The following is a 144,179-nucleotide window of genomic DNA, read 5'->3' as shown; positions in this document are numbered from 1 at the left end:
AATACCATGGGACACAATGTGATGGAGGATATTATCAGTATGAAGATGGGACTTTGTCTCAATAAGGACTGGGTGCTGGTCTCTCACTCTTACTGATACCTTTATGGATAAATGCTTCTGCAGCAGGAAGATTTGTGAAAATGAAGCCACTTTTCCTTAACTGTGTCAATCCTAATTGTTATATTACAACTGTGTCTTCAACACTGTGCTGTTTTGATAGCTTTATTTATTTTACAATACAGTAAAACAACTCGCATTGGCTTTCACATACTTGTTTTATTTGGTAGTGGGATGGGGGCTTGATGTAGTGCTGTTGCGAGTTCAAACTATTAGGCCATCTGCCTTCAAGGGCGAACTATACAGTAAATGGAAAAGTCCTAGGGAAAATTGATGAACAGAGAGATCTGGATGTTCAGGTTCATTGTTCCCTGAAGGTGACAACGCAGGTCAATAGGGTGGTCAAGAAGGCATATGGCATGCTTTCCTTCATCGGGCGGGGTATTGAGTACAAGAGTTGGCAGGTCATGTTGCAGTTGTATAGGACTTTGGTTCGGCCACATTTGGAGTACTGTGTACAGTTCTGGTCGCCACATTACCAAAAGGATGTGGATGCTTTGGAGAGGATGCAGAGGGGGTTCACCAGGATGTTGCCTGGTATGGAGGGTGCTAGCTATGAAGAGAGGTTGAGTAGATTAGGATTATTTTCATTAGAAAGACAGAGATTGAGGGGGGACCTGATTGAGGTCTACAAAATCACGAGGGGTATAGAGAGGGTGGATAGCAAAAAGCTTTTTCCCAGAGTGGGGGACTCAATTACTAGGGGTCATGAGTTCAAAGTGAGAGGAGGAAAGCTTAAGGGAGATATGCGTGGAAAGTTCTTTACACAGAGTGTGGTGGGCGCCTGGAACGGGTTGCCAGCAGAGGTGGTAGACGCAGACACGTTAGCGTCTTTTAAGATATATTTGGACAGGTACATGGATGGGCAGGGAGCAAATGGATACAGACCCTTAGAAAATAGATGATAGGTTAGGCAGAGGATCTTGATCGGCGCAGGCTTGGAGGGCCGAAGGGCCTGTTCCTGTGCTGTAGCTTTCTTTGTTCTTTGTTCTTTGTACAGTACGATACTAGATTACCCTGCATACCATCTTCTCTTATAAATGTACCATATTAATAGCATTGAACTGGGCTTTCATTTCCTGCCAGGGATGGGTGCACTGCTAAGAAGTGTCAAACCAGCGCTCCTCACATCCAGATGATATTATATGGATATCCTTATCAACTGTTGGGGTTGTATTATTTAGACACGCGTACCTTCATTACACTGTATATCCTTTCACTTTCAGCTTTAACTTATTTTTTCCTCCAACAAAAAAGCCAAAAATTTAGCAGAAATGTTTTCTCAGATTTATGAAAAGGAGAGGCGATGGCTTAGTGGTATTATCACTGGACTGTTAATCTAGAGATCCAGGTAACATTCTGGAGACCCTAATTTGAATCCTTGAATTCAATATAAAGAAGAAGTCTGGAATTAAGAGTCTAATGATGACCGTGAAGCTATTGTTGATTGTCAGGAGAAACCCATCTGGTTCACCGATGTCTCTTAGGGAAGGAAACTGCCATCCTTACCTGGTCTGGTCTATATGTGACTCCAGACCCACAACAATGTGGTGGACTATTAACTGCCCTCTGGGCAATTAGGGATTGGCAGTAAATGCTGCCTGACTAGTGACACTGTCAGCCCATGCGTGAATTTAATTTAAAAAGGCAGCAGTACTTTTGTAACCCCCAAGTGTGTAATGGTCAGTTACCTCTTGATTGAACAGTTGTGATTTCTGATGCAGCTCCCTTTGTCTCACTCTTTACATTGGGTTCAAACTGTGGAGGGAATATATATGAACATAAAGACCTGAGTTGACTTTTCAACACCTGCCAGACCGGTTCATCACGTGTGTAATTGTGCACGCTGAACCTCACACAGCGGTCCAGCGGGGCTCCTACCTTGCATAAATCAGTCATTGGGCATCTGAGGAAGTGCAGTGTCAGAGGTGAAAGCGATGTTAAATTGCAGTTCTGTCTTCCTTCCCGGATGAATGTAAAAGTTACCGTGGCACCATTCCAAAGAAGCACAAGGGAGTTATCCTGGGTATCTATAACGCTGTGTGTTCCTTAACACAGAATTATCTCTCTCAAGCTGCAGTGGTAATTAACATGGGCACAATTAACCTGAAAATTTTAAACCGCTACTACGCAGGGATACTACAAGTTTGCGGTTTCCGATCAATTTATGTACACTTTGTTCATGTGACATGCTGCTTCTCGAAACTTTTATGGCTACTGATCATGTGATGTCATTCTGGTCCTACACTCATTGATAAAATCAGCTTTTAAAATGGTAGCAAAGCAGTATCTGGCTAATACTTACTCCTCATTCAACATTACTCACAAAAAAACTATTAGTTGGTCATTATCACATTGGCATTTATATGAGTTGCTGTGTGCAACTTGCTACCACATCGTCTACATTACAGCCGGGACTTTGCTCCAAAGGTACTTAACAGGATGTAATGTGATTTAAGAGGTCTGATTGTCATGAAAGTTCTTTGGAAATGCAGGTTTGTCTTTTGTGGTAGTGTTCCTTCTCATTGTCCTCCAGATTCATGCCTGTAGACTCTGTGCTATACCCTGGCAAATTCTGTTACCATTCACCTCACTATTTCCTTGTAGCTGTCATGACACAAGTTACTTATTGTCCTTGTGTGGCACTTTCAAAACACATGAAGCTTTTGCTGAGAAGTTCTCCATCACCTTATAAGCTTTGGCCTAATCCATTATGACCTACCTGACTTTCTGCTTAACCATTTACCTGCGACATTGTTGCTGATGTTTTGCATTTCTGATTTCTCTAAAGCACTTGACAGAGCATAACACTGATAACTCCTTTTCTCTTGAAATAGTTTAAAATTTGTTTTCCTGAGTTATAGCCTTGGCTGTGCTTCTTGGTTCACAACTTGGAAGAAAAAATTGACTGAATGAATTGCCATCCCAGACATAAAACAAAGGTTTTAAAGAATAATAAGCAAGACTCACGTTTGGGCTACAAGTGTGCTGGAGTTGACAGAATGTTTGGATTTGATGGAGTGCTTTGCTCTCTCCCCTTTTAGGAAGGTGCCTGTGCCAGATGTCTGGTAAATTGCTGTGCGTGCTGTCTCTGCTGTCTGGAAAAGTGGCTGCAATTTTTAAACCAGGTACTTCAATCCTTTAAGAGCTACAAATGGGGAATGTGCAAACAGGAGGATTCGAAAAGATTTTGCTCTTGGTGAACAAAGGCAACAGCAGCAAACTAAAAAGACCATTTTTTTTCCTTTGGTCTAGCTTGGTGTCTTGTCATTTGACATAAGCTCAAGTGTTGATTTGCATAACCAATTGCAAATAATGAAATTAGTGTTAGATGAACGGGTGCAGACATTGGCCATGAGCCAGGCTCACTTTTCCTAAAGGCATTTCACTCTGTTCTCCTGAAACGTTGAAATTGCTTTAGGCTTCTCCACTTGTGTCTATCCCAAGGTGGCTTATTCCCCCCTGTATCGAGATCCAGCTTGCAAACTCTGAGGTTGACTTTCAGATTGTACCTATATCTAAATTAGGGATCACTGTGCACTGCTGTCTATAGATTATACAGGAATCATCATTACGAACCACATGGCAGCCCTAGCAAAGTGGGGTTTGATGAGTACGCTGCTGATGTTAGGTACACAGCACTTCACAGGAACCTCACTTTGCAAGAGGAATGTATCAAATCTAAGAATATAAACACTTAAACCTGTGAAAGATACTTTTGAAAAGTGGTTCTGAGATTACTCATGCAATTTCTCAAGGGGTATAAATTTGAAAAGGTTACAAGCATGAACCTTCAACTGGCAGTTAAATCTGAAATATTGATCCCACCATCTGCCCTGTCAAAAGCAGGGAAGTTATGCTGAACATTTTCAAAGCTCTGGGTAGGTCGCACCTAGAGTGCGGTAACCAGTTCCATTCATCACACAGTAGGAAGGTTGCGAGGGTCAGAATATGTGAATCAGCAGTATTAAGGGCTTCTGGTGTTGTGGAGATCAGATTTATTTTATCCTGATCGTTGCAGTTTTACTAACATCTGTTAGAACGGGAATAGCTAATCTCCCACTCAAATCTGCTCTGGTTTTGTCTGTTTGTTCTGGACTTTGTATATCTGATTTACTTCTGAACAATCAAGGGGCTTGTTTTCAGTATATGAATTTAATTTAAGATATCTCTTCAATTACACAATGTCTCCTCCCATGAGCTCTGGCCACTCTGATCTTTCCTTCAGAAGCTTTTTTATGCTTTGTATCTGAGATGCTGCAGTCAGGCTTAATCACTTAAGCACGCTGAACATGGATCAGTCAATGGACTGATATTATCAAACAGATCAATTAAACAATAGAGTACTACTACAGAGCCGGGAAAATATTGTGAGATCTTGTCGTCAGAGCCAATGGCTTCAACCTTTTTGGACCCAGATGATTTAAAGCTGATACCTGTGGACTCCAGATATCGCTTGCAACTATGCATGCACATCGATGTGGAAGTGTGTATGTGTGCAAAGGCACAGTCTTGACATCATCAGGTAGAATTGTGATGATGTCATATGTAAAGGAAGTGAGCAGGACAGAAAAGAAACACACTGTTGAAACAAGAGTTTAGCGGCAGGTTAGTGAGGGTAGGCAGGGAGAAGTGACGGCAGTGGTGCGAAAGGGAGTTAGGATGCAGGGGGAGAATAGGCGTGAAAGGAGGCTTGGTGGGGAGGGGGAAGAAGACCTAGGGGGAAGACAGTGAGGGGAGATTACTTAGTGCAGTACAGTGATAGGGAGAGAGGTGGTTCACAGCCTTCCTCCCACTCTTGGCTCTCCCCCATTAATGTCCGGGTCTCCGATAAAACTATGCCAAGCTTTAGGCCTCATTCCCTGTCATTGCTTCTTATGCCTATTTACGCAGCACCATTTACCATATTGGCAACAAAGCTGTTGAAATGGATGTGCTGTAGAAGGCAGTGTGGCTCATTAGTTAGCACTGCTATCTCACAGCACCAGGATCACAGATTCAGTTCCACCATTGGGCAACCGACTGTGTGGAGTTTGCATATTCTCCCCTTATCTGCGTGGGTTTCCTCCGGGTGCTCCGGTTTCCTCCCACAGTCCAAAGATGCACAGCTTAGGTGAGTTTGTACTATATTGCACATGGTGTGCAGGGATATGCAGGTGAATGGATTAGCTGTGGTAAATGCATGGTTATAGAAAAACGGTAAGATGAGATGCTGTTTGGAGCGTCGGTGCAGACTCGGTGCTGACTGCTGTCATGCCGCACTCTGGGAATTCAGTGATTCTATTTCCAGTACACTCGTGTGAATTTTCAAGCAATACATAGTGCGTGTTCATTAGATATGGTTCCAATTCCAGTGTGCAACACATGTCAAATATAACAAAGGAGTAATTGGCCACTCTGCATTGTTAGATAAGATTTTCAAAGTAACACAGTGGGTGTGGAAGATGAGATAACAAGGAGTGGAGCTGGATGAACACAGCAGGCCAGGCAGCGTCTTAGGAGCAGGAAAGCTAACGTTTCAGTCCTTGGAAGATAATTGTACAAACTGGAGTATGTCCATCCTGGTAAGTTGTGCGAGCAAGTAATGGATTCACAGATTTTCCATTTTCCTTTTAATTTTCTCATAACTTGATGTTACTTGTGTTGTAATTACTATGGTGAAGGTGTCTGTTTAATGTACAACACATTAAACTGTTATTAGTTTAAAAAAAATACATTTATTCCTTCATCCAATATTTGTTTTTGTTTAACGTTGATAAAACTTTTGAGGTACTGATATGACTGCGTGTACAATGTTGATTTTCAGTTTAGGGAATTTGGAGGGGAAGTTTCACAGCACGCAAGAGTCACCTAAAGGACGAAAGGAGGAAGCTGTTCCAACACTGCTCGCATATGCCTTGGAGCATACCTTCCAAGTGGCTCCTATTTAGCAAGATCTTATCAATTTAAATAAGCAGCAAACAAGCCCATCACCAACCCCCCAGCCTCATCAAAGCAGTCTTTGTTCTCTGGAAAACATGTGCTTACCTTGTGGAACTGAAAACAAATGCTATTTTTTGAATGAAATATGTGCCATTGCTTTAACTTAAAGGCCAGGTGCTTATATCTGTGGTTTGCATTGTGTATAAAGTCAGCCTGTTTATCCAGATCTGCCAAACAAAGAAACAAAGAAACCTACAGCACAAGAACAGGCCCTTCAGCCGTCCAAGCTTGCACCGATCAAGATCCTCTGTCTAACCTGTCATCTATTTTCTAACGGTCTGTGTCCATTTGCTCCCTGCCCATCCATGTACCTGTCCAAATATATCTTAAAAGACGTTAACGTGTCCGCGTCTACCATCTCCGCTGGCAACGCGTTCCAGGCACCCACCACCCTCTGTGTAAAGAACTTTCCATGCATATCTCCCTTGAACTTTCCTCCTCTCACTTTGAACTCATGACCCCTAGTAATTGAGTCCCCCACTCTGGGAAAAAGCTTTTTGCTATCCACCCTGTCTATACCTCTCATGATTTTGTAGACCTCAATCAGGTACCCCCTCAATCTCCGTCTTTCTAATGAAAATAATCCTAATCTATTCAACCTCTCTTCATAGCTAGCACCCTCCATACCAGGCAACATCCTGGTGAACCTCCTCTGCACCCTCTCCAAAGCATCCACATTCTTTTGGTAATGTGGCGACCAGAACTGTACACAGTACTCCAAATGTGGCCGAACCAAAGTCCTATACAACTGCAACATGACCTGCCAACTCTTGTACTCAATACCCCACCCAATGAAGGAAAGCATGCCATATGCCTTCTTGACCACCCTATTGACCTGCGTTGTCACCTTCAGGGAATAATGGACCTGAACACCCAAATCTCTCTGTTCATCAATTTTCCATAGGACTTTTCCATTTACTGTATATTTCACCCTTGAATTTGATCTTCCTTGCATTTGCCCAGATTGAACTCCATCTGCCATTTATCTGCCCAACTCTCCAGTCTATCTATATTCTGCTGTAATTTCTGACAGTCCCCTTCACTATCAGCTACTCCACCAATCTTAGTGTCATCTGCAAACTTGCTGATCAGACCACCTACACCTTCCTCCAAATCATTTACATATATCACAAACAACAGTGGTCCCAGCACAGATCCCTGTGGAACACCACTGGTCACAGGTCTCCAATTTGAGAAACTCCCTTCTACTACTACCCTCTGTCTCCTGTTGCCCAGTCAGTTTTTTATCCATCTAGCTAGCACACCCTGAACCCCATGTGACTTCACTTTCTCTATCAGCCTGCCATGGGGAACCTTATCAAATGCCTTACTGAAGTCCACATCTATGACATGTACAGCCTTTCCCTCATCAATCAACTTTGTCACATCCTTAAAGAATTCTATTAAGTTGGTAAGACATGACCTTCCCTGTACAAAACCATATTGCCTATCACTGATAAGCCCATTTTCTTCCAAATGGGAATAGATCCTATCCCTCAGTATCTTGTCCAGTAGCTTCCCTACCACTGACGTCAGGCTCACTGGTCGATAATTACCTGGATTATCCTTGCTGCCCTTTTTAAACAAGGGGACAACATTAGCAAGTCTCCAGTCCTCTGGGACCTCACCCGTGTCTAAGGACACTGCAAAGATATCTGTTCGGGCCCCGGTTATTTCCTCTCTCGCTTCCCTCAGTAACCTGGGATAGATTCCATCCGGACCTGGGGACTTGTCCACCTTAATGTCTTTTAGGATACCTAACACTTCCTCCTTCCTTATGTCAACCTGACCAGGACTAAGCAAACATCTATCCCTAACTTCAACATCCATCATGTCCCTCTCCTTGGTGAATACCGATGCAATGCACTCGTTAAGAATAGAACATAGAACATAGAACAGTACAGCACAGAACAGGTCCTTCAGCCCACTATGTTGTGCCGACCATTGATCCTCATGTATGCACCCTCAAATTTCTGTGACCATATGCATGTCCAGCAGTCTCTTAAATGATCCCAATGACCTTGCTTCCACAACTGCTGGCAACGCATTCCATGCTCTCACAACTCTCTGTGTAAAGAACCCACCTCTGACATCCCCTCTATACTTTCCTCCAACCAGCTTAAAACTATGACCCCTCATGTTAGCCATTTCTGCCCTGGGAAATAGTCTTTGGCTATCAACTCTATCGATGCCTCTCATTATCTTGTATACCTCAATTAGGTCCCCTCTCCTCCTCCTTTTCTCCAATGAAAAAAAAGTCACCCATTTTCTCTGACTCAGCGCATAACTTTCCTTCTTTGTCCTTAAGTGGGCCAATACATTGTTGGGAGAAGCCAGCGAGAATAGTGGAGGGTCAGAGGTTCCTCAGGAATAAACAAAAGCAGGAGAAAGAGGAATCATTTGAACAACAAAAGAGCCTATATCAAATTTTAAGAACAAAACATATTTTACTTAATAGTTAATTCATTCTTTGTTTTCCTTGATAAAATAATATTTTTTGGAAGTAAAACATACATTTAGTTTTAAGAACATTCTTTTACTACATGAACATTACGTTTAACACCAGTTTTTGAATATCTTTCTATAATTAGCTTGTTCAAATCGATTGCTTTGGATAAATCTGTACTTTAATTAAGATTAGTCTGGTGATCTATAATTGTCCGGTACTTTTTAAAAGAAATCAATCTTCTTTTATGCTTTTCCTTGCTAAACTGATTTTTGTATTCACCTTGACAATAAAATGTGAGGCTGGATGAACACAGCAGGCCAAACAGCATCTCAGGAGCACAAAAGCTGACATTTCGGGCCTAGACCCTTCATCAGAGAGGGGGATGGGGTGAGGGTTCTGGAATAAATAGGGAGAGAGGGGGAGGCGGACCGAAGATGGAGAGAAAAGAAGATAGGTGGAGAGGAGAGTATAGGTGGAGAGGTGGGGAGGGGATAGGTCAGTCCAGGGATGACGGACAGGTCAAGGAGGTGGGATGAGGTTAGTAGGTAGGAGATGGAGGTGCGGCTTGAGGGTGGAAGGAAGGGATAGGTGAGAGGAAGAACAGGTTAGGGAAGCAGAGACAGGTTGGACTGGTTTTGGGATGCAGTGGGTGGAGGGGAAGAGCTGGGCTGGTTGTGTGGTGCAGTGGGGGGAGGGGACGAACTGGGCTGGTTTTGAGATGCGGTGGGGGAAGGGGAGGTTTTGAAGCTGGTGAAGTCCACATTGATACCATTGGGCTGCAGGGTTCCCAAGCGGAATATGAGTTGCTGTTCCTGCAACCTTCGGGTGGCATCATTGTGGCAATGCAGGAGGCCCAGGATGGACATGTCATCTAAAGAATGGGAGGGGGAGTGGAAATGGTTTGTGACTGGGAGGTGCAGTTGTTTGTTGCGAACCGAGCGGAGGTGTTCTGCAAAGCGGTCCCCAAGCCTCTGCTTCGTTTCCCCAATGTAGAGGTAGCCACACCGGGTACAATGGATGCAGTATACCACATTGGCAGATGTGCAGGTGAACATCTGCTTAATGTGGAAAGTCATCTTGGGGCCTGGGATAGGGGTGGGGGAGGAGGTGTGGGGGCAGGTGTAGCATTTCCTGCGGTTGCAGGGGAAAGGTGCCAGGTGTGGTGGGGTTGGAGGGCAGTGTGGAGCGGACAAGGGAGTCACGGAGAGAGTGGTCTCTCCGGAAAGCAGACAAGGGTGGGGATGGAAAAATGTTTTGGGTGGTGGGGTCGGATTGTAGATGGCGGAAGTGTCAGAGCATGATGCATTTCCTTTCCTTGTTATGTTCCAGATCACTGTAACAGTGAGGTTTTACCTCCCTAGGATGGCATATTCATTCCCAAAAACAAGGTCAAGAGGAATGAATGCTTTAAACCACATGCTATTAGCTGTAAGATTGTCCAGCTGTAAGTTGTTGGAAAAATGAAGCCAAAGGCTGTGCTGAAGCTGCTAAAACGCAACGTTCTTAAAGTATTTATACAGCCCCGAAATCTCTGTCGTCTCTTGTTAACTCTCATGTTGGCCCACAGTTTCTTCTGGAGGAACTCGTCTCTCAGGCTTTTCTTAAAAAATACAAAGCCCATGAGAAGCAGAACTCCTCCTCCCTGTCCCGGGGTTGGCAATTAAGGTATCCTTTTTGGCACCAACACTAAGTTTGTGAAGAAGGGATCAGTTGTTGCCACGACAACCATGTATCCATGGCCCCAGTGTAGCAGTGCATCTCTCATTGTATCGCTCGGTTCAGCTGCTTCACAAAAGCGCCGATTATTCACAGCAAGCAGTCCATGGAAAAAAAAACAGCAATTGGAAAAGTGCCCGGAGTGCTGTTCTCATGGCTCTCACTGGCTCATCTGCTGGCACTGACATTGCTCGAGGCTGGTCAGAAACCCGAGTTTCGATAAACATCTATACTTTTGCTAAGTAAATCTACAGTCGAAACAATCATTCAAACTTGCACAATTACGATGTCGTACGCTTTTCTGAGATAGATGCTGCTTTCTTGAGATCGGTGTTCCTCTTAAAAACGGACTCGGTACAAAATGGAGCCATTTTTTAAAAAAACATCACATAACTATCTTTCACTTTGTGGTGGACAGCTTGGTTTAATAATTCAGGGAGTTGTTTTATTTAAAACGCAAGTGTTGAGTACACAGCTCGCCAACTCTAAAGTTTAGCAAGTTGCTTCGGGTCAGCTTTATGTAGTGCAGTTTATTGCACATCGGCTCTGAGAGTTCAGACAGCTCTTCATCCCTGTAGCTTTAATGGGAAATCAGGAGGGGACTTTTCAAATTCAAGCCACAGGGTATGTACTGTCTTCGCTCCATGCCATATTTGAGTTTCTCTTTTTTTTCAAATGGCTTTCAGTGTCTTCAGTCACAGTCACTTTGCTCCTTCAACTGAAAGAGAAAGTGTGTCTGCTTTTGCCTGTATGATTTGAGTGTCCCCACTGGCATCTAATGGCCCTCTTGGCTTTCTTGTTTCACTGTGAGAGAAAAGTGAACACTCCCAGCAGGATGTACAAACACCAGTCACCTAGAGAATAGAAGATAATAAAGTGTGAAGCTGGATGAGCACAGCAGGCCAAGCAGCATCTCAGGAGCACAGATGCTGCTGGGCCTGCTGTGTTCATCCAGCCTCACACTTTATTATCTTGGATTCTCCAGCATCTGCAGTTCCCATTATCTCTGATACAACCTAGAGAATGGAGTTCAGTGCAGTAGAGTGTCTGCCAATTGAATATTGCTCTCGACCAGATGCTAGTGTTCAGAGCAGCATCGTGTTGTCTTTGTTTACATCGATTTGTTTAGAAACCTGTTGCATGTTATTTTACCCAATCACAATTTTTGTAGAAAGTGGATCACAAGCAATATCCTGGATGGAGGAATATAAATGCAGCTATCTTCACAATGACAGTTTTGAAAGTTTCTTGATATGAAAATTGTTTTCATTACAGTCCAAGCTTTATCATAGAATGACATAGCACAGAAGGGGTCAAAGATACATTTCAACCACCCTGAGTCTTTGAAGCAGTTATTCAAGTAGACCCCTGATCTTGTTCTCTTCCAGTAGCCTTTCTCGAATATTTATCCAATTTCTCTTTGAATGTTACTATTCAATCTGCTTTCACTGCACTCTCAGACAGCTAGTCCCTTTGAGATATGAACATTTATTTTCATACAGTAATTATCTCCTCACTGGTTGTTCTGTCAGCTGGGGATTTTAGTACCCTAGGAACTGACACATCAGCTAGTGAAAACAACTTTTCCTTAATTACTCTATCAAAACTGATGTTGAATGCATTAAATCTTCCTGCAGCCTTGCTTACTGTAGGATATGCAATTCCAGATCCTCCAGTCTCCCTGTATACTGAAGTCTCTCAGCCCAGTACTATTCTACTAAAACTCATCCACCACCTCTGCAAGGCATTGAATTCCTTCCAATAGTGTGGTGCTTGCTTTGAAATAGGTTGAGGTCTAAACCAGTGATTTATAAAGGATTAACCGAGCTTCCTTGTTGTTTGGCTCTCTGTCCTTTAACTTCATTAATATGAATGGAAAATATTTGATTCCTAGTTTCCAAACTCACAGATCGGATAACTTTCTAGTTACCAATTAATACACTCTGTGTCTTTGAACATAGAAGATAGAACAGTACAGCGCAGTACAGGCCCTTCAGCCCACATGGTTGTGCTGACCCATTATATTACTAAGATCAATCTCCCCTGCATACCCTACATTTTACTATTCTCCATGTGCCTATCCAAGAGTCGCTTAAAAGTCTCTGGTTCAGCCTTTCACCTTTGCGCTGTTAACTTTGAAACATGCAGTTTCTGTCGACACCTGTCCGGGAGACAGATGCCGAACTAAGCAGGTCCAGCACAGCTGGAACAACAGCCCTTTTCATAGTTTAACATGAAAATAACAGTCAAGGATCGCTGCAGCTTTCATTTAGTTCATTTCAGCAGGGCTGGAGTTTGAACTCTCCTGGAAGCTAGTCAGCAAAGAATGTACTGAGTTTCAGCGATACTTTGCACAGACTAGAGATTATTTTGGAGCCTAGAGGCTGTTAGCCATAGTACCCAGCTTTAAACTTTTCACAGATTGCAACAGCTGAATTCACTGGCATGAATGCCTTTTAATTTGACATGCTCAGGGCAGATTATTTTCTGGAAGAAGGCTTGAGATGATTTTAGCAAAAGAGCAGCCAATACCTTGTCATTCCTTATTGAAACGTCTAGATCCATCAATCGCTGTGTCAGCAGTTTATCATTAGGTGCCTACTTGGGCAACAGGTAAAACCATGAATCTGCCTGGAAATCACAAGCTTAATCAATGAGTAAAGATTTATATCTGTTGATGGTCCAGATGCATATGTATGTGTTTTGCCAGAAAGCTCATGTGAAGCAGGTGGAATTAGTTGCCACACATGGCAACCAAAGTATGGCCTTTCAGTTTGACCAGCGTGTGTCAGTAACAGATGGGGAGCAATCATGTATTGGAAGGTGCAGGGTTTGGCTAACTCACTGCAAGGAAGACTGCGCTGCAAGACTCATCAATCTTTTCTCACACATTGAAAATTATACCTGCGGATGTTTATCATCAAGCAGCCAGCAGACATTTTAAAAAAATTCAGAATATGAAAGCCTCCTGAAGCGAAGTGGGATGCAGGAGGTACAGATTCTCATGTGTTTGCATTCCCAGCCAGCTAGCTTGGGAAAATCTTGTGCAGCACCCATTGGGAGTCAGACAATGTGTCACCTCCCTAAAGTCCAGTACACTCTTTGCTTCCCTATAATCACACTCTCAGAGCTCACATTTTATTATGTGCACTGGTTAATTGAGTTAAACTTTACAAGATCCCCCTAAACAGCACTTATTTGAGGAGAAAACAGAGTTAACATTTTGGGTTCGGTGACCCTTCCTCAGATTGAATAGTTCTGAGAAAGGGTCACTGGACCCAAAATGTTAACTCTGTTTTCTCCTCCACAGATGCTGCCAGACCTGCTGAGCTTTTCCAGCAACTTTGTTTTTGTTCCTGATTTACAGCATCTGCAGTTCTTTTGGTTTTTATTAAGCACTTATTTGATATGTACAAATCCTAAAACTGCTTGCACCATTTTAACAGCTTCCACCGGCAATTTGACAGATATCCCACAGTTGCTGGTCCCCCTTTCCTAGGCTGAGAAATTTAGCTAAGTGGCTTCCATGAGCTACCAACCATCTTATTGAGACCAAGGATTGCGTGTGCAGGTTTGAAACAGGGGTTTAGTCCTTTACACACTGAAAGTCTGAAGCCCAATACTGACAGCATGTTTGGCATGTTATATCTTCCTCTGCCCCTCCCCTGTGCATTCCAAAGAAAAGATACATGCCTGACTTTCTCACCTGTTCTTTCTAGATTTTTACAAGAGAAGTTAGTGCACGATACTCTCAGGCATGAAAATTTATTATCAGCCTCCACGTACTTGGCATGGAGTGGGTTGGAGAGGGAGGCTCCATGGGATGTTCGGTGGGCTGAGGAGCAGTGGAGGACCTCTCACCCGTTCTACTAGTCCCAATGAAGCCAAGACATCAGAGTGTTCAGCCGCATGTAGTACCTAAGGTGCTTCTCTTGGGCATGGGCATCTGAGAGCTGGGTCAGCACCTGGGTTATCAAAGTTAAGCAATTCAGCCTTCCACCTAAGATTCTGGACCTTACATTTTGGGAAAGTTCAAAATGGATTTGCAATTTGACGTCGTTTTTAGGGAAACCTTGATTTCTTCCCTTACAGATTTTCTTAATGCTCTTTTTTGTCACATTGCTGCACTGTTGTTTAATATGTACACAGAATCAGAAAATTGTTGTGGTGCAGAATGAGGCCATTTGGCCCAAGGTGCCTGCATCAATTTTATTTCTAGAGCCAATTTCCTGCTTCCCTGCACATCAAACAATTTCTATCCAAATTCAGTAATCCAATGTCCTTTCGAATTCCTCAATGGAGCTGCTGCCACCACAATTGCAGAGGCTGCATTCCATACCCTAACTACTCACTGAGTGAAAAAGTTCTTTCTAAGATTACCCTTTCTTGTTCTGCACATCATTTTAAATCCACAACCCCTCGTCTGTTCTTTTTCTTGAAGCAGGAGTAGCTTCTCCCCATCTACTCTGACCAGACCACATATTATTTTAAAACCCTCTGTCAAATCTCTTCTCAGCCACTTTATCTCCGAGGAGCACAGTCCTAACTTCTTGAACCTACTCTCATAACTGAAGTTGCTCATTACTGGAACATTTTTGTGAATCACTTCTGTACTTTCTCCAATGCTTTTAAATCTGTCCTATAATGGGGCACACAGAATGGTACATAATACACCAGCCTAGGTCTAACAAGGGTTTTGTGTAAGTTTAACGTCACCTCCCTGCTACTGTACTCCATGCCCCTATTAATAAGCCTTAGACACTGCATGCTTTATCACTGCTCTCACTACCTGTCCTGCCACTTTTAGTGATCTGTGCATTTATACGTCTAGGTCCCTGTGCTTCTGTAGCCCCTTTAGAATTGCACTCCTATGTTATACTGTCTTTGTGATTTTCCATTCAAATTGCGCTATCTCCCTCTTATCTGCATTTACCACTATTTGCTGACTCCACCAACTTGTCCATGTTATTCTGGAGTTCCACATTGACCTCCTCAGTTCCAAATTCTTCCAAGTTTAGTGTCATCTCCAAACTTTGAAATTGTCCCCTGCACACCATTGATCCAGGTCAATGACATATATCAGGAGAAACCAGTCTCCCAGTACTGATCCCTGGGGGTCCTTCCTCCAACAAACCATCTTCCGGCCTTAAAAAAAATCTGTTGACCATGTCTTGTGATTCCTACCACTCAGCCAATTTTGTATTCACTTTGCTACTGTCATTACATTTAACAGTACCTGTCAATTGCAGTTTATATTACCCCTGTCAGTTACACTTAACAGTAATTCATACATCCTTAAAATAAATAGTGCGATTGTGATACTTCATTAAAATCAGCCGTTACAAAAGGCTGGAATTCCAAATTTATTTTTGAAACTATGCCTTAGTTTTAGTTTCTGCCTGACTCTGCCTCTATTTAAAAAAAATGTCTTAGGATAGAATAAGTGAGAGACAGTTACCAGAAGCCAGTTAAAATTACAAAAAATAATAGTATTGCAATTAATGTGAGCCAAGTTGCTAGCAAGTAATTCAGTTTGGGTATAATCAGGAGAGTCCATTTAACTTTTTTTGGTGAACAGCTGAAAGTATATTCCTCTGATTCCATACTAGTGAACCATAGGCTTGACATGACTTCTGAGGATGAAGCTGCAATAGTTTCCCCAGGATTCCAAGACAGACTGCAATGCAGTGACCCCTTCTGCAAAGTGATTGTATCCAGCGAGAAATGCAAGGATTGATATCCAACACAGTTTGGTTCATCTCACTTGCTGTCTTGGTTCACTCATGTAAATTGGGTAATTGTGGTAAACTGATGTGAACTGAACAGCAAAGAAACAAGAGGATACTAGAAAGGGATGATAATGTGTGTTGTTACATGGGAAAAGCAGCGGGGGCACTTTCTAATTACACATTTTTGTGGGAAAGACAAAAGAAATAAAGATGGTTAAAAAATCTTGAATTTTCACTGATAAGAGATAATGGGAACTGCAGATGCTGGAGAATCCAAGATGACAAAGTGTGGAGCTGGATGAACACAGTAGGCCAAGCAGCATCTTAGGAGCACAAAAGCTGATGTTTCGGGCCTAGACCCTTCATCAGAGAGGGGGATGGGGAGAGGGTTCTGAAATAAATAGGAAGAGAGGGGAAGGCAGACCAAAGGTGGATAGAGGAGAAGATAGGTGGAGAGACAATAGACAATAGGTGCAGGAGTAGGCCATTCAGCCCTTCAAGCCAGCACCACCATTCATTATGATCATGGCTGATCATCCACAATCAGTATCCTGTTCCTGCCTTATCCCCGTAACCCTTGATTCCACTACCTTTAAGAGAGGAGAGTATAGGTGGGGAGGTAGCGAGGAGATAGGTCAGTCCGGGGAGGACGGACAGGTCAAAGAGGCGGGATGAGGTTAGTAGGTGGTAAATGGAGGTGCGGCTCGAGTTGGGGGAGGGGGGATAAGTGAGAGGAAGAACAGGTTAGGGAGGCGGGGACGAGCTGGGCTGGTTTTAGGATGGCCACTCTCTCCGGGACTCCCTTGTCAGCTTCACACTCCCCTCCAACCCCACCACACCCGGCACCTTCCCCTGCAACCGCAGGAAGTGCTACACTTGCCCCCACACCTCCTCCCTCACTCCCATCCCAGGCCCCAAGATGACTTCCCATATCAAGCAGATGTTCACCCGCACATCTGCCAATGTGGTATACTGTATTCACTGTACCCGTTGTGGCTTCCTCTACATTGGGGAAACCAAGCGGAGGCTTGGGGTCCGCTTTGCAGATCACCTCCACTCGGTTCGCAACTAACAACTGCACCTCCCAGTCGCGAACCATTTTAACTCCCCCTCCCATTCCTTAGACGACATGTCCATCCCGGGCCTCCTGCAGTGCCACAATGATGCCACCCGAAGGTTGCAGGAACAGCAACTCATATTCCACTTGGGAACCCTGCAGCCCAATGGTATGAATGTGGATTTCACCAGTTTCAAAATCTCCCCTTCCCCCACTGCATCCCAAAGTCAGCCCAGCTCGTCCCCGCCTCCCTAACCTATTCTTCCTCTCACCTATCCCCTCCTCCCACCTCAAGCCACACCTCCATTTCCCACCTACTAACCTCAACGCGACTCCTTGACCTGTCCGTCTTCCCTGGACTGACCTATCCCCTCCCTACCTCCCCACCTATACTCTCCTCTCCACCTATCTTCTCCTCTATCCATCTTCGGTCCGCCTCCCCTCTCTCCCTATTTATTTCAGAACACTCTCCCCATCCCCCTCTCTGATGAAGTGTCTAGGCTTAAAACGTCAGCTTTTGTGCTCCTGAGATGCTGCTTGGCCTGCTGTGTTCATCCATCTCCACACTTTGTTATCTTGAATTTTCATTGTGTTACTTTAAAACTAATTCAGTGTCTGGAGCACCAGTGTTTTACACGTAGCCCAGTTGTACCTTTTCTGTTTCAGAATGCGTACATTGCAACTGCAATCAATGGGACAAATTTCTGTACCTCGGCTAAAGAAGCTTTCTTTCTGATTGTAAACAATGCGCTGAATGTGGCAACGATCAACTGCTTTGGAGACTTTCTTCTGTTTCTTGGAAAAGTGAGTATTTTAATGAGCCCTGAGAGGCTGCCACTTGCACGCTGTGAAAGTGAAGGATTTTCCTAAATATTGGTACTTATTGTGAATCGTTCTTTGCTTTGCCATTCTCACAACTAAGAATATGTCTCCTCTAAAGAGATAAAGTCGTCATACTCTTACTAGACCATTGGGCTGATCTCTCATTAGAGAGAGGTGATTGGTGGTGATTTAACCTTAAAGGTCACCATACCTCAGAATAGACTGAGGAGGACAGTCCTTCATAGTAGCCTCAGCCAGTGTGGGAATTGAACCCACGCTGTTGGCATCACTGTTATTCTTACCGGGAATTAGTGTGACATTCTCTACTACTTAAAGAGTTCAGAACTTTTACTTATATTGGGCAGATCAATGTCTTGCTGAATACTTGAAAATAGAACTAATCCGATGTCATTAAAGTAATATCATACATATAAATTAAACTCGCGTCAAATACTAGGAGGAGCTTTGGAATTTTAAATGAAAGATTGCACGTAAAGCAGGTTATTGTTGCAGACCATGGTCGAGCTTGTAATCAAAATGGGACTGAAACCAAGGGTGAATTGAATCCTTATTTTGGTTGTGCAACAAAGCTTTATGTATAATAACCAATAGCCGATGGTAGAATCAAATGGGCTGTTGAAGAAAGTAATATAAGGTCAGAAGTCACACGACACCAGGTAATAGTCCAATAGGTTTATTTGAAATCACAAGCTTTCGGATTGCCAGATGAAGGAACAGTACTCTGGAGTTGTGCTTTCAAATGAACCTATTGGACCATAACCTGGTGTCGTGTGACTTCTGACCTTATATTACTTTCTTCAACAGCCTATTTGATTCTACCATCGGCTATTGGTTATTATACATAAAACTTTGTTGCACCTGGTGTCATGTGACTTCTGACTTGTCCACCCCAATCCAACACCAGCACCTCCACGTCATGGCTACCACCAAAAGAGATATAGCTAGACATTGGTATGGCCATTTTTGGAGCACTGCATGCAGTTCTGGTCACCCTGGTATAAAAAGGATATAATTAAACTAGAAAGAGTGCAGTAAAGATTTACTAGGATGCCTTCTGGACTGGAATATTAGAACAGGCTGGATGGACTGGGTCTTTTTCCCTGGAGTGTAGGAGACTGAGGGATGACCTTACAGGGGTCTATAAAATCATGACAGACATAGGTAGGGCAGATAGCCAACAGCTTTTCTCCATGGTAAGGCAGTCTAAAATTGTAGGGCACAGGTGAGAGGGGAGAGATGCCAAAAGGTTCTGAGGAGCGTGTTTTTCACACAGTGGGTGGTGAGTGTCCGGAATGGGCTGCCAGAGGTAGTGATGGAGGTGAGTAAAATTTTGTCATTTAAGAAACATTTGGATAGGTAAATGGGTGGGATAGGTTTGGAGGGATATGGACCAATACAGGCAAATGGGACTACATTAATTGTTGAAACTGGGCTGCATAGACAAGTCGGGCCAAAGGGCTTAGTTCCATGCTGTAAACCTCTATGACTCAAATCTGCTTTAATCTTCATTTCATGGATCATTTTTAAAGCTGCATCATTCAGAGATATAGGCCCCTGTGAGTGGTATTGGTGATATAAATAATCTGAAGGCCAACCTGATTCTATGACAGTGCTGAGGGAATGTCACATTCTCAGAGGTGTCTATTTCAGGCAAGGAATTGAAACTGTCTGGCTGCAGTTCTTCAGGTAGATTTTAGGAATTACTGTTGCATAATTTAGGGAAGATGCATGTTTGCCAGTTTGCATGTTTTGTTTCAATCTTAGCCGAGACTGGTTCCACAACAATCCTACTCTTACCCAACCTTCTTGATTGTGTTTCCTGAATGGGTTGACTGACAGAGAAGTGTTAATAATAGCTAGACACTCCTCTTCTAACTCATGTCAAGTGTATCAACCAGTGTGCTGTCTCAAGATTAGCTAACTCAATAAAAACAGGAAGGAATGTAGGGTGAAAAATTAGAGGGATTGTTGTGTTAATTCAATAACTCTTCATGGTTAGAATGATTCCGCTGCGATAAACCCACTCGGCAATTGAATATATGAAGTGATGTTTCCAGTGAATTTAGTGTGAGACCTCACGTGGAAAAATGGCCATTTTAGTGAGGTACCAGGAAGGCTACCAGCTTGCTATATCCCAATAAGGAGAAAATAAATTGACCAAGAAAATTGTAGTTATGCAAATAATCATCATCAGTGACATAGTCATCTTCAGTGAGGAACGGAAATTTGCGTGGTTTCTGTCAGTAACATGCATCAATATGTTTTGTTCTTTTCAGGTATTTGTTGTGTGTTTCACAGTCTTTGGAGGCCTCATGGCATTTAACTACAATCGTGATCTGAATGTTTGGGTAGTTCCACTTATTATGGTGTCCTTTTTTGCCTATTTGATGGCACATTGCTTTTTATCCGTATTTGAAATGGTGGTGGATGTCTTGTTCATGTGTTACGCTGTTGATCTGGCCACGAATGATGGGTCAGCTGAAAAGCCTTACTTCATGGACAAGGAGTTAATGGTGAGTATTAAAGGCTAATTTCCACTCCCTCATTCTGGAATAAATCAAAATGAGGTTGGAGATGAAGGGAGTTGCACTGAAACATTCTACAGCATTCAAAACCCACAGGGGGCTGATGAATTCTGACTTGAAAGCCCCTAAAACACCTGGGAAAATCCAATAAACAGGGCAACTCATCAGAAAAAACCTCAGCAACATACACAACTGTCAGAATTTCTAAGGAACTGTTCCTCCAATCACAGACACTTTATCACCAGGTGAGCCTATCAACAACTAATGCAGGAGAGAAAGATGGAGAAAGAAGGCAGAGAAAGACTGCAAAAGGAAAGAGAACAGTTTTGAACCAATCAGTGAAGGAATACTCAGCTAACGAGGAACTGGCAAAACTGTACTTCAGTGGAGTAAATATTTGTTTGCAAATGTGAAAGCTCCAGTTTTCAGGAGCTACTGTATATAAAAGATGATGTAGATGCTATTGTAACAAACACACTCAGTTGTTAAATTTAAATCTAAGATTGAGATCGGAGATGAAGAAGGGTAGTAACTGGCTAAAACTTTACAACTTTGTGCATAGGCAGTGACAATGCATTAGATGTGACCCCACCAATCACTGGAAGATTTGTCTAGGATGATAGCTGTTTGTACATAGAAGTGTGTCAGTTATTTCAGATTTTTGTTTGTTGATCCTACCTGGTGATACTAAAGTCAAACACTTAATTGAAAGCTGGCTTAATAGGTTCATAATGAATCATTTGTTTTTACAGTTTGTGGTTGTTGACTTGTTTGCCAAGCTGACTTGTTCTCATTCAGATGTTTCATCACCATGCTAAGTAACATCATCAGTGGAGCCTCCAAATGAAGCGATGTTATTTTACTCTGCTTAGAATTTATACTCTCTGGTTCGTTATGGTGATTAGTGTCATTTCTGGCTTGGATCTGTCTGGGTTTGTACATAGGATCCAATTCTATATGTTTGTTCATTGCATTGCGGGTGGAGAACCATGCCTGTAGGAATTCCTATGCATACCTATGTTTGGCTTGGGCTACTATGGTTACCTTGTCCCAGTTAAATGAAGGCCATCAGTTTAACTGGGACAAGGTAACCATAGTAGCCCAAGCCAAACATAGGAATTCCTACAGGCATGATTCTCCACCCGCAATGCAATCAACAAACATATAGAATTGGACCTCATATACAAACCCATACAGATCAAAACCAGAAATGACACTAATCACCATAACGGACCAGACAGTGTAAATTCCAAGCAGGGTAGAACAACATTGCTTCATTGGAGGCTTCACTGATGATGTTACCTAGCACTCTGACAAAATGTCTGAACGAGAACAAGCCAGCTCAGCGAGTAAGTCAACAACTTCACCCACAACATGAGCTACAGATCTTTGCCAAAACCTTGAATTTTTGCAGTTTGTCACTGAACATATTCGCACGAGGCTGCCAATTGAAATTAACAAAAGCACAGGTTTACTTACTCCATGAAAAGAAAGCTATATACAAATAAAGACAGTTTATAAAGATCCTGACATAATTAGCAAAATATTGCAGTCTTGTTCACTGCAGCATCCTGTACAGTTAACAAATCCCAGTTCATTATTACTTTTATCTTAGCCAGCCAAGTTAAAAAAAAAATTAAAACATTTCCACTTCAGAGGGCTTGAATTCCTTTTCAAGTCTGATGTCCTAAAAATGACTATCCCATTCCGATGGCCTGAACCTGTCTTAATTTCTGACAGCTTGAAGACTTCACTAATGACCTGCAGTTCTGCCCAGCTGAAACTATTCTTTTAAAATGAAAACCAGATTCTCCTGAACAGAAATTTGCTTCTCAACTGCAAGTACTGGTGGCTATGCTGTATGTCATAAAAGATCAAGTTCCAGGACATCAATGTAGGAGTTCCTCAGGGTGGTGTTCTAAATCCAACTACCCTCACATCCTTGTTAATGACCTTGCCTCCTTTCTAAGGTCAGAAATGCAGTTGTTTGCTGATGACTGCACAAAGTTCAGCACCATTCACTACTCCACAGATGATAAAGCTCTTCATGCCTAGGAGTAGCAAGTCCTGGATGATATCCAGGTTTGGGCTAACAAGTAGCTTAGTCGTAAGTGCTAGTCATTGACTCAGTCCAAAAAGAACCAAATTTCCAAGTCGTCTGCCTTTTTTTTATATTGACTCCTCCTCCTGCTTTCTAATTTTTGAGCCCGAGATCCAGGATCTGTAACATTTTAACTACTACTACTTTTTGTTCCAAATCTCTAACTGATGTGATTTGAAATATCTCACATCAACATAAATACAAAAGGTATTGCTACTCCTTAATTGCATCACCTAATAAATTAGTAACAATGAAAAAGGAGCCCCTGATAACCAAAAGGTAGCTGCAATGAAATCTCAAAAACCCTCAAAAAAAGTTTTGATTGATTGATTTTATCGTCATGTGTACCAAACGGGCACAGCAAGCACGTACAGATTTAAAAAAACTAAGTTTAAAGTTTAACCTGTGAACTACCGTCTTCAAAAATTAACTTGCAAATCAAAAATGTTAGGCAGTCACAATGTGAATGAAATGTAACGTCCTAGATATTGTTGCAGTTTAGAAAGGCACCTTGTACAGAAACGTGGAAAGCTCGCAAATGCCCAATTATAATGTCATGAGACATTGCTTCACCTCAAATTTGAAATTACTTGTATTTTTAATAAGTGCAACAAATAATTTTCCTGTTGCTCTCTGGATTCCTTCCAGATCAGCATATTAAAAACTATCACACCAGTTGTGTGTGTCAACACTGACTTACCGCTACAATAACTCAGTGAAGCAAACATAGTTACTGTGCCATGAACTGCAACTAATGACTGGCACTTAGCTGATGCTCATTAATTTCAGGAATGAGACTCTCTGGTGCAAGGCATCCTTTCAACAACTTTGCTGAAGTTGCTTTTTATTAAATGATTGATTTATGCTCCATGAGATAGTCCTTGAGACCTTGAAATATTTGTATTGGTTTACTACAAGGAAAAGAAATGTTAGAGGTGAAAACCCATTTAATAATTGGCAGCCGCTGCATTCTGTGTGTTCGTGTGCGTGCGTCTGGTCACCATGCTGCCATAACAATTACAGGTTTTGACTTCTTATAGGCATAAAAAAAACAGAAGTATGATTTGTTCTAAGAACTCTACTTCTCTAATTCTTTTGCTGCTTTCTAGGAATTTATAGGTAAAAGCAATCGAAAATATAAGAGGATCAGTCGAAATAACACAGACAAGCTGGAAAATAACCAAAACGCAACACAACTACTGCCAATGGTCAGTGTAACAATCTGTTCCAGAGTATGTTAAACTGCTGCACAGACATTTCAGTTCTAAATACTCTTAAATGATGTATGTTGTGAATTCCATGTGTTTAAAATAAAATAAATGAGGCGGATATAATTTTATCTGTCACTAAACAGCAAGTATGTTCCTAAGTTTGTGCTTGAAGTTATAGATATCCGTGCATCAAGTGTTATGGATTAAGTTTGCATGAAAAAACTACAGTATTTGAATTGACAGTTTAAAGGTAGGGGCTCATCTTATCTATTACAGAGATCTGGGGGTTTTAAGTTGTGCTGTTAGCAATGCCTTCCAATAGGAAGCAGAACTCAAAAACTTGCATTTCTGCAGCAACTTTTCAATAGGAGATGGATAGACTATTTGGCTACTGTAAATGGAGGGATCAAGAAGTAGTAAAGAACAGTTAATCATGAGAAATGAAATTGGTGACTTCAACCAAAGGAGGAGAATTAGAATTGTTCTGAAGGGATTTAGACAGGAAATTATGGGGAGCAATGGCACACAAAAAACCTGAGAGAATGGAACATTAGACATGGGGTACAAGTTGAGGGTGGGTTTTTTGAGAATAGTAGCTGTATAATGTCAACATCAGCGTAAAGAAAAGATATGGATTTAGTTTCTGGTGAAGGAGATTCTGAAAGGAGCATGAAAGAAGCTACAGGGTTTTTAAAAAAAGAGTCAGGATTAGGAATAAACGAGAAGCTGAAGTGACTGGAAAATATATAGAAGCACCTCAAACGTTGTTGCATATGAGGATGGAGATATTTTGTTAAGATTCTGAAATTGTGCTTGATCTCCAAGGTAACGCTCAGAAGCGAGATGCATGCTGTGACTTGAGACGACAAACTACATTTGGTTGAACAACCACGCTAATCAAATTCCAGATGCACTCTAGTCTGCAGCACTCATATGTAGCGGAACATAGTTCATTGTAGATGGGTGTGCTTTGCCATCGATGCATAGAATTGGGAACATTACTGAACAGCTCAAAAGTGTTAAGCAATTTATGCAGCAAAAACGCAGCTGATATAGTCAAGCCAGGATTTTCTGGTCACCTGCCCCACAGAATCAGTAAAGAGCAGTCATAGGTGATATGGCAGCTACGTATGCAAAACCACAGTAACTTATGAAATCCTGTCCATGCCACATTAAAATGTTCACTTAGCATAAATATTTTGTGTAATTATGTATAGTTCTAAACATCACAGCTACAAATTAAAATGTTATTCTTTTGTTTGCAGGACATAAATACAGCTTGATTGGTTTCGATTGAAATGGATTATCAACATTCAGACATTTTCATTTGATTGCTGCAAACTAACTAGAGAACTGAGCTCTACTATCAATTGTGTGGTCCACACAGATGTATTTTGAGCAATAATTTTTTTTAAAAGAATGTTTTGTTGTTGTTTAGACACTCACCAGATGCTGTAACACTTTCAATAAGCTGAACTGTGACAAATGCAGGGTCCTTATGCTATTTAATCCACAGAGAGCTGGTATAAAACCGAATTTCTTATATTCACAGGTAACACACCCAATGATATTAGCTCTAGGTTAGTTCCAAATGTTTCCCCAATGTCCACTAGCTGCCTTGCTAAATGATTGGGGAGAGTTTCAATGCTAACACCTATCTTCTGGGAAAATGAATATATTGCCCGTCATGACAAATAATAATCTGTAAATAAGTTGAATGATGACCATGAAAATCCCATCTGGTTCACTAACGTCTTTTAAGGATGAGAATCTGCCACCCTTGCCTGGTTTGGGCTTCGTATGACCCCAGACCCACAGCAATGCAGTTGACTCTTAGCTGTGCTTTGGGAAATTAGGGACAGGCAATAAATCCTGGACCAGCTTGAGACATCCAGATGCCATGATGAATTAAAAGCAAAACTGAAATTTTAAATACATAACTATCTTCATTGCTCACTATTTCAAAAATTTCAAAAAAAAACTTCCGACTTCTACGTTTAAAAAAAATACAAGTTTACAATTAAACAAGTTTTGAAAGTTTTAGTATTAACATTAAAGTCTTTTTATCTGTAATATTATATTGTCATAAAACATTAACATTGCTTTCTGATCCCTTCTATCTTTATGAATAACAGCAGACCCCACCCCTCCATCATGTTAATGCTAAAGCCTTGAAGTCCTGTTTAAGCTGTAGTAGCGTGCTTTTTTCTGTAATATGGGAGGGAATATGCACAAAGGGAGGTAGAGGTTTGGAACTCTTCCACAAATGGCTTTTGATGCTAAATCAATTGTTAGTTTTAAATCTGAAATTTATGTTAAGCAACAGGTATTAAAGGATATGTGCCAAAGGTAGGTATACAGAGTTAGACCACAGATCAGCTGTAATCTCAGTGAATGGGAAAATAGACTCAAGGGACTGAATGGCCTACTCCTGTTCATATGTTTCTTATGAAATTAAAATAAAACTAACAGCCTTGACTTGCTATGAAAAATAGTACTGTGAATTGTGTGTAATTCAAGTTTTATGTCTTCAAGTTTGATGTCAAATTAATATCAAACCTATGTGCTTACTAGTCCTAAGCAGGAAAAAAATATATACTTGGTAATATGTAGATGTTAAAGATTTTTTTCACTTATAAAACTGCCTTTAGTACTAATACTTAATGAGTCACTTCTGTTTGATCATCTACATCACAAATATTTCACTCAACTGAGCACAAAAGCTCATTTAGATTGAGTAACCCCAATGTTAGCTTGACATTGTAATTTAAAGATTTTATATTTCATAAATGAAGCCGTGGATAAGCCTATTCCCTCAAAAGGACATTACAATTCATGCATTATAACAGTTCAGTTAACAAATGCAAGAGAGTAATGTACTTTTTTTTAAAACCAGTTGATCTTAACGATGAAGTCCTTTTTAGTATTGTGTCATAGCACAGAACAATTCGTTAAAATACTGTTTATTCTATAGCAAATCTGTGAATTTAAATGTGTCATATTAAAAGTTGCAACGGATGAAGAATTGCAAGCTCTTACAATTTACACTAGCATTTCAGCTCAAATGCCAGTTGTACTAAAGTCAGTCTGCTTTATCCTGCATGTACAAATGATACTGGGTGAGTCTCAACAGGGTGAAAAACAGTGTGCTTAGACAAAGATAACAAGGTGTAGAGCTGGATGAACACATCAGGCCAAGCAGAATCTTAGGAGCAATAAAGCTGACGCTTTGGGCCTAGACCGTTCATTTTTCCTGCTCCTCTGATGCTGCTTGGCCTGCCATGTTCATCCAGCTCTACACCTTGTTATCTTGGATTCTCCAGCATCTGCAGTTCCTATCATCGCGTGCTTAAACAGATTTATTTTAACCATTTCACAAAGTATGTGCACATTAATTTCAGATCACGAGATTCACAGATTTTATCATTGAGAAAAACCTAAGTGTCAAATCTAGTGGAATTCCCCAAGTGTTTTTTTTTAAAACGGATATGATTCTCATTTGTGTTGTTTGAAAAACAAGATATAGAAAGTTATTCAAGGGGCTAATGAGAGAACATTCTTGTCCTATCTCTATTGTTGTTGTAGTAGTAGTGGTACTTTGAGACTAATTTGCATGTCCTTTGTACTTTCAATAGCCTATAAACACAAGGCAGTTATTCTGACTATGCCCTAAAGAACGACACACAAAGAAATAGCGCTGGTTGAATGTGGTGGTGGATGAAGAGTTGAGAAGCCCAGGACAGCAGAAAATGTACATTTGTATAGCGTCTTTCATGAATGTAAAGCATCTGATGCCAATAAAGTGTAATCACTTTACTAATATAGAAGTCCACATGCATTTTAAACCAGGACTTCACTGAGTGGATCAATGGCTTAGAGCTCAGTTAAATTGTCCTAGATAGTGACAAACATTTAACAATTGATGCATTGTTTAGCCTCATTACGACTCGAGCATCTAAAAGAAAATGGAATTCAATTTTACCACTCTGCCAGCTATAATCTAGAGTTGGTTGGCTCCCCGCCACTGAGCGGCAACAAAGCCATGCTGTGCTAAAGAACCTGGAGCACAAATTCAACCATGAAAACATGCAGCAGCAAAATGAAGGTCTTAGTTAAAATGCCAATACCTCATTTTAGAAAGTTTCTACTTTACCCCGATCATTCTGCGCAGTTAATGTTTTGCATGCTGTTTTAAATGACTACCAGTAAGAAAATTGTGATAAAAGATAGTTTTAGAAAATATTTTCCAAAGGAAATGTAAGGAGATTATGTAAACTGAAATTCCAACAGCTGTTTTCAGTACCATCTTACCCACCATACTTTGTTTAGATAGATTTCCCAATTAAATTACTGATTAAAACTAGTGAGCTAGACAATAAAACACAATTGCACAGAATTATGTATTGTTACTGGCTAAAAGTTTCTAGGTATGTTGTTTCCTTCTGCTTTTGTAGGAGATAATAGTGAATTGAGAAACTAATGAGTAAACCATTCATGTGACATCACATGGACTGTAATAATCCTTTCAGGCAGGACACCATCACTTTGCCAAAGACATTTAGAGATTGGGCAATTGGATGCCAGGAGAGGAGTGCGTATGGTATTAATCATTGGGGCCTGTGGTTTTGGCAGGCCTGGTCACAGGCAGTACTATCCTCAATATGTTTGCCAAAAAAAGAAAACACCATGGGCATGGTGCTCTGGAACGAAGTTCCAATCTTGAAATGGGGTTGTCCTAGCATGAGAGTCCAAGTCCCCATTTTGACAGTGCTTTCTGGATAATGTATCACTGGGTCACTCACTGGTCCTTCCACGTAGGCACTATCGCATTGAAGAATAATAGTGCTCAATATACACAAAAGGCCCATATTCAGGGTCTATTAGAATGGTTGAGGAACTATTTAGATTATTCTATAAGAATTTGTTGGGAACGAACGAGACTCATGGTTGGTGTGTTGCCTCCCAGGTGCCAGGGTCCGTGATGTCTCGGATCATGTCTTGGGGGTCCTGAAGGGAGAGGGTGACCAGCCCCAAGTCATGGTCCACGTAAGTACCAATGACACAGGTAGAGGGATAGAGATGTCGGCAGGATTTCAAGGAGCTCGGGTGGAAGCTGAGAGCTAGAACAAACAGTGGTTATCTCAGGTTTGTTACCCGTGCCACGTGACAGCAAGGCAAAGAACAGGGAGAGATTTCAGCTGAACATGTCGCTGCAGGGATGGTGCACGAGGAAGGGCTTCAGGTACATGGACAATTGGGCCTCATTCTAGGGAAGGTGGGATCTCTACAAACAGGATGGTTTCCACTTGAACCAGAGGGGTACTAATATCCTGGGTGGGAAATTTGCTAGTGCTATTCAGGTGGATTTAAAACTAGCTCAGCAGGGGGATGGGAAACTGAGGTGTCGTTCCAGTACACAGGAGGGACAGAGCAGGGAGGACATGGACAGGATCTCACTGTCACAGGAGTGTGCTGGCAGACAGCCAGCTGGCTTGAAGTGTGTCTACTTCAACGCAGGAGTATCCGGAATAAGGTAGGTGAGCTTGCAGCATGGATAGGTACCTGGGACTTCGATGTTATGGCCATTTTGGAGACATGGATAGAGCAGGATCAGGAATGAATGTTGCAGGTTCCAGGGTTTAGATCTTTCATTAAAATCAGGGAAGGTGGTTAAAGAGGGGGAGGTGTAGCTTTGTTAGTCAGTCAGGGACAGTATAACGGTGGCTGAAAGAACTTTTGGCGAGGACTCGTCTACTGAGGTGGTATGGGCTGAGGTCAGAAACAGGAGAGGAGGTGTCACACTGCTGGGAGCTTGTTATAGGCCCCCACAAAGTTCCAGGGATGTGGAGGAGAGGATTGGCAAAACGATTCTGGGCAGGAGTGAAAGAAATAGGGTGGTCATTATGGGAGACTTTAACTTCCCTAACATTGACTGGAATTGCTATAACTCTAGTATGTCGGATGAATCAGTTTTTGTCCAATGTTTGCAGGACAGTTTCCTGACACAGTATGTCGAAGGGCTGACAAGAGGGGAGGCCACACTGGATCTGTTACTTGGTAATGAACCAGGCCAGGTGTTTGATTTAGTGGTAGGTGAGCACTTTGGAGAGTGTGACCATAATTCGGTTACGTTTAGTTTAGCGATGGAAAGGGATAGGAACATGCCACAGGGCAAGAGTTATAGATGGGGGAAGGGTAATTATAATACAATTAGGCAAGACTTAGGAGGCACAGAATGGGGTACCAAAATGCAGGGGATGGGGACAATCGAAATGGGGAGCTGGTTTAAAGGACAGATATTGCGTGTCCTTGATAGGTATGTCCCTGTCAGGCAGGGAGGAAGTGATAAGGTAAGGGAACTGTGGTTTACTAAAGAAATTGTATCTCTTGTTAAGTGAAAGAGGGAGGCTTATGTGACGATGAGACGAGATGGTTCAGATGAGGCTATGGAGAGTTACAGATTAACTAGGAAAGATTTAAAAGGAGTGTGAGTTAAGAAGAGCAAGGAGGGGATATGAGCAGACATTAGCAGGTAGAATAAAGGAGAACCCTAAAGCTTTCTACAGGTATGAGTAATAAGAAGATGACTAGGGTAGGAATAGGGCCAGTCAAAGACAGAAGAGGGACGTTGTGTGGGGACCCTGTGGAGATCGGAGAGGTCCTGAACGAATATTGCTCATCTGTTTTCACTCAGGAAAAGGAGAATATTATAGAGGAGAAGACTGAGTTAGGGGCTTCTAGAATTGAAAGGATTGAGGTTAATAAGGAGGAGGAGGTGTTATCAATTCTAGAAGGTGTGAAGGTCAATAAATCCCCTGGGCTGGACGGGATTTTTCTGAGGATTCTCTGGGAAGCTCGGGAGGTGGTGGTGGAGCCTTTGGCCTTGATCTTTGAGTCCTCATTGTCTACACGTTCAGTGCCAGAGGACTAGAGGATTACAAATGTTGTGCCCTTGTTCAAGGACGGCAGTAGAGATAACCCAGGTAATTAGAGACCTTTGAGCCTTATGTCTGTTGTAGGAAATGTTCTGGAAAGGATTATAAGAGATAGGCTTTATAATCATCTAGCAAGCAACAATTTGATTTGAGATAGTCAACATGGATTCGTCAAGGGCAGGTCGTGTCTCACAAACCTGGAGTTTTTTGAGGAGGCGACCAAGCACGTGGATGAGGGTAGGGCAGTTGACGTGGTGTACATGGACTTCAGTAAAGCCTTTGATAAGGTTCCACATGGTAGGCTATTGGAGAAAATACGGAGGCATGGGATTGAGGGAGATTTAGCAATTTGGATTAGAAACTGGCTTTCTGTAAGAAGGCAACGAAGGGTGGTTGACGCAAAATATTCTGCCTGGGGTCCAGTTACTAGTGGTATGCCTCAAGGATCTGTTTAGGGACCACTGCTGTTTGTCATTTTTGTAAATGACAGACACATGCATAGGTGGATGGATTAGTAAGTTTGCAGATGACAAGTCGGTGGAGTGGTGGACAGTGTGGAAGAATGTTGCAGGTTGCAGGAAGACTTGGATAAACTGCAGATTTGGGCTGAAAGGTGGCAAATGGAATTCAATGCTGATAAATGTGAGGTGATTCACTTTGGGAAGAATAACAGGACAGCAGAATATTGGGTCAATGGAAAGATTCTTGGTAGTGTGGATGTGCAGAGGGATCTTGGGGTCCATGTACATAGATCCCTGAAAGTTGCCACCCAGGGTGATAGTGCTGTTAAGGCGGCTTACGGTCTGTTAGGTTAATTTATTGGTAGAGGGATTGAGTTCTGGAGCTGTAATGTCATGCTGCAATTGTACAAAATGCTGCAGTCTCTCTTGGAATATTGCATGCAGTTCTGGTCGCCCTATTACAGGAATGGTATGGAAGCATTGGAAAAGGTGCAGAGGAGATTTACCAGGGTGTTGCCTGGTCTGGAGAGAAGGCCTTATGAAGAAAGGCTGAGGGACTTGGGTCTGTTCTCATTGGAGAGAAGGCTAAGAGGGGATTCAATAGAGACATACAAGATGATCAGAGGATTAGATAGGGTGGACAGTGAGAGTCTTTTTCCGAGGATGATGACGTCAGCTTGTACGAGCGGGGCATAGCTACAAATCGAGGGGTGACAGATTTAAGACAGATGTCAGAGGCAGGTTCTTTACTCAAGAGTGGTAAGGGCATGCAACGCCCTGCCTGCCAGTGTAGTTAACTCAGCCACATTAGGGGCATTTAAACAGTCCTTGGATCAGCAGATGGATGATGATGGGATAGTGTAGGGGGATGGGCTTAGATTAGTTAACAGGTCAGGGCAACATTGAGGGCCGAATGGTCTGTTCTGTGCTGTATTGTTCTAAGTTCTAACTGCTCCTCCAATCAGACGCAGTTTGATTCTTTCACTTCCCTATCCTCCTAAACACAAAAACAAAACAGCCTGTGCTTAAAATAGCAGCGAGGAGTTGGGAAAGCGAGTAATGACAGTGAAGGAGTAATCAGGAGATCCTGATTCCATGCTGTAGCTGACATTTGCAAGGACCTGGGAGCCTTGAATAGAGAGACTTTTGCCTAAAGCTGTGGCCAGGAACCTGGGATTGGCTGCCTTTTACCTAAAGCAAGTGTGATTGGAGGACACCTTTTAACTGGCTTGTTTGTTCAGTCTACCACACAGTGGTAGATTGAGTGTGCCTAGATAATACTTGGGTATTTTGTCAGGGAATGGGAGTAGGGAAGGAGGTAATTGCAATAGATGTGGAGAGAAGGAGGCAAGAATAATGAAGGATGGAGAGAAAGGGAAAAAGTGGAGCTGAAAAGACAGGTTAAATAGGAGAAGGTCACTGCAAGGGAAATCAAGGGAAACTGAGTTCAATAAGTTGATGGAGCAATAGGTTGCAAGGGATGTGCAGAGAAAAGAAGTTTCAGAGATAGTAGGAACTGCAGATGCTGGAGAATCTGAGATAACAAGGTGTAGAGCTGGATGAATACAGCAGGCCAAGCAGCAGAGGAACAGGAAAGCTGACGTTTCAGGCCTAGACCCTTCTTCAGAAAATGAAGGAGCGTTTAGGCTCAAAACATCAGCTTTCCTGCTCCTCTGATGCTGCTTGGTTTGCTGTGTTCATCCATTTCTACATCTTGTTACCTGCAGAGAATAGAAGGCTGTTTGTGAACCAAGCAGATTGCAAATTATTTAGGCAGAGATGGTTAAAGGCAAGAGTGAGTAACAGGAATGCCACAGAGGGGAGAGAGAGAGAGAGAGAGAGAGAGAGAGAGAGAGAGAGAGAGAGAGAGAGAGAGAGAGAGAGAGAGAGAGAGAGAGAGGAAACAGCATGGCTCCAAAGAAGAGATAACAGTTTTAAACCTGTCAACAAAGGAACATTCCAATAACTGGTTATTGCTGTAGTTAATGGGCTAGCATTCCAAAGACAGAGGGAACTTTTTGGTGACCTGGGTTCAAGTCCCATTACAGTAGATGGTGTTATTTGAGTTCAATAAAATCTGAAATTAAAAGGAGTTAAATGACTCCGAAATTGTTGGCAATTGTCATAAAAACCCATCTGGTTCACTTAATGTTGAGGCCACATTCTTACCAGATCTCACCTAGATGTGACTGCAGGTTAACAGCAATGTGCCTGACTTTTAACTGCCTTCTGAAATAGGCTAGCAACACACTCACTTGCAGCAACAACGACCACAGCAAGCTCAGCCCTGCTGGAGCTGCACATTCCTCCTTACTAACTCAGAGCTACAGTCAAAGTTGGGCATTGTCTGTCAGGCATAGTCAAGCAACAGCCTGACAGCCATATTCTCAATATCATACTATACCACGTCCCACACACCAACACTCGCCCTGGTTATGTCATGAAATCAGTCCAGAGGTAGCTCGCCATTGTACACAGGGGGGTGAACGTTACTCAAATTCTGCAATGTTAACAATCCCATGAAATTTCATGGCATCAAGCCAAGCATGAGCAAGGACATAGGTAACAAAGCGTGGGGCTGGATGAACACAGCATGCCAAGCAGCATCTTAGGAGCACAAAAGCTGACGTTTCAGGCCTAGACCTTTCATCAGAAAAGCATGAGCGCAAGGACCTCTGATTACCACATACTTGCCGATTGATCAGTATTACTCCATACTGAAGAACACTTGGAGAAAACATAGGTGGCAAGTGCGCAGAATGTATTCTTGTTGAGGGATTTCAACGTTCATCACAAAGAGTGGCTCAACAGCAACACTATTGATCAAGTTGGTCGATTGCTAGAAGAGACAGTTGCAACACTGGATCTATGGCAGGTGGTGAGGGAACCAACAAGAGTGAAATTCATACTTCATCTCATTCTCACCAATTTGCCTGTCACAGATTCTTCTATCCATGACAGTACTGGTTGGAGTGACCACCACACAGTGCTTGTGGAGATGAAGTCCCAACTTCATATTGAGGATAGCCTCCAAGGTGATAGGTGACACTATGACTATGCTAAATGCAATTGGCTTTAAACAAATTCAACAAGTCAATCAGTGGCACCATGGCCAATCAGCAGCAGCATTTAAAATCCAACACAATCTGCAATCTCAAGCCTGGCACATTCCCATCAAGCAAAGAAATCATACTTGGTTCAATGAGTCAAGAAGAGCATGCCAAGAACAGTGCCTAAAATGAGGCTGTCAACTTGAAGATACAACACCGGATCATATACATGCTAAGCATGTAAGCTTAACTGATAGGCAGGGCTAAGTGGTTCTACAACAAATGGATCCAATAAAAGTTCTGCAATCTCATACCAGTCAAGAATGGTGGTGGGCAATTAAATTCACCGGAGGTGAATACAAATATCCCCTCCCTCAGTGATAGGAGAGCCCACCATATTAGTGCACAAGAAAAGGCTGAAGCATTTGCAAAAATCTTCAGCCAGAAGTGCTAAATGGATGATCCATTTCAGTGTCTTCAAGAGGTACTGATGCCAGTCTGTGGCCAATTCAATTCATTCCACATGATATCAAGAATGGGCCAGAGGCACTGGAATCTGCAGAAGCCACAGGCCATGACAACATTCCATATGTGTGCTCCAAAATCTGCCATGCCCTTAGCCAAGCTGTTCCAGTACAGTTATAACATGGGCAATCTTCCATATTGTCAGGTAAATGCCAAAGTATGTCCTACAAATAAAAAGCAAGACAAATACAAAATGGCAAACTAACACATGCTATCAGCATCAAGATTGATGGCATCAACAGTACTATCAAGCAGCACTTGCTTAGCAATAACTTGCTCACTGACACTCAGTTTGGGTTCTACCAGGGCCACTTGATTCTTGATGTCATTACATTCTTAGTTCAAATGTGGACACAACATGGAGATCTAGGCCAGCATTTCCTGCTCATCCCTCGTTTCCCTTAAGGTGAACTGCTTTCTTCAACTGTTGCAGTTAATTTTGCAATGGCTTTGCATTTACAAATTTTTGAAACCCTTTTTTTGTTGCTAACATATACCTGTTTTCCCAATTTACATATTTATAGGGTCTAGAAAATTAATGCTTATGTTGTGGCTTTAAATTTAATAGACAGGTGATGATTATTGTGGATATTGCTGAATTCTAATTCTGCTAACGTACATGTCCAAATGCCCCACATATTAACACAAATAATGTTACTATGTGACTGCATCATCTAATGAAGATGTTTGTGAGAATCAAAAAGGAGCGATCGAAAACTAGTAAGCACCCCTGAAAATCAAAACAGCTGTCAAGAAAATCAAGGGGATCTCCTAGGGAAAAAAAATTGCAACCCATTTCTGGTGCTGCAGTATTTCTAGTATTCTCCTCTTATTTGCTATAAGCTGGGCATTTGTAAATGTAATTAGTTACAATTTCAACTGAGAAAATATTTACCATTCAATTGCAAAGGTTATGTTTTCATTGCCAAAGCCCAGTTGTGTGGAAAGAAATAACATCATACAGATTGATAGCTTAGTACTATTGTGCTGAACTTATTTTGCCATTTTGAAGTAAAACCAGGAGTCATGTGATAATTCAAGATTATCATAAAATTGCCATCTACTATGCTAGCTGAGAGGTTCAAGTCTCATGGATGATGTAACAGGGACAGGTTCAAAACAAGCAGAGCTAATGAAATTACAAATGACCAAATTGTATATATAATTTTCAGACAAAAGATTGCAGAAGTGTCACAGTGAAATTTCAGTACTTGAATTGGTTTGTAAATAGAACGAGTACAGACGCAGAGAAAGTAGAGTGTACAGAAGCCTAAATAAAACAGTTCAGTTCCACTTTGACTTTGCATTACAATTCTAGCTGCTGAAAGCATGTGAAGCAGAGGATTAAACACTTTGGTGGCAATAGAGGAACAGCTGAAACTGGGCCCCTGATTTTCTCCCTGGCTCCATGGCAATAAATGCTGGCCTACAAGCCATAAAATATAAATGAAAATTAGTTTTTTTGCTTCTGTTCTACATGTTGTTCAAAAGGTTTATAGATGAACAGGCTACACTCTTAATTCTTTTTGCCCAGTTAAACAATGCAGCAACTCCAGTGTTCACTGCTATAGTTTACCACATGGGCACCAATAGCTCTTACAGTTCTGGTGAAGACTTCAGTAATACACTATTTAAATAATTAATTCATCACTAAATATTAGCTTCTATAAAGACAAAGGCTTTTTCAATGCAAAAACATCCACACTGCAGTTTGTGAAAGTGCTAAATTCAGGTTCTAGTCAGGGACAGCTTCGCTTACAACAACTGTTGGAAAATCTCATGAAGCCAGCTCCATGCTCAAGTTGACAGGATGCAGCTCTGCCCAAACAGATAAAAACAACATTCAGAAACACAGAGGAGATGATGATCTTGTAACATTCTCATGTCCAACTGAATATTTAAATAAGCAACGAGAGCATGTATAGGCCAAACCTGTCTAACTCAGCCTTTGATATATTCAGTGACCGAACTTGCACTGCTCTCTGTGGTGCAGATTTCCAAACATTACCTCAGAATCTTCTGTTTCAGTTGGATCACACTCAATATTCTAAACATCAAAAGCTATAGGCCTGAAGTGTACAACTTTTCCTCATTAAGACAAATCCTCCATCCCAGGAATCTGCCTAAGCCATCCATGAATTGTCTCCAATACAAATATATCCCTCCTTAAATAAAGGAAACCAAAACCGCATGCAGTACTCTGGACACTCTCATTAATACAGCATACAGTTATAATGCTTTTATATTTCATTAGGTGGGTAAGCTGTGAAAACCCGATTTGACACTGCACTGGATTTACCAGTCATTTTATGTCAAAATGGCATATACAAAGCACTTCGAGGATGGCGTGTCTCTGTTCTTCCTTGCATAGTCAGAACATGTTCCTTTTCTCCCCACGGCACTGACATTAGCAGTTCAGTGTCCTCAATGAATGCTAAATTGCTCTGCACTGACACTAAATTTATCAATGATACCAACACGTTTGTTTTTCACTAAAAACACAGGAACAGAAAGTTGGACAAAAACAAGAATTGCCGGAAAAGTTCAGCAGGTCCGGCAGCATCTGTAAGGGGGGAAAAAAACAAAATTAACGTTTTGGGGCCAGTGACCCTTGCTCAGAACAGTTCTTCGTAAAGGTCACCGGACCTGAAACGTTAACTCTGTTTTACCTTCACAGATGCTGCCAGATGTGCTGAGCTTTTCCAGCAGCCTTGCGTTTTTCCCGCTGATTTACAACATCCGCAGTTCTATTGGTTTTTATAGAGAAAGTTGGACAGTGGACCTGCTCTGCCATTCAGAGTGATCATGGCTGATCATCTAAAGCAGTGCCCTGTCCCCACTTTCTCTTCATACCCTTTAATCCCTTTAGCACTAAGAATTATATCTATCACCTTCCTGAAAACATTGTTTTGGCCTCAACAACATTGCAGCAGAGAATTCCACAGCTTACCATTCCCTAGGTGAAGAGATCTTTTCCATCTAAATGGCCTAAACTGTATCCTTTAATCGTGGCCCCAGCTTTGGACATCCTGGTCATAAGGAACATTCTTCCTGCATTTACCGGGCTAAGTCCTATTAGAATTTTATAGCTTTCTATGACACCTCTTCAGGCTTCCAAACTCCAGCAAATATAGATCTAACCAATCCAGTGTCGTCCCATGTCAGTCTGGCCAACCCAGGCATGCATGAAAGTGTCAAGATTTCAGCCTTTATAGCATTTCCGGCTCACATCATATTTAAACTAGTCAAATGGTACAATTGATTGAAATACAGGTACAGCACCTCAAATAAGACTACCTCGGGACAGGAGAGGTGTTAAAATGTTGACACCTGACAGTTTTCAGTGGCAATAATCCAACACACTGGTGTGTTGTGTAAATTGCTGAGTAAGGGCTGTGCAATACAAACATCATTCTTAACAAGAAATCTTACTTTAACTATTGGGTACGCTGCAACTTTGTAACAGTTCCAAGTCAGATGCTCTTCTATATTATAAAAATGATACATGCATTAAAATTTCATTTAGAAATTAACAGATCTGAAACATTTCAGATTGCACGTTTTGGTCCTTAAGGGTTTGAACAACATGTAGAACAGAAGCAAAAAAACTAATTTTCATACATTTTGAGACTCATTTCAAGAATCAAAACCAATAACTAAATTTTCATCAGCAATTGCTGCAAAAAAATCAATGTTGATTACATATAATGGAAGGTTAGTTAACTTTTCTTTATAATAAAGAGTACATTGTGCGGCTCAGTTACACACAAAATAAATTGCAATTCATACTGACGTAGGTTATTCACTTAGGAATTAATCAAATCTAGAATGAACAACTTGCACTATACAGTTCTTCAACATGGAAAAATGTTCCAGAGCCATAGCAAAAAAGCCAAAAAGGATAGACAATTATTCCTAAGCAGACAAGTTGTCTCTATAGTAATTTTTATTCACAAAAATGAACCATACACAAAGACATTTATGCCAAAGAAAATGGCAATAAATACAAAAATGAGAGAGTTCCTACATGGATAAAATATGGCACATAAGTAAAATACATTTAATCTAGAGCAAAAATGGGGAAAAAGAAGCACTGCATTTCATAAAGTCCCTTTTTAGTACAGATAGCTGTACAATCATCTAACTTTGCAAATTGTTTCAGTCATTTTATTTGGTTAAATGTAGTGAGAAGAATGATTTCAATTTTCAATTACATATTTTTGCCTCCACACAGACAACATCCCAATGGTACTAAACAATGCATTACATTGAGGTGAATTGTTTTAAACTTAAGATTATTACCCTACATATTGCATAACTAAATTTGTTGTCTTAACAATTCAGAATGTAAAGGTTTAAGGCAGGATTAGCTTAAGATTTGAAGCCCAGTACTTTAACTTTGATCCCATTGCAGTTTTGAACAGGCCCTTTTCTTATTTGCAGCTGTCATGTACCATTTCACTTCTAACTTCAGAAGAGTCATTATCCATGAACATGACATTCTTCCTAGTTTTTAATTTTAGGTTGTGCATTTGAAATGGCATTGGTCCCATATAAAAAACAATTATGAGAAGTTAGAACAAAATAAAAGACTAAGGAAATGACAAACAGCTAGCTGTAAATGCAGATTTAAATTGTTTCAGCTCCTAATATTTGAAACTACATCATAGCTGACAGCAACTTGGTGTAGCAAATAATGGACCGTGTTTCCTCCCAGAATCCAATCCAACATACTATGCAAGGTGACGGCAATTAAAGTCAACACAACAGTTTTTAATTGTAGGAAGGTGCCAGGTATGATTTCTAAATGCTGATCTTATTTTTTTTCTTTTAAGTCCAAGTGACATTGAATTGTCTCCAGTAGATATAAGTGGTAATGACTGTCACCAGCAAGTGGCAATAAAAAGGACAGAAAAGCAAGACAGCAAATACTGCTTTTGTGGATTAGCTGTGCAGAGAAAAAGGCAGCAATCCAATCTTTTGGACCTTTAAATTCATGGAAGACTGTAGCAAAACCAAAGCTGTCTAGCTAGTTCACAAAGGCATATGGGTCATAATACTGCTCTTTAATAATCAACACCATGATCGGAGTATTCACCACGGTAATCTCCTTGGTACTCATCCTGATACTCTAGGGGATAATCATCAGGGTATTCACCTTGGTAATCTCCATCACTGTATTCTGAACCATTTGTTCCCTGGCTTCCATTGTGGATTATAGGCTCAGTTGGTGTGGCACAATATTTGGAGTCGTACACCTGCCGTCCAAGGCCATATACAGTCATGCCTGTTTGAGAAGCTCCTTTATTAGTGCCCATCTGCAGCGATATTGTTGAAGTGTCACATTTCTCTGTCGACACTTTTTGGTCATAGATGTGTCTTCTGGTACCTGGGGCTGTCATACCAGCCTAGAAAGAACAGGAGAGGTTGGAATTATGAATGCAAAAAGGGCATTAATACAGCTGTGAAATAAGTAGTAGCCACAATTAACAAACTGCAACACAAAACATACTCGCAGAAAAGTCTATGAAAATATGACTGCCAAAACCAGAAATACAACATCTGGCTTTTCCCAAATTCCTAGACTGAAATTCAAAGGCATTCCAACACCACTCACTGCTTCTCATAAATGGTTCGATAAAACAGTGTGCAAAGATTACTTAATAAACTTGCGCACACAATTATTTAGAAGGTTAATTTTTGGGTTAGAGCTCTCAAAAGATGAGTACACACATTCGGCTTTGAATTTAGCATCAGCATGATGCCAGATCATGTCATTGGAATCCATCACAAAGTTTATGAACTTCAAAGGATTCAAATTTCTTGCTGACCAAGGAGCTACACTAATTCTTGGGATGGAACAGTAGGAGAAATCCAAATTGGAATCAAACATCTTATTAAGAGTGCATTTTCCAATGCTAGCAGCACTTCTCTTTTGCGGACAAAGTAGCTGAGGTGGGAGCATGAAATTTAGACTACAGAAATAGACCCAGTTAAGTTCCATGATTATAAGCAGCACGATCAACCACCTGGGAATTGAACAAACCATAAAAGGCTTAGAAACCAAATACTTTCAGGTAATGCCAAGACCCTTCAGCACCCGTATGCAGTAAATATTCCAACTCAGCTCAATATAGTAAAAACTATGCTTATTTGCAAATATGTAAAGAAAATTATCTTAATGTCCAATTCACAGCATTACCTGAAACATTAGAATTCTAACACCACCTCAAGTGGGAGGCTGCTCAGAAAAATTAAAGCTCATAGGGCAAGGGAATGAGAGAGTTGGATGCAACATTGGGGGTCAGTGATTGTAAATAATTAAGGTAACGATCAACAGATGTTTCTGTAAATGGAAAGCAGTTTCCAGTGATATTCCGCAGGGGTCAGTATTGTGTCCTTTGCACTTTTGCTTATTAATTTATCATTTTGACAAAGATTATAAACATGATTTGGAAATTTGCACATGACAAAAGTCAGTCATGTGATTGATAAGTGGATGGCTGTTGACTGCTGGATGATATCAATAGCTTGGCTAAATGGGTAGAGAAGTGACAATGGAATTTATTCTGGAGAAGTATAAAGGTCCTGCATTTGGGAAAGCAAATGAAGCTTGGAAACACATCATAAATGGTATGGTATTGAGAGTAGTACTGGTAGGTGCAGTGCACCCTCCCAGGTCCCTGAAGGTGGCAGATAGGTGATAAAGGTGCCTTATGGGGTGTTTCCTTCACTGAGTGAGGTATTGAATACAAAAGCAGGGATACAATGCTGGGATAACAAAGTGTGGAGCTGGATGAACACAGCAGGCCAAGCAAAATCTTAGCAGCGCAAAAGCTGATGCTTCAGGCCGAGACCCTTCATCAGAAAGGGAACTATATGAGACAATGGTGAGGCCACAACTGGAGTTGACTGCAGTTCTGGTCATCAGATACAGGAAGTACATAACTGCTTACAGCGTAGAACAGAGGAGGAAATGAGTGCTGCCAGGGCTTGAAAACCAAACTATGAAGAAACATTGGACCAGCTAGGAGATAGTCGAAAGAAGGGTCCAGACCCAAAACGTCAACCTTACTGCTCCTCTGATGCTGCCTGGCCTGCTGTGTGTTCATCCAGCTCTACACCTTGTTATCTTGGGAAAACTACCCTAGCCTAAGAACAGAGGAGGCTAAGGAGTGACTTAAGTGAGTTTTACAAAATAGTGAGGGGCTTGGATACAGCGGACACAAAAGCCACATTTCCTCTACTGGAAAGGAGAGGTCAATTACCAGCAGGCACTGGTTTAAGGAAACTGGTAGAAAGGTTAGAAAGAACAAGGAAAAATCTTGTACCAAGGTGGTGTTGGGTTGCTGGAATTCGCTGCTTAAGTTTGATGGTTGATGTGAAAAAGCACAACTCACTTAACAAAAGCCTGGATCCATACCTGAAGCATTGTGACCTTAAGTGGGATGAGAATGAGCAAATTATTTATTAATCTGACAGATGTATAGACCGAACAATCTCTCTCTGTACAATAATTTTTCTATGGTTCTACACGATAACTATTGTAATGCATGATTGCATTTCAATCTATTTCAGTTAAGCTGACAAAGGAACATTGAAAATTTTAGTCCCATGTGTTTTGCAGCCTCATAAATCATAATAACCCTGATCATATTATAGATTGACTGGGATTTTTTGGCGTCTGTTAGGTGGGGACCATGCATGCATCATTTTAAACATGATTATATTTAAAAAATGAGACCAACTTCTCCTACACAGTCAAGCTGCATAATGGAATATAAATGTTTGTAAGTCTCAAAAATAACTCAAATACTAGTTAACACTTAATTCGCTCTTCATTTCCTGCCTGACAACAAGTTCCAATTGCACTGAATACTTTCACCACTCAACATTTAAGCAGTAATCAGCAGAGTGTACAAGGAGTCATCGTGTGCACAGCCCGCCTGACCATGGGGGATAACGAAGTTACTAACCATTCGTAAAGTCCACATATGCTGCATTCCAGTGACCTCAACAGTTTAAAATTAGACTGAATTCAAGAGTCAGCAAGCAGAGCAGAATATGTAACGTTAGCAATTTCCTATTTGCTTGAATATCAAGTGCAGAAGTCTCTGGAGCCATCAGAATCAAGAGCTGACCCCACAGCCACCCCCACTTCCCCCCACCCCACCCCACCTTTATCTGCTTTCCGGAAGGATCACACTCTCCATGACTCCCTTGTCTGCTCCTCACTCCCGAGGCCCACCACACCCGGCACTTACCCCCTGCAAATGCAGGAAGTGCTACACCTGTCCCTACACCTCCCACCTCACCCCCATCCCAGGCCCCAAGAACATCAGGCAGATGTTCACCTGCACATCTGCTAATGTGGTATACCATATCCGCTGTTCCCGACGTGGCCTCCTCTACATCAGGGAAACTAAGCGGAAGCTTTGTGGAACACCTATGCTCGGTTCGCAACAAATGATTGTACCTCCTATTGGTGAACCATTTCAACTTCCCCTCCCACTCCTGGGATGACATGTCCATCATAGGTCTCCTGCAGTGCCACAACAATGCCACCCGAAGGTTGCAGGAACAGTACCTCATATTTCACTTGGGAACCATACAGCCCAATGATATCAACGTGGACTTCACAAGCTTCAAAATCTCCTCTCCGCCAACCACATCCAAAACCAGTCCAGCTTGTTCCCTGCCTCTCTAACCTGTCTTTCCTCCCACCTCAAGTCCCACCCCCACCCCCTACCTACAAGCCTCATCTCTCCTCCTTGACTTGTCCATCCGCCCTGGACTGACCTATTCCCCCCACTAACTCCCCACCAACACTCACCTTTACTGGCTCCATCCCCGCCACTCTGATCTGTCTGTCTCCTCTCCACCCATCTTCTCCTCTCTCCCTATTTATTTCAGAACCCTCTTCTCCCCATTTCTGAAGAAGGGTCTAGACCCGAAAGGTCAGCTTCCCTGCTCCTCTGATGCTGCTTGTCTTGCCATGTTCATCCAGCTCGACACCTTATTAACTCAGGAGCAACAACTCAGCAGCTTTTCATACTTCCTGCAACATTTGCAAACATTCAGTTCTGATGAAGGGTCACTGAACCCAAAATGTTGCCAGACCTGTTCAGTTTCTCCAAGATGCTTTGATTCACAAATCCAGGTTTGCCAAGGAAGATTCCTACTAAACAGCATCACCCTCTATCAGATCTTATTGTGAAATGTGGGAGAGATGATGTTGGGATAAAAAGACATCTTGGTGTGAAAGTATTAATTTGTTGGTTAAGTGCAGTAACTGAGCAGATATACAGAAAGATTGTCACAAAGAAGGATGCATGCAGCATATTATTCAAAACGAGGTTGCTGTCAATGTTGAATGCAGCAAATGATAAAACATAAACACGGCAGGTTACTTACCTGACTGGCACCTTTGTTTGTTCCCATCTGGAGGCTTATGGTTGTTTGATCATAAGGTTTCTCAGTATGAGTCTTCGGATCATAAAGGTGTCTTCTAGTCCCATAGGCTGTCATACCCGCTTGGCTAGCACACTTGTTGGTTCCCATCTGGAAGCAAGTAAGTTTGCTTAATGTTACAAACTGAAGACATGTGCCTTAATAGAAGAGTGTCATCAACATCTCAGTTGAACTCAGACAACATTAATCTTTCTAACAGGATTCTAAAGGACCATGTCTGGAATTTTGTTCAGCCTGACCCGCTGGTCAGAGAATCAGTCAGGAACTCAATTTCCTTGGTGCAGAGCAACAGGAGAGCGTGAAAGCAGCCTGTCAGAATTGGTGGTCACCAATGGGTATCCATACGATAAGGTCCATGGTTGCAGTTGACTTGCCAGCCAGAAGTTGCTGTCCAGAGGCCACAAGCTTATCATTGTCACCAGCAAGAATGGTGGCAGTGGGTGGCAATGCATCTGCCAGGTGACCAGTCATCTCCTTAGATCCTCCAGTCAAATAGCGGTGGGGTTGGGGCAGCAGGATGGGAATAATCAACAATCATGCAAATCAAAACTAAGGAAGCAGATCCGACATCAGTGCTTCCCAAACTTTTTTCCACAGTACCCATATTGAGGCTTTAAAGAGTAGGGTATATTTCATTTGGTGGTAGAGGTTGAGAAACGGTGGATGACAGTAGAAGAGTGATTTTACAGCCTACTTTTCTACTGGCCTTTTTGCATCAGAAATAACACCTCAACATTTGGTCAGTTAGGCTGAGCCCATTACTGTAAACATGCAAGGATTTTGTAGCTATTAACACTTGAGCAAAGCTATGCAGACAGAATAGCTAGTTTTGAGACAAAGAGGTGTAGAGCTGGATGAACACAGCAGGCCAAACAGCAGAGGAGCTGGAAGACTGACATTTCAGGCTAGACCCTTCTTCAGAAATGGGGGAGGGGAAGGGGGTCCTGAAATAAATAAGGAGAGAGGGAGAGGCGGATAGAAGATGGATAGAGAAGATGGGTGGAGAGCAGACAGACAGGTCAAATAGGTGGGGATGAAGCCAGTAAAAGGTGAGTGTAGGTGGGAGGTAGGGAGGAGATAGGTCAGTCCAGGGAGGACAGACAGGTCCAGGAGGCAGGATGAAGTTAGTAGGTAGGAGATGGGGGTGGGGCTTGTAGGTAGGAGGAGGGGATAGGTGGGAGGAAGGGCAGGTTAGGGAGACAGGGACGAGCTGGGCTGGTTTTGGGATGCGGTACGGGGAGGCGAGATTTTAAAGCTTGTGAAGTCCACATTGAGACCACTGGGCTGTACGGTTTCCAAGTGAAATATGAGGTGCTGTTCCTGCAACCTTTGGGTGGCATCGTTGTGGCACTGCAGGAGACCTACGATGGATATGTTGTCTGAGGAGTGGGAGGGGGAGCTGAAATGGTTCATGACTAGGCGGTGCAATCGTTTGTTGCGAACCGAGCGTAGGTGTTCCACAAAGCGGTCCCCAAGACTCTGCTTGGTTTCCCCAATGTAGAGGAGGCCACGTCGGGAACAGCAGATGCAGTATACCACATTAGCAAGTCCAGATCCAATGGATCATCCTCTGACACTTCTGCCATCTGCAATCCAACCCCACCACCAAAGATATTTTTCCCTCCCCACCCTTGTCTGCTTTCCGGAGGGACCACTCTCTCCGGGACTCCCTTGTCCGCTCCACACTCCCCTCCAGCCCCACCACACGCGGCACTTTTCCCTGCAACCACAGGAGGTGCTACACCTGCCCCTACATCTCCCCCCTTACTCCCATCCCAGGCCCCAAGAACATCAAGCAGATGTTCACCTGCACATCTGCTAATGTGATATACCATATCCACTGTTCCCGATGTGGCCTCCTCTACATCGGGGAAATTAAGCAGAGGCTTGGGGATTGCTTAGCAGAACACCTATGCTTGGTTCGCACTGAACAACTGCGCCTCCCAGTCGCGAACCATTTCAACTCCCCCTCCCATTCCTCCGACGACATGTCTATCCTGGGCCTCCGACAGTGATGCCACCTGAAGGTTGCAGGAGCAGCAACTCATATTTCACTTGGAAACTCTGCAGCCCAATGGTATCAATGTGGACTTCACAAGTTTCAAAGCCTCCCTTCCCATCCCCGCATCCCAAAACCAGCCCAGCTCATCCCCACCTCCCAGACCTGTCCTTCCTCCCACCTATCCCATGCTCCCACCTCAAGCCCCACCCCCAACTCCTACCTACCAACCTCATCTTGCCCATTTGACCTGTCTGTCCTCCCTGGGCTGACCTATCTCCTCCCTACCTCCTCACCTACACTCACCTCTACTGGCTTCATCCCCAACTTTGACCTGTCTGACTCCTCTCCACCTATCTTCTCCTCTCTCCATCTTCTGTCCGCCTCCCCCTCTGTCCCTATTTATTTCAGAAACCCCTTCCCCTCCCCCATTTCTGATGAAGGGTCTAGGCCCGAAACGTCAGCCTACCTCCTCCGATGCTGCTTGGCCTGCTGTGTTCACCCAGCTCTATGCATTATTATCTCAGATTCTCCAGCATCCGCAGTTCCTGCTATCTCTGAAATAGGTAGCTTTGAGCTCACCAGGGGTCAAAATATTTTATAATGACCAAAGACCCTTCCAGATTTTCTAGAGGGCATTTTCATTCTCACTAGCTCCTTTATTAGGTGATACAGTCACTTCTTTTAATTGCTAACTTAAGAGTATTTGAACTCACTCTGAAGCAGAATTAGGAGAATTTAACTATTTTCAGAAAACATTACAACTCAATTAAACAAAACCAAAACATGCAGGGAAACATTACTGTATTTAAATTGGCACATGATAACAGAGTAAGTTAGTGTCAATTTTTTAATAATCAAAATGCCATTTCCATAAATTTGTTAACTATGGACTGGGGAGGTTACAGCTATTTAATTGCATGTTTATTTCTAACAATCACTGTACTCCCAGCCCCCCCACCCCTCCATTTTGCTCGATCTCACTTTTGCACAGACCTCAATCCCATTGAAAGACAAAACTACCTCACAAATGCAAATAATCAATGGCTACCTGAAGTCCAATTACACTTTGTCCAGCCTTCAGTTTTTCCTCCTTGAAGTGCCTTTCCTGTTTATCTGCATATTTAACACCAATGTCCATTCTTGTGTGAAAGCCTTTCGTTTTTGCCTGCTCAAAAGAAATCAAGTATGATGGCATTAAATGCTGGCCTGATGGTAACTAACAATTCAAACAATGCTTCCTTTTGAGCAATATTTGAAAGCAACTTACCAACAACAACAGCAAATTTACACATAGAAATGAAGGCGAAACCAAAGGAGGAACAGAGTCAAACAAAATACAATTCTGCAAAATAGTTGCCTATGGAGCGGCTTCAGAATCTACAGGTGAACTCCAATAATAAATCAGAAATATACTTGTATATGAATCAAACTTATTTAAATTCAATCAAAAGGGCACTTGTATTTCTCCCAATGCTCTCTACTACCATACCACATGCTGTCTTTAAGTTTAACTGCTAAAGGGAGAAATATTCTTTTTGCCAATCTGCTTAGTCAAAAACCGAGTCACAACTTCCTTAGTGAAACTTTGAAGGTAGAAATTTCGAACTTGAAAATAAAACAGATTTACTTTAAATGTTTGTAGTTAGTTGATGTTTAATTGCCTGCCTCATTTTATGTAAATATTAGAGCAAACTGTTTTCTTAGTCACCCAATTCCTCCTGATGATTATGAGCCAGCTGAAACTATTAATGGACAAGTCAGATCCCAGAATGACATCTGGCCTGACAGGTCATATCTATTTGCTTGTCATTTAATATGGCAGTATTTCACTGAAACGTGAACATGACTGCAAATTTGTTTTCAGCAGTAAAACAGAAAGTTAAAGCCCAAGAAGAATAAAATTAAGATCAAGTACACCAAGCTAAATAAGTTTTAAAATTTTCTAAATATGGCAGGACAAAATCCTATCTATACCACGGTATCATCATTGGACAATTGCTCAAAATCCACAGAATTTTTTCCTCCCTGTTCAATCTGCAGGTTTGACTTAATTGCTTCTTTTCAGTTCCTGACCTGTTGGCTGCAAAGTCCTAACCAAACACGCCTGGTCTGAATGCTTCACAAACAGTCTTACACAGAGGCAATAAAATGTGAGGCTGGATGAACACAGCAGGCCAAGCAGCATCTCAGGAGCACAAAAGCTGACGTTTCGGGCCTAGACCCTTCATCAGAGAGGGGGATGGGGGGAGGGAACTGGAATAAATAGGGAGAGAGGGGGAGGCGGACCGAAGATGGAGAGCAAAGAAGATAGGTGGAGAGGGTGTAGGTGGGGAGGTAGGGAGGGGATAGGTCAGTCCAGGGAAGACGGACAGGTCAAGGAGGTGGGATGAGGTTAGTAGGTAGCTGGGGGTGCGGCTGGGGGTGGGAGGAAGGGATGGGTGAGAGGAAGAACCGGTTAGGGAGGCAGAGACAGGTTGGACTGGTTTTGGGATGCAGTGGGTGGGGGGGAAGAGCTGGGCTGGTTGTGTGGTGCAGTGGGGGGAGGGGATGAACTGGGCTGGTTTAGGGATGCAGTGGGGGAAGGGGAGATTTTGAAACTGGTGAAGTCCACATTGATACCATATGGCTGCAGGGTTCCCAGGCGGAATATGAGTTGCTGTTCCTGCAACCTTCGGGTGGCATCATTGTGGCAGTGCAGGAGGCCCATGATGGACATGTCATCAAGAGAATGGGAGGGGGAGTGGAAATGGTTTGCGACTGGGAGGTGCAGTTGTTTGTTGCGAACTGAGCGGAGGTGTTCTGCAAAGCGGTCCCCAAGCCTCCGCTTGGTTTCCCCAATGTAGAGAAAGCCGCACCGGGTACAGTGGATGCAGTATACCACATTGGCAGATGTGCAGGTGAACCTCTGCTTAATGTGGAATGTCATCTTGGGGCCTGGGATGGGGGTGAGGGAGGAGGTGTGGGGACAAGTGTAGCATTTCCTGCGGTTGCAGGGGAAGGTGCCGGGTGTGGTGGGGTTGGAGGGCAGTGTACACCCGGCACCTTCCCCTGCAACCGCAGGAAATGCTACACTTGTCCCCACACCTCCTCCCTCACCCCCATCCCAGGCCCCAAGATGACATTCCACATTAAGCAGAGGTTCACCTGCACATCTGCCAATGTGGTATACTGCATCCACTGTACCCGGTGCGGCTTTCTCTACATTGGGGAAACCAAGCGGAGGCTTGGGGACCGCTTTGCAGAACACCTCCGCTCAGTTCGCAACAAACAACTGCACCTCCCAGTCGCAAACCATTTCCACTCCCCCTCCCATTCTCTTGATGACATGTCCATCATGGGCCTCCTGCACTGCCACAATGATGCCACCCGAAGGTTGCAGGAACAGCAACTCATATTCCGCCTGGGAACCCTGCAGCCATATGGTATCAATGTGGACTTCACCAGTTTCAAAATCTCCCCTTCCCCCACTGCATCCCTAAACCAGCCCAGTTCATCCCCTCCCCCCACTGCACCACACAACCAGCCCAGCTCTTCCCCCCCACCCACTGCATCCCAAAACCAGTCCAACCTGTCTCTGCCTCCCTAACCGGTTCTTCCTCTCACCCATCCCTTCCTCCCACCCCCAGCCGCACCCCCAGCTACCTACTAACCTCATCCCACCTCCTTGACCTGTCCGTCTTCCCTGGACTGACCTATCCCCTCCCTACCTCCCCACCTACACCCTCTCCACCTATCTTCTTTGCTCTCCATCTTCGGTCCGCCTCCCCCTCTCTCCCTATTTATTCCAGTTCCCTCCCCCCATCCCCCTCTCTGATGAAGGGTCTAGGCCCGAAACGTCAGCTTTTGTGCTCCTGAGATGCTGCTTGGCCTGCTGTGTTCATCCAGCCTCACATTTTATTATCTTGGAATCTCCAGCATCTGCAGTTCCCATTATCTCTCTCTCTTACACAGAGGCAACTTATTCCCTTAACTGTTATGAACAATCACATCTTTTAGCAAAGTCTATACTTATATCTGACTTCATCAGGTCTCCTTCCAACTAAATTTTGAAAATGCTGGTCAACGTAAGTTCTGTTGAAACTAATAGATCAAATGCATCCAGTCTCGTCAGAAACCTCAGGGGCGCTCGCTGCTCTCTCTGACACATACAGGCTTTGGAGTAATCGCTCAGAAAAACTGACTCCATTAATTTTTAAAGCCCATTACAAAACCAGATAAACAGCCTAATTTAAAACAAACACCAAAGCATTATATAAGAATCAAACAGCTTTCATCACACCTCCTCAAAAGAAGGAGGAGGAGAAGTTATATTTTAAGACAAACTTTTGTTTTCCAGCATGGGTTCAATTCACAAACTGAAGTTACCATGAAGGATTTTCCTTTTCAATCCTGACCCTCGCCTGAGCATGACCACCCTTAGGTCAAACCATCACCAGCTGTCTCTCTCTAATAGAGGGTAACCTACAGTCTGAAGGGATAATGGCAATTTACATCAAATGAATTTTATAGTAACCATCTTTGTACAAATGTCCAAATGCACTTCATTTTCTTCATACTTGCTCTTGATAAAAAGTATCCACTGTAACACTCTTTTTCAGGCACAAATGATTTTTAAATTGCACAGTTGAAGGGTTAAGGTTCTTTGAAGCAACTGCAAATTTCTGCTTTCCAAAAAAAAATGCTTTGGTCCAAATGGATAAGAACCTCTACCACATTGTTGGGAATGCATAATTCACTAAGATATAAAAATCAATACAAGACTATGTATCCCTCACAGCCAAATATTTCTGTTATGAAGTCAGTTTCTACGAAAAACTGACAATGACATGTCATCATCTTGTAACAAAATTACACCTGCACCATCACTGACATCAACAGTCAATTTGAATATACATTTAGATATTCCAGCTCTGCCAAAACCAAATGGTCAGCATAGCGTTCAAGTTGCAAAAAAAAAACGGGCATTCAAACAAACATTCTATCCTTAAATTCAAAGGAGCCATGGCAATTAAGAAGTTCAGAACAAACATTCAATAATATTCATTATTGCTAATATTTCATAACATTTCAGATTTTGTCACAGGTACAAGAAAATCCAAAATAGCCCTGACTTAATTCTTTTGGTGCTGCTTGGCCTTGTAATAACAGTCTGGCCCAAGTCGTTTTTGCTCTTACAAATTCATTCTTCACCAGATTCATAATCAAACTTGATTATTTGTAGCCGATCAAACAGTTCAGTGAAGTACAGCAAATATGTTTTTCCCCAACTGGCTATATTCAGGCAGTGTAAATCACGCAGGTACATAAGCTCTCAATTATTTCACATGTTAATCATTAGGACATTGTTGGTACATGTTTTGCCTCAAACAGCCTGATTTTACACTCAAACCTTATTACAAAAGTTGATATTTCTTTGATAAAACGGTGTAGAGCTGGATGAGCACAGCAGGCCAAGCAGCATCAGAGGAACAGGAAAGCTGACAAAAGGTCAGGTCAGAGATAATGGGAACTGCAGATGCTGGAGAATTCCAAGATAATAAAATGTGAGGCTGGATGAACACAGCAGGCCAAGCAGCATCTCAGGAGCACAAAAGCTGACGTTTCGGGCCTAGACCCTTCATCAGAGAGGGGGATGGGGAGAGGGAACTGGAATAAATAGGGAGAGAGGGGGAGGCAGACCGAAGATGGGGAGTAAAGAAGATAGGTGGAGAGAGTGTAGGTGGGGAGGTAGGGAGGGGATAGGTCAGTCCAGGGAAGACGGACAGGTCGAGGAGGTGGGATGAGGTTAGTAGGTAGATGGGGGTGCGGCTTGGGGTGGGAGGAAGGGATGGGTGAGAGGAAGAACCGGTTAGGGAGGCAGAGACAGGTTGGACTGGTTTTGGGATGCAGTGGGTGGGGGGGGGGGGGGGGGGGGGGGAGAGCTGGGCTGGTTGTGTGGTGCAGTGGGGGGAGGGGACGAACTGGGCTGGTTTAGGGATGCGGTGGGGGAAGGGGAGATTTTGAAACTGGTGAAGTCCACATTGATACCATTAGGCTGCAGGGTTCCCAGGCGGAATATGAGTTGTTGTTCCTGCAACCTTCGGGTGGCATCATTGTGGCAGTGCAGGAGGCCCATGATTGACATGTCATCAAGAGAATGGGAGGGGGAGTGGAAATGGTTTGCGACTGGGAGGTGCAGTTGTTTGTTGCGAACTGAGCGGAGGTGTTCTGCAAAGCGGTCCCCGAGCCTCCGCTTGGTTTCCCCAATGTAGAGGTAGCTGCACCAGGTACAGTGGATACAATATACCACATTGGCAGATGTGCAGGTGAACCTCTGCTTAATGTGGAATGTCATCTTGGGGCCTGGGATGGGGGTGAGGGAGGAGGTGTGGGGACAAGTGTAGCATTTCCTGCGGTTGCAGGGGAAGGTGCCGGGTGTGGTGGGGTTGGAGGGCAGTGTGGAGCGAACAAGGGAGTCACGGAGAGAGTGGTCTCTCCGGAAAGCTGACAGGGGAGGGGATGGAAAAATGTCTTGGGTGGTGGGGTCGGATTGTAAATGGCGGAAGTGTCGGAGGATAATGCGTTGTATCCGGAGGTTGGTAGGGTGGTGTGTGAGAACGAGGGGGATCCTCTTGGGGCGGTTGTGGCGGGGGCGGGGTGTGAGGGATGTGTTGCGGGAAATACGGGAGACGCGGTCAAGGACGTTCTCGATCACTGTGGGGGGAAAGTTGCGGTTCTTAAAGAACTTGGACATCTGGGATGTGCGGGAGTGGAATGTCTTATCGTGGGAGCAGATGCGGCGGAGGCGGAGGAATTGGGAATAGGGGATGGAATTTTTGCAGGAGGGTGGGTGGGAGGAAGTGTATTCTAGGTAGCTGTGGGAGTCGGTGGGCTTGAAATGGACATCAGTTACAAGCTGGTTGCCTGAGATGGAGACTGAGAGGTCCAGGAAGGTGAGGGATGTGCTGGAGATGGCCCAGGTGAACTGAAGGTTGGGGTGGAAGGTGTTGGTGAAGTGGATGAACTGTTCGAGCTCCTCTGGGGAGCAAGAGGCGGCGCCGATACAGTCATCAATGTACCGGAGGAAGAGGTTGGTTTTGGGGCCTGTGTAGGTGCGGAAGAGGGGCTGTTCCACGTAACCTACAAAGAGGCAGGCATAGCTGGGGCCCATGTGGGTGCCCATGGCCACCCCCTTAGTCTGTAGGAAGTGGGAGGAGTCAAAAGAGAAGTTGTTGAGGGTGAGGACGAGTTCAGCTAGGCGGATGAGAGTGTCGGTGGAGGGGGACTGGTCGGGCCTGCGGGACAGGAAGAAACGGAGGGCCTTGAGGCCATCTCCATGCGGAATGCAGGTGTACAGGGACTGGACGTCCATGGTGAATATGAGGTGTTGGGGGCCAGGGAATTGGAAGTCCTGGAGGAGGTGGAGGGCGTGGGTGGTGTCACGGACGTAGGTGGGGAGTTCCTGGACCAAAGGGGAGAAAATGGAGTCCAGATAGGTGGAGATGAGTTCGGTGGGGCAGGAGCAGGCTGAGACGATGGGTCGACCAGGGCAGGCAGGTTTGTGGATTTTGGGAAGGAGGTAGAAACGGGCCGTGCGGGGTTGGGGAACAATGAGGTTGGAGGCTGTGGGTGGGAGGTCCCCTGTGGTGATGAGGTCGTGAATGGTGTTGGAGATGATGGTTTGGTGCTCGGGTGTGGGGTCATGATCGAGGAGGCGGTAGGAGGTGGTGTCGGAGAGTTGGCGTCTGGCCTCGGCGATGTAGAGGTCAGTGCGCCATACTACCACTGCGCCACCCTTGTCTGCGGGTTTGATGGTGAGGTTGGGGTTGGAGCGGAGGGAGCGGAGGGCTGCCCGTTCTGCGGGGGAGAGGTTGGAGTGGGTGAGAGGGGTGGAGAGGTTGAGGCGGTTAATGTCTTGACGGCAGTTGGAGGTGAAGAGGTCGAGGGAGGGTAGGAGGCCTGGGGGTGGTGTCCAGGAGGAGGACTTGTGTTGGAAGCGGGTGAAGGGGTCAGTGAAAGGAGGGTTGGGTTCCCGGTTGAAGAAGTAGGCATGGAGGCGAAGACGGCGGAAAAACTGCTCTATGTCCAACCGTGACTGGTATTCGTTGATGTGTGGTTGTAGGGGGACGAAGTTGAGCCCCTTGCTAAGGACTGACCGTTCGTCCTCAGTCAGTGGGAGATCTGGGGGGATGGTGAAGATGCGGCAGGGCTCAGTGTGGCTCTCTTCTCTGGGGTTGCTGGCTGTGGAGGTTGTGGGCGGAGCGATGAGGTCGTCGGCCATGGGCGGGGTTCCGCCGGCGTCGGCCGTGGGCGGGGTTCTGTCGCTCCTGCTCCTCTGATGCTGCTTGGCCTGCTGTGCTCATCCAGCTCTACATCTTGTTATCTTAGATTCTTCGGCATTGGCAGTTCCTACTCTCTTTGATGTTCTTTGGCACTTTCAGTCAATAGCACCTGCCAGCATCCTTTTCGCAGGTTGATTTTGGCTATGGGTTGGGCATGTGCAATTCTTTCAAGGCAGTCCCGAAATTATGGAATAGCTTACAATGTTGTTTTTATTAGTGATTACTTAGTAAAAATATCTTTCTGAACCCCTCTGATCCATCAGCTTTGACACCATCATAACTGATGAGATTCACTCGTGACTTAGTCAAATAATGTCATTGACCACGATAAACTTAAGCAAATCTTTTGTGACTGAGTCTGTAAAGATGCTGTTCTATAAAAATACATCATGAACAGCCAACGAAGAGCCTAATGGCCCAGTCACACAAATTGGTTTATGATTCTGCAACACTCTTTGTAAGTCAGTTCAACAGCCTTTTGGAACATAAAATATCATGCTATCTTTTAAACACTTCTGTACAATTCAAGCTGATTAAAGTTTTGGCCAAGATCTGTAGCTTGGGTTGTGGGCAAGATGCTGACTTGCTCGCCAAGCTGGCTTGTTCTCATTCAGATATTTCACTCCGCTTGGAACTTATACTGTCTGGTCCATTATGGCGATTAGTGTCATTTCCGATTTTGATCTGTATGGATTTCTATATGGGGTTCAATTCTATATGTTTGTTGTCTACATTACGCGTAGAGAACCATGCCTCTAGGAATTTCCATGCGTGTCTATGTTTAGCTTGGACTACTGTGGTTATCTTGTCCCAGTTAAACTGATGGCCTTCATTGTCTGAGTGTACCGATATCAAAGACAGTTCATTGTGCTGATCTGCCAGCTGATGTTCATGTATTCCGATTGCTAGTTTCCTTCCTGTCTGTCCAATGTAATGTTTGTAGCAGTCGTTGCATGGTATTTTGTAAACCACGTTGGCTTTGAAGGTTGTGGGAATGGGGTCTTTAAGTGTTTGTTAAGTGTTTGTCAAGTGGCTGTGGGCTAGCATGACTCCTAGTGGCCTTAGGAGTCTTGTTGTCAGCTCTGATAAGTTCTCGACATAGGGCAGTGTGGCCAGTGTGTTAAGATGCACTGTGTCCTCATGTTGTTGTCTTACATCGGTATGTGTTTCCCTAAAACCTAACTAGCCTGCTACCGGAATTTTGAGAGTCATTCAGAAGACTGGAACCACCATCTGGTGGACCACTGCGTGGTAGGACCAGGAGTTTCTCTCTGACAAGTAGATGAGGTGGTCTCCATTTCCTCATTAGTACTTGGTTTTTCAAGTAATAACACTCTCTAGCTCTGACTCAAAAAAATTCCAAGTGGTTGTCTGCTATAACTCTCAATTCAGGGATGATTTGCTACATTTCTATTTTAAAAAAAGGCTAAATACATTCGTCTCATTCTCTTTACCTGATTCTTTACAGTTAAATTCTAAACAATAGTATGCAAAAACTGAAATTTCAAATCATCTCCTTGGGTCAAATTTCCTTTTCTTCCTGTTTACACCAGTAAACAATCCAGGATTTTCTTCCTGTAACACATCTGATCTCCACTGATTGTTTAACCACCCTTGTTTGAGGCCAATATATTTGGACCTGCCTGGTCATTTTCCAAAACAAAATCAATTCCTAATACAGGAATTTATTTCACTACTCCAACTGCAGCTTCTCCAGTCATTAAGTCACATTTTAACGTAAACCTGCATAATTGGACTAGTTTCTAACCTCCGCACATACCTCCAAAATCAACATTTATTCCCTCAGTAAACCCTTTGAAAGGCAAACAGCATTATAAGCCAGCAACAGTGACTGACTGGCAGAGTGCATTATCTTAATGGGATTACCTTTTTGATTTGAAGAACAAAGTATTAACTTTCCTTTTGCAACACCATAGTCAGAACCTGCAGTGGTCAGATTCCCTTTATCAATATTAGGAAAATAACTTTCATGTCTGTCCTGAGTCATCCTGGTCAGTAAAGACACCATAATCCCACCAGATCAAGAGCTTCTCACAAGATGACTGGTGATGATCATGAGGGGCAACATATCTCAGGTGAGGGGAAAGGTTGAGATGAAGTGTCTTTCAATGGTAACCTCAGCTGATGCAGGAACTGAACCATAAGACATAGGGGCGGTATTAGACCATTCAGCACATCAAGTTTGCTCCACCATTCTCTCCTCTGACATGCCTTCTGTCCATAAACTTTGATCCCCTTAAAAAATCACAAAGTTGTCCATCTCATCTTAAGCACACACAATGACCTGGCTTCCACAGCCTTCTGTGGCAAGGGGTTCCATAGATTTCTATCTGGCTTAAGAAATTCCTTCTTATCTCAGTTCTAAGGGGTCGACCTTTCGCTCTGAGGCTATGGCCTCAGGTCCTGGTCTCTCCTGCTCGTGGGAATATCTTTTCCAAGTCCACTCAAGCCAGGCCCCTCTGTAATCTAAGTTTCAATGAGATTCCCCCTACCCTTCTAAATTTTGTCGAGTATAGACCCAGAGTCCTCAACCACTCCTCATATGGCAAAGCCCTACATCTCAAGATAATTTTTGTAAACCTCATCTGGACAGCCTCTAAAACCAGCACAATTTTCCTGAGATACAAGGTCTGAAACTGTTCACAATACTTCAAATACAGTCTGTCCAGAGTCTTATATAGCCTCAACAGTGCATCTCTGGTCTTGATTCCTAGCCCTCTTGAAATGAATGCTAACAATGCATTTGACTTCCTAGCTGCTAAATGAATCTGCATTTTGAGAATGCAGAACTAAGACACTTAAATCCCTTTGTCCTTCAGATTTCTCAAGCCTTTTCCCATTTAGGAAATAGTCAATATCTCTGTTCTTCCTACCAAAGTGCATAACCTCACCCTTTCCCACACTGTATTCTGCCACTTTTTTGCCCACTCAATACCTGTCCAAATCCTTCTGCAGCTTCACCTTCTCAATACCTGTCTCTCCACCTATGTGCCATTGGCAAACTTAACCACAATGCCCTCAGTTTCTTTGTCCAGTTCATTTATGTATAATGCGAATAGTTGTGGTCCTCAGCAACGACCCCCCAGAACTCCACTCAATCATCGCTGCATATAATCCATCTCAATCCCTACAGTTTTCTTTCTGCCAGTCATCCTCCATCCATGCTTGTGGCTAACACCAAGGCGCTTAGTCAGCAACGTCCTGTGCAGCATCTTGAAGGTCTTCTGGAAATCTAATTAGATCACATACAAAGGCTCTGCTCTGTGCAACTGGCTCATTATCCTCAAAAGAATTCTAACAGATTTGCCAGGCATGACCACCTCTCGACAAAGCCACACTGACTCAATTCTATTTTACCACATACTAAGTACTCCACAATCTCATCCTTAATCATGGACTTTAAATCTTACCAGGGTCAGGCATCTGGCCTCAGAGATAGTAAGAACTGCAGATGCTGGAGTCAAGAGATAACAGTGTGGAGCTGGAGGAACACAGCAAACTAGGTAGCAGAGGATCATGGCTTCTGAAGAAGGGTCCTGAACCAAAACTTCAACCTTCCTGCTCCTCTGATGCTGCCTGGCTTGCTGTGTTCCTCCAGTCCACACTTATCTCAGGCATTTGGCCTATAATTTCCTGTCTTCTGCCTCGATCTTTTCTTAAGTATTCACAATTTCCAGCCCTCTGGGGCCTTCCTGACTCCAGTGATTGCTGAAAAGTCACCACCAATGCCTCCACAATCTCCTCAGTTATCTGAACCCTGGAGTATAATCCATCTAGTTTTGTCCACTTTCAGCTTCTCCAGCACCTTCTCCTTAGTGACGGCCACCACATTCATCTCTGCTCCTGACTCTGAAAGTTCTGGTATGCCCCTGGTGTCTTCCACCATGAAGTCTGATGCAAAGTATCCAATTTCTCCTCCTTTACTTTGTTCCCCATTACTACTTCCCAGCTTCATTTCCAGCAGTCCAACATCCATCTTTACTCTCTTGACTTTCATACACCTAAAAATACTCTTGCAATCTTGTTTTACATTACTAGCCAGCTCACCAATCTTATTTCATTTTCTCCTGTCTCATTGCTTTTTCAGTCATTTTGTTTTAAAAGAAGTCTTCCCACTAATCGTCACCACATTGTATGCTTCTTTTGTTTTTATGTTGTTCATGATCTTCGCTGCTGGCCATGGTCGCCTCATCCTTCCCTTAGTGTGTTTCTTCTACCTTGGGATGAATTTCTACTGTGCCTCCCAAATTACCACCTGAAACTCCTGCCATTATTGTTCCACCATCTTCCCTGCTAGGCTCCTCTTCCGATCAACTCTGGCCAGCACCTCCATGTTTTTGTCACCTTGACTCAACTGTAATACCACTATGTCTGATTCAAGCTTCTGTCTCTCAAACTGTAGGGTGAATTCTATCATTTTATGGTCACTATCCACTTAAGGGTTCTTTCACCTTGAGCTCCCTAATCAGTTTGCCTTGTTACACATTACCAAATCCACAGTGGGCACTACCACAAGCTGCCCCAAAAACAAAACTCCTCACAGATGTTCTCCAATTCCATTCTTGGGATTCACTACCAACCCGATTTTCCCAGTCCACTCACATGTTGAAGTCCCTATGATTACTGTCAAAGGAGACAGAAAAGGCATGTAAGAAAGGCACCGATTTCTTTTCTTCTGCACATCCTGGCTACTGCTAGGAGACCTGTACACAACTCCCAACAGGGTCTTTTTCTCTTTTGCAGTTCCTCTGTGCCAACCAGTTTCCTAACCATCACAATACACTCCCCCAATCCCTTTGCAATCTAATCTTGCACATTAGTGTCTTATATGGAACTTTGTTAAGAAGGCATACAGTGTTTTAGCTTTTATTAATAGAGGGATCGAGTTCCGGAACCAAGAGGTTATGCTGCAGCTGTACAAAACTCTGGTGTGGCCGCACTTGGAGTATTGTGTACAGTTCTCGTCACCGCATTATAAGAAGGATGTGGAAGCTTTGGAAAGGGTGCAGAGGAGATTTACGAGGACATTGCCTGGTATGGAGGGAAGGTCTTACGAGGAAAGGCTGAGGGACTTGAGGCTGTTTTCATTAGAGAGAAGGTTGAGAGGTGACTTAATTGAGACATATAAAATAATCAGAGGGTTAGATAGGGTGGATAAGGAGAGACTTTTTCCTCGGATGGTGATGGCGAGCACAAGGGGGCATAGCTTTAAATTGAGGGGTGAAAGATATAGGACAGATGTCAGAGAGTAGTAAGGGAATAGAACGCTTTGCCTGCAACGGTAGTAGATTCGCCAACTTTAGGTACATTTAAGTCGTCATTGGATAAGCATATGGACGTACATGGAAATAGTGTAGGTTAGATTGACTTGAGATCGGTATGACAGGTCGGCGTAACGTCGAGGGTCGAAGGGCCTGTATTGTGCTGTAATGTTGTATATTCTATGTTCTTTTCAAATTGGAAGGCACTAACTAGTAAGGTGTCACAGGGATCAGTGCTGGGACCCCAGCTATTCACAAAATATATTAATGATTTGGATGAAGGAACAAAATGTAACATTTCCAAGTTTGCGGATGATACCAAATTTGGTGGGAGGGTGAACTGTGACGAGGATGCAGAGATCCTTCAGCATGATCTCAACAGGTTGGGAGTGTGAGCAAATCAATGGCAGATGCAATATAATTTGGACAAGCAGACAAGTGTGAGGTTATTCACTTCGGTAGCAAAAATAAAGTGGCTGATTACTATCTGAATGGCTATAAATTGGGAGAGGGGAGTATGCAGCTGGACCTGGCATCCTTGTGCATCAGGCCTTAAAGGAGGCAAATGGTATGTTGACCTTCATTGTGACAGACTGAGTACAGGAGCAGGGATGTGTCGTTGCAGTTGTACCACACCTGGAATATTGTGTGCAGTTTTGGTGCTCCTATTGCGAGGAAGCATGCTCTTGCTCTCGTGGTGCGTGCAGCTAAGGTTTACCAGGCGGATTCTGGGGACAGCAGGTCTGACAGAGGAGGAGAGATTGACCAGGTTGGAGCTTTTGGCAGGGGGGGGGCCACACGCACGGAGGAGGAGGGGTGGCAAAGACACTTATAAAATTCTAACAGGACTGGACAGGGTAGATGCAGGGAGGATGGTCCTTATTGCTGGTGTGTCCAGCACAAGGGGTCACAATATGAAGATTCAGGGTAGGCAATTTAGGATGGAGATGAGGAGACATTTCTTCACCCAAAGAGTGGTAAGCCTGTGGAATTCATTACTACAGGAATGCCAAAACACAATGTATTCAAGAGGTGACTAGATATAGCACTTGCAGCAAGTAGGATCAAAGGTTATTGGGAGAAAGCAGGATTAGGTTATTGAGTCAGACAATCAGCCATGATCATGAAGAATAATGGAGCAGGCTTGAAGGGTCTAATGGCTCCCTCCTGCTCCTATCTTCTATGTTTCTATCACCGTCTGCATTAAAACTTGCCCCCTCTCACCTCAAACCTATGTCCCCTGGTATTTGACATTTCCACCCTCGGAAACAGGCCCTTTAATATCCATCATATTCACATCTCTGAATTTTATCTACTTGCATCAGATTACCCCTCAGCCTCAGACACTCCAGCAAGAACGATCTAAGTTTGTCCAATCTCTCCTCACAGTGAATACAGTCCGATCCAGGTAACATCCTGACAAGCATGGTTTTGCATCCTCTCCAAAGCCTTCACATCATTCCAATATTGTGGCACCCAGAACTGCATACAATACTCCAACTGTGGCTTATCTGAAGTTCTATACAGCTGCTACATGCCTTGCCAAATTCTGTGCTCAATATCCCAACCTGTGAAGGGAAGCATGCATGACACCTCTTTTTACCACCTTATCTGGTTTGTGTTGCCACTTTCAGGGAGCTCTGGACCTGACCCTAAGATCTCCCTAAAATTCAACGCTTCTTCAGGGCCTTGACATTAACTGTATACTTTCCTCTTACATGGATCTCCCACAATGCATCACCTCATCTCTGAATTAATTTGCAGCTGCCATTTCTCTGCCTAACTTTCCAATTCCTCATGTACTGCTACATCCTTTAACAACCTTCCGCACTATCCATAACTCCACCAATTTTCACATCAAAGCCATCCTCAATAAATCTAGGCACAAATGAGAGATTCATAATTAAATCAACTGTCTCACTGAAATCAGAATCACCTTTTGAACTACAATCTCTCGTCTTGTTGTTACTTAAAATCATCTTGCTCAATTTCTCTCTCTTTGGAAGTAAGTTTTTTAAATTCTATTTCCACAGTTCCTTCCCCCGCCCCATCTTCCTCTTTCCAAAGTGGGTATTTTCAACTCTATGTTCCTTTCCATGTTTTCTCTTCCCCACTCATCTTTTCATTTCTCTTCCTCAAGGGGAGGTAATGGCCTTGTGGTATTAACACTGGACTGCTAATCCAGAGACCCAGATAACATTCTGGGGACCCAAGTTTGCATCCAATAAAATATCTGCAAGAAAGAGTCTATGGATTCATAGTCATCATCTGATGATTGCTGGAAAACCCATCTAGCTCACTAATGTCCTTTAGGGAAGGAAACTGCCATTCTTACCTGGTCTGGCCTACGTGCGATTCCAGACCCACAGCAATGTGGCTGACTCTTACCTGCCCTCTAGGGCAATTAGGGATGGGCAATAAACACTGCCTAGCCAGTGTGGCCCTCCCCGCTAACGAATAAAAATGATTCTTTAAACAAGATGTATTATTGTATCTTAGCCAATTATAGCAGTAACATGCAAATTCAGGTTTTCTAATTATAAATACTTGATAATCACTATGCATTTCCTTTTTACAAGATCTTGATTTTACTTCTACCTTCAGTTTATTTCCTCAATCTCTCATTTCAAATAATTCACTATTATATCACCTTTTCCGAAAAACAAACAACATTCAAAGATATTTTCAAAATCTGTGAAATAAACTTCATTACCAGACAGCTGTTTACGCGCAGAATCTCCACACATCCATTTCTTTAAATTCAATGAACTTAAAATCTGGTCCATACCAGGGAATGTAAGGTAATAGCCTGGACCCTAACTTTTTCTGATTTTAGATGCGAGGTGACTGATCAAACCACATGACATGACATTATGCAAGACACAATTTATTTAAACACAACAGTTAAAATACAAACAAAAGAAAACAGGAATTTAGAATAACTATTGGAAAACTTAACCGAATAATAGATACAGTACCTATTACTAATTAACTGCTTCAATATAGTAACATCCCATAAACACCCCTTGCCAAAAAGGCAAACTCAGGCAGATTTTTAAATGCAGCTCTCCAATCCTAGAGGAAAAAACATCAAGAGAAATTTCACGAAGTAGCAGCTAGGAATCACTGAAGCTTTCCAATCTTCTCTGAGACCCTAAACAGCTTCTGACTGCAAAACACACACACACACACACACACACACACACACACACACACACACACACACACACACAAAGCCCAGAAATCCTGGTCTGAGATAGCTGGCCACACCGTTTAGGTGGTTTAAAAAAAAGGCCTCAAGTTATATATTTAGTAGCTCTAATAGACTGCTCAGCAGCTCTTTCTTTTAAAAAAAGGCCAAATTAACCTTTTGAAGTGACAGCATTGTCACATCCCTGAGCGAGTGTGACTGTCCTTGACATCAAGGCCACTTCTGACCATGTGTGTCAAAGAGTCCTAACAAAACTGGAGTCAATGAAAATCAAGGGGAAAATTTTCCACTGGTTGGAGTCATTTGGCATGTAGGAAGGTTTGAGGGGTTGTGGAGGCCAGTCATCTCTGCTCCAAGGACATCTCCACAGAAGTTATTCAGAGTTGCGTCCTAGGTCAAACTATCTTCACCTACATCATCAACGATCTCTCCCCCATAAAGACAGGAAGCAGGGATGTTTGCTGATGCTTCCATAATGCTCAGGTTTATTTGCAATTCTTCAGATAGTCCATGTGCAAACGCAGCAAGATCTGGTCAATATCCAGGCTTCGACTGAAAAGTGGCAAGAACATTCACATCACTAAAGTGCCAGGTAATGACCATCTCCAATAAGAGACGATCACTGAATCCCTCATTATCAACATCCTGGAGGGGGCGATTTAAATATACAGTAGCAGCAAAACAAAGTCAGAGGGTGGGTATACTTCAGTTAATAAGTCATCTCTTGACTCCTTGTCCAACATCTACAAGGCACAAGTGAGCATGTGATGGAATACTTTCCACTTTTCTGGACAGGTGCAAGTCCTACAGGACAAAGGAGCATGCTTGATTGTTTCTGGATGTGGAGCCATTCATTCCCTGCATAACTGAAGTTTGTACCATCTAAAAGATACATTCCAGAAACTCACCAAGGCTCCTCAGTTAGTATCTTTTAAAAACTCAACTACTCTGATCTAGAAGGAAAAAGGACAGCACATTCATGGGAACACCATGGCCTGCAACCTCCCTGTCAAGCTATTCATGATCTTGACTTGGAAACATATCACCATACCTTCATGGTCATTACATCGAAGTCTTGGATTTCCTTCCCTAAAAGACTGTGGGTCGACTTACAGCACACGGACTGCAGCAATTCACCACCATTTTCTCAAAGGCAATTAGGGATTGGCCATAAAGTATGCTCACATGCCACGAGTGAGTGAATAAAACAAAAATGAAGTGCCCTTGTCAGTTGTTCATCCTAGATTCTGTTACAGCTTGTGGCTTAATATTTTCGACTCTTCTGTCATTAAAGTGCAATAACACTTCAAGAGAGGTTGCAGTTATTTGCTTTCTCAGTTATGTACTGGTTTCAAAGTCATGGTTCTTGAAAGACTGACCTAATTACTTCTAAACTTTTTCACCAAAATAGACCCACCATCCATATGCTACCGGTTAAAAGTTGAACGCTTAAAACATAGAAAATCTCACCCCATTTCATTTGCTCCAACTACATATCTTCTCTTCTGTTACAAATTATGCACTTATCTAGCTTCCCTTCACCAATTCAATATTATTCTCTTAACTACGCTGTGCGCACAGTCCCACATTTTACCATTGCTGGCTAAATTAAATCCAGAGAATTTGGGAGAAATTATCAAGTACCTTTATATCTATAGCCTCTAATTCTGGACTTTCTCAAACTGGAAACATCTTTCAATCGGCCTTTCAAACAGCTTTATGATTTAGAACGCCTCGGAGGTCACTTCCCAGTCTCATCTTGTGTAAAGAAAATAAACTCACCCTTTTCGGTGTTTTCTAAGTATTCTGTAAGGCACTATCCTTATTAACACTGGTTGCTCCTGTAGCACCTCTATCTTGCTTGAGCACTCTCTCATGAAAGTTCTACACACGTCTAACATGAAACACAGGGACTTGATTCCTCTAGATATCAACCCCATTGTTTTCTTTGTATTTCTAAGGTTTTCTTAATTTGTGGTGTGATTATTAAAATATTTGTGAATGCCCAATCCTAGATCTCTTTACTCCTCTACTTAGATCACTCAAACTTGCATTCCAAGGACATCATGGTCTATTTATTCCTCTTACTAAAATTAATGACCTCACACTTCCTCATTTGCATTTACACACCCGTTATTTAACATCTTGTATTTTGTTGCAGCCCCCCTCAGTCTTGATCATACTAATTTAATGTGATTTGTAAATTTTGAAAACGTTGATCCCTTTGAGACATTTCTCATTCCAATTAACTCTTCTAGAAGCATTAAGATCAACTGAAAATGTTTGATCTTTGTTTCTAAACCTTAAAGGCAGCTCAGCCATTTGAGAGACTAAAATGTATATGTGTTAACAGAATGCAACGCAGTATACATGTGTAGTTTGTAATGTCCAATTTAAGTAATTTCTTAAGAGTAGCTACTGTCCATTCACATCTAATCCAATATTTTTCAATAGCCAACCCTTCCATTCTCAACTGCTGATTATAATGTGGAGGCGCCAGTGTTGAACCGGGATGGACAAGGTCAAAAGTCACATGACACCAGGTTTTGGTCCAACAGGTTTATTTGAAATCACAAGCTTTCTTAGCACTGCCCCTTTGTCAGGCGAAGTGAAGAGAGCACCCAGGCAGACAGATAATTTTTTAAAAATTAAAAATAAGGTGGTGTTGGAGACCAATCAAATAACTGGAATAATATACTGGATATAAGAGCTGCACACCGAGCATCTATACCTTGCATGTTATTCCAGTCATTTGGTTTCTCTCCAGCACCATATTAATTTGTAATTATCTGAGCCTCAATTAATTGGATTATAGGTCATCCCTTCTCTTGTTATTCACCTGTTGACATTTTACTCATACCATCTGAAACTTGATCGCCTGCAGAGATCTATTATTCGGCCTGTCAACACTCCACTTTCACTATTTCTATGATCTTTTGATATCTCGGATTATAAAGAGTGCGCTGACGACAGGGCAGCACTCCAAAACCTGCTGGGCTATAATCTGTGTTGTCTGACTTTTGACGAGTGCAGACATTAAATGTTTCAACACTTTTCCTATAACAACCAAAAGCACAAGTGAGAAATGAAACAATTTAAAAGGCTAGTGTTCCAAAACAAATCAGAACTTAATTCTTTATGAGACTACAAAACATCTGAAAAATTGAAAGCAAATAAAGGGTCATGCAACACCACTACCAATTAGAAAAGACTGAAGTGGAATTGTGGAAGGGACATGGGGAGGAGTGAGTGTTTAAGATGGGGTTGGCGGCAAGTATCATGAAGACAAACAGACTTTGATCCATCTGAAGATGAACAATTCTGATTTTTCTACTTCAACATTGTAGGATTACCAGTGCAGAAAAATAAGAAACAATGAAACAGAGTGAAAGAGAGAAATCAGCAGAACAAAGAAACCAGATGCACCACAGGAACATTCATGCCTATGCAGGAAAGGGCATTCCATAGCAATTTTAAAATTGTTTAGAACACGCAGACTGAGATGCTATGACGCAAGTTTAACTTTATCCCTGACATTTTGCACCAAATTCTATAGGATTCAACAGAATTAACAGGTCGAAGTCTGTGTCATTCTGGAGGTTTTGTAATTTACTGCTGCATAACAGGAGCCAATGAAAAGATCACTGTCCACAGATATAAGAAAATGTTTTCATAAAATCTTCTGCTGTTAAGTGTGCAATGGGATAAATCAGAAAATTGCAATACACAAGGTCCAGTTGGGAACCAATCTTAAGGGGAATAAAACAGAAGTGATTTATGCAGTAGTTGGCACACAATGATGACACCAGGAGACCTGGATATCAGCATCTACGGTGTGCACCTTTCCAGTGTCAATTCTTTTTGTCATTCATTCTGGAGATGAGAGCATTCCTCGTATGTGACTTGGCTGGCATTATTGTCCATGCCTTGAAACATGATGATAACAACATGTCACTTGTGTTATGGCTCAGAGCAGACAAGATTTTCCCTTCCTTCATATCATACACTCACACACCAAAATATTGGGAGGGGACAGACCAGAGCTTAACTTTTATATTTAAAGGTAAGCGTAAGGTGCTGGGTTCCACAAGTGTGATGCAGTTGGTCCATCTTGAATCTTTAAGCAAAACACTTGATTCTCACAACACGGTTAAAACACAAAATGAACAGACACAACTAACTCTATGGAAATACTTGATAGGGTAGTATATCATTTAACCACTAATTATCAAATGCTCCAACACTGGCAACATCTCAAACACACCCTTGGGTAAGGCAATTTAGCAAAACAGTGAAGGTTCTCATATCTCATGCTTCTTTTGTTTGGAAAAGAAACCACCCAGGGATACGTCCAAGCAGTTTACCTGCTGCCTTCATCCTACTGGGCAGCAGAAACCAGATTTTTATGGGACTTGACATGAGTAGAGGTAGAGATGTTGTTTCCCCTTGTGGAAGGGATGAGGAACAGAGGCATAATCTCAGAATAAGTCGTCACCCATTTCAGGATGGAGATGAGGAAGAATGAGCACCTTCTGAGAGAAAAGAAAACACAGACTGAAGAACTCTTCACTATAAAGGGCTGTAGAGACAGAGCTGTTAAGTACGTTCAAGTTTGAGGTAGGCAGATTTTTAATCAGTAAGGGAATCAAGGGTTATAGGGAGAAGGCAGAAAAGGGGAGCTGTGGATTATACAATCAGTCACAATACCACTGAATGGTGAAGCAGACTTGCTGGGTGGAACAGCCTATTTCTGCTCCTACATTTTATTGGCTTGGTGAGTTGCTTCAGTGCACTGCTGCAACTGTGAACATGTGGCTGAGAGAATGAAATGTTTAAGGTGAATGTGGTGCCAATGGAGTGGACTGATGTGTCTTCGATGGCATCAAGTTTCCACTGGGTCTCCAAATCATGGTCAACACCACTCAGAAAAAGACCAAACTTTGGAAAGATGGAAAGAGCACTTGAACCAGATTCTCAAAATCAGCCTTTATTTTTTTAATCAATGATGAAGCAATTAACCTTTTACAGGTACCATCAACGGCTCTCAAATCCTGTTAGATAGAACAAATGCAATCAAATTCCTTCAGCAAACCTCTAGAAGCTGTTGCTATCTTAGATGAAGTCTACAAGGCTTCAGGTCAACAAATGTGGTGGTTAATGTTTGGTCAAGAATCTCAACTTCTTTGGTCTACATGTGAAGCAAAGAACCATCGTGCAAAAATGCGAGGCCTTCACTGTGCTCCTGTACAATGGAAAGGAATAAAGTAATTCTGGAAACTGTCACAGAAATCTTCATCATCTGGAAAAATCACCAGAATTCACTGAACCATTTAGTGCAAGGTCTAGACTTAACATCTGCCACCAGAGAGTAGCAATGTCTAAAACAAATACTCAAGAAACCGCTGAGCTGATATTTGCAAATAGACAGCTCCATGAGTAGTACCAGAAAACGGAATAACATGAACAACAGCACATTTGTTGACCTGACTGAGGCCTCTGATGCAGGGCCTTTGAAAGATCGTTAAATCTGGCTACAATGATACACTCATTTCCATGGTTTGGCAGTTCTATGACAGCATGGTTACATGTCACAATGATAAAATTTTCTGACCAATTCCCAGCCACTAATGCAAGTGATAGAAATGCAAGTCCCTTTAAAGCTCAAAAAGGAAAGCTCCAGCACTTTTGTGAGCAGGTGTTGCTCAAGTGATTTTGTACTTAAGAGGTAAATTCATCCCCGGGGTGTGTTGACTTCTGGGAGGGAAAAGACAAACTGATGTTTGCACCAAAAAGCTGAACTGTAGATTCACAACAAAATCCTTGTAAATATCAATCTTTTCCTGCCAAATTCAATTTATAGATATGGGTATTTGAAACATGCAGAGGGTTAATCTCAACCTCTTTGGTGGGAAAATGAAGAAAGTAGAAGGTAATCCCTGTTTCTTTGGCAGTTCCTTTGTGGTTTTTAGAAGTGAAATGCTCAAATCATCTGCAAGATCATGAATTATGATTATCCAATGATGTTTTTAGACTAGAGCCATACACGCTATGGAAGGTGGGGGAGATGTGGACTCGGGTCACTTCTCTAACCAAGATACTGAAAAATAGAATTTTATCCTTACCCAGAGTATGTGACAAAGTATTTTTAGAACTGGAGGAAATAGACTTTGATACTGAACAGGAACTGGAAATTCTAAGGAGTATTGGGACATGGAGAATGAACTGGAATTTGCTTATGCCAATACAATAAACGTGTACTTGACAGCATTCTGACATTGTATCCTGCTGAGGAAATCTGGGGGTTCTCAGAATTCAAGAAGTGATCTTGATATCTGCAGAGAGAAGGTTAACTGATGATAGAAGGATCAAATGGAAATCAGACAAACATTAAAATTTCTTTATAGAACAGATCTGATAGATTAAACATCAAAGAAAGTTGTAAGTGCTCCTTTAGTGAAAGGATTTTAATGAAGTAGTAACCATGAACCCAAAAGATATGGGACAAAGATTAGAATGCTTACGCATTATATTCTACATTTATTTATATATACCAGATTTGGCATATCCACTGTGATAACCATTAAGGACAGAGGCTACAGTGGGCAAGGTTCAGTGTGGGTGAACAGAGACCTTGAGAGATCAGCAAAATACTTAATGGAAAACTGAGATGAATTCAGGAAAAGCGAGACTCAAAACAGTTGCTATAATGTCAAGCTTCTAGAAATGCATACTGCTGTAGAAACAATACCTTTTGTGAAAGAAGCCATGCAATAATTAATAACATGTTGCACAAAAACTGACAGAGCATGCAAATTTTAAGTTACCAGCATGGATAGCACATGCACAAAATTCCTTACAATTCATTCAGGGTATTGCCTGTATACTAGTTGATATGGGCTGACTCCAAAATTTACCCTCAATACAGCATGACAATATTACAGCACAAGGAGGAACAATGACTAGCTTGACTCACTGCATCCATCTAAATAAACAAGTGACACGGCGGTGCAGCGGTTAGCACTGCAGCCTCACAGCGCCAGGGATCTGGGTTCAATTCCACCCTCGAGCGACTGTCTGGTGCGGAGTTTGCGCATTCTCCCCTTGTCTGCATGGGTTTCCTCCAGATGCTCCGGTTTCGTCCCGCAGTCCAAAAGATGTAGGTGGACTGACCATGTTAAATTGCCCGTTGTATTCTGGGATGTGTAGATTAGGTGGGTTATAGAGGGATGGATCTGGGCGGGATGCTTGAGGGTTGGTGTGGACTTGTTGGGCTGAAGGGCCTGTTTCCACACTGTAGGGCCTTTTTTTTCTTAAAAAAAACCATTACACTACAGTAGAGAAGCATGCATTGAAAGCAAAAGCATTAGAAAAAAATAGCAGGAGAACATTGAAACACAGCATCAGACTATCTGGGGAGATTCCAGATCTGGTAACCTCGTTTCTGATGAGAGAAAGATCAAAGAATGGAAAAGGCCAGGAACAGATCTGGGCACGACACGAACAATTTCATAAGCTAGAAACAGAAATAAGACTATAAAAGGTGCATTCCATTTGAGTAGTGGGGATGAGTTTTGAATTTTCAGCCTCTGAAAATGTTGGAGATGTTAATGATGAACTACCATGTATTTCAATCCAGAGGGACAGAATGTAAGAACTCAGGAAATACATACATATATGTACCGATCATGAAAAACATGAGAAAATAATCCTAATGTGGGGATCATTTGCCTGGAGCAGTTTTCCAGCCTGCAAGGTCAGTTAACTAGGGACGGCTATGGTAATGGGGTATGCAGTGCAAACAACAGGAGCGATGTGAAACTGGCTAAATGCCCCAAGATGAGGGACAAGAAGTGAAGGCCATGACTGACAACTGGGAGCACTAACCAAGGCTGGAAAACATAGTTCCAGTACTGATTCAGAAGATACATTTTAGGAGGAAAAGGTCATGTATAGTAGAGGAGATTTCTAGTTAACCCCTTCGTAGTCATTGAAAGATCTTAACATGAGAAATAAAAAGGCCAAATACAGACGAGACAAATGGGTACCATGGGTAATGACGAATCTTCTTGGACAACGGATAAAAGCAAGAAGCCCCATAATTGGGCAATGCATGCGGTTACGAGCAGAAGGCAAGACAGTTTAACTTCTTTTATCAGCCTAACTGAACAGAGTTAAAGAACCAGGAAAAATTCAGAGCCTTAATAAAAGAAGTCAACCTGCTCTGTCATACAGGTGGACCTTTTAAGGAATAGGTCCCAGTGGATGGGGCCGACAAGATCAAAGCAAGGCTCACACTTAAAGGCTTTCAAGTTTGGGGATGTTTGGGGAAACAGAAGTTAGCGCAGACCTGCCTATGGGCTAGGAAAGGGTAATTTTAAAAATCTTCTGTTTTGTTAACAATTTTCTAGGAATGTCAATATCCGTGGCGTTTCTTCCGAGTAAACAGTTCAATAGAGGTATTCTCACAGCCCCCAAAGCAAGCTTTATTTACAAGTTCTGATATTTGACTTCGAGTCCTGGGATGGGTTCATCCAGCATTGTTGCACCTCGTATAATCAAATAAAACACAATGCAGCCTCCCTCAAAATCAAGTAGATGCTAATATAAAATGGTTAGAAATGAAATCCTAGGCCAGATACTTTTCACATCTCAAATGACTGGCATAGCCTGGCCAATTTTCAGCAGAACTTTCCAGGCACAGATTGACTTTAGCAACCAAATATCATGAAGAAAGGGTCAACTTTGAAACCATCTGCAGTGAAACTGGTATTTTCATTGAGACAGTCCTACTTTATAAAATTTCCATTTTTTCCAAGCCATTTCTCTTGTGCTATACCCAACTAATTCCTTTGATCCTCTCGGATCATCCCCACCACGCATCCAACATCTCAGTCTCCTATTGCTCCAGCCAACGTAAGTTTTGTTGTTGTGCTTCCCTTACCTTCTGCTGTTTTCTTTTTCTAATCTCGTACTCCATTGTCAGCAACCATCAGCAGCTACATGTGCTTCTGTCAAAATCATATCAGAGCACCTATGCTTCAAAGCAGCAACTGCTAACTAAAGTTCCAAGGAAAATAAGGCCAGATATTTTCAGCACCTACAGACATTTCCAGCCCTGTTCCTTTCACTTACTGACTTTACATTTAAAAACGTTGCAAGCTGGGAGCCGGGAGGTGAAGAGCAAGGAATGGGGCAAAGAGAGGGGAAAGTCAAGTGCGAAAGTCACATCAGGCTGTCTCTGGAGGTTCATGGCTATAGGAGTTTTGATAGCAACTGGGGAGCCAACTTTGAGGCTTACCCAGCCTTTCAGGTGCAGAACATTCAGCCAGCCAGAAAGGAAGACCATAAAAACTAAATCAAAAACAAATAGAAAGTAACAATGATAAACAGAAGATAACAATGGATTGGTTTCACTACACTTGAATTTAGCAATTCGAAGCACCCCAATATGAAAAGCTCGTTTACATTCCACATCAAAACACGACAATAAAATATTAATGATAGGTGATCAGAGCTGACTAAATCCATCAATTCACAACCTCCCAAAATGAACTGCACTTACCAGACTAGCAAGTGCCAAAAGTGTTGTCTGTACTTGAGTCATGTTCCCATTCTCAAAAAGATCATTTGCTTCAAAAATATCATGTGGCTTCATCCCATAAGACTGAATGGCTTTAATAAAGTTACCAATATTCTCCAGCTGTAGAAAAACAAACCAGATTGTTAAATGACATACAATATATAGTTCACTCAGAAAAGATCTACAGTTTTATAATATCTCATTCTTTTAAATTCTCGTCCTTCTGAATGCACTATTTTCAGCAACATGATTCATTAAATGCCACTACAGTTCAGTTGGTGCCTCTTCAGGTATCTAAAGGTTATTCAATCAAACATAGATCATCATGGAAAAACAAAGTCCAGTTCTGTCAACAGGAATCAAAGATCCTGGAGAAGGTCTGGAGGAGATTTGCCAGCTACGGAGATGCAGGATTATAGCTACAAAATTTTGGGATGAAAACCTAGTTATATTCTCCATGAAACAAAGGAAATGGGGGCAGGTTTGACAAAATGCCTAAGATAACTGGCTTATATAACAGATAAGGAAAAAGCTGAGAGTTCAAAATCTAGAAGGCATAGATTTAAATGTTTTGAGAAGACAGAGAGGTACAAAGAACCTTTAAATTTAAACACAGTGAAAGGCAAAGGCCTTGAATGTACTCCCCAGGAGGATGACGGAAGCAGTGATCAATGATTTCAAAATGATACTGGATGCCACGGCTGAAATAAAGTTGCAGGGCTAGGAGTCCCTTTTACATCTTTCCCCTATGACCTTAAAATATGCCTCTTGTTTTGGACTCCCCCCACCTAGGAAAGAAGGCCTCACCCTATCTTTGCCCCTCATGATTTTATAAACTTCTGTAAAAGGTCTCCCCTCAACCTCTAATCCAGTGAAAGAAGTTCCATCCTATCCAGCCTCTTGTTATAACTCAAACCCTCCAGTCCCAGCAATATCCCAGTAAATCTTTTCTGAACCCTCTTCAATTTAATAAATATCCTTCCTATAAGAGGGCATGAGGAACTGGACAGAGTACTCCAAAAGTTGACATATTGCTGTTCCATGGAATATAGCAAACTTATGACAGGCTGAATGGCTTCCTTCTGTGCTATAAATAACAACTGCAAGCCTTTCTCACGTTTCTTTCCAAATCATCTGCTTGCAGGATAGCAAACTATACTGCTAACCAGAGCAGGGTTACAAGTGAACAGTAAAGCAATTTCAGAAATTGGTAATCATTTTATAACCTGCACTGGCATTCAAAAAGAAACAAAATCAATACTAGGGTATAAATGTGGTAATTAAACAAAATTGCTTCCTATGCCTACTGTTGGCATTAGCTCAGCAGCTGTGTGGAAATTTTCAAATACTAATGCGAGAGAAGTAATTTGAAAATGCATCAACTAAGCGAGCTAAGTGCTCATTTGAGATATGGCCCTCTGGTGTCCAGTACCCTGTCCTATTGGCAGTCCAACAAAAGTATCAGCAAGTTATTGAAACATATCCCATGGAACATGTCATCAAAACTAATCATGTGAGAACTGTGAGTTAGAAATTTGCCACGGTCATCACTAGGTATCTTAAGATGAGCCCAAATCGTTTGCACATTATCCTTGTTTGTAAAGCTGAGCAATGAAAATACCTGTAGAAATCAGACACCCAACAGTCAGGGCATGATTCAGTTAAACAGTTTAATTTCTTACCTGGTGCCAGTTTAATTTGGATTCATTTATTTTCTTGATTGAATTGGGTTGCAACTTGTTCATGAGCCTGAAAAATTGATCAAGGATTTAGTACAGTTTCTGCCCGAACAATTCAATTATAATGTGCGAATGCCAAAAATTCTAATCAAAACACCTGACAGACCTTTCCAGATTCTGTGATTTGCCATTTGCCATGTTGTCAATTGATTGCTTTCCTTTGCTCATTTAACGTATTGCCTTCAGGACAGTATGTTATATTGCTAACCAGCAGTTTCATAGAAAACCAATGATCAATTCAAACATTGTTAGCATAGGGCTACAAATGAATGTCACCCTACTTTAGGAATTAGTAACTGTTTGTAAACAAACTCAAAACTGGACTAGTGTCCAGATATCCAGCAGCATACTTAACCAAGCTGATTACCAACCCTATTGTTGCAGATTTGCTGGCTTTGTTTCAATAAGAATGCCCGGAAGTTGAAAACTAGCCAATTCAGAGAGACCAAAACCTCAAAAGCTATTAGAGCTTGGAGAAGGGTCTAGAATTCAACATTTAGAGGTAGAACGTCCAACTTGTCCAATTTATCCATTTGTATTTAGGCTGGTTTTACAAAAAGTGAAGGAGATAAATTGTAGAGATAAAACTCCACTAAGAAATAAAAAGACTAAACTGTCAAAACATTAATTAACTTGTTCAGACAATTCCCTGGAATTGGGCATTTCTCAGCCATAGTAAAAAGTGAATTTTGACTTTTCATATGCAAAAAAAACCAAAAAAATCCAGATGCATCTATTTTTAATCAAAGAGAACTGAAGAGCTTTAATCGATAAAATGGAATGCTGACATGGCTTCTTTAAGCAATATGGACATATCCAAAGCCAGCTTCATTGGCAATGAAACTGTAAGAGCCATCAGTTATAGATATTCTGAAATGGCAGCTTGAGGTATTATTGGCATGAAGTCTTCATTGGAATAAACTAGGTTTGAAGAATTTATCAATTTTCCATCAGAACTTCTGAGTAAGCTGAAGTCAGTAACTTAAACCAATTTCAAATAATACACCAGATATGCAGATTCACTTTGCCCATTTCACAAATGAAAGTATCACAGTCTGGTGCCAGTGTGGGGAACTCTTGCCTACTTTAAAATAGCCCTAATTAAAGAAAACAAGCATATTCCTAATGTTGAAAGAAAGTTACAGGTCTGCCAAAAACACATGTCCAGTGGGGAGATGGAGACTGCTTAGATATAAATATACTTAAAGTTCAATTTGATGTAGGTTTAAGAAAGTCAGAAGGGAGTTTCATGGAGTCTAGCCAGGTGTGGGGGAGTAAAATTTGAGACATTTAGGACCAAAGTCTAAGAATATCCAGAATATAAGACCAGGCTATCTCTTTAGATTTTTGTTGAGGGATAAATATTAGCCAGGAGATCAGAAGAACACCATGCTCTTCTCTGAATTGTGCCATGGGGTCATTTGAAATTTTTAAATGGGGAAAGATTTTGCATATTTAAGCAACCTTCAATTATGGGATACCATTTTGTCAATGCACTCATGATTCACAAAATGGACTATTTGCTTTGTCAACTGAAGATTTTTCTTCTACCATTTTAATAATCTCAGTATTGAAATCACTAAAAATTAACACATACGTTTTGCTAAGCAGGGTCACTTGACACCTCTTCTTCCAATCAAGTTATTTCGAGCTGGCTGATAAACTGACATTCTCAAATCTAGACCCTCATTTCATTGTGTAGTGTATTCGTTAGAACACCACATCATTGTACACTACTCATTAGCAGTGAAGAAATTACAGGTAGTAATGTTTTAGGTGTACCTTATGTATTTTTAGTCAATAAACTTAAATGGCTGAGAGACTAACAGAAATTTGAGCAAACTTGTAGAAACAAATGCTGCCTACACTGTTCCTATTTCAGAATTTCAGTATTTGTAATCCGACGTTTTTACTTTTAAGTAATTGGAGTTCTGGATGCCTTTTATTAATCACATACAAAGTTCTGACCTACTTGTTCTCTTTTGACTCTTTTACATGGCTTAATCTGAGAGATATTATTTGAACAAACTAGTGCATACACATTTCATCAAATACCACCTAGGCAGCTAGTGGTAGCAATTTTGCCTTCAGTTACACTGATTTGGGTAGAAGTCCCACCTGAAAGACTTAGGCACAATATCAGCTGTCACTCTAATGTAGTAATGAAGAAGTGTTGCTTGTTTAAGGTGTTATCTTTTGGATATGGCATGAAAAATATACTCCATGCCTGGCCTCTTAAATCAATGTAAACAACCCCATGGCACAATTCAAAGAAGAGCATGGGGTTCTTCTGATCTCCTGGCTAATATTTATCCCTCAACCAATCTAAATAGTTAGCCTGGTTTTATATTTTGGAGCTGGTTGTGCAATCTTGTTGCACACACAATAATTGGCATACTTTTCTGTATGACAACTAGCGACTACACTTGTAGGTTTGTTGCATTCAGTCCCAATTGCCAGAAATGGTCACGATTTATGGGCATTGCTTATAGTAGAGCATGTGCAAGCACCTTAGCAAAAGATAGTTAGGCTCTAGATTCAGAAAATGCAACTTGCCCAGACCACAATATTAATGGATTCTACTATTCATAATTGTATTGCTTCTGATAAATGAGTCATCACCAAATCTTTGACTTAAAAGTTCCACTGTTGGTAAACTGTTCAATCGCAAGAGCTTCCAATTTTTAACTCACTCATATCCCTAGCAATTTCTCGCTCTATTGTTTAGATTTCCATTATGTTGAATGAGAACATTGGAGATTAATGAAAGAAACTTCATATTAGTTTATCTCATTCATATCCATCCTGCCCTGTCTTCTTTTTTAAAAAAAGTTTGTTCATTACACTCCAAACCTCCATGTAATCTTTTCACTGAGATCTCTTCCCACTGCCTGATTTCAAAAATAACTTTCACTACAAAGTTATTTTCAGGTTTCATCTAAATTATTCAGGGTGCCTTTCCCCACAGTTACCAATTTTCCTGCCATCACGAATTCCTCCAACCTAAGCTGCCTGTACAACTCAGCCATCATAAAACAATGTTACTTTGTTTCTTTTAAATTATCAGATTCATCTTGGATCACTTCCTTATCACTCTCACCATCCATAATTACCTTGTCCACTGTCAACAACACCATCCTCACTTTCGATTCCCATGAAAAATTCAACACACAATTGAAATGTCAACTTCTCTGGTCATCTACGCATCACTACTGTGTTTACTGGTTCAGCCACGTACACTTCACTGTGACACAAGAGCTCTCAAATGTACAGAATGGTAAACAATAAAGAGAAGTAACATTGTTTATGAGACAGAATTGCACAGGCAGCCCTCCAGATGTACGACACAAAACGTTAACTCTGATTTTTCTTCAGAGATGCTGCCAGACCTGCTGAGCTTTTCCAGCAACTTCCGTTTTTGTTATTGTTGAATGGTAAACAAGGATGGTTGATGTCCTCATGGTGTCGATGGGTCTGTTCTCATTGGAGAGAAGGAGGCTAAGAGGGGATTTAATAGAGACATACTAGATGATCAGGGGATTAGATAGGGTGGACAGTGAGAGTTTTTTTCCGAGAATGATGACTTCAGCTTATACAAGGGGGCATAGCTATAAATTGAGGGGTGATAGATTTAAGACAGATGTCAGAGGCAGGTTCTTTACTCAGAGTGGTATGGGCGTGGAGCACCCTGCCTGCCAATGTAATTAACTCAGCCACATTAGGGGCATTTAAACAGTCCTTGGATAAGCATATGGATAATGATGAGATAGTGTAGGGGAGGGGCTTAGATTAGTTCACAGGTTGGCGCAACATCGAGGCCTGCAGGGCCTGTTCTGCACTGTATTGTTCTTTGTTCTGTGTGTAAATACGGGAATGTATGGTGTAAACTAGAGCTTTATTTTAGAGAACTGCGATCACAAAAATTACTTGAATTGGCTCCAAAGCATTTTAAGATATTTTGAGGTTGTACAGGGTGTCTTAAAATTACTAGTTCTTTCATTTTTTTAATCAAGTCAGCAAAATGAGAAATTATAACACAAAGAATGCTGGAAATACTGAACATGCTCTGGCAGCATCGGTGGACAGACTAAGAACGGAAGTCAGTGATTCGGATCAACAACCTTTCATCAGAACTCAGACTTTCAGCAACAGTATACGTTGTGTTACATAGGTTAACAGCAAAATTAAGTCAGAACTAGAAACATTGTACTTCTGAAGCTAGCACAAGGGAAACTGCAGTACAGATCCCATTTCCAAATACAACATTCATTACAGCATAGTCCATACTAATGAGAACAAGACTTAGCAAAGCAGTCAGGTACTCACATGCAAAGAATTACGCCATCCTTCAGGCTGAGTTGGAAGTTCTCGCCCAAGCGTCTGCCTGTAACTTCTTCAATCCAGACTCTCAATTCTTCCTCTTTCTGAGGGTCATATTTCTGAAGAATCTACAAAAAGAAAACTATGATAAAACAAAGAACTGCGGATGCTGGAAATCAAACTAAAAACAGAACTTGCTGGAGAAACTCAGCAAGTCAAGCAGCATCTGTAAAGAGAAAACAGAATTAATGTTTCGAATGTCATAACCCTTCTTCAGAACTCCATGATTGGCACATTACCACAAAAACCAAGTGAACATCAAAAATAATGTGTCATTGTGTGCCATGAAATTTGAGACTTGCACAAGCCTAATTAGGTTTTCTGTATTTGGTTAAGATTCGAGAAAAATGCTCTACAAGAGTTCGGTTTTAAATCAGGTTAGGCTTTGCATAAAGAATCTTAGTTACAAACTGATGCAATGAATGACAGAAGACAGTTTCCTTTTAGAAGTTCAAGTTCATGGCTAGGAATAAGTAAAATTGAGAATTTCAACTATGTTCTTGTTCTAAAAAGGTGATAGCACAAGAATCAAATTGATCTTTGCACTCCACTCTGTACATAATGGTACAAGATATAACATGCCATTTGACAGCACCCTCCACCAAGTGGAGTACAAGAGCAGTAGATGCTTAGGAAGATCACCACCTGCAATTTTGCCTACAGACTTGGAACTACAGGGGATTTTCCTATAATGCTTGTTCCAGCATGAATTGGTTGAGGCGCAAGTGACAAACAGGTGAATGCTATTTCTAAAATTCAAACTTGTGTTGGCTATAACGCAATTCAGCATTATTTAAAAATGCAGCTCATTTAAACAAAAGAACGAACTCCAATGCTAAATTGATGGCACAAGTAAAAAAAAATGTAGTTTAAAATAAACTGAACGTCGTTAAAACATGCACCTTTGTGTGTAGATTTTTTTGCCGAGATTTTGTTGTATATTTAATAAGAATTTTTGAACCTGCTCACATAAATCATTTATACCAAAAGTTTTTTGTGTTACAACCTGCTCTTTTTCAGCACTATTTTCGAATACAATGTTACTCAGGTTTACAATGCATTTTAATCCTACAATTAACTTCAATGTCAATAGGCTCCAGAGGAAAGAAAAAGTTTCCACTGCTTCACCTATCTGAAAATCTATCTAGAAGTCTGTGCCAATGGAATATCAGGTCAGATCAGCATTTAAATGGAGGGAGTTTTACTAAAATATTACTGACATGTCAATTTCAGGGGAGTTTCATAGAGGGTTGCTGGCAGTGAACTCTACCTCACAATTTTGCATCATGCTCACACTATCACGCAGCACTCACCAATGCTGGGATTTCCAATGACAGAACTTTATTTAAAGGTCATAGAGTAATACAGCATGAAAACTGGCCCTTCAGGGTTCTGACCATGGTGCCCAGTGAGTTCCATGTGTCTGCATTTGGTCCATATCCCTCGAAACCCTTCCCATCCAAATATTTCTCAAAATGTTGTTATTGTACCTGCCTCAACCATTTTCTCTGGCAGCCCATTCCATATACTCAAAACTCTGTGTGAAGTTACCCCTCAGGTCCCGAATTCTTCCTCCTCTTACCTTAAAACTATGCCCTATAGTTTTCAATTTCCCATCCCTGGGAAAAAGACCAAAATGCATTCATCCTATCTGTGACCCTCAAGATTTAATACACCTCAATAAGGTCAGCCCTCATTCTCCTACATTCCAAGGAATAAAACCCTATCCTGGCTAACCTCTCCCTATAACTCAGGCCTACTAGTCCTCGTAATATCTTTCCATAACAGGGTGACCAAAAAACTGTACACATTACTCAAAATGCAACCTCACCAACAACTTGTACAACAGTAACATAACAACCCAACTCCTACATTCAATACCTCAACCGACGAAAGCCAGCGTGCTAAATGCCTCCTTCACCACCTCATCCACCCGTAACGCCGCTTTCAAAGAACAATGTACATGTACTCCTAGGTCCCTCTGTTCCACAACACCCCTCAGGACCTCACTATTTACTGTACTAGTCCTACCTTGGTTTGACTTTCCAATGTGCAACATCTCACACTTATCTGTATTGAATTGCATTTGCCAATTCTTGGCCCCCTCCCTCATCTGATCAAGGTCCCTCTAACTTTTGATAACCATCCTCGTTATCAACAACACCTCCTAATTTTGTTTCATTTGCAAAATTAATCATGCCTTGTACATTCACGTTCAGATCATTTATGTAAATAACAAAACGGCAGATTTGTAAATGTATTGCCTCTTTTCAGCATCACCCGTCTGATAAACTGTCAGTTCGTTTTGGATAGCAGAATTTCAGGATGTAGAATAACACTAGTGTGCCTAACCACAAGTGAGAGAACTGGTTATAAAGCAGTAATCAAGTCATAAAAGTGAAGATCAGAAATCAGTGACAAAAGTGGTTTTATTACTCCAAATACTGTACCTTTCATACTTCTGAAATATTGGTACTGTACTGAAATATTGAAGATAGAGAGAACAATTAACTTCAGGTGGCCCAGAATTTCAAAATGGTGACAGACTTCCTTTGCTTTGCCCATTCTTTGACTTTTTCTCTTTTTGAGTGCTTTTTTGAAAAGAACTTTTAACTTTTTAAACTTGACTGAAGGTCAACACAAGGAAGCATGCCTCTCGTGGACAGGAGGTGAGGCGAGACCAACGTGGTCTGGAGCTAGTTGCTAGCACAAACTGGGGTGAAAGGATTGTAAACTGGGGTGCTACTTTTTCCTTTTTATTTGGATGCTGGACCTTTATTTTATAAATTTTGTACCAAATACTTAACTATCTATATCTTGAACCCAAGATGGCACCATAAGCAGCAACATTGAAAACTTTTCACTGTGCTCACTTGAGTGCATGTGGTAATGAAGTTAATTCAATTCAATTCAATCAATACTAACAGAATCAGGCTGGGAAGTATGATATGACCACTTACTAAACATTCAATACAAAAACTGAGAACAATTTCCTTTCCTAGAAAGGCTGATAGGGTACCAAGAAGTGTGAAAAGGTTTTGCATGTTAAGTTTTACCTAGTTAGCCAATTCATTGTTCTCCATCTTCAGTCATTAAATGTACTATTTCACAATTGTTTTGCAGCAATAAGCAGCAGGTTTGTCAATTGCATGGGTTGTGTCCAAAAAACATCTGAACAATCTCTCAGCTCAAGAGGTCACAGGATACTGTCCAAATGGATCAGATTACATCTGGTAACTGATCAACACTACATGAGAAATGATGCAGTGTGTTTTCTAACATCCATTTACAAACATATATAGGAAACATATTCACTTCTCAAATTAGCCTGCGTAGAACATTCTACAGTATCATTTTTACATGTTTATTGCAAAGACAACAAACCCATGTTTGGCTAGGCAAAAGGAAACTTTAGCTCATAGCAAGTGATACATTCCTTAAGTGTTCACTTAAGCTAGTCATGTACATTGCTAGTCAATATTATATTGCTTTTTCACAAAAGGTTTACTGTTGAAAAAGATTAAACAGCTGACTTCCAAACCAGACAAATGCTGCTTTGGAAGGAAATAAAAATGATCCCATGAGCTTCAGAGAACAGAATGTGCCAGTGTTCATTTTTTCAAAGAAGTTGCCAGACAGTATAATTCTTACACATACTTTCTTCATATCTCCATATTTTAAATGGATCAATCTCTTAAAAAAAGATGAAAAATAAATTAAACAATGAAACAAAAACAGAAATTGCTGGCAAGACTTAGGACTGGCAGCATCTATAGGGAAGCGAGCAGAGTTAACATTTCAAGTCTGTAGCTATGATGAAGTGTCACCAGACTCAAAACATTTAACTCTGTTTTCTCCTCACAGGTACTGTCCAAACCTGCTGGAGTTTCTCCAGCAATTTCAGTTTCTCTTTCAAATCTCAAATATCTGCAGTTCTTTGATTTTTACTAACAATGAATTATTGAGCAATGGCCACAATCAAGTTACATGACAAGAGTTAAGACTGATCAACTAATTCTTGAACCTGTGATTACCTGATAGACATTCAATGTATTCTAACAATGACATTATAATTATATACAATATTAAAACTTTAGGCTTTCTACATTTTGGTGAAACCTAAACACTTGGGACACTTTCTAAATTCATAGCAGGCAATGATATTAAATATTCTCATTAAAGGTAGCATGGCCTCACAGAACTGGTTTTATCCCTGAAACTACTAACTGCAGTTGATTGTTCCTGATCTTTTATTTTACCATTACAGCAGCTCTTTCCGGGTCTTTCCACTGCTACTGTTTCTTCTCGATCACCACCTCGACTCTCAATCCCGCAATGCTGTTCATATTTCCACTGCAAGTGAATCAACCTGGCCATCAGAAAGATAGTGGAATCAAGGGTGATGGAGATAAGGCAGGTACAGGATACTGACTGTGGATGATCAGCCATGATCATACTGAATGGTGGTGCTGGCTCGAAGGGCTGAATGGCCTATTCCTGCATCTATTGTCTATCATATTGTAAACTGGGGAAAAAAAAGTCTCTGCTTACTCAGTCTTAAATAATCATACCTTGATTGCCTCCTTGAATCACAGACAGGCAACGACAATCTTATGCCACTAGATGCTGCTTGGCCTGCTGTGTTCATCCAGCTCCACACATTGTTATCTCGGATTCTCCAGCATCTGCAGTTCCCATTATCTCTGAATCTTATGCCACTTCTTGGTTATTGGTTAGTGCACAGAATACACAGAAAGCAAACTCAACAATCAGTTCTCACTTAATGGTGACTTGTTACTTCATGCAAGATTTGTTTTCCACTTTCAAAGGCCTGGATTTTCAAATTGCAATTACAGTAAAGCTGTCAGCAGTTTCCCAGCGTAAGAATGGTGACTATCAGGAGTATCTGCAGCCTACATATAAACAGTTAAAGAAATACACTATGATACCTTCCTAATGTCTTGAAGTTCCCATTGTTAACTGTATCAGTTCTCAAGGATAAATAATGAATATTGCCCTCGTTAGTGACACCCACACCTCATAAGTCAATAAAAAATCTGGACGAAATATTTTAAGGTGAGGGCAATGATTGGATAGTTACTTCAGCTCATTTAAAGAAAAACTTAGGGGGCTCTTGTGATGCAGCAGTAGCAATCCTGCCTGTGGGCCAGAGATGGAGCTGTGAGATGACTTGTTTGGGCAAGTGCATTTTGCATAAAAAGTCACTTACTGATACAACGTCACGGTGAAGTTAGGCAGTATATGCCTGTAATGATTCAATCGATACCAAGACCAGTTCTCTTTCTTGTCTCTAACTAGCTGCCATTGTTTAGAAGTCAGTCAGTCAGGTGATGAAAACCTTTTACTCTGTAATATTATTACAAAAGGAAACTGAAAATATTACACATTGTTAGCAGGATGTAGTTAGTCAGGCTGTTTAAAAGCCCATCAAGATATAACTTTTAAATAATCTCTAGTCCAGAAACACTTTTTTTGTGATTCTACAGTATCAAATTATCCATTATTCTAAAAGTTTCATTGCTTCAATGTAACAAAATTTTAACTTCCGACATGCAGGTTCCGATCTTTATTTTGCTGTCTGTAAATCAGAGAAAATTTGAAGCAAGGTCATTTACACTATTTGATAACATCACTGATGGTTAGATCCAATTTTCCAAAGTAGCCTAAAACTTGGACTTGTACTGAATACTTCCTTTCCTCTTCCAATTTAACTCTAATCAGGCTCTACCACTGTATTACTGTCTCTCTGTACAGAAGAAATTTTACCAGTTTTGTTGCCTAAGAATTAGAATGAAAACATGAAAACTTCATCACTTAATTGACATTTCTCTTACATCACTTGGGTACATCTTATGATTCTATTGCAACAACAGGGTGGAGCTCCTGACTTGCTCTCTTCTGTTTCAACTGTGCTCTCCTGTTCACCCAGTCAATTCCATTTTGAAATGGATTTTCAACCTGCAGTCATGTATTCATTTTTAATGAGTATCTCAAAACTGTGAATTTATTGCCTTCATTATTTAATCTCACTCTCGTTTTTCAATACTGATTATGATACAAGTCAGAAGTCACACAACACCAAGTTATAATTCAGATTTATTTGAAGTCACTAACTTTTGGAGTGCTGCTCCTTTGTCAGATAAAGAAGAGAAGCATAAAGGCAGAGATTTTTATACAGAGAGAACCACAGTGATACAAGGGCATGGGCAGCAGATACATGGGAACACTTAAAACTTCCCCAAACAACACATCTGCCTGACTTCAAACTATAAAGCATTACTTCATTGTTGCTGGGTAAAAACCTTGGAACTCCATCCCTTCCTAACAGCAGTGTGGGTGTCCCTCCACCACAGCAGTTCAAGACGGCAGCTCACTATCAGGTGCACAAGGGGAAATTCCAAATGGATAAATAAGTGCTAGCCCAGCCATCACTGCCCCCATCATATGATTAATTTAATAATAATACAAAATTAAAGCATAATACTATGTAGCCAATGCCTGCTTCAATTCTTAAACCTCTCTTTTGTTGTAAGAAAAGGGCCACAAAACCTTCAAAGTTCTCCTCTCCGTCCTACCATCAACTCTAATTAAAACAATTGCTAAGTTTTTATTGAAACAAAATCCAAATTACACAGAGTAAACCTATGCAAAACTCAATTTAAATATAGCCAGGTTTGCTCAACTGATTTTCTTCAACCCAGATACAAAATAATTTGCTGAAGTCATGGTTCCCCTTTCCACAAGGCTATTAAAACTGTCTGGAAATAAAACTAATTGGGATGATTACCAGACTCTACATTTGCACCAGCTGGTAAAGACATTTTATAGATCACTACATTTCTATATGTTTAGAAAAGCAGCAAATTATATTTTCCATTCAAGTTCAGAATTAATTATCATAAAGCAAGTCACGACTCAAATTTTATATGTGTTGAAGAACAGGTGAACGCAAGACTTGTATTCAATCCTTTTTAAAAAAAATTTGAGCAAGCATGAAAAACTTCAATCTCCCATTAAGTTGAAGTAGCTTGGTAGAACCTTTGCTGATTTTCATTATTTTTATTCTTTTATCAATTTTTGTTTGGAGCTGTGACTTAAAGATAACTTTTGGACTGAGAGTAACAGCTAGCGTTGAAATGGAGATAGTCAGTCTATCAGAGATTGGTGAGAGCTTGAATTGGGTTTTGGACTCTGTTCTTGATGTAAAAGGAATGTGGCTGCTGATGCTACAGTATCAAAAGCTCTGTCCAAATGCTCCATTGAAAGATTCTTGCCTAATCTCCCTAAACTAATAGGAGCTCAAAGAATAGAAAACTAGGTTAGATGTATTATGGCCATTATCAGAGTGAATTGTAAAGTGAACTGTGACCATGATAGAGATCTTCATAAATTTTCTTGGTATTTTATCATCTGTGCCCGTAGAACAATGCATTACACTTAAGTAGTTTACAATCTGACCAATCTGTTATTTTTGGTTATGCATTCCTTAACCATGTTTGTTTATCTTTCATCTTAATGAGCCTGAAAACAAAGGTTTAAGTTTATAGGTTACTTTGCTTAATTTTGCTCTACTGAAGACGTTACATTGTTAATAACTTGCTCAGTCTTTGTTTAAGAAACAAAATGGAATTATCTTCACAGAATCGGAGATTGGTTAATCAAAAAAGTTTGTTTAGGAATTATGGGGATCAATGGAGAATCATTTAAGGTTTTAATTTTACTGTGCTGTGAACACAAAAATAGATCGGCTAATTTGATTCGACTGTGTCTGTGTTGTAACCATCTGTAATTGGAAATATTAAAGGGTATTCACAACTAAGAATAGTGTTCCAGTGATATAATTTGCCAGAGAAACAATGAAGAAAACTAGACCTGATAGACAATTTTCAATTTTAACTATAGAAACATTTTGAATTCAATAACCTGAGGCAATAATTTGTGTATTTGCCTTTAAGACTAATCACATTATGTCATAATGACATCAGCCATTCTTGGCTGAAATGAGCTTAGTCTTATCCTGGTTACCTGCAGATCATAAAGCTGCTGTTGTTGTTTAATACTTCAGCCTCCTGGTCCTTCTCAAAACATAATACAAGAAATCTGCTTAGAGATTCACAGGGTGCATCCACCGATTCAAAATAAAAGCGGAATCATGGTAGTCAGGACAGATCTCAGATACATTCCAATAAAAATAAAAGAAATATCAAAAGACGCCAATGCTGCCCTGAGGCAGATACAGGCAGCATGGAGGTTAAAAAAAAAAGGTGAACAGAGCAGAAAAGGCTTGCCACATGCTCCATCATGAAGCAGCATTGTAACAAGTGCCCGAGACAAGAGGGCAATGTTTTGAGATGGAGTAGACTCAAAAAAGTATTAGGCAGCCTCAGGAATACTTAGTTTTTAAAACAGGAAAAAGCGAACTAGCGCTAAAATTGTCATAGTACCTCATGCTATGTAGGCCTTTCCAATTTTAAATAAATAAAAAAGGGAAATGCTGGTGCCATAAGATTGTATGATGAAAGTACTTTGAGCTGAAACTCCCATACAGGAGGGCCATTACTTTGTTCAAGCTAACCAAAAGGGAGCAGATATCCTTGTCCCTATGTTCTTGCATGTTAATTGGGGAAAATATTTTAATCTCCTTAGGAGTTTGGTAGAGCCAGGGAAGTTGGGTTCCAAAACTTTTAAGTAATTAAAAGGTAAAGTTGCCATTGTCTTACAAAACCACAGTGCTGTTCTCTCAGACAGAAGTGACTGGTGGTGGTTTAACCTGGGCATCACCACACCTCAGGCGAGTGAAATGTTGAGAAGGACAGTCCTTAATGGTAACTTCAGCCAACAGACAATAGGTGCTGGAGTAGGCCATTCGGCCCTTCGAGCCAGCACCACCATTCATTATGATCGTGGCTGATCATCCACAATCAGTATCCTGTTCCTGCCTTATCCCCATAACCCATGATTCCACCAGCTTTAAGAGCTCTGTGTATCTCTTTCTTGAAAGCATTGAGAGAGTTGGCCTCCACTGCCTTCTGTGGCAGAGCATTCCATATATCCACCACTCTCGAAATGAAGAAGTTTTTCCTCAACTCTGTTCTAAATGGCCTACCCCTTATTTTAAACTGTGTCCTCTGGTCCTGGACTCACCCATCGCGGAAACATGCTTCCTGCCTCCAGTGTCCAATCCCTTAATAATCTTATACGTCTCAATCAGATCCCCTCTCATCCTTCTAAACTCAAGTGTATACAAGCCCAGTCGCTCCAATCTTTCAACATATGATAGTCCCGCCATTCCGGGAATTAACCTTGTGAACCTACGCTACACTCCCTCAATAACAAGAATGTCCTTCCTCAAATTGGGAGACCAAAACCGCACACAGTACTCCAGGTGCGGTCTCACCAGGGCCCTGTACAGCTGCAGAAGGACCTATTTGCTCCTATACTCAATTCCTCTTGTGATGTAGGCCAGCATGCTATTAGCTTTCTTCACTACCTGCTGTACCTGCATGCTTGCTTTCATTGACTGATGTACAAGAACACCTAGATCTCGTTGAGCTTCCCCTTTACCTAACTTGACTCCATTGAGATAGTAATCTGCCTTCCTGTTCTTGCCACCAAAGTGTATAACCACACATTTATCCACATTAAACTGCACCTGCCATGCATCCGTCCACTCACCTAGCCTGTCCAAGTCACCCTGTATTCTAATAACATCCTCCTCACATTTCACACTGCCACCCAACTTTGTCTCATCAGCAAATTTGCTAATATTACTTCTAATGCCTTCGTCTATATCATTAATATATATCATAAACGGCTGAGGTCCCAGCACTAAACCTTGTGGTACCCCACTGGTCACTGCCTGCCATTCTGAAAGGGACCCGTTTATCACTACTCTTCACTTCCTGTCAGCCAGCCAATTTTCAATCCAACTCAGTATTTTGCCCCCAATACCATGTGCCCTAATTTTGTTCACCAATCTCCTATGCGGGACTTTATCAAAGGCTTTCTGCAAGTCTAGGTACACTACATCCACTGGCTCTCCCTTATCCATCTTCATAGATACATCCTCAAAAAATTCCAGAAGATTAGTCAAGCACGATTTCCCCTTCGTAAATCCATGCTGACTCTGACCTATTCTGTTACTGCTATCCAAATGAGTCGTAATTTCATCTTTTATAATTGACTCCAGCATCTTTCCCACCACTGATGTCAGGCTAACCGGTCTGTAATTTCCTGTTTTCTCTCTCCCTCCTTTCTTGAAAAGTGGGACATTTGCCACCCTCCAATCTGCAGGAACTGATCCTGAATCTATAGAACCTTGGAAAATAATTACCAATGTGTCCACAATTTCTAGAGCCACCTCCTTAAGTACCCTGGGATGCAGACCATCAGGTCCCGGGAACTTATCAGCCTTCAGACCTAACAGTCTATCCAACACCATTTCCTGCCTAATATAAATGCCCTTTAGTTCGTCCATTACCCTTGGTCCTTCAGCCACTACCGCATCTGGGAGATTGGATCTGTCTTCCCTAGGGAAGACACAAGCAAAGTACCTATTCAACTCACCTGCCATTTCCTTGTTCCCCATAATAAATTCACCGGTTTCTGACTTCAAGGGCCCAATTTTAGTCGTAACCATTTTTTTTCTTTTCACATACCTAAAAAAGCTTTTTCTATCCTCCTTTATATTTTTGGCCAGTTTTCCTTCATAGCTCATTTTTTTTCTGTGTATTGCCTTCTTAGTTATCCGCTGTTGCACTTTAAAAGCTTCCCAGTCCTCCGGCTTCCCACTCATCTTTGCTATGTTATACTACTTCTCTTTTATTTTTATACAGTCCTTAACTTCCCTCGTCAGCCACTGCTGCCCCCGCCTCCCCTGAGGATCTTTCTTCTTCTTTGGTATGAACTGATCCTGCACCTTCTGCATTATATCCAGAAATAACTGCCATTGTTGTTCCACTGCCATCCCTGCTAGGATATTGTACCACTGAACTTTGGCCAGCTCGTCCCTCATAGCTCCATAGTTCCTTTATTCAACTGCAATACTGACACTTCCAATTCTCCCTTCTCCCTCTCAAACTGCAGATTAAAACTTATCATGGTCACTACCTCCTAATGGCTCCTTTACTTTGAGGTCCCTGATCAAATCAGACTCATTGCACAACACCAGTTCCAGAGTTGCCTCCTCCCTGGTAGGCTCCAGCACAAGTGTTCTAAGAATCCATCTCGGAGGCACTCTACAAACTCCCTTTCTTGGGGTCCAGTACCATCCTGATTCTCCCAGTCTACCCGCATGTTGAAATCTCCCATAGCAACTGTAGTGATACCTTTGTGACAGGCCAATTTCAACTCTTGATTCAACCTGCACCCTACCTCCTGACTACTGTTTGGGGGCCTGTAGATAACTCCCATTAGGGTCTGTCTACCCTTAGAGCTGAGACATTCTATCCATACTGACTCTACATCTCCTGACTCTCTGTCCTCCCTCACAAGGGACCGAATATCATTCCTCACCAACAGGGCTACCCCACCCCCTCTGCCCACCAGTCTGTCCTTTCGATAGCACGTATAGCCTTGAATATTCATTTCCCAGGCCCTGTCCACTTGAAGCCACGTCTCAGTTATCCCCACATCATACTTGCCAACTTCCAACTGAGCCTCAAGCTCATCCACCTTATTTTTTGTGCTTCGTGCATTCATATATAATATTTTAAATTTGTTTCTCCCCTCACCCTTCCTATCAATCCCTATTTCACTTGGCCATACTGTACGATCCCTTCTTGAGTTTTCTGCTAAATTGATTGTTGTCCTTCTTAACCTCTCTTATTCTCACTTTCCCTTTAACTTCATTCTTAAATTTCCAGTTTGGCCCGTGCCCCCCATTACTTAGTTTAAACAAACCTGTGTTGCAGTGGCAAACCTGCCTGCCAGAAAGCTGGTCCCCCGATTAAGATGCAAACCGTCCCTCCTGTACAATTTATTCTTACCCCAAGACATACCCCAGTGATCCAAGAATTTAAATCCTTGCTTCTGACACCAGTCCCTCAGCCACACGTTCAGGTCCATTATCTCTCTGTTCCTGCCCTCTCCAGCCCGAGGAACTGGAAGCAAACCAGAGATAACCACCCTGGAAGTCCTGCTTTTCAGCCTTCTTCCGAGTTCTCTGAAGTCCCACTGTAGAATGCTCCTCTTTTCTTCCTGACGTCATTAGTGCCAACGTGCACCACCACCTCTGGGTCTTCACCTTCACCCTCGAGGATTCTCTGCACTCTATCAGTGACGTCCTGGATCCTGGCACCAGGAAGGCAACACACCATCCTCAAATCTCGCCTGTTGCCGCAGAAACCCCTGTCAGTCCCTCTCACAACGGAGTACCCTATTACCACAGCTCTCCGTGATGTCTGACTTCTCGGCTCTGCCTCGACAGCAATTTTTGACTCGCAGACCTGTCCACCTCTTGGACTGGCAGTGTCGTCTGTCTCGGCAGTTTCCAAGACAGTCAGCCTGTTTACAATAGGTGCTTCCCCTGGGGTCTCTTGTACTTCATTCATGTCTTCCTTTGTCATCGACAGCCCCCTTCTCTCATCAGGTATCCTCGATGTAGTGACCTTGCTGAAGGTCCTGTCCAGAAAATCCTCATTCTCTCGGATGAGCCTGAGGTCTTCTAGTTCTTTCTTCAGTGCTGCAACAACCTCCTTCAGAAGCGGAATGTGTACACACTTACCACAGCTATAGGAGCCAGAACATCATCAGTATCCCTGACCGCCCACATCATGCATGCAGCACACTGCATCAGCTTGGCAGACATGTCTTCACCCTCTTCAACAGTGGCGTAATCTCCTCACTGAGCCTCTTCACCAAAAACTCGCACTTTACTCAGCAGGCACTTCCCTCAGCCCTTGTGTGTTTGCTGAGAGTCTGTGGGCTCTTAATTAGGTTAGAGGAGGAGGGTGGGAAGGAGGCCCTACCGTGTAGGACCTGGGGCTGAGAACACACCTACTTAAATAGCACTCTGCTGCAAAAAGGACCCGCTGGCTTCGAGGTAAGTACTTAAATAGCACTCACTTACCTTCCCAACTGCCTCTCTGCCCTAACCTCACGTCCGCCCAGGAAATGTGCCCATGCTGTTGACATCACTCTGCACTGCAAACCAGACATCTAGTCAACTGAGCTAACAGACCCTAGACATGATGCAGAAACAAAGCCACTGGTTATTTGAATTTGCAAAATTGGAGACAATTTAAATGATGCTAATCGGAGAGAGACTGGTATATGGTTTAATGTGTAAAGCAATTCAGAAGTGGTCGCTGACAGGAAGAAACCTCAACTGAAAGTAAGCAAAAATAGTAGTCTCAATAGAACTAGCAGCGAAAAGAAGCTCAACAACCAAGCTCAAGCATGAGAGTTCACAAAATAGCAGCTCAGAGCCATGCAAAGCAAACTCAAACTGCCATTGGTGTAGAAAAACAGGTCACACAGCAGTGAATGGGTGGTATAAAGATGGTTGATGCAGAAACCTTGCTAAAAAAGGGCACATTAAATGTATGACTTCAAGGAAGAAATATGAACAGCATTCAGAAAAATACAGAAAGCAAAAGAAGAGTCACAGTCATAAAGTCAGAGTTATACAGCACAGAAACAAGCCCTTTGGTCAATTTGCCCAGGTTGATCACATATCTCAAACTGATTGGGTCCCATTTGCTAGCATTTGGCTAGTATCCCTCTACATCCTTCCTATTCACATACCATCCAGATCCCATTAAATGTTGAGAATGTTCCTGTCTGGATGGCTTCCTCTGGCAGCTCATTCCAAAAGGTGCACCACCCTCAGAGGAAGAGGTTACACCTCAGATCCCTTTTAAATTTTTCTATCTCACCTTAAACCTATGCCGTCTGGTTTTGGGCTCTCCTACCCCAGAAATAAGACCTTGGATGCTCACCCTGTCCATGCCAAACATGGTTTAATAAACCGCCAAAAGGTCACCCCTCAGCCTTCGACACTGCAGGATAAAAAGTATCCAGCCTATTCAGCCTCTCCAAAAAGCTCAAAACCTCCAATCCCAGTAACATCCTTGTAAATATTTTCAGAATTGAACACAGTTTAACCACTGTCTTGTACAGCTGCAACAATGACATCCCAACTTCTATACACAATGCACCAATGAAGACAAGCATACCAAACACATTCTTCACCACCCTATATGCCTGCGAGTCCACTTTCAAAGAACTATGCACCTGCATCCCTAGGTCTCTGTTCGACAACACTCTGTAGGGCCCTACCATTAGCTGTACAAAGCCTGCCCTGATCTGCCTTACCAAAATGATTTATCCAAATCAAACTCCATCTGCCAATCCTTGACTGATTGGCTCATCTAATCTGGGTCCTATTGTACTCGAAGGTATCCTCCTTCACTGTCTACTACACCAATTTTGCAAACTTATAAACCACACTTCCTACATTCAAATCCAAGTAATTTATATAGTTGATGAAAAGCAGAGGACCCAGCACCAATCCATACAACTGGTCACAGATCTCCAGTCCAAAAAACAACCCTCTACCACCACCCTCTGTCTCCTACCTTCAAGCCATTTTGGCATCCAACTGGCTAGCTCCTTCTGGATTCCATTTGATCTAACCTTGCTAACCAGTCTACCATGCAAAACCTTGTGGAACACCTAGCTGAAGACCAAACAGATGATGTCTGTCGCTCTGCCAATCTTCTTTGTCACTTCTTCAGAAACTGAATCAAGTTAGTAATTTCCCAAGCACAAAGCCAAGTTGACACTCCCTAATCAATCCGTGTCTTTCCAAATACATGTAAATCCTGTCCCTCAGAATACCCTCTAAAACCTTACCCACCACTTACATCAGGCTCACTAGTCTACAGTTCCTGGCTTTTCCTTATTACCTTTCTTAAATAAGAGCATCGCATTAGCCATGTTCCAGGTCTTCTGGCTCCTGTGGCTATCAATGATACAAATATCTCAACAAGAGGCCCAGCAATCTCTTCCCCAGCTCTCCACAAAGTTCTAGGGTACACCCGATCAGGTCTTGGGGATTTATACACCTTTATGCATTTTAAAATGTCCAGCATCACCTTCTTGGTGATATTTTGAAAAGTGTCCATATTACAATTTCCCAAGTTCTCCAGCTTCCATATTCTGCTCCACGACAAATACTGATGCAGAATACTTGCTCAGTATCTCACCCATCTCTTGTGGTTCCACGTGCAGATGGTCTTGTTGTTCTTTAAGGGTCCTTATTCTCTCCCTAGTTACTTATTTGCTCTTAATCTATTTATAGAATCTCTGAATTCTCCTTAACCCTATTTGCCAAAGATATCTAGGATCTCATTTTTGCCCTCCTGATTGCCCTCTAATATGTTCCTCCAGCCATTATGCTCCTTGAGAGATTAACTCAGTCCCAGCTGTCCACACCTGAGGTATGCCTCCTCCTTCTTTTTGACTAAAACCTGTTTCTCAAGTCATCCAGCATTTCCTATACCTACCAGCCTTGCCCTTCATCCTAACGGAAACATACTGTCTCTGAACTCTAATTATCTAATTGTTGATCACCTCCCACTTTCCAACTACACCTTTATCTATGAAAGCCTCTCCCAGTTAACTTTTGAAAATTCTTGCCCACTATCAACAAAAATCAGCATTTTCCCAATTTAGAACTTTAACTTTTAGATCAGGTCAATCCTTTAACATAGCTATTTTAAAACTAATAGAATGGTCACTGGCCCCATTAGAATTTTTCCGATAATTGGCAATGGCTTTGTGGTCATCATTAGACTCTTAATTTCAGATTTTTATTAAATTCAAATTCCACCATCTGCTGTGGCAGGATTTGAACCCAGGTTTCCAGAACATTAATTGGGTCTCTGACTTAACAGACCAACAATAACACCACTAGGTGATCACCTTTACAGGTGCCCTTAATGTGATATCAATGGGAATGTTGAGTTATACAATCAGTCTGAAGATCTGTCCTTATGCACTGTCAAAGGGAATTTCCCAGCTTTATTGAGACGAACATGGAAGGAAAAAAAAAACCAAACTCAACTGGGCTGAAGTAAATTACTTTAAGACTTTGAGATGGAACTAGCATAAATTCTGAAAAAAAAACTTTTCTTTCAATGGGGATCTTGGAAGCATGGAAAATATCTTCGTCAAATTGAAAACCAAGGGTACAACTTCAGCAAAATGTTACAAGGCCACAGCAGTGTCTTATGTAAACAGACCAAAGGTTAAGGGAGAATGAGAGAGGCTGGCCAAGTTGGGAGGCCTGGAACCAACGAACATGAGTGATAAGACCACATCTATCATAGCAGTGATAAAGAAAGATGAATCAGTATGCATCTCTGCTGATTTTAAGGTCATTATTAACCTGGCAGGTTAACAATTAAAGGCAAAGGATACTATTTGCTCGACTCACTGGATGTTAGCTTTTCAGTAAAACTGACCTTCGACAAACTTATTTGCAGACGAGTATAGATTGAGTCACAGCAATACTTGATAATTGTAACACACGAAGGACTATTGAAATACAAGAGACATTCCATTTGGAATATCAGCTGCACCTGATTATTCCAACATGCAGAGGATCCTACAGCGCCCAGGGTTATGTAGGGTAGACGGGTTAGCTATGGCAAATGCGGAGTTATGAAGATAGGGTGGGGTCAGTGCAGACTCAATGGGCCAATTGGTCTCAGTCTGCATTGTTCAGATTCTATGATCCAATTTAAGTATACTGGAAGGAATCCAAATGTAATCTAGAAGACATTTTCATCATGGAGAAAAGCAGGGGGGAAAAAAGGTATTTCCACAAATTAGATGCTACTTCACGATTGATAAACAAAGCAGAGATGAACTATGCGTAGATACAGAAAGCAACGCTAGGAATTATTTTTGCATTAGACAATCCCACCGATACGTCTATGGCTGGAAATTTACCCCAACAGTTCATTGGTCACAATATATCAGCCTCATACAGGGGTATTTTCTCGAGCAGAAAGTTATATGCATTACATCAGCATTGTTGCTATCAGCACACACTTGCACAATTCAATATCAACATCAGCAAGGCAGCATGGTTAGCACAGATGCCTCGCAGTGCCAGGGGCCCAGGTTCAAGTCCACCCTCAATTGACTGTCTGTGTGGAGCTTGCACATTCTCCAGCATAGGTTTCCTCCAGGTGCTCTGGTTTCTTCCCACAGTCCAAAGATTGCCCTGGGATGTGCCGGCTAGTGGGATTTTCCATGGGAAATACATGGTTAGGGCAGGGGTGTGGGTCTGGGTTGGATGCCCTTTGCAGGGTAAGAACAGCCTGCTTCCACACTATGGATTCTATCCAACATACACTGGATCACTAACAGGTTTTCTAGATTACTTTGCCAAACAAATTAACTACAAACCCTAAAGATTGTTTTCTACTTGTTTCAAGTAGAAACACTCTGTAAAAGGAAGGGCAAGGTTTAAAAAGTACACTAGAATGATCCACTATCAGAAGTGACAGACATAGTATATCGTGGCAAGATCACAGGAATAAGCCCAGAACTGAATCAAACTGTCACGCAGAAACAAACAATGCTTGCTGCTTCTGGACACCATCTCTGCAAGGAAAATGTCATTAATATATTTAAAATGTCCAGTAAAATGAAGGAACAGAAGAAACATATTCAACATTCAAAAATAATGTGGGGGAAAATGTTACATTTTCACTTGGGGGTAAAGGAAAATTGCAAACTACAGTTGAGAACACAATCACGATTCTCTCAATAGAGTTCAAAAATCATTCACAGGACAACACACATGCATTCAAAAGAGGAATCCAGTACAAACGAGTAGGGTGAGCTCAAATGTGGACTGCAACATATATTTTGTTAAGTATCCCATTTGGCAGTTTGGCCCTCCTCTGCCAGAAGAAGAATACAAGTGTAAAACAAGTATTTTAATACACTGTTCACTACTTCTAAACTAATCTCCAGGATAGCTTCTCAATAGTCCCAAATGATTCCATCCAGTGTTACCAAGACAGGCGGCTCTATTTCAGATGCCATGACGCATCATCCAACTTGCGTATTCCAGTATTTCCACTCTCCATACAGTTCACCAGAGAAATCAAATGCTAAAGAATCTAAGCAATCTTGTTGCTACCTTCCTGTCTCAAGCATTGCTGCAATTTAAAATTGTGCATTGAAAGTGTAATAGAAAACATCTACTTCAAGCTCGCTCCCTTCCCAAGGCTTGAAAAATTCAACTGCATCATGATGCCTATTATTCACAAACTAAAATTAAACAAATCATATTGCTGTCCACTTCAAAAAAGTTCACCTTGTAATCAAGGGCTGCCAATTGCAAACAGAATACAAGAAATACACCAAGACAAGTTGTTTCTAACAAACTAAACTGACTGATAATATCCTAAAAGAAAATTATATGATTTTTCTTTGCAGAAACACTGGCACTTCCTTAGTGGTAAATTAAAATGCAATGTTTAAGTTGTATGATCCAGCACTGAAGTGGAACTTGAATCCATGACCTAACACACAAGTGACAGTATCACCAGGCACGTCACTCAGTGCAAAATTCTCCACTTTTTTCATACTTCACACTAAAACAAGCCTGTCAAAAGCCACAATCACACCACCTTGAAGAGTTTTAACACAATTCTCTGCACATCAAAAGCTACAGTTCACTAGCAGCAAAAATGGATCACTTGTTGTGATGACAGCATTTGCAAAAAACCTGAATAATGAAGTCCAGTGATCTAATATTTTACAATGAGCTGTCAAATGTAAAGAATCTCTTAGCTCCCTAGCCAGTATGTAAAAGGTACTGGCCAGCAAACAGAGCCATGGGCTCCAGCTTTGGATTCCAGGTCAGTGAACAAGCTTGTTCAGGCAAGACTGCAGCTTAGATACAAGTGCAGCCATTATCTCTATTCTGTGGGACTTGGTCAGAGGCAGAGGAAAATGGACTAAGGCTATATTTTCAAAATTTAAGAAAAGGTTTTCCCGATCCTGAGCAGCACATGTTGAGCAACTAAAAAACCTTAGAATAAAACTAATTCTCAGTGGTTCAGTAGCCTCTTGGTCAGCATTAAAACTAAATATTTATGTAGACAGAATGCACTTTTTACAAACTCTAATCTATGTGCCCCAATGTTTAAAAAGGGGAAGAATTACATGCGACAGTTTGCCTTAAACAGAATTTCTCTTCACAGCCAATGAGTAAATTGGAATCAAGTCTCAAACCCTCCACTTCCCTCAATTATGCTATGCAAGCAACAGACCTTTGAAAACTGATCAAGTTACTCCCTTGTGTACTGAACAGTACAACTATGATAAGATTATACTAGAATGTTATGCTTTTCAGCAAATCCACAATTTCATATGAAGCCAGAAAACCATAACATTTAGTCCATAATATCCAAACAAACATTTTTTAAAAACTTACGTGAGCAGATCCCACCGCACTGAGGAGAGGGCAGCTCTCCAAGTTCTCTCATCAATAATTACATAGGAAATAGCTGTAAAACACATCTGGCGACTGACTTCATTGCTGCAAGTCAGTTCTTGCTAGATGCCAGCCATCAACATCCTGGAGGTTCCAAGTGACCAGAAACTTGACTAGACCAGCAAACAAATACTACAAAGAGCAGGGCAGAGGGAATTTTCAGCATCTCACAACTTGACATCCCAAATCCTCTAAATATTTTAAAAGGTACAAGTGGGGAGTGTGATATAATACTCACTCATTTGCCTGGATCAGGGTTAAATAATTTCAACACCCAGGAGAGAAACAATCCACTTATTCAACAATCCATTCACCACATCTAACATTCATTGTATCCAGAGGCACACAGTGGCTGCAAATCATTAAGATGCACTAAAACAACTCACCAAAGGTAGGTTCCTATCTTGGAAAATATCACATGGAAGGCAGATACAGCAGCCTCAAGGGAACATGACCATCTGAAAGTTCCCTATCAAGTCCCACACAATCCTGGCTTGGAAAGATACCACCATTCCCTCACAGTTGCCACATCCGAATTCTTGAAGTCTCTTCATAGAAAGTCTACTTATACAGCATGGACTGCAGTAGCTCATGGCATCAGCTTATCACCATCTTCTTCAGGGGCCTGAAAGTGCACAGTCAGCTACCTCCGTAAGTTACTTCTGCTCCAATAGCTTCATATCATCTTGGAAAATGTTACTTAGTGCATCTTAATGATTTGCAGCTACTGCGTGCCTCTGTGGACAACGAATGCTAGATGGAGCCTTGGTGAATGGGATGCTGAATAAGCGGATTGTTTCTTGCCTGCATATTAAAATTATTCTGTCCTGATCCAGGCAAAATGAGTGAATATGATATCACACTCTTCACTTGTACCTTTAAGACATTCAGAGGATTTGGGAAGTCAGTTGTATAGGTTAACTCCACACTGTTGGAAAGTGCATTTCAGGATTTAGGTCATTTGATAGTGAAACAACCATGGCATAATTCTAACTTAGGATGGCCTTTGGCTTTCAGGGAACTTACAGGGAAGGTGCTTTCATGCGTCTACTACCCTTGTCCTTGTAAGCTGTAAATGCCAAACGGTACAAGGTGAGATCGAAAGAGGCTTGGTGAGCTGCTGCAGTGTTTTTCGTAGATGGTATATAAACGTGTGCTGGTGAACGCAGTGTGAACATTTGAACTGATGGATGAGGTGCCAATCACTGGGCTTTATCTGGGATGTTAGTGTCAAGCTTCAAATGTTGTTAGAGCTGCACCCATTCAGGCAAGCAAAGCATATTCCACTGAACTCCTAAAATGTGTCTTGTTGCTTGTGAACAAGCACTGGGGAGTCAGGTGGTGAGTTATTCACCTCAGAATTTTCGGTCTCCAAGCTGGTCTTATAGAGAAAGTATTGATATGGCCGGTCCAGATCAGTTTCTGGTCAGTGACAAAGCCCAGAAGATTGATAGGGGTGGATTCGGCAATTGTAATGCCATTAAAGCCATGGGGCAAAAATTAGGCTCCCTTGTTGGAGGTAAAATTATTGGGCAATTGTATGGCACAAATATGACGTGCCAGTTAGCATGTCAAGCATGGATGCTCCTATTTACGGCACATGGACACTGATGGAGTAATCATGAATGGTACCGTAAATTGCACAACTATCGGTACGTATATCCCCTTGTGACTTGAGGGGGGACAAGTCATTGACGAAGCAACTGAAGATGGCTGGGCTTAACACACTCCTGGAGGAACTCTTGCAAAAGTGCCCTTGGGCCGAGACGAAAGACCTTCATGAATTACAGCTAATTGTTTATGTACTTGGTACATCTCCAACCAATCGAGATTGCTCCATTGATTCTCAATGGCTCATTGTTGGAGCTCCCTAATGTCATACTTTGTCAAGAGTAAATCCTCTCACCTTCCCTCTGAATTCAGCTCTTTTGGTTCAGGTTTGAATGGGTCTGGCAGAACTTAAAATGACAGACAGCAGATTCTTCTTTTAAAATTACTGTTCAACAGCATCATCAAATACATCTTCCATCTTTTCGCTGATGGGGCAGCAATTTGCCAGATTGGATTTGATCTTCTGCATACTCAATATAGCAAAAACATAATGCTGAATCAGAGTCAGAGTTATACAGCAGTGAAAGCAGGAACATCAGCACAACTGTGGATCAATGATCAGCCAATCAATTGATTCTGTTCACATACAATGATAATTGGGCAAAGCAGAAGTATGTAAGGCCACACTCCAATAAGTGTTAGCACAGATAACAAAACAAATGCAGGAGAAATCTGGGAGGGGAAAATAATATCGCTTGAATTAAATCTTCCCTATGATCTTCCAACTGGATAACATTGCAAAACATCTTTCAGAATGACAAACTTTGACCAATTAATTTTTAAAGCATTAATGAAAAATAGGTATCTTTACTTTAATTCAGTAAGCATTCCTTTAATTCAAGTCCTGTATATTAATAATTCTTAAAATCAAATTGCAACCACAATTATGAGCCGAGCCTAACAGGAAACAAATGTTGAAAGATCAACTGTGATTGAATTCCAAGCAGATAATCTGCTGAATGATGCCAAAAATACCTTCAAATGAGCACACAGATTCTGTCAGACCAGCAATTATTACACAAATTAGCCAAGAATTATCTGAGTCCTCAACAACTGCTTAAGTATTCAAACAGACTAAACTGTTCATATCACTGAGTTTAGAAATTTCAGCAAGTCCAGGCTAGTTAGTAAGACAAGAAAAGAAGGTTTAGCAAAGAAATGGCGAACAAACCCTGCAAAGAATTCTTATCAATAGGTATAAAATTTCCATTCACTTGCTTATACATTCACACTTCAAAAGTGTGCTTCATAATTGAAGCCTGAAATCTACGAAGTCCATACAGCACAGGATAGATCCAGAGCCAGAATAAAGTGTCAAATTTAAATAAGTGTTGTTATTTCAGGCAAACTGTAGACCATTTGCAGACAGATTCGAAGCTGCAGGTTAAGGGAGAGCAAGAACAGCAGCAAAGCAATACAGGACCTAAGAAGAATGTTCCAATCCAAGAAAAATTTTAAACACTGTGACATAGGGAAAGTGCAGAAAAGATTCAGCACCTAATCAAATGTCATCTCAGATAAAACATACCAAATAGATTTGGAACTGTTGAAATTTTTACTGGATGAGATGTATTTCAGGTTTGAGATCCCAGTAAGTAGTACAAAGTAAGCTGTTATGACTCATCCTCCTCACCATCACATCTCCATCTTTGGAACCTTTTCCAAGCGTATTTGCCAGGCCGTCCACTTTGCACTTCCAAAGACCTTGTGCGTATCCTCTCCCTCACGTACACTTTCCCCAACAGACCTTTCTGATAATTTGACTCCTCACTCAAACGAACACTTAAAACTGCTCCATCTTGGAAGTCTGTTTAAAACATCTGACCCCTCTTTTGGGCACTTACTATAGCTGTACACTTACAGCTCGGTATCTTTTTTTCCCCTATATTAAAAGCAATGGGATAACTAGTATAATGAGGAGAAAAAGAGTTGATGTTTCAGGTGCGGTGGCCAATACTCAGAACTCTGATTTTTCTTGGTCACAGATGCTGCCAGACGTGCTGAGCTTTTCCAGCAACTTTTGTTTTTGCTCCTGATTTACAGCATCTGCAGTTCTTTTGGTTTTTATTAGGATAATGAGAATACGCATACATACATCACTTGCATATCGAAACAAATTGAAACTTTCTGCATTGTTTTGTTCCATTTTCAGCAGTGACTGTTCAACAACAAATCAGATCTCAATTCCATCCATATTCCTGATATCAGTTCGTAATTAGGCTTCAAATTACACAGGACCTGAGCAAGTGATCCAAAACATTTTGAGTCGCATAATTCTCAACTTTGCCTGTAACAGTCAGAATCCCTACAGTGCGGAAAGAGGCCATCAGGCCCACCGTGTCTGCACCGATTCTCTGAAGGACATCCCAGACAAAAGCTTCCCACCCATCCCTAATACCTTACATTTACTATGGTTAAAACACCTAGCCTGCACATCCCTTGAGACTATGAACAATTTGGCCAATCACTATGGCCAATCCAACCTAACCCACACAACTTTGGACTGCAAGAGGAAACTAGAGTACCCAGAGAAAACCCACATTGACATGGGAGAACTTGCAAACTCCACAGCTGTCTGAGGCTGGAACTGAACCCCCGTTCCTGGCACTGTGAAGCAGCAGTTCCAGCCACTGAGTCACCATGCTACCCTGTTACACACTTTCAGATTGCTAAGGAGTATACAGCTCTCAACAGCAATACATTATTGCCCAAAGAACTGATTATTTAAGTACCAATAAAAGCCTGAGCATGTACCATATATGCGTTGATTTTACATGAGGTTTCTTGCTCAGGGACAGTCTAAATTGACTTAGATTTTATATTCCATACTGGAGTTTATTTCTAAAGAGCAATATTCATTTCATATAATAGTCTCCACTAGTAATATGTCACTGTAAAAGGAACGTCAGGTCCAACAAAATTTCTATCACTTGCCATTATAAATTATACAAATCATCCTTCCTTCAGTATCTTGCAGTATAAAAACAAGAAAAATAAAATCAACAAGAATGATAAATCAGTACCCAGAGGAAATAATTAAGAATCTGAACAGCTGGAGGTCATTACACTTTGCACAATGCACTGACTAATTGTAGTAGTAGTGTCCACACCTCTGAGCCAGAAGACCCAAATTCAAGTCACACCTGTCCCAGAGGTGTATCATTACATCCATAAACAGATTGATTAAAAACACACTCATTGATTTACAGAACAAAGGGCTCTTGTGGCATAGAGGTAATGCCCCTACCTCAGGTCCAGAGGGCCCAGGTTCAAGTCAGATCTGTTGCAAAGCTATGACATAACATCTCTAAATAGAGTGATTAGAATGTATCTACAATAATTTATACTGTCTGGTAATGCCAATAGCATTTACCTTCACATGCCTATGATACACACCCTTTGAACCAAGCTTTAGTGGACAGAATTAAGAAAATCAAATTTTAAGCTTTTCTTTCCACTAACAACTTTCTCAGTGGATAATTTTTCTATATATTCTATATTGTTGTATTTCATGTGAATAAGGTACACGTTGTAAAATTTACACTCTAGATCCAACCAGTTTCACAAGCAGGCTACACTACAGCAAGACAAGACAAAACTCAGATGTTGTTTTAAAGTCTGTTTTGTCTAAATCATACAGCAAGCATACTTTATTAATCAATCAACTATATACATTACTTGAACTTACCGACTGTGGTAGTCACTGCAAATTTTGCATTTTTAAACAAAATGGTTCTTTCAACTGAAGTATGGTGTCAGCTATTTAGAATTCCAACTCTAAATATTCTAGTATTACTTACTCAAGTTACAGTCAAAATAAATTTTAAAGAAGAAATCACTTTAGAAATGCAGGAATTGTTATCCTGGTTTTATTCACAGTAATCACATTCAAAAAATATTTCACCTTGTAATGGTTAGGACAGACATGTAGCAAACTTCAAAATTCCTGTACATGTTTGCTAATATGGAGATTACAACATCCACTCCATTAATACTGTGGAGGATTAAGTGCATTCTGAAAACCCTCTTCTAGAGTTTCTTGATTAGAGGTACGAAACTGGCAGAAATGTGTTTTGTTGCTCAAATGAAAAAAATGCTCTTAGACATTTATATTCCATACTGGAGTTTATTTCTAAAGAGCAATATTCATTTCATATAATAGTTTCCACTAGTAATATGTCACTGTAAAAGGAACGTCAGTTCCAACAAAAATTCTATCACTTGCCATTATAAATTATACAAATCATCCTTCCTTCAGCATTCACAGTGTACAAATTTTTTTTTTTAAATTTACTGCAATTTTGAAAGCAAGAAAGGAGAGAGAGATTTCAAGTTTAGGTGGGGCTTTTCACCACCTCCTGATATTGCAAAGCACTTCAGCCACATGTTGTAGGTGCCATGTAGTAGGTTCGTCATCGTCCTTGTTAGCTGTGGAGATTTACAATGCCTGCTCATTCTATCATGGTGAAGAAAAAATATTTATCTAACTACAAAGAAGCTTTTGTATTGAACAAGAGGCTTATTGCAATGTTAGCAACGAGCTACAGGTTACATTGGCATAATAGGCATTGTTGCAGAAACTTTGAGGAAGTCCTGGATGAAAGAATAAGACCCAAGCTGTTTGGCCCCTAAATCCACACGACATGATGGGTGGTGCTGAAGGCAGTCCTCAGTATTACTACAGAGATAGTAGGAACTGCAGATGTTGGAGAATCTGAGATAATAAAGTGCGGAGCTGGATGAACACAGCAGGCCAAGCAGCATCTTAGGAGCACAAAAGCTGACGTTTCAGGCCTAGACCCTTCATCAGGAAAGGGGGATGGAGAGAGGGTTCTGAAATAAATAGGGAGAGGGGGGGAGGCGGACCGAAGATGGATAGAGGAGAAGATAGGTGGAGGGGAGAGTATAGATGGGGAGGCAGGGCGGGATAGGTCAGTCCGGGGAGGACAGACAGGTCAAGGGGGCAGGATGAGGTTGGTAGGTAGGAAATGGAGATGCAACTCGAGGTGGGAGAGGGGGATAGGTGAGAGGAAGAACAGGTTAGGGAGGCGGGGACAAGCTGCGCTGGTTTTGGGATGCAGTGGCGGTGGGGAGGGGGTGGTTTTGAAGCTGGTGAAATCCACATTGATACCATTGGGCTGCAGGGTTCCCAAGCGGAATACAAGTTGCTGTTCCTGCAACATTCCGGTGGCATCATTATGGCACTGCAGGAGGCCCACGATGGACATGTCATCTGAGAAATGGGAGCTGGATGCACACAGCAGGCCAAGCAGCAGAGGAGCAGGAAAGCTGACGTTTCTAGAAATTTGTGAAGGGCCTAGACCCAAAACATCAGCTTTTCTGCTCCTCTGATGCTGACTGACCTGCTGTGTTCACCCAGCTCTACACCTTGTTATCTCAGTCCTCAGAATTAGCCCTTTTAGACCCTTACAATCATGATACAAAAACAGCATAATCAATGGATTGATATTATAAAAGGGCCAAAGTAATTTCCCTTTTCCAAACACATTTCATTTAGGATATTCATAACTGTGAATAAACAGTGCAGATTCTCTTTCCTACTCACAATGCAACCACTTCCTACTCTATTTGCATTATGTCTTGATTGCCTCCAGATGGAGCTCTACTGCTTTCAGCTGTAAATCCATAGCATGCCATTCCCATCAATACCACACTTGCCTGATTCATCAAACTGCTTCTAAAAAAAAAATCACTCATCTGTCTCCTCAGGACTTCCAACTTCAGCCCAAGTCTCCAGCTCTTCTCAGCCTCAGGCTTTCGCACAAGTGCACATTCTAGCATTTGTCAGAATAAAACATAGCTGCTCCCATCTCAATTACAAACACCGTTGGAAAAATAATATCTTTTTAAGATGACAATTTTCTATGCATTACTTTTCAATTATTAGTGCAGATAGGTATTATTTGAGAAGTGGGAGTATTTGTGCTACACAAGAAAGGATACAAGGAATAGTAAACATTAAAAGAAAGAGTGCTATTGGGGAAGAGAAAGAATCACAGAACAAGACTGCAAAGAAGTGGAACATACGACAACTAGCGTGCAACAGTTAGAAAGAGGGTATGCAAAGGATAAAATAAAAACATTTATTTCATACACTTTTCAAGTAAAATAGATTTGATTCACTGCAGAGCAAAATATTTTTCATTAAAGAAATGGTATTCTTTCATCCCCAATTCTTTCCATCTCTTTTTCAGATTCCATGCCTTGAGAGAGCTGGTAATTTTGGATTGGTCCATGGTAATGCTTGGCAAAGTACTACAGTAGTTTCCCACTGCCTTCTGCAGTACGGCTGACCATGAAGTTGTCCTAGTCTTACCAGCAGGAATATTTGGGGGGGGGAGGAGGAGGAAGAGAGATTTTCAATTATTACACTAGCCATGTTACGCGCACATATTTTGTGACCATCAAGTCAGGAAATTGAACCCAGAGTTTCCAGCCCACAGGTAACAATGTGGCACCAGATTTTCTTTATCCAAAAGTAGCATTAGATATCAAATGAATGTATGAAGCGCTCTCCACTTCAAAAATAAAAAAAAAGTTAATTTTACTCACTGTACTTCATTTCTGGCTGACCAGAAATTTTGCAACACACTGTGGCCCTGATTTTAATTATTTCAAAACATTTTAAAAACTCAATAGCAAAGCTATTGAGCTACAAAAACCCAACATAAAAACATTAAATGCCAAAAATATTCAGGTCAGGCATCACCCATGGAGAGAATCAAGTGAAATATCTCAAGATTACAAGGTGGCCACTGACCTAAAATATTAATACTTTACAGCTGTTAATATTTTACTTTTAATATTTTCTGCTTGAATTAAAGATTCAACTTGCAGTAAAAATCTTTCAATGCATTCCATAAAAAAATTCATATTTCTTTGCATTCTTATCTATTAACTAATGACCAAAATTGGGGCTTGGGTTGTATTCAGGGATTGAAATGTTATTCAAAGCGAGGTTTCCAATTATCTTATTTTCTATGAATCACATTTTGAAAATGGCATATGTATAAAGTTCAAAATGACCTTTAATTAAAGGCCAGTGTTACTTGAAACCATTGAGTTATATAATGGAATTTCCATGCTACTTTGTGAAGAATTTGTAACTTGTGTTGCCAGAGTTCAGGGTAATAAACATTTGTATTATCATTTCAATGACTAACACCTCTGGAATATTAACGTGAATCTTTCCAAGATTGTTTTTCCCATCTGTGACCTTTTTTTTTTACAAAAAAAAGAGTTCCAGAGATGTCGAGGAAAGGATAGCAAAGATGATTCTCGATAGGAGTGAGAGACACAGGCTGGTTGTCATGGGGGACTTCAACTTTCCAAATATTGACTGGGAACACTATAGTTCGAGTACTATAGATGGGTCAGTTTTTGTCCAGAGTATGCAGGAGGGCTTCCTGACACAGTATGTAGATAGGCCAACAAGGGGCAAAGCCACATTAGATTTGGTACTGGGTAATGAGCCCAGCCAGGTGTTAGATTTGGAAGGAGGTGAGCACTTTGGGGATAGCGATCACAATTCTGTTATGTTTACTTCAGTGATGGAAACGGAGAGGTGTATACCACTGGGCAAGAGTTATAGCTGGGGGAAAGGCAATTACGATCAGATTAGGCAAGATTTAGGGAGCATAGAATGGGGAAGGAAACTGCAGGGGATGGGCACATTAGAAATGTGGAGCTTATTCAAGGAAAAGCTCCTGTGTGTCCTAGATAAGTATGTACCTGTCAGGCAGGAAGGAAGCTGTAGAGTGCGGGAGCCGTGGTTTACGAAGGAGGTGGAATCTCTCTTCAAGAGGAAGAAGAAGGCTTATGTTAGGATGAGATGTGAAGGTTCAGTTAGGGCACTTGAGGGCCACGAGGTAGCCCAGAAAGACCTAAAGAGAGAGCTCAGAAGAGCCAGGAGGAGACATGAGAAGTTGTTGGCAGATAGGATCAGGGTAAACCCTAAGGCTTTCTATAGGTATTTAAGGAATAAAAGAATGACGAAAGTAAGATTAGGCCCAATCAAGGATAGTAGTGGGAAGTTGGGTGTGGAGTCAGATGAGATAGGGGAAGCACAAAATGAATATTTTTCAACAGTATTCACTCTAGAAAACAACAATGTTATCGAGGAGAATACTGAGATACAGGCTACTAGGCTAGGTGGGACTGAGGTTCACAAGGAAGAGGTATTAGAAATCCTTCAGAAGGTGAAGATAGATAAGTCCCCTGGGCCTGATGGGATTTATCCTCGGATCTTCTGGGAAGCCAGGGAGGAAACTGCCGAGCCTTTGGCATTGATCTTTAACTTGTCATTGTCTACAGGAATAGTGCCAGACGACTGGAGGATAGCAAATGTGGTTCCCCTGTTCAAGAAGGGGACTAGAGACAACCCTGGTAATTATAGACCAGTCAGCCTTACCTCAGTTGTTGGTAAAGTGTTGGAAAAGGTTATAAGGGACAGGATTTATAATCATTTAGAAAAGAATAAATTGATTGGGGATAGTCAGCATGGTTTTGTGAAGGGAAGGTCGTGCTTCACAAACCTTATTGAGTTCTTTGAGAATGTGACCAAACAGGTAGATGAGAGTAAACCGGTTGATGTGGTGTATATGGATTTCAGCAAGGCGTTCGATAAGGTTCCCCACAATAGGCTATTGTACAAAATGCGGAGGAATGGGATTGTGGGAGATATAGCAGTTTGGATCGGAAATTGGCTTGATGAAAGAAGACAGAGGCTGGTAGTTGATGGGAAATGTTCATCCTGGAGACCAGTTACTAGTGGTGTACCGCAAGGGTCGGCGTTGGGTCCACTGCTGTTTGTCATTTTTATAAATGACCTGGATGAGGGTGTAGAAGGATGGGTTAGTAAATTTGCAGACGACTAAGGTCGGTGGAATTGTGGATAGTGACGAAGGATGCTGTAGGTTGCAGAGAGATTATAGCTAAGCTGCAGAGCTGGGCTGAGAGATGGCAAATGGAGTTTAATACAGACAAGTGTGAGGTGATGCACTTTGGTAGGAGTAACTGGAAGGCAAAGTACTGGGCTAATGGTAAGATTCTTAGCAGTGTAGATGAGCAGAGAGATCTCGGTGTCTGTGTACACAGATCCTTGAAAGTTGCCACTCAGGTTGACAGGGCTGTTAAGAAGGCATACAGTGTTTTAGCTTTTATTAATAAAGGGATTGAGTTCCAGAACCAAGAGGTTATGGTGAAGCTGTACAAAACTCTGGTGCGGCCGTACTTGGAGTATTGTGTACAGTTCTGGTCACCGCATTATAAGAAGGACGTGGAAGCTTTGGAAAGGGTGCACAGGAGATTTACTAGGATGTTGCCCGTTACGGAGGGAAGGTCTTACGAGGAAAGGCTGAGGGACTTGAGGCTGTTTTCATTAGAGAGAAGAAGGTTGAGAGGTGACTTAATTGAGACATATAAAATAATCAGAGGGTTAGATAGGGTGGATAGGGAGAGCCTTTTTCCTAGGATGGTGATGGCAAGCACGAGGGGGCATAGCTTTAAATTGAGGGGTGAAAGATATAGGACAGATGTCAGAGGTAGTTTCTTTACTCAGAGAGTAGTAAGGGAATGGAACGCTTTGCCTGCAACGGTAGTAGATTCGCCAACTTTAGGTACATTTAAGTCGTCATTGGATAAGCATATGGACGTACAAGGAATAGTGTAGGTTAGACGGAGTGTAGGTCGGCACAACATCGAAGGCCAAAGGGCCTGTACTGTGCTGTAATGTTCTTTTTCTAACAATGGGTGCGGGGCCAAATGATGCTAGGAATACCTCGCATGAAAAATGTTAATATTTAGTTGAGAAAATAGGGCTTTTTCTCATGAGTTTGCAATGGAAAAATTTAGTCTGATCTACCCTGGGAATCCTGGATTTAAGCCCATTTTGTTTTGTCCCTTACTTCCCCTTTCAACTGTCTGAGGTCGTGATGAGAAAGTGACCTTCACAATGTGAATATGAACAGTCATAGGGAGTAATAAAAAAAAATACAGAAAAAGGCTTTTCCAAAACACCCATGCACAGTGCCAAATTCTAGCACACAATTGTTACAAAATTTTAAGCCATGTGAAAGAAATGATAAACATCAATTATTTTAATCATGTATAAACCTGGCCAATAGGTAAGAGATACATTTCACAAATCTGCTAAGTTTCAGTTCGAGAATCTCCAAGTGAAGGGGAAAACAAAAGTGAGGATTTCCTGACACTGAGAAATTGAGAAGTGCATACAGGAATGGTTAAATTTTTCAAGTTTCTACAGTATGTGATCTATTTAAGTATTCGTAGCACATACTAATATTTTATATAATGCACACAACCAAAGACTTGTTTTTAAACACAAGCAGTAAGGAGAACACCTTCTCCGTAGTTCTTTTATTCATTGTTTTTACTAACACATTGTATACACCAGTTCTGAAACTGCCAAATGGTCCAATGTACATCAATTAAGATTCTGAAGTAAAAGAGAACGCTGGAGAAATTCAGATCTGCAAGCATCCGTGGAGTGAGGAGCACAGTTAACTGCGTCTGAAATGATTCTTCTTCAGAACTAAAAGATACTTTTTGCGGGAGGGTGAAAACAGTACAAACAATAAAAAGGGTTGATAATGGTGGAGGAAGAAAAAAAGATAATAAAATGGATGTCCTTCAGGTAGAATAAGGAGATAACTGGGCGTCTCAACAAATTAAACAAGACAGGCAAAACAGGATTCTGATGCACTTTGTTCCAAGTTTATTACAAATCTAACTAATTTTTTTCATTAACTTTCAAGAGTTTCAAGTTTTGTTGAACAGGCTTTGGAGATGGCTAATAGAAAATTATATATAAAGAACCTTGAGGGGTATGGCTCCAAAAGTAAAGAGACACAAAGTTAACATTTAAAAATAAAGCTGACCCCTCAGAGTCCTGCACACTCCTCACTGGTTATTTAGAGAATTTGGTTTGAATTGTAATGGAATCTACAAAGGATATCAGTTTCAAAAGATAATAAATATCAACATATGTTTTGAGGGTCAGAAGGTAAGGGAGAGCCCAATGGTTGTCCTGGGACAGAAAGGATTAGGTGGGGGGGAACAGTACAGGAGTATGGAGTGGGGAATTGGGCTGGTATGAAAGGGATTGAATTGAAAATGGGAAAAATGCAATGAAGGATGGCAAAAGAATGGGGCAGTAGGAGTGGGATAGATCCTGCACAAGATGGATGAAATAGACTGGAATGGAGATTTTAACAATGTTACAATACCAATAGTAAATTTCATGTAATACCTTATGAAAACATTGTTTCAAGCAAACATTCAAATAAAAATAATGTGAAACAACAATTCGAAATCGCATAGCCCACATAATTCCACAGTAAAACATGAAGATACAGGAACAGAATTATGCAATTCAGCCCAGAGTCTGCTCATCCATTTGATCATGAGTGCTATGTTTTTCAATCCCATTCTCCTGCCTTTTCCTCATTAGCCTTGATCTCCTTCCCAGTCAAGTACGCATCTACTTCTGTCCCATATTGTCATGCACTTCAAAGTACTCCACCCCTAACAACAAACTCTCAAATCTAAAATAGATCAGGCTAACTGGCCTATAGTTTCATGTCTTCTGCCTCCCTCCCTTCTTAAATAGGGGTGTTACATCTGCCATTTTTCAGTTCTCTGGCACCCTCCCTAACTCCAGGGATTCTTGAAAGATCATCACTGATGCTTCTACAATCTCCTCAGCTATTTCCTTCAGAACTCTGGGGTATAGTCCATCAGGTGCGGGTGATTCTCCTTCGCGACAGCCACGACACTCAAGACAGTCAGCGGGCTAAGGTGAAGTTCTGGTATGCTTCTGATGTCTATGACAACTGATACAATGTACCTATTCAGTACCTCTGCCATTTCATTATTTCCTGTCACTACTTCTTCAACCTCATTTCCCAGTATCCCAATTTCCCAATGTCCACTCATCCCTCTTACATGTTATATATCTAAAAATATTCTTGTAATCTTCTTTCAGATCACTCGCTAGCTTAGTCTCATATTTTATCTTCTTCCCTCTTTGTTGTAATTTTAATTATCCTCCAGTTTTTAAAAAGGTTTCCCAATCTTCTGGCTTCCCATTAATCTTCATTTTTTGCTTTTGTGCTGCCCCGACTCCCGTCAGCAGTCAACGTTATCTCATTTTCTCCTTAGTGTGCCTCTTCTTCCTCGAGATGAATTTCTGCCTAGCCTCCCAAATTTACCCTCCACAAAACCTCTGCCATAGCTGCTCCACCATCTTCCCTGCTAGGCTCTTCTTCAAATCAACTCTGGCCAGCTTCTCCCTCATGTCTTTGCAGTTACCTTATTGTATATAGCAATGTTTGGATTTTGAGATTTCATCCTTACAAGCATTCCAGGATGTTAACCAAACCATATTCCCACAAAAATGAATTTCAAATCTGCAAAGCACAGCATGGAGAAGTGGAGAATGCACCAGCCTCTCTGATTAGGCTTGTCTTGCCTTATCTCAATTTTCCTTCTAAGTCTTCTATGGGTAAACCAACAAGTGTCATATATCTGCCAACAAACTACTTAGGACTTACATCCTGGCTGCAGACTAAATTATATCCCATAAAAGACTCAACTAAAAGGTAAAATCCAGTGTGAAGACGTTATAGTAAAAGACTGAATAGATTAGGCAGTGACAGGTAGGACAGGAATCTTGCAAATGATTTTCATTTTAAGCAAGCCATATAATAACTGATGTTGCAGAACAAAACAAATTAAATCAAGATTAGACATTGCAGATTTATATTTCATGCCTACAGTTTCCACAGAAGGTGCTTTTGGAAGTCAACAACCGGAGAATACTGAACTGAATCAGCTGTGATACTCCCACTTCAAGTAGGCCTTTGGGACTCTCCTTGAAGGCTCACAGGTAAACGATTGCCATAAGCTGCCATTACAGTGCAACTGGACTGCACACCAAAAGTACACCAGGAGAGAAAATACAGAATAAGTTTTCCAAGAAAACTAAATTTAGAAAAAAATCAAAATTCACTTTTCAAATGTGATGTAATAAACTGTTCCTTTAACAATATTACACCGTAATTAAAGAAAGTTATGCAAAATTACAAAGAATAGAAAATGTCATTTAACATAGTACATTTGATTACATTTGCAGCTTTGATAAATGGGCCACGTGCATTTTATTGAAGTGCCACAGAACAAAGTATCTATTTTCCAATGTTGCCAAAAGACTGACGCATGGGTTTAAAATACTATGCAGAGAGGATGAATCTCCAGACAGTATTACCTTTGTGGGTCACACTGACAGCTGAAGTAAGTTTTTCCACTCTCTCAAATAGTTCTTCAGACATGTTGTTAGAGCAGTTTCTTGTAGAGTGTCTGGCGTGTGTCCAAGACCAAAGAGCCTGCCACCAGATGTCTTAATTCACAATGGGGTAACAGAATTGTTTGTTTGTGATGAGCTGGAGAAGTCATTAGTCATTACAGAATAATTGGAATTGAATAGTCCAGAATTTCTGCTAACCTTTAGGTTAGAGGCTGATCTGGTCCATTAGAAGTTGGAACACTCAAAAAGCAAATATGGGAAACCCTCCAAATGCAGTCCATCAATGTGAACTCCACTTGGCCTTGCATGTCTATTAACTTTTATCTACTTCAAATCAAACTGTGAAGCACAAATTACAAAAGGTGTACATGTGCTGTTCTCACCCTCAGAGGCAGAACCATAATACAAGCCAACTGTACTTTTCAAAAATCTCAGCACTAACACTAGATTAGTTGCCGTAACATTCCTGACAAAGCGACTGTTAACTGTGGGAAACGAAACTTATCCAATAATCCAATGCACTGAAGAAGTTGGAATGTGGGCATGTTAAACAAGTGTAACCACAAAATCCCAACTGGCACAGTCAAAAAGCATGGAAACAGACCTTTCGATCCAACTCATGTCTGCTGACCAAGCTACCTAAACTAAGTCAGTCCCACTTGCCTGCATTTGGCCCATGCTCCTCTAAATTGTTCCAATTCAGGTACCTATTCAAATGCCTCTGAAAATGTTTTAACTGTACCTCCATAAAAACTTCCTCTTACAGTTCATTCCACATACCCTGTGTGTGGAAAAAGTTGTCCCTCAGGTCTTTTGTAAAATCATCTCCTCTCATCTTAAATATATGCCTCCTAGTTTTGAACTCACTCAGGAAAAGATCTTTGTTATTCACCTTATCGAAGCACGTCATGATTTGGGAAGCTTTTGCAAGGTCACCCCTCAGCCTCCTCTACTCCTATGAAAAAAGTCGCAGCCTATCTTTGTAACTCAAATTCTCTAGTCCTGGCCACATCCTGATAATCTTTTCTGAACCATCTCCAATTTAATAATATCATTCCTATTGCAGGGCAACCAGAACTGTACATAGAACTCCAAAAGGACGTCTCACCAACGTCCGGTACAACCTTAACATACAGAGCTTGTGTGCTGAGTAATAGGACCGAGGAAGCTGAATTTTCAAAGCCTTTCATGTTATGAAGCACACTGTTGCAGAACAAACTTTTCAGAATGATAAAGTACAGCACAGTACCTGGGCTATAATATGAATATCAGTCAAGATTGAAGTAAACTTATGACAGAGTCTCAAGGGAGGCAATGATCTAGTGGTATTTTCGCTGGACTGTTAATCCAGAGACCCAGATAATGTTCTAGGGATCTGGGTTTGAATCCTGCCATGGCAGATGGTGGAATTTGAATCCAATAAAATATCTGGAATTAAAGAATCTAATGGTGACCAATGAATCCATTAATAAATTGTCAGGAAAAATCCACTTGGCTCTTTTCGGGAAAGAAACTGCCATCCTTACCTGGTCTGGCCTACATGTGACTCCAGACCCACAGCAATGTGGTTGACTTTTAACTGCCCTCTAGACAGTTAGAGTTTGGCAAAAAGTGCTGGCTGGTCAGCAATGCTATCAACTCATAAATGAATAAAAAATAAACTTGGATTAGTTCAGTAATTTACTTTGGTATCTATCTTAACGCACCATCAGAATGTTCATACAGGGTAAAAATGCCACTGAGTATCCGTCTTTATCTTCTATATCACTGATTCGAAATCTGGCTGGTAAATCTCCATATAATGTAATTATCATATTACATAATACATTCTCGTTATTTACTTTGTGTAGCTGTTGGTGACTTGGGAGATATCAGTTGTTACAGCACAAAACTACAGGGAGTACTGGAGATTTGGAATAGCTTATATAATATCTTTAAAGTTAATTTTTAAAACATTTTTGGAAGACAGTTAAGGAAAGAAATTAAGAATGCTCTTGTTAAAACATCTACTACTATTGATAGTCTCTTTGCATGGGGAATATGCAGAAATTAAAGACTAATTTTTAGGCTGTGAATAATGGTCTACTCTAACCATATATTCAGTCTGGCTGATTTCTTCTTTGACAATTTCCACAAAAATGTTTACTTTATCATGCAGCTGACAGACAGGGTGAGACAGAGCATGATTAAAAAAAAACTTTCGATGCTTTCTTAAGGTAGGCATCACAAAAGCAATATTAATTTCCTTTGACAGAAGAAACTGATACGCAATATTATTCAGAGGATTCATGCTCCTGCATCAGGCAGTTGCTGAAGTTTTCATTTGTGTATGATATTTTGTTTAATTTGGTCAAAGAAACAGAACCAAATGAGTGATCTGGAGAAGGAAAGAAATTCTCTATGCACTTTATCTTTATAATGACTTACTATGGCAATGCACTGGAAATCAAGCCCTGCTATTCCCATCACAAAAGTGAAAGTTCTGAAAGAGAACATGAAATTTCCCCAGTTACATATCCTTTCAGATCCAAGTTAAGAGAACGTGCAAACCAAGTTTCTGTACTTTATTACAAATTGATTTGAGCTAGAGGTAAACAACTAATTGGCTGATCATGGGAACAACTGAATTCAGGCACATTTTAAATATTTTTTTTTGACATTTATGAAGCAAGATGACAACACAGGAAACTAGCATATGTAGTTTAAGTCACAAAGCACTGCATGTAATTTCTAGATATTACCTAAAAAATGTCAAATGGAGAAACGAAACAGGAGTTTATGGACTGTTTTCAGGATAGCTTCGAAGAACAATATTCCCGTGAGTAGACTATACAAGAATTGGTACCGTTCATTAAAACAAATTTAATGAATTATTTCATCAGCTAGTTACTAGGCGACAGTAACCACAATCCAATGGAATTTTACAATTTGAGGGAGACAGGACTGGATCTGGGACCTTTCCTTTAAAAGTGTTTCCAGATATGAAATGAAAGCTGGCTAAACTAAAAATTAGCAAATTGAAGAACAGGTCATTTCAGAACACACAGCACTGATACATTCCAAATAGAAGAAAAAAATTCCCGAAAATGGATCTGCTCTGTGGTTAACTAGAAATGTTAGGGATGAAATCAAACTCATCTAATGGAACAAAGACAGGTGGCAGATCAGAAATTGGACAGAATATAACAAAACAGCAAAGAATGACCAAAACATTACAACCTCAATGGAGTGAGGGGCCTCTTTCTGTGCTGTGAAACTGATCCAAAAAAAGAGACAAAGCCAGAACATGAGCAAACTACTTAAAAACACAAGAAAGAACTTGGGCGACACAGTGGTTCAGTGGTCAGCACTGTTGCCTCAGCACGCAAGGAAACTGGGTTCGATTCTACCCTTGGGCAACTGTCTGTGCAGAGTATGTACATTATGCCTGTGTCTGCTTGTGTTTCCTCAGAGTGCTCTTGTTTCCTCTCACAGTCCAAACACACATGGCTAGGTGAACTGGCCATGTTAAATTGTCCGTAGTGTTCACGGGTGTGTAGATTAGGTAGGTTATAAGGGGATGGATCTGGGTGGGATGCTCTGAGGGCTGGTATTGCCTTATTGAGCCAAAGAGCCTGTTTCCATACTGTAGGGATTCTATGATTACTAAAATGAGCATTGGTCCTATAGATAGCGTGAAATGGTAGATGAACTGAACAGGTATTTTGCATCAGCTTTCACGATCAACGATACAAGTTAAATGCCAGAAAACACCAACAAAATCAGGAAATGGAATAGAGGAATGAACTCAGGAAAATCATAAATCACGAGAGCTGACACTGGAATTGTCGACCGACGAGGTCCAAGGTGGACTTCATATAAAGGTCTTGATTCCGAAACCACCTCATTAGAATCCTAGACAGTAAAAATAACACCAGTTCAAAAAGGGATATGAAAAGCCGAAGACTTCAGACCAGTTAGCTTAACATCTATCACAGGAGAAACATTAGAAGCTATTTAAGAAATTACAGCTCAGCACTTGATAATTAGACAAAGTCAATATAGTTTTGAGAGGGGGAAATCTATTCGAGTTCTTTGAGGTTACAGTGTACTGTGGATTAAAGGGAAATGGTGTATATATTTGTCAAAAAGACATTTGAAAAGATGTCACATCATACTTGTTGTGAAAAGTAAAAGCTCAGTGTTGGAAGCAGCTTATTGACATGGTCAGAGCACTGACTTGCTAACAGAAAGGAGTCAGTAAGCATGAACAGCTCTTTCTCAGGCTTGCAAGATGTAAACAGTGCTGGGACTTCAACTGTTTAACATTTACATGAAGGTGAAGCTAAAGAAGGTATTGTTGCCATATACAGGTTGGCAACAAGGTCAGGTAAGAAACTAAGACATGAAGAGAACATCAAGGAAGCTACGCAAAGATGTATATAGCTTTAAGTGAAGGAGCAGAGAGGTGGAAATGGAGTAATCAGGATTTGCCCATTTTAAAACAGAGGTTACGTGAAGCTTGTTTCCAAGGATTTTTCTCCCCAGGAAGAGAGTCCTTGAGCCTTTTTATAATAAAGGCAGCGGTAGACAAATCCTTGTTCAGGAAGAGGGTGAAATTTTAGCAGGGTAGGAAAAAATGTGGATGACATGACAATTATGTGAGCCATGAATTTATTAAAAGCAGGGCAGGATTGAGGGGCTGATTGGCCTGCTCCTGCTCCTTGTTCATTAGTTCAGATTACACCAATTTGCATTTACATAAACACATTAATATATACAAAATATTTCAAGGTGCTTTAGACTTTGATGCAAAGTTTATTAATAAACACATCTGTCATTAAAACCGTAATGGAAAAACATAACTATCAAGCACCACACTTCTCAATCCATGCTTGGAGAGCTTTGTAAAAAATGAGTAGCAATGAAAAAATGAATTATGGTTCAAGGACTTCAGCACATAATCTATGCTAGCACTTCAGTGCAGCAGTGAGAGAATCCTGCATTTTGAGTGGTGCTATTTTCGGCATAAATTTAAACCAGTGCCTACTTAAATGTTGAAAGATCGCATGGAAAAACGTTACAACAGGAAAGAAATGGAGCAGAATTGCCGAATTGTCAAGTATGCTTTAACTTTGAGATAACAAAGGTGTACAGCTGGATGAACACAGCAGGCAAAGCAGCAGAGGAGCAGAAAACCTGACATTTTGGGCCTAGGCCCTTCTTTAGAAATGGGGGAGGGGAAGGGGGTTCTAAAATAAATAGGGAAAGAGGGGTTGGTGGGTAGAAGACAGATAGAGGAGAATATAGGTAGACAGGAGACAGACAGGTCGAAGAGGTGGGGATGGAGCCAGTAAAGGTGAGCGTAGATGGGGAGTTAGGGAGGGAATAGGTTGGTCCAGGGAGGTTGGACAGGTCAAGGGGGCAGGCTTGAAGTGGGAAGAGGGGGTGGGTGGGAGGAAGGACAGGCTAGGGAGGCAGGGACAATCTGGGCTGGTTTTGAGATGCGTTAGTGGGAGCAGAGATTTTGAAGCTTGTGAAGTCTACACCCATACCACTGGGCTGCAGGGTTCCCAAATGGAATACGGGGGTGCTGCTCCTGCAACCTTCTGGCGGCATTGTTTTGGGACTGCAAGAGGCCCAGGATGGTCATATCATCTGAGGAATGGGAGGGGGTAGTTGAAATGGCTCACAACTGGGAGGTACAGTTGTTTAGTGCGAACTGAGGATAGGTATTCCGCAAAGTGGTCCCCAAGCCTCCGCATGTTTTCCCCAATGTAAAGGAGGCCACAACAGGAACAACGGAGGCAGTATACCACATTAGCAGTTGCGCAGGTGAACATTTGCTTGATGTGGAATGTCTTCTTGGGGCCTGGGATGGGGGTGGGATGTAGGGGCAGATGTAGCACTTCCTGCAGTTGCAGGAAAGGAAGTGCCGGGTGTGGTGGGGCCGGACGGGAGTGTCGAGCAGACGAGGGAGTCACAGAGAGTAGTCCCTCTGGAAAGCAGTTAAGGGTGAGGAGAGAAAAATGTCTTTGGTGGTGGGGACGGATTGCAGATGGCGGAAGTATCGGAGGATGATGGGTTGGATTTGGAGGTTGGTAGGGTGGTACGTGAGAACCATCATCCTCCAACAATTCCACTCAATAGTAAAAAGAAAACAGACCTTGTAGCAGGGGCTGTAGACAATTGCTTTGCTTTTCACCGCGTTAGGTTCGTGACTTCTCCACAGCTTCATACTAGGCAGCAGCTAGATGCCACGTTGAAGAGGATTAAAAACTGGAGTTTTCAACAGCACATAGTGTATGTGAAAGTACAGGTCAAGTCTACAACCAAGTGACATTACGTGATTAGAGGAAGATGAGTTCAGGTTGAATCCCTAGGAAACTCTACAGAAGAGTGCTGCAAGGCAAGATGGGGCAATGTTGCTTGTTCCATGATAAAGATAAGATGGAACAGAACAAAGCCAGAGCATTTTCAGAAGGCACAAGACAGCAGGAGTGTTGAAAGAAGTCTTCGTGGTCAATAATATTGAGCTCTGGAGAGACAGACACAAAGGGAGAGAGTCAAAAAGAGGATTAGGAAGGAAAACTAAACTTCAGACACAGAAAAACTTCATTCATAATTATGGGTCAGGTAATTTTGTTGCTGCTGTTATCAGAATGTGAAGGATTAGAACCTGCAATCTTAGGAGTGAGACTAGATGGTGACTGAAAATTCCAAGATTTCACAGAAAAATGCTGAAAATGCCAATGAATTAAGCAACAACTTTACATGCCTTGGTTAATTTATTTTATCCTATTACTTGTATAATCATGGATGCCTTAAAAATTGCACTCAGTACGCAAACTGCAGTGTGACTTCAGTGTCAACTTTGCATCAACTCTCGTCTGTTTTCTTCTGTGCCTTTCCAGCAGTTCACAGAGCACCAGCGGATAATCTGCGGGGAACTATTGAATTCAAGATGCCTTTGTTCCAAAGCCCATTTCACTAATTTTGTGTAAAGGAGATTACAAAGGTGTAAAACTGGATAAACACAGCAGGCCAAGCAGCATCATAGGAGCAGAAAAGCTGACATATCGGACCTAGATAATAAAATGTGAGGCTGGATGAACACAGCAGGCCAAGCAGCATCTCAGGAGCACAAAAGCTGACGTTTCGGGCCTAGACCCTTCATCAGAGAGGGGTCTAGGCCCGAAACGTCAGCTTTTGTGGCTCTCTGATGAAGGGTCTAGGCCCGAAACGTCAGCTTTTGTGCTCCTGAGATGCTGCTTGGCCTGCTGTGTTCATCCAGCCTCACATTTTATTATCTTGGAATCTCCAGCATCTGCAGTTCCCATTATCTCTGATATCGGACCTAGACCCTTCTTCAGAAAATGTTATCTCAGATCTCCAGCATCTGCAGTTCCTACTATCTCTGAAACTAAATTTTGTGCATATAGGTCCAGGGGACAGATGATACTTGTACATGTGCTCACTCTGAAACAGAACTCCAAGTTACTGTTGACTCATCTACAAAGCAATTGAGAAAACAGGCTTTTAACTAAGATGCAGAATGCTAAGTATTTATTTCCAACCAGCTACCACACCTCCTACACATATTAGATTAGATTCCCTACAGTGTGGAAACTGGCCCTTTGGCCTAACAAGTCCACGCCACCCCTTGAAGCATCCCACTCAGACCCATCCCCCCATAATCCACACACCCTGAACACTACAGGCAATTTAGCATGGCTGATCCACCCAGCCTGCACATCTTTGGACTGTGGGAGGAAACCGGAGCACCTGGAGAAAACCCACGCAGACACGGGGAGAATGTCTGTGTGGAATTTGCACAGTCGCCCAAGGCTGGAATCGAACCCGGGTCCCTGGCACTGTGAGGCTGCAGTGCTAACCACTGAGCCACCGTGCTGCCCATATCCTACCTACCTCCCACTTCAATCAAGATCAAAAGGCAAGATCAGGGAAATCATGGACCATTTTACACATCTTCTCAGCTCCCTCTCTATGAAGGCAGACACAGGACAAAATTCATTTTGGCTCCAATGTGCCAGCTCAGCTCTGACTTGGCTGACTGAAGAGCACATTTCATTGAATCACAGAATTGTTACAGCACAGAAGGCGGCCATTTAGCCCATGTACCAGTTCTTCAAATGAGAATCATTACCAAGTGCCAATCTCCCAGATTTTCCCCATATCCTTCCATTTGGTAGTCCAGGACCTCACAGACAAGCCTCAGGCCACGGCCAGCATTCCCTCAATTCATACATGCTTCACAGACTCGGCCAAGCTTCAGCAGGCACCTTATGATAAAGCCAGTGAAGTGAAACCAGCAATGCTTCAAGACTCTGAATTGAGTGGCAAGAAAATCCCACAGCTTATTCTTTCCAATCCAAGTTCAGAATGGAGGCACTAATCACTGAACATCAGATCATCAGGCAAGATACATGCATACTTTTGTCACTACACTCTGAATGCAACTGCTCTACTTGGAACTCTATCACAACTATACAATAGAAACACTATACAAATGTTCTCAAAAGCATCCTGAAGACGTCAAATATACTGTATGTTTGGTTTGTACTTTTCATGGTATAAATATGTTACATATAGTGACTTGCAGCTGGAGAGCTTTATCTGTACCTCTTGAAACACAGCAAATAGATAAACAATGGTGCACAGTGATCCTTTGAGAAAAGATGACAATATCCTCATAAGAAACCCATCTGGAAATATGATAATCTCAAGAGAAGGCCCAGCCTAAAAAAAGTGACAGCTTCTGTTAGCTGAGTAGATAGCAACTCTACATAACGGAGGATAATGGAGAACTGGGGAAGTGGGCTAAATGAGGCAATCAGGCTAGCCATACAGTCAGTGTCATACAGCACAGAAACAGTCCCTTTGGTTCAATTCTTCCATGCCAACCTACTTTCCCAAACTAAACTAATCCCATCTGCCAGCATGTGACCCATATCCCTCTAAACTCTTCAAATCCACAAACCTACCTTAAAAACTCTTAAATGCTGCAACTGTACCTGCATCCACCACTTCCCTCTAGCAGGTCATTCCATATACACAGTACTGTGTGGGAAAGATGCAACTCGTCCCTTTTAAATCTTGCCCTCTCAACTTAAACTTATCCCCTCTAGTTTTGAACTCCGCTACCCTAGGGAAAAGACCTTTGCTATTCACCTTATCTATCCATCCTTGATCATAATGATTGTTGGAGCAGGTTCAACAGACCAAATGGTCTTAGGAAGCACTAAATACTAAGGGGTTTGTAAATTTCAATTTGTGGTGACTTATAATCTACAGTCCAACAGATCCAGAATCAAAATTTCATTCATCAACTACTTTTATTTTCTGATTAGGTTTTTAGCCTGATTCAATTTATCAGAATTTTTTTTTGAAAAGCACAAGTAACTGTCTTGGTAGGAAGAAATTTAGTGTGGCATCTGGTTTTCATCTCTCAATTTAACTTCAACGCCAGCCAGTCAAACTGTGTCAAATACTGCATACTTCAATAATAAGTGTTCCCTGCATGTTCAACTTTCTTTTATTATATGAACTATAAAGATGACCAATAAAGTTAGGATGCTAGTTCAATTAATGCAAAAAAGAGAGTCTTTGGTCATCAAGATAAAAAAAATTGTGATCACTCAGTTTTCCTAACTTCAAAACAACTATATGCCAAGAATTCATTTCTAATGTAAAGCCCCTCTAGAATAATGAAAATTAAATTCCTGCGCTGAATATTGTTAACAACTGATATTTGCAATTTACAGCAAGGATAAGCGGTTTACCAAGAAAACATTATCACCATTTTAATTAGCTGATTTAATTTCACTACAGGAGCCAGTATTGTCTTTCCTCTCTACTAACTGCAGTGGTATTTTTAGGTTTTGTTTCAACCAACAGGTTTCTGAACTTCTAGCACCAACTGCACAGTTTTAAAAAAAGTTAAAAGCTTTGTTTTTCATTTTTTAGTTGCAACATACTATTTCCACAGACAACATTACTTGGGTGGTGCAGAAAATCAAGAGAATAAAATGTCTGTTAACAACATCTGCAATTCAATCTGCTGTATGATATTCTTCCAACCTGCTGATGGCAGAACATTCTGGAAAATCTACATTCTTCTCATGGCAGCATAGAGATTTAGTTTAGTACCGTCACTAACTTCAAATACATTCCTTACATCATTTGTGGCATTTTTATTACTATAGTGAAATCTTTTCTAGAGATTTTCAGAATGGCTCATTAGACCAAAAAGATGAAACTGGTATGGAGAGAAAACAAGCACAGTTTAAGTGTAAGATTCAATGCCACATGTCAAAATGTAGCAAGACACCCATCTCCAACAATAGAGAAGTGATTGCTGGGCCTCTTGCTGAGATATTTGTAATATCGGGAGCCACAGGTGAGATGCCAGAAGACTGGAGTGGTGCCATTATGTAAGAAAGGTGATAAGGAAAAGCCAGGGAACTACAGACCAGTGATTGTGATGTCATCGGTGGGAAAGTTGTTGGAGGGGATTCTCAGGGATTGTATTTACGTGAATTTGGAAAGGACTGGTTAGAGGTAGTCAACATGGCTTTGTGCATGTGAAATCATGTCTTACTAAATTGTTTGAATTTTTCTAAATAAGTGACAAAGGTTGACAAAGGCAGAGAGGTGATCATTGTCTATATGGACTTCAGCAAGGCTTTCAACAAGATTCTGCACAACAGACTGGTTAGCAAGGCTACATTACATCGAATACTGGGAGAGGTAGCCATTTTGATAGAAAATTGGCTCAAAGGCAGGAGATGGGGGTGGTGGTGGTGGGTTGCTTTTGGGCTAGAGGCCTGCAGCCAGTGGTGTGACGCAAGGATTGATACTGGGTCTACTGCTTTTTGTCATTTATATAAATGATTTAGATGTGAATATAGGAGGCATGGTTAGTAAGTTTGCAGATGACACCAAAATTGGTGGTGTGGTGGATGGTGAAAAAGGCTACCTCAAGAGTACAATGGGACTCATGGGCAAATGGGCTGTCGTGGCAGACAGAGTTTAATTTAGATAAATGTGAGGTGCTGCATTTTGAAAAGGCAAATCAGGTCAGGGCTTATACACTTAATGGTAAGGTCCTGGAGAGTGTTGTTGAACAAAGAGACCTTGGGGTGCAAGTTCAGAATTCCTTAAAAAGTGCAGTTGCAAGTAGATAGGATAGGAGGCATTTGGTATGCTTATTTTTCTTAGTCAGTGCATTGAGTATAGGAGTTGGGATGTCACATGGTATTGGTTAGGTCACTTTCAGAATACAGCATTCAAGTGGGAAGCTATTAGTATATATTCTTAGGGATAGGATTTACACACATTTGCAAAAGCATGGCCTTGTGCGGACAGGCTATACCTTCCTAACTGGATTGAATTTTGAGGAGGTGGAGCAGTGGATGTTGTCTACATGGATTCTAGAAAGGCTTTCAACAAGATCTCGCATGGTAGGTTCATCCAGAAGATTAGGATGGGGTCCATGGTGACTTGGCTGCTCAGATTCAGAATTGGCTTGCCCACAGAAGCCAGAAGGTAGTGGTGGAAGGGCGTTTTTCTGGTTGAAGATCTACGACTAGTGGTGTTCCACAGGAATCCGTACTGGGACCTCTGCTTATTTGTAATATATGTAAATGAATTGGATAAAAAAGTAAATAGGTGGGTTAGTAGGTTTGTAGATGATACAAAGATCGGTGGAGTTGTGGATATTGTAGAAGGTTGTCAAAGCATTCAGCAGCATATAGATCAGTTGCAGATATGGGGCATACAAATGGCAAATGAGGGTTTAATCCAGGTAAATGTGAGGTGCTGCACTTTGGGAGATCAAATATTAAGAAAAAGAATACAACTAATGGCAGGGCCCTGATCAACACTGATGTACAGAGAGATCTTAGGATTAAGTCCATAGCTCTCTGAGAAGGAGTGCTGCATGTATGGAATGAGCTGCTTGAGGTGGAGGAGGCAGCTGGTACAAAATTGACAAGGCATCTGGATGGATACATTAATAGGAAGGGGTTAGAGGGACATGGGCCAAATGCTGGTCTATGCTAACTACAGACTCACCACACTGTTGGGGAAAGTTGAGAAGAATCCTTCCGGGTAACCTCAGCCAGCGCAGTAACTGAGCTTAATCTTTGGTGTCACTCTGCATTACAAACCATCCACTCAGTCAACTTGAGCTAACCTATCCCCAACTATACACATTATGAATTCTAAGAATTCAAAGTTACAAAAAAAAAACTCACAGAAGGGATAAAGTGCAGAAGGAGGCCGTTCAGCTATCAGCCTACACCAGCTCTCCAAAAGAACATCATGACTTTATGAGATTCTCCTGCGTTATCCCCGGGTCTCTCATATTATCATAGAAACATCGAATAACCTCTCAATGCATCGACTGAAACAGCCATCACCACACTTTGAGGCAGTGTATTCCACACCCTAATGACTTTCTCACATCACATTTGCATCTATTGCTAATCACTTCAAATCTGGTGCACTTCCATTCTTGATCTTTTCACAAGGAATGGTTTCTCCCCACAGACACAAGTTGACACTCTCCAAGTAATACACTCCAATTTTCATGTTAATACCTCTGCTTCCTAAGTTAATACCAAGACGGGAAAAAAGCAATTTTACTTAAGATTGCAAATCAGAACACACTGTTGCAGGGACAGTAGAAACTGCAGACGCTGGAGAATCTGAGACAACAAGGGGCAGAGTTGGATGAACACAGCAGGGAAAGCAGCATTAGAGGAGGAGGAAAGCTGACGTTTCGGTTCTAGACCCTTCTTCAGAAATGGAGGAGGGGGGAAAAAAGGGGATTCTGAAATAAATAGGGAGGGGGGGGAGGCAAACAGAAGAATGCTACACTTGCCCCCACACCACTCCCTTGTTCGCTCCACACTGCCCTCCAACCCCGCCACACCCGGCACCTTCCCCTGCAACCGCAGGAAATGCTACACATGCCCCCACACCTCCTCCCTCACCCCTATCGCAGGCCCCAAGATGACTTTCCACATTAAGCAGAGGTTCACCTGCACATCTGCCAATGTGGTATACTGCATCCACTGTACCCGGTGTGGCTTCCTCTACATTGGGGGAACCAAGCGGAGGCTTGGGGACCGCTTTGCAGAACACCTCCACTCGGTTCGCAACAAACAACTGCACCTCCCAGTCGCAAACCATTTCCACTCCCCCTCCCATTCTTTAGATGACATGTCCATCATGGGCCTCCTGCAGTGCCACAATGATGTCACCCGAAGGTTGCAGGAACAGCAACTCATATTCCGCTTGGGAACCCTGCAGCCTAATGGTATCAATGTGGACTTCACCAGCTTCAAAATCTCCCCTTCCCCCACCGCATCCCTAAACCTGCCCAGTTCGTCCCCTCCCTCCACTGCACCACACAACCAGCCCAGCTCTTCCCCTCCACCCACTGCATCCCAAAACCAGTCCAACCTGTCTCTGCCTCCCTAACCTGTTCTTCCTCTCACCCATCCCTTCCTCCCATCCCAAGCCGCATCTCCATCTCCTACCTACTAACCTCATCCCACCTCCTTGACTTATCCGTCTTCCCTGGACAGACCTATCCCCTCCCTACCTATACTCTCTCCACCTATCTTCTTTTCTCTCCATCTTTGGTCCGCCTCCCCCTCTCTCCCTATTTATTCCAGAACCCTCACCCCATCCCCCTCTCTGATGAAGGGTCTAGGTCCGAAACGTCAGCTTTTGTGCTCCTGAGATGCTGCTGGGCCTGCTGTGTTCATCCAGCCTCACATTTTATTATCTCGGATTCTCCAGCATCTGCAGTTCCCATTATCACTCAGTACTTAGTCCAACTCAGTCAACAACCCAACTGGCCAAAGGACTGCAAAACCTTTCAGCACCACTTCAGGATGCAAACAGAGCAGAAGGGGGGAAAACATTGGCATTGACACCAACTTGCAGATGATACATGTGCAGTCAGATAATATGCCTTAGTTGGAAATACTAACATTTAACAAGGAAATTAATCTGTATCAACATTGCTGCTCAACGTACCACAAACTGGATGTTTCACCTGATAGTCAAGTGCTGGCAACCAACGTGAAGCCAACATTTTTTGGGAGTTAAAAATTCCCAAACTGTCAAACTGTTCCTGTTAAATCAGGAACAGGAACAGGAACAGGAACAGAAGTTGCTGGAAAAGCTCAGCAGGTCTGGCAGCATTTGAAGAAAATTTCAGAGTTACCGTTTCAGATGCGGTGACCCTTTCTCAGAACTTCTTGAATTGAGTCATTTACTGAGCCATTTCAACACAGCTGGTAAAAGTCAACTACTTTGCAGTGGATTACATGTCAACTTAACTAGGTAAGGACTGTAGATTTCATTCCCTAAAAAAGGACATTTGAGAGCCATATGGGTTTTTAAAAGACAAATCAGTCTTAGTTTCATACTATTAATGAGACTAGCATTTTATTCCAGATTTGTAAATCAAATTTAAATGCTCCTGGCTGCCATGGTCGATGTGCACTGATGTCTCCAAAATATACAATTCAGGAGTACTGGTCCAGCAAGATTATCACAATGCTACCATCCTCTAAAGTACAAGCAAACAAAAAACATACCTGTTGAGGGTAGAAAAAGCAATTTTTAGTTCAAACTTATTCATTTAAAAGCCAATTTAAGTATTTTACTTTATCCATTAAGTTCAGAATCAAAAGAAAAAACTAAACACAAGGTCAGTTTGTTCTTCAGCAACTCAGTGTCATTTAGTATTTTTCACTATATCCTTAAGGTGTAACACACTGGATAATGACAGAGTTTAAACAGAGTACATATTTTTCTACTTTGGTGTAAAGTTCATTTAGACACTTGAGTCTAGAATGGATATGATAGCTGTTATCAGCAAATAACTGCCATTATGCATGAAACCATTGTTCTGTACAATTTAATAATCAGCAACTTGGTAAGTAGGAGAGCACTCTTCAAAGTTTCACCCACTCCATTCTATCAAGAGATTACAAATAACAAGAAAACCTTGTCTTTTTACGAGATAGCAGGAGCTGCAGATGCTGGAGAATCCAAGATAACAAGGTGTAGAGCTGGATGAACACAGCAGGCCAAGCAGCATCAGAGGAGCAGAATTTCTGAAGAAGAGAGTCTAGGCCTGAAATATCAGCCTTCCCGCTTTCCTAATGCTGCTTGGCCTGCTGTGTTCATCCAGCTCTACACCTTGTTGCACCTTGTCTTTTTATGTCAGGTTATAAGTATAATTATTAAAACCCTGAGAACATTTTCAATACGCAGAACACAAACTCAGAAGACCAGTTTCTGTCAACTGGAAAGTAAATGCTTTAATCAGTGCTCAAATTCTAAATAGAAGTTTGAAGCTTACTGTAATTTTGGCATAACAACTACCTTATTTTCTCTGCACTCTTCACACAATATAGCTCAAGAAACACAAGTTACGAAAAGGCCTACAAGCAAATTTTCCACCTACGCTTCACAACAGATCTTTCTACATTGCCGGACATGTGGGAAGACATTTCTAAACTGGCTGAAGACAGCAGCTGCATTAACTCAGGCAAATAATGCTATTACATCAGTAACATCTGACAAAACAAATGGTAGAGAATTTTGCATGGAAACTGCCTCTTAAACCCTATCTTTGAAAGCTAGAAATACAGTTTGCCCCATTGGGGTGAATTCTGCAAACCTCATGTTTTAAATTGCAAACATGCAACGACAGGAAATGCAAAAACAATGCAGTAACGAAACCAAAATTGAAAGCTCAACCAAGTCCTAATTAGTGAAAACCATATATATAAACAAAATAAAATCCTGGAGATTTGGTAAAAAGCTCAATCAACAGATTTCAGTGTTTCCTCTGGAATAATTTACCTATGTCAGTCACGCAGTATGTAATTTACAATGATGACAGAACTGATTTGAAGATTTAAACAGGATATCTGAGAAAGGAAGGGAGGAAACAACATTCAAAATCTCTGTGGAAAAAAGGAGGTTGGAGATGAAGCAGTACTTTGCAAAGATGGGCAAAGTGTTGATCTTTAAAGGACACGTTTCCAGTCATGTGGGGAGGGTCCTCAAAAATAGTTTGGTTCAGAGAAGGAAAGAAAGAATTCATGCACAGGTAGACTCAAGTTGCAAAAAGGTCTGTTACGGAGCCTGTTCACACGTCAATTTGTACTCAAGTTGGAACACAATGCAGGACAATACATAGGAGCTGTAAGAATATGAATTGTTTGGACAGTGACTTTTAGAAGTACACCCCTGCATGAGATTGCATTAGTAAGTACAAGCCTCATAAATCAAGAACTCTGCATTTGGAAAGAATTTTCTGCACATCATGTCGGAACGCTCTTGCATATGTAAAAATATGAATGACAGAGAAAGTGATCCTGCAGTACTATGTATTCTAGGTCACCTAGCTGGTAGGATAATAGTGAAGGAAGTAAATTTAGGACAGATCTTTGGAAAACTGCACAGTAATAATGCAGATTAGAAACACAGACATAGAAAATAGGACTACTTAATTCGGGCCTTTGTGCCTGTTCTGATATTCAATTTTGCTATGGCAGATCTTCAAACTGAGTACCTTTCTTGCTAATATCTTTAAACCCTGAGACCCAAGAACCATATCTAAACCTTCTTGAAATCATTCTGTGGCAGAGAATTCCACAAGCCCACTACAGATGGGTTGAAATATTTCTCCTCAGTCCTAAATGGCATTTTCTTAGGATGTGGCCTATGGTCCTCGACTCCCTGGTCATCAGGAACTTCCTTACTGCATTCACGCTGTCTAGTCCTGTTAAAAACCTATGAAATTCTACAAGATCCTGCCGCATTCTTCAAACTGCCATTGAATTTGTCCTAACTAATTTAGCATCCTATCATACATCAGTTCTGCCATCCCAGCAATCAATATAGTAAATCTTTGTTATATACTCTCCATAGCCAAAAACATCCATCCTATGATGATGAAACCAAAACTACACAGAATAGTCAAGGTGTGGTCGCACATGCTCAACTGCAACAAGACATTCTCTCTCTCTTGTTCTCAAACGTTCTCACTATGAAGGCCAACGTACCATTTGCTTTCTTCACTACTTGCATGTTTATTTTCCATGATTGGTTTAGAAGGTCACCTAAGTCTTGTTGCACCATCTCTTTTTTCCAATGTATCACCATGCAAATAATAATGTGCCTTCTTGTTCTTGTTACCAAAAGTAGATAACCTCACATTTATCCATGTTACGCGTCATCTGCTCACTCAAAAGATGACCAATCACCTATACATCCACTATTTCCAAAGACACCTCCTGAAGCATTCTACAACCTAACTACAGGAGGCTGAGGAATTAATCAAATTTTCATGCCAATTTTACTACTCTCACCGATTTCCTCAAGTTCCTCCCTCTCTCTGGACCCTGGCATCCCAACATTCTGAGATGTTATTTATGGCCATTCTTTCCTGCATTAAATTGGACTGCCATATCTGGGTTCCCCATTACAATTTCATTGATTCTGACTGTAAGATACGACTGATCTTGCTAGATGAGAGACTGAACAAGGTGCCTGCATGCCAAACCTTTTTGATTTCTCTCAAGTCCTTATAAGGCAATTTGCTCTGGATGATATGCATCTTGATATTAACAGGACTTCCAGAATCTTCTGCTTCCTTCAGAATATAGATTGTTCAGTGCCACTGCACATCACATACACGAATAGAAAAGTCCATTCACGTTCCACTCAATAACAAAAGTGAGTACAGAAGCAATGGGATGAATTGAACAGACACCATGGACCTGCTTCGCATGATGGCTGAGAAGCTTACTCGCTGGGAGCCATGTACTCGTTAGATGCTCTGCTAGCTGCCGCGACTCAAAAAAAGTCAACGTATCTAAGATAAGTTAAAACAGGGAGAGATTTTTATTCTGAAATCATTTACTGTGATTTACCCATTGCCCACGTTCCTTAAAAGTCAGCTGATAAGCAAAATGCTTATCAGTAGGCAACTTGCAAAAATGAGTAGAGTACTAGCTGCAGAGTATGTGATCCCCTATTACAGCCTGCTTGGTCCTTATTGCCAGATTTGTGTGTGATCCGTGTCAAATTAGACATGCCAAAGAGTAGATGATAGATCTGAATTCTCACGTTTACCGATTAGTGCATCGAATTCTCATTTAACTGTGCCACGATTAAAAACACAAACGGTGCGAACCAGACTTCAGCGAAACGCTGACATTTAATAGCTTCGGACTTAAGTAGTCGCGGAATTCCTTTTGATTGACAAAAAAGAGCAAGTGCACTGTACCAAGGCACAGCTCTAAAATCAAAACTCAGCACCGAAAACAAAAAGAAACACAATCACACAACCCATTCTTCGTCAAGCTTGTTTAGTGACTTCACAGCTCGCTCTTTCGCCCTCTCGACTCTTCCCTCTGCTTTTGCTGAATAAGGGAGGCGATTTTTTAAAAAAATGGGACTAAAGTCACGTCGACGAATTTTGCTCTGCGCTCCCCAAGGAATTTGCTGCGAAAACATCAAAGAGCCCCAGCGACTTCAGACAATGGAGCTGCAAATGGAAGAGACCCTTCCTTCCCCCAGCAATTGTGAACCGACTTTTAACACTCGCAACGAACAAACAAAACAAAAGAAACACGACGAGCGGCCCTTTACTTTCGTTAAATCCACAACGAAAAACATGTAGAAATGCAAAAACACTTCAATCGACCGTTATTTTTTTTTCGCCACCAGCGACTGTATCTTCTATGTGTGTGTGTGTGTGTGTGTGTGCGTGAGAGAGAGACAGATAGGTAGGACGGGAGAACGAAAGAGAATAAAAATTATGTTTGTTTTCTGCGTCGCGAACACACACGCAAAAGTTGCAGGAGAGATCGCGTTTGCACCGAGGTTGAAAATCAAAACAAAAAGTGGCGGTGAAAGATTTTGGGGATGGGGGGGGGGAGGTGGAAGCGTTTGGATCGATCATCGGCGAAGTTAAGAAGTCGCACGTCCCCCATTACCTTGTTCCTCACTTCGGCGGTGAGCCCGTACGCGGGACCTCGGTTGAAGTGAGCCATTCTTGCGAGGGGACGAGATGGGGAGAGAGAGAGAGAGAGCGCGCTGGGTCCTGCAACTGCGGCCCGACCGTTAATGCTCGAGAGCTGCGTCTGCCTCTCTCTCTGGTCTGTCTGTCGCTCGCTCGCTCGCGCGCGCGGGCCGGCTCCAGGGCCAACGTTCCAATCCGCCTCTCTCTCGCTCTCGCGCGCACTCGCTCGCTCGCTCTCGCTGCTGCTGCTGTAATAAAAACTCGCTCCCCGTTCTACCACACCGCCTTCTCATCCAGCACAATGCAGATACCGACTCCCACAACCCCCCTCCTCCTCCTCTTTTGCCATTGGAGCAGTCGCCCAACCAATGAGCCTCCTCAGCCTTTGTCTCGCCCTAGAAGCCCCCACTCCGCCCCCACCCCCGAGGGGTTCTGATGGGAGGGTAGTAGAGAAGCCGGTTTATGTGTGTGTGGGACCAGGGACTAGCTAACCCATCCCCCTCGCTCTCTTCCCTCCCCCCGCCCCCCCACCCAAAGGCACAATGGATAATGAAAGGAAGAGGAGTCGGATATCAACCCACCCCACCCCCCTCCCCATGGATCCTTATTCCAGGGTAGTAACCCTTCCACTCTGGACAATTAGGAAAACCCAGCCCCCTTTTCTCTGGAGAGTTAAAGGGATTTTTTTTCTATCTTTCTCGTTCCCTTGAGTTTAAGACATTCCCAAGAGGAAAGTAAGTTTATTGTTTAACAATCTTATTCCCGGTAGGTAGATCTTTCGTTCTGTGGGTTTTTATTCCACTGACAGTGCGCTGGGTTGTCTGTTTTCCCTGTACAGTACGTTGCAATGTGATAACCTTTTAGATTTTGGAAGTCACCAGGATCATTTCCCCTTTGACATATTTACCGTATCTAACATTCACAAGTAAACTTTACATTGAGAAGAACATTGTGTTGTTTTATTGTGATATATGTCGAGAACGGATTTGCTGAAAATGTAATGCTGAAGAATATTGTGATCAGAGATAATGGGAACTGCAGATGCTGGAGAATCCGTGATAATAAAGTGTGAGGCTGGACGAACACAGCAGGCCAAGCAGCATCTCAGGAGCACAAAAGCTGATGTTTTAGGCGTCGACCCGGCCCGAAACGTCAGCTTTTGTGCTCCTGAGATGCTGCTTGGCCTGCTGTGTTCATCCAGCTCCACACTTTTGTTATGCTGAAGAATATTACACTTTTACTGCTGTGCCCTGCAGAAGCTGTGGAGTTCTTTGATTAAACACCAGCTTGAAATACTGTGCGTCTCTTTGGTCACAGTGTAAGGATATTGGGTAGGCTTTTTAGAACTGAGATGAGGAGAGATTTCTTCCTTCTAGAGAGTGGTGGTGGTTATATAGCCATAGAGTCACACAGCGCAGAAACAAACCTTTAGGTCCACTGCATCCATACCCAACCAGGTTTCCCAAATCAAACTAACCCTACTTGCCCATGTTTGGCCCATTTTCCGTTAAATCTATCCTATTTGCAACTGTAACGACATCCACAATTTTCTGTGGCAGTTCATTTCCCGACATGCACTACCCTCTGTGTGAAAAAGTTGCCCATCAGGTCCTTTTTAAATCGTTCCCCTCTCACTTTAAACTTATGCGCTCTAGTTTTGAATTTCCCTGCCCTAGGGAAAAGACCTTTGCTGTTCATCCTATCTATGTCCCATGTGATTTTATAAACTTCTTTAATGTCATCCCTTAAACTCCCTCACTCAGGGAAAAAAAGTTTGAGCCTAGCCTCTCCTGATAATTCAAATCCTCTGGTCCCGGTAATACTCTTGTAAATCTTCTCAACACCCTTTCCAATTTAATGATATATTTTTTCATGTTCCCTATCTCACCCTCTTTTGCTCACCTCCATTTTGGCACTGTGCTTCTATTTCCCATATCTATGTTCCCCTCCCCTATGTCTTCAGTCTTCCTTTATTCCCTCCCAATCTTTGATACTTTTCTCACTCCTGCACTCGCCGCTTCCCCCTTTAGTTCCTCCTCTCAAATCTCTACAATCTCTCCATTCTCAATCCTCCCATCATCTCTAGCTCCATTCGCTTCTCTCATCCCTCTGACAATCACTACCAAGAATTTATACTTAGGTATCACTTTTAACATGGTAGGATAATTTTGTTATAATCTCTGAGGAGAGACCATAAACCAAAATAACCAAACTTAATGAATGACCCCCTAGTGAAAACTTACCAGCAAGATATCACATTTTGTACTTTAATGTGAATGGGAACTAATGTAAATTAAATATTAATTAACAGACAATTAAACTTCAAATAAAAATGGTAAATTTCAGTTTAAATAGTTCAAAATGACAAAACACACCACAAGCACAAGCATTCCCCTTCATCATGTTTGGCATCATTATAGCCAAATATTTCCAGAATAGTCTATTCTTTATTCGTGAAAAGTAGGTAGGGAGTCATATCTGACAGTAACATTCATATTTTCATAATTACGATGATCATCAACAGGGCACATTTCTATAAACTCCCTCTCCATTGTATCACATCAGTGCCAATGGTGTATCTTTTCATATCAACCATTAACCGCCTATTTCATAGTTTGGTCATTTCTTGCAAAACACTTAGATCTGTAATGTCTGTAAGCAATACCAGTGGTGTTCCACAGGGATCTGTGCTGGGACCACTGTTGTTTGTGATATATGTAAATTATTTGGAGGAAGGAGTAGGTGGTCTGATCAGCAAGTTTGCAGATGACACTAAGATTGGTGGAGTTGCAGATAGTGAAGGGGACTGTCAGAGATTAAAGCAGAATATAGATAGACTGGAGAGTTGGGCAGATAAATGGCAGATGGAGTTCAACCCCGGCAAATGCGAGGTGATGCATTTTGGACGATCAAATTCAAGGGCAAACTATACAGTAAATGGAAAAGTCCTAGGGAAAATTGATGAACAGAGAGATCTGGGTGTTTAGGTCCATTGTTTCCTGAAGGTGACAACGTAGGTCATTTGGGTGGTCAAGAAAGCATATGGCATGCTTTCCTTCATCGGACAGGGTATTGAGTACAAGAGTTGGCAGGTCATGTTGCAGTTGTATAGGACTTTGGTTCGGCCACATTTGGAGTACTGTGTACAGTTCTGGTCGCCACATTACAAAAAGGATGTGGATGCTTTGAAGAGGGTGCAGAGGAGGTTCACCAGGATGTTGCCTGGTATGGAGGGTGCTAGCTATGAAGAGAGGTTGAGTAGATTAGGATTATTTTCATTAGAAAGATGGAGATTGAGGGGTGACCTGATTGAGGTCTACAAAATCATGAGGGGTATAGACAGGATGGATAGCAAAAAGCTTTTTCCCAGAGTGGGGGACTCAATTACTCGGGGTCATGAGTTCAAAGTGAGAGGAGGAAAGTTTAAGGGAGATATGCATGGAAAGTTCTTTACACAGGGGGTGGTGGGTGCCTGGAACGCGTTGCCAGTGGAGGTGGTAGACACAGACACGTTAGCGTCTTTTAAGATATATTGGGACAGGTACATGGATGGGCAGGGAGAAAATGGACACAGACCCTTAGAAAATAGATGACAGGTTAGACAGAGGATCTTGATCGGCGCAGGCTTGGAGGGCCGAAGGGCCTGTTACTGTGCTGTAATTTTTTTTGTTCTTTGTTCTATTCATCCAGGCTTCCAGGTTTTAAAACTTTTTGAGGCCAAATATTGAATGTTTTCAAGGAGTTAGATATAGTTCTTAGGTTTAAAGAGATCAGATGGTAAGGGGGAGAAAGTGGGAACAGGGTACTGAGCTACAAGACAGCCATGATCATATGAATGGCAGATCAGGCTCATGGTGCTGAATAGCCTACTCTGGCTTGTATTTTCTGTTCTTATAGGGAAAACACAATATTACGTACTGCATGAAACAGATCCCTATTGAAAAAAATGCAGAATAAGAATGCACATAGCAAGTTCCCACAAACAGTAATAAGCAAAATGATGAGTTACTCCATTTCAGTAACTTTGATTGAGTGATAAACTTCGACACAACACCAGGAAGATATGTCTGCTTTTCTTCAAGTAATGCCATAATTCTACCTGAATGAGTGGGTAAGGTCTTGGTTTAATCTTCGTGCAAAGATAATACTTGCAACAAAGTGATACAGCACTACAGTATCAACCAAGATTATATAATCTCACTCATCTCCTGGAGTGAGATGTAAAATTACAATTCTAATTCAGAAGCAAGAGCACAATGGAACCAAATAGTTACTTTAAAAAAACTTAAATTCTTTGATTACTCAAGGTGAGTTGAAAACCAATCTGAATGAACAATTAAATGATCATGGACATAAAAGACATACATAAAATTAACAGGGGTAATCACCAATTTCTGCATATTGTCTACATCAATGACTTTCTTAATTTATCATCAGACACTAACATTTTCTTGCTGATGATTCTATGTTGCCTTCCTCAAATTGCTGTGTTCACAATCAACAATTATCATTCCTCTTGTGTTACAATGTCTTAGTGACTACATTTTAAGCTTCTCCACATTGTGAAGAATGAATTCCTCTTTTCACACGAGATTGGTTATAACAGAGTTATTAAAATGTGTAATTTCTCAATTTACTATGTGGTTGACCATGTGTAAAACTATATGAAAAGAAAAGCCAGACAGAATTGAGTCAGCAAAATTAAGGAGTCAGTTTTACTGTAAAAACGCTGAGGTAAAATATAAAACGTAACGAAGAGGTGGAATGCATCCTAATTCCCGCAACATATAAACACAACAAATTATAGAATGGGGACCGTACTGTTGGGAAAAAATAGGCATAATATGCAAAATAAATTAAATATTCCAAGGTCCTCTGATGATTGTGGCATTCCGGTGAAGTTACAGCCAGTGTAAACTGATTGTTCTTCTGGTGACAGTCTCTTCAACTGCAATCCATCATTTTTCCCCGTGTAGATGCTACAGCACTTGAAGCTCCTTTGATCTTTATATGATCTGTCTCTATGATATATTTCATCTTCTAACTGAGATCGAGTCGAAATTTGAAGGAAAATGTTGGTAGAGTGCAGCTGTTACAATTCTATCCTGCAGGGCTTCTTAATTCAAATTTGATCATTAACTGGATGAAGGTGTTGCTGGTTAGGTAGCATTTATTGGCCATCCCTAATTGCCCAGAAAACAGTTCAGACTGAAACACATTGCTGTGGGCCTGGAGTCAAATGTAGGCCAGACCAAGTAAGGATGGCAGTTTCATTCCCTAAAGGGCATTAGAGAACCAGATGGGTTTTTCCCAACAATGGAGTCACAGTCATCATTATATTCTTAATTCCAGATGTTTTATTGAATTCAAACTCAATTGTCGGAACCTTATCTGGGTCTCGGGATTAACAGTCCAGTGATAATACAACTAGGCCATCACCTCCCCTACTGTGAGAAACAAACAATGTATAGCTTTTGGAGATAGTAGAAACTGCAGATGCTAGAGAATCTGAGATAACAAGGTGTAGAGCTGGATGAACATAGCAGGCCAAGCAGCATGAGAGGGGCAGGAAAGCTGACATTTCGGGTCTAGACCCTTCAGGAAATATACAGGTTTTAACAAGAGAGTTTGGCTTTGTGATGTCTGGCTATCGGGACACAATGAGGATAATGCATGTCAAAGAAGGAGTTTCGAGTTTCTCTTTGTCAAAACGAACAATCAAGATGCCATAGAAACTGATAGGGGAGTCTTCAGCCCCTGTGTTGCATAACAGATTTTGGTAGGCTCTTTTTTTCCAGATAGTTAAAGCAATGACAAGTGTGAAATTCTGCAGGGGAGCTGTCAAATTTCCTGTTAATCCAATTCAGAGATTTAAGAAACGTCACCACTGTTTAGGTCAAGTGGCCTCATTCATTGTGTTTTTAAGTGTCCTGACTCATTTAAAGTTATTTATTTTCAAACAAAGGTCCCAGGTATTAAATCAGTCAGTGGAATTAATAGTCTATATATTACAATTCCATGGCAACATTCTTGAATAGGAAATGCCTAATTTTATCTTTTTTTGAGTTCTCTAAAGAAACTTTCTTCAAGTCCCAAGGTTGACTAACTAACAACAATTAACTTCCCTAATGCTAAATTCACCCAGCATCCTTTCTCATCTATAAGCTTCCCAGTATTAAATTGGTCTCAGACAATGCTCCATAGCCTGGATTTTTGAAAGGCAATTTCACAGCATCTCATCCCTGTCTTCTGTTTCCAACTAAACTCTGCAGCCACCACCAAAATCAACAACCACCGTGGCCACTGTCTATTACTGTTCACAGATTAAAGTTGTATTCGGCTCTGAACTGAAATTTCAATCTTATGTCTTCTCCGTCACAAAAGTACCTAATTCCATCTTGGTAACATCGTTCAACCCTTTCAGCCTACTGCTGTGGAAATCTTCATTTATGGCTTCATAGTTTCCAGCTCCATTATTCCAGTGTTGTCTTGGCTGACCTCCCATTCTCCACCAGTCAATTTCGGCTCATCTAAAAGCTTACTTAATCCTACCTTTAGGCGAAACCCTGTCGACCCATTACTGTTATCCTTAATAACCTACATTGGCCTTCCAGCTCTCCCATAATACAAATTTGAAATTCATATAAATTGATCACTCCTTATTCCTGTAGCCCCTTCTTCCACTATATTCACCTACTCTGGCCTAATTCTCTATTGATCTGAACCCAACATATGGATTAAAAATAGTAAATGAAATGAACAATTCACATGTTGGATTCTACTTAGTGATTCAACTCGCAACTACTGTTTATGTTAACTAAAAATATTAGCTGTGTTGAGAGTTAAAATGTTTGTCACTTCCCATTGTAAAGAAAATGGGCAGAAACTTAAATCAAAGCAAATGGGGCCCCCAATGTTTCCACAGCTACAAAAATTATCATAGTTATGGAAAGCATGATCACTGAACTATAAAATAAGGCTCTGGAAATGAAATTTCACTCAATGAAAAAATAAAATTAAGGTCATGGTCATGATGTGTAAGTTTCTAAAATATTGATGGGAATTGAAAATATGGCAGGATAGAGGAATCCTGTGTTTAACTTGAAAGGGAATTCAAAGGACATGAACTAAATGTAATGAAAGAGTAATTTCTTCATAGCATTAATATCAAACAATGGAGCTTTTTTTCCATTTGATGCATTACATTTGGAGAATTGAGAATGGAATTGATTTAGCATTTAGTCTCTGCTAAAGGAGAAAAATGTGAAATGGTCAGACCCAAAAGGAAATGTGGAATGCTGAACATCTGGGCGATTCAAGTAGTTGTTTGTTTATTTCTATGTCATTATGAAACTATTAGGACAGCTTTTAAGAATAACCAGTTGCAAAAGATTAGTCTGATGAAAGGTCAGCAATCTGATCCCGATATATTGGTGTGTTATTTTATAGAGTTTTGCGATAAAAGATCTGTATTAGATTTAGTGAGTGTTTCAATATGTTCAAATTCTTTGTTAGAGTAAGAGTGATTTTAAAATTTTCGATATATGTCATGTTTTCATTTGTCTGAACCATGAGAATTGATGCTGACTCATGACCACAACAAAATTGAATTAAAATGCCTCAATGCAATACTTTTCATTTTAATTATGGTGTCAATTGTAGTTACTTTAATTATTTTACATTGTTGGAAACAACGTTATTTCCTTTCCTTGCTGGGTACACAACACACTGTTAATTTAACAACAATATTCACAAAACAGGAATAAACAGAAATTAGACAGGTTTTAACAACTAAACCCCACTTTCCAATTGCTTAGTTCTTTAACATCAATATTCTAGTCATACATATTTATTTACTCTTTAAATGGATTGTTTCAAGCATTTATCTCACTTTATGGGAAATGGTAATTCACCTTTTCTCAATTTATCAAACAAAATAAAATTCTATGATGTAATAAGTTATCCACATTTGGTGAACAAAATTTTATTTTAAAATTATTCCATGTGAAAAGAGTCAAGATTATATAGTTCAATTTATCAAACCATACCATACCCGTACTAATTCCAAAGTATTGTCACAAGCTATCACCATGTTATATTACAAATTGACCCATTAGGTGCCTAGTTTTCTAACTTAATTTAGTTTAATCTAATTTTCTTAGGGTGGTTAAAGCATTGCTTTGTCACTTTTCAGTCATACAGTGTTTGTAGGACATAATATGGTCAGGCAGTAAAGTTAGGAAAAAATGGCATTAACAACAAATTAGATTTAACAGTGGAGTTCAAATTTATGATTAGTTTTGATGCAGTAAATAAAAAAAACTTTTGGTAATTTAAGATAATTAGCAAAAGAACTACAGATGACTTGTCATGCTTTGCCACATACCATCAGAAATTGTGGCTGAAGCAGATACAATAGGATTTTTCAAACGAAATGTATGTATATTTCAAGAGGAAGTTAAAGGAGGAGCAATACGAATTGGATGACTCTTCCAAACAGCTTAAAAAAAGGTGCAATGGGCTGAGCAGCTTTTTTGTATGTTTTTCCATAATGATTTCATGTTAGTTAAATAGTAACATTTCCTTGTAGATTAGTGAAACACACAATACTTACTGTAAAATTTGCAGTTCAAAATATTCCAAATTCCCAGTTGGAGAAGATTGCTTACCAATATGCAACTTGTGTGGAGTTAAAAAGAGAAAACACATATGAAAAGGCTGGAGCATATGATCAATTAGATTGTTCTTTCAAGGTGCGGGAACAGGCACAATGAAGTGAATAATCTCTTTATATGTTACATAATTTCATATGAAAGTAGCAGGGGAGCACATGTAAACCTGTGTTTTTGTGGTCAGAGCAATGCAATTGACAATATTTGCCTTCATTATTCCTCTGAAACTAAGAGCAACTTCTGAAGTCTGAACATGCACAGTTAAATACAGAAATTCAAAAGTTGTTAGTGATTCTGCATGTGTCCATAAAATGCATTTAAGTCTGACTGTAATCAAATTAATTCAATTGATGGATGAGAATTTGTCTTTTTACTCATTTAGTTATGCTGGAAAAACATTGAAGAAAATCCCTTTTGAATAAGGTTCAAGTATGATTTGAGCAACATAATTACTGTTCAAAAATTCTTCTGACCCTAAGAAAACTAAATTGATATTTGTGGTATATCAAATTTTCCATTACAACTCAGAAAATATGTTATTGTTTATACTGTTTTAGTTTCTACTCTAATCTTGCTTGTTAAATCCCAATCATTTATTTTTATTTCCTGGTAAAACGTAAAAGAGAAGGATAATCAACTCAATTTCTCTTTCAACTCCTTCCACTTCCTACAGACAAAGGGAGTGACCACGGGGATCTGTATGGGCCAAGCTATGCCTGCATCTTTGTAAGTTATGTGGAACAGTCCTTCTTCTGTACCTACACTGGCCCTAAACCCTACCTCTTTCTCCGTTACATTGATGACTATCAGTGCCACCTTGTGCTCTGAAGAGGAGCTCGAGCTGTTCATCCACTTCACCAACACCTTCCACCCCAACTTCAAGTTCACCTGGACCATCTCCACCACATCCCTCACCTTCCTGGCGCTCTCTGTCTCCATCTCAGGCAACCACCTAGAAACCAATATCCATTTTAAGCCCACCGACTCCCACAGCTACCTGGAATACACCTCCTCCCACCCACCTTCCTGCAAAAATTCAATCCCCTATTCCCAATTCCTTCGCCTCCACCACATCTGCTCCCAGGATGAGGCACTCCACTCCCGCACATCCCAGACGTCCTCTTGCTTCAAGTACGGCAACATCCCCCCCACAGTGGTCAAGGACGCCCTCGACCGTGTCTCCCGCATTTCCCGCAACTCATCCCTCACACCTTGTCCTCACATACCACCCCACCAAACTGCAGATACAATGCATCATCCTCTGACACTTCTGCCATTTACAATCCGACCCCACCACCAAAGATATTTTTCCATCCCCACCCTTGTCTGCCTTCCGGAGAGACCACTATCTCCGGGACTCCCTTGTCAGCTCCACACTCCCCTCCAACCCCACCACACCCAGCACCTTCCCCTGCAACCACAGCAAGTGCTACACTTGACTCTACACCTCCTCCCTCACCCACATCCCAGGCCCCAAGATGACTTTCCACATCAACAAGATGTTCACCTGCACATCTGCCAATGTGGTATACTGCATCTGCTGTACCCATTGTGGCTTCCTCTACATTGGGGAAACCAAGCGGAGGCTTGGGGACCGCTTTGTAGAACACCTCTGCTTGGTTCGCAATAAATAACTGCACCTCCCAGTCGCAAACCATTTCAACTCCCCCTCACATTCCTCAGATGACATGTCCATCCTGGGCCTCCTGCAGTGCCACAACGATGCCACACGAAGATTGCAGGAACAGCAACTCATATTCCCGCTTGGGAACCCTGCAGCCCAATGATATCAATGTGGATTTCACAAGCTTCAAAATCTCCCCTCCCCCCACTGCATCCCAAAACCAGCCCAGCTCATCCCCGCCTCCCTACCCTGTTCTTCCTCTCACCTATTCCTTGCTCCCACCTCAAGCCGCGCCTCCATTTTCTACCTACTAACCTCATCCTGCCCCATTGACCTGTTCGTCCTCCCCTGACTGACCTATCCGCTCCCTACCTCCCCACCTATACTCACCTCCACAGGCTCCATCCTGCCTCTTTAACTTGTCTGTCTCCTCTCCACCTATCTTCTCCTCTATCCATCTTTGATCCGCCTCCCCCTCTCTCCCTATTTATTTCAGAACAGTCTCCCCATCCCCCTTTTCTGATGAAGGGACTAGGCCCAAAACGTCAGCTTTTGTGCTCCTGATATGCTGCTTGGCCTGCTGTGTTCATCCAGCTCCACACTTTTGTTACTTCATCATTTGCAGTCTTTGAGGATACTTAATATGATTGGTTGCTTACCTTGCTTGATTAATTCACTGTTGCTTGAGGCCTGGAGAACTCATGACTTGATACAGGGCCAAATTCATTTGTAGAGATTGCGAGATCTTTGTGGGCAACATTTTTCAAGTCAGCATGCAGCACAATCGACCACAAAACATTAGATCATAATTTACAAGGAATGTAGTTTATAGCTCAAAACTTTTATGACATATGGGTGTTATACAGTAATTGAAAACATGTTTTGCAAACCTGGAAAATATGAAACTGATGATACAGAAAGATCATCCTAGTGAGACAATTAGAGACATTAAAATAAACTAATTTGAAATAAAACAGTAAAAAGCAAGAAAGACACTTGGAAAGATAGACAAAAATAACTCAAAGGCGAAGGCAAACACAGTTGAAGTCAAATGGGAGAAAGTCTGAGAAAAAAAATCAATTGTAAAAATCAACACGTGGCCGTGGAGCTTTAACTGAACGAAGAGAAGGAAGATTAGTTACTGCTGTTGAAAGATATGTTGAGACCATGTGGAACACAGTGGGAGGCTAAAGACATGTTTTGAGTGGAAATCAGCATAGTTGTTGGAATGGTAAACCATAGGGGAGGTAAGCATCACAGTTGCAAACAAAACAGAAATGTTCACTGAAACAGTTACACCACCGTAAAGATGAACATGCAAAAGCCTAAAATAAAACATGCTATAGTATAGAGTGTAGAGTTGGATGAACACAGCAGGCCAAGCAGCATCAGAAGTGCAGGAAGGCTGACGTTTCGGGTCTAGACCCTTCTTCAGAAATTTTTGAAGAAGGGTCTAGGCCCGAAACGTCAGCCTTCTTGGTCCTCTGATGCTGTTTGGCCTGCTGTGTTCATACAGCTCTACACCTTGTTATCTCTGACTGTCCAGCATCTGCAGTTCCTACTATCTCTGCTATAGTATAGTATTAATTACAAGAAAATGTGCCTAACTTGTCTCATTTTTTTTGGGA

The 144,179-nt window shown here is 41.5% G+C and overlaps 2 protein-coding genes across 12 annotated transcripts in view; one reads left to right on the top strand and one right to left on the bottom strand.

Moving 5' to 3' along the window:
• The window catches only part of LOC125456346 (choline transporter-like protein 3), a 195,778-nt gene extending 169,556 nt beyond the window's left edge, over positions 1-26,222 (top strand). For all 11 annotated transcript variants that reach the window (XM_059648053.1, XM_059648057.1, XM_059648059.1 and 8 more), the window contains 5 exons: positions 3,162-3,245; positions 17,717-17,854; positions 20,170-20,406; positions 23,629-23,727; positions 24,996-26,222. In XM_059648053.1, the coding sequence (XP_059504036.1) occupies positions 3,162-3,245; positions 17,717-17,854; positions 20,170-20,406; positions 23,629-23,727; positions 24,996-25,013 (576 nt within the window). In that variant the 3' untranslated portion in view covers positions 25,014-26,222. The remainder of the gene's footprint in view (positions 1-3,161; positions 3,246-17,716; positions 17,855-20,169; positions 20,407-23,628; positions 23,728-24,995) is intronic.
• Positions 26,223-38,629: 12,407 nt separating this feature from the next.
• cnn3a (calponin 3, acidic a) lies at positions 38,630-132,550 on the bottom strand. Its single transcript, XM_048539758.2, has 7 exons — positions 132,230-132,550; positions 78,634-78,755; positions 74,251-74,317; positions 72,551-72,688; positions 47,223-47,339; positions 44,116-44,262; positions 38,630-40,109 (listed from the first exon to the last, which is right to left on the bottom strand). The coding sequence occupies exons 1-7, from the start codon at positions 132,284-132,286 to the stop codon at positions 39,768-39,770; spliced, it is 990 nt and encodes a 329-aa protein (XP_048395715.1). The 5' UTR covers positions 132,287-132,550; the 3' UTR covers positions 38,630-39,767.
• Between the last annotated feature and the right edge of the window lie 11,629 nt (positions 132,551-144,179).

The sequence above is a fragment of the Stegostoma tigrinum genome, chromosome 8, assembly GCF_030684315.1.
Source record: "Stegostoma tigrinum isolate sSteTig4 chromosome 8, sSteTig4.hap1, whole genome shotgun sequence".
NCBI classification, from domain to species: Eukaryota; Metazoa; Chordata; class Chondrichthyes; order Orectolobiformes; family Stegostomatidae; genus Stegostoma; species Stegostoma tigrinum.
The sequence above is the reverse complement of the archived record's forward strand: the minus strand, read 5'-3'. Positions and strand labels throughout refer to the sequence as shown.

Excerpts from the sequence above, each read along its gene's own strand:
- cnn3a (XM_048539758.2), bottom strand. The coding sequence starts at position 132,286 with ATGGCTCACTTCAACCGAGGTCCCGCGTACGGGCTCACCGCCGAAGTG. Across the intron at positions 74,318-78,633 it reads GATGGCGTAATTCTTTGCAT|GCTCATGAACAAGTTGCAAC; the intron begins GTGAGTACCTGA and ends TCAATTTTTCAG. Across the intron at positions 44,263-47,222 it reads AAAGTGTAATTGGACTTCAG|ATGGGAACCAACAAGTGTGC; the intron begins GTAGCCATTGAT and ends ACTTGCTTCCAG.